We start from the raw sequence: 137,040 nt of genomic DNA on the forward strand, positions 1-137,040 counted from the left end.
GTCAAAATTAATGAAACCTGTCAAGATACTTTGAACTAAAATCTTCAGGCACTTTCAAGGTATGTCATTACATACTTCACAATTCATAAATCAAAACTTGGAAATTAAAATAGTGTGTCTTTATTGATAGTCTGCCACAAATTAATGCATAAACTTAAGAGTTAGCCAAAAATGTATCTGCCATCCGAACATGGCAAGCATTGTCTGCAAAATGTGGATGCTTTCTTCTAGTAGATACCCACATGTTCTGTTACCAGGTCTCACTATAGTGCCATCTGCAATTAAAGTATTGTTTTACACAAGCTGCATGATGCTCACCAGAGTCACTGTCTCTTCATTACTGCAAGCACACAGAGATGTATACTTTAATGTTAGGCCTTTACTGAAGCCAGTGGAACTCATTTGTCTCTCAGGTGAGCTTGCACACCGTATTTGCAGAACTGGAGTTTATGACTACAAAGGCAATGACAAGGGGGACAGGAATAGACACACTAAATTTGCATTCCAATAATTCAATGCATCTATCTTACTGAAGGAAATCATATCTTTACATACTATTGAATGTTAAAAACAAACAAGGATGTTTAAGCACAAAGTATATATTTATACCAAATAAAACAACTGAAAAAGTATTACATAAAGAAAAAATAATGTAACAGAATGTACTTAAGTACCTAGCTTACAGTCATGCTCATATCTAAAAATAACATTGTTAAGTAATAGATATAATTTTGGACATAATTCTCTAACATACAACATGATTCTGTGATTCTAAATGTGGAGAGTACTTTTTCCATGATACAGAACACAAATTATTTTATACAGGCACACCTGCTAATTTGTATAAAAAACATGCTTGTAAGTGAAAAGGTCACTGTAGTACTAATTTACCATGTAGTGTTAATCATGTTGAAATTGTCTCTTCTCCTTTTGCATTGGTGAGCGCCAACACTGAACGGTACAATATTTGATCCATATGGTTCACTGACACTGCAACCTGTTCCCAAGCAGTAGCCCTGCCTGGGTGTTAACAGTACAGCTCTGTACAGCCCCATCTGTCTGCATATAGTGTATTTAAAACTAACAGCTATTACAATTATTACAATGATTTCTGTTTCAATATATACATCAGTATAAAATACTACCCAAAACACTTCTGCATTTCAAACAATTTTAACCACTTCATCAAATAATGCATTTGCAGAATTAAAAAAAAAAAATAAATCCAAATTAATATTGATTGCCAACAGTACAGCATCTCTATGGTATGTTTCCTAGTAGGTGAGAGAACGGAAATGTCTTAATTAAAATAAGTATCACAAAACATAATTAATGTTAGAGCAGTTCAAGGATTCCCAGTTTGTCAGTATCTACCCTAAGCAGTGCTACCCAAATACAGTAAGCGTAGTAGTGTAGTGTTTCTACAATGAGAATAAAACATTCAAATATTAAAGCTGTGACAAACACACAAAAGCAAGGAAAGATAATTTGTTCTGTACTCATTTCTGTTGTAGCTAGGTAGAGCATGTCAGGAGTTTGCACTCAGTGCATCATATCTGGTTGTGTGCACGTACTGGGGGATGAGATGCAGGAGAGCAGCGCTGCACAAAGGGACCTGGGGGTCCTGGCTGGCAGAAGGTTGAACATGAGGCAGCAGTGCCCTGGCAGCCAGGAGGGCCAACCCTGTCCTGGGGGGCATCAGGCACAACATCACAGCTGGGCAAGGGAGGGGACTGTCCCTCTCTGCTCTATACTGGGATGGCCTCAAGTGCTGGGGACAGGTTTGGGTGCCACAGTATGAAAGGGATATTAAGCTAATGGAGAGTGTCCAAAGGAGGGCAATGATGATGGTGAAGAGCCTTGAGGGGAAGCCACTTCTCATGGCTGAGGTCACTTGGTCTGTTCAGCCTGGAGGAGGCGAGGGGAGATCTCATTGCAGTCTACAGCTTCCTCATGAGAGGAAGAGGAGGGACAGGTAAGATCTCTTCACTCTCAAGACCAGTGACAGGACCCAAGGGAATGGCCTGAAGCTGAGTCAGGGAAAATTTAGGCTGGATATCAAGAAAAGGCTCTTCTCCCAGAGGGTGGATGGGCACTGGAAAAGGCTTCCCAGGGAAGTGCTCACAGCACCAGCCTGACGGAGTTCAAGAAGAGTTGGGACAACACTCTCGGGCACATGGTGTGAAGCCTGGGGTGTCCTGTGCAGGGCCAGGAGTTGGACTTGATGATCCTGATGGGTTCCTTCCAACTCAGCTTATTCTGTGACTATCTATGTGCTATGATACCTGGATATAACCGTGGAAGACAACTGAAATAGAATCAACTCTGAATTTCCTTGCTGTTGTGGTTTTATGTCAGATCATTCAAGTTATGAAAACTTAGTGTCTTTTTCTTTTCCTGAAGGGTAAGAGAGAGAGGAATTCATACTGAAATTGCAAAAATGCTACCAAAATCCCTATCCTGGACACAATACACTGCTTTAGGAGCTACTGTGTCATTGCACAATATAAGTGGCCTATTAACTGCTGAATTATTGATGTAGCAGAATATATATCATCGTGAATGTGTTTTAAAAATTGTTATTTTAAAACGTGCCTGTATCCCATAACAAGCCACAAAATTTTGTGTTTTTCAAACACTAATACATTTATGTAAAGTAATAAATGTACATTTATAGTGGTAAATTTCAAATCTCTGCCTCTGCTGCTTCAGTTTTTAAAATAGGATTTAGTTAAGAGTCTTCATTTTCTTTACATCATCTTAAACCAGAATTATTTCTGAAGCATTAGAGAAATCCAAATGGCAATAATAATATGATGGGTTTTTTTGTTTGTTTTGCTGATTTGTTCCTAGGTTAAAAAAATAATCAGTGTCTTTAAAAAAAATGCAAAACGGTAAAACCCAAAAAATCTCTCCTCAGGAGAAGTCCCTGCTAACTGAGATTTTTTTCCAAATCTAAGTTTCACGCTTACAGTATCTTTATAGTCATGTTATACACCCTTGAAAATAAAGGCTCAATGTTGATAATGGTGACAGGCCCTTAATTATAGAGGTGTTAACTGGTGACACTATTTTTCATCAGAAAAAATCCTAAAAGCCCCACAAAAATTCATAGCTTATATTGAAAGTTTGATTCATGCTCGTTTTGTTCATTTAAAAATACTCTTTGGAAACTTGTGTCAACTCCTGCAGACAACTTAGTGATACATCTTTTCCTGTTAAAATAAAAATGATTCATATTCACCTCTACCCCATGCTAAGCTCTACTACTAATATACACTTCATTACCTGCTCATGTCACCATCTAACACATATCTTTACATTCTTCTACATATAGCGTCCAGGGCTTATTTTTCACCAAACTCTTACACTTAGAAGTTTTTATTGAGAAGTTTTTTGGTGTTCTAGCCTTTACATTGCAACACACAGTGATATTAATAGTTCAGAATTTTTGTCCGTGTTAACTTAAGAGAAACTTTTTATAATTTTTTTCCCCATGAAGGTTTTTAAAATCTGAACTCACTTAGAGACCAAAATCGAAAACCAGAAGAGAGATTAGATGTAATTTTAAAATGGTTCTGCTACTTTAAAATGCATTTAAAATTTGTACACATGACAAAGGACTCTAACTTTTACATTGCTGTAATCAGATTCTAATTCAAAGTCTCACAAATACACATGAAAAATAAGCCACTGGTCATGAAATCTAATGATTACATTCAAAGCTAGCCTTTAAAAAAATAAAAAAGTTACAGGCAAATCATACTGGTTTATGTACTCACTAGCTTATCAGGCTACAATAGGCATGGTTTAAGTATAAAAAAAAGCAGACAATTCAGATTTAAATAAGACTGGTGAAATCAGAAAAAAACCCTTAGATTTCACTAATAAAAAAAAACCCAGAACACCTATAATTACTTCCCATCCTACAGCTACAGTTAAACCAACTAACAAAAATAATCAAAGTATTTTTGACAAATGGAAGTTAGGCTAGAGTATGTGGCAACAATCAAAGTTCATATATGTTTCTATGTAAAATGACTCATGATTTACTATAACATAAAATACGAACAAGAGCACTTTGTGGCTAATGCAAGAGCTACTAGTAGGAACACTTAATGCCAGTCTTCAGCCCTCCTTTACATCGTATCTCCAAATCAGTATTGACTGCTTTTGACCAGATACATCATTTTTGGCTTGTCACCCCAGTATATCATGTTTTACCACTCACCACAGGCAGCAGGAGACAACTAGCTGAGCAAACTACAAGCAGTGATATGCAGAAATTAACTCTCAAATCTGAGGACTTAGATAAAATGATATGCAAGCACACACTAGGACAAAAGGAATGGCATTCGTCATCCAAAATAGGCTCATCGTTCCTCCCCACCCCCCTTGAACAGTAGTTGCAACAGCAATAGAAAAAGATCAAGAAGATGTCTGTTCTTCAGAGTCAACTGTGGAAAAAAGTCAGCAATATATAACAGCAGCGATGGACAAGGAAGAGCAAACCCAAAGAATCTTGTTGAGTATTTGTTCATTTACTTTTTCTGAACACAAGCCAATGTGCACCACACTGGCTTGTTCTGAACTTCAGATACAGATGTCCTAATCTCCTTAGATCCTTCACAGATTTAGAATTCAGTCTCCCTGAGGCCCCTATAACCAAGTAAGAAAACTCTCTTTATCTAGCTTGGTGGCTGCCAAGACAGATTCCATGTCATTGAGGATGTCAGAGCTCAAAGCCTCTTGCAGACTTGGCATCAGTTCTTCTCCTTCTATATTCATTCCATCTCCTTCCAGTGTCCCAAGGTCCACATTTGTCCCTGGAATGGCTTCAAGGTAGTCTGGGAAACGATTCTGATGGGATGGTATGTTACTTTGGCCGATACTGTCACCTAGTTATAACACAAAGATGGATATTAAGTATACTGGAAGTACCAAACCTACAGTTTATCAGGACAATTGGTTAAAGGTTAATCTTGTACCTCTTGCATCATACAAGCAGTGTGACTAACAGAAATCCATCACAAACCCCAAAGATAACTTGACTGCATGCAGATATACAAAGAGTACGCCTTTGCTTCCAACTTTAACCTACTGACCCAGATCTTTGATGTCATTCAGCATAATTTTATTTTTACCCTTGAAGGAAAAAGACAATACTAAGTCAAATATAGTTTTGGAGTAGTATTAACAACACTGGACGAGGTTCTATTCTTAGCTCTGAACAATATTACTTCAAAAAGCAAAGAAACTTAAATTCCTTATAAAAACAGGAGTGATACTACTTACGAGCAATTTCCCCATCCTCCCAATACAGTTAATTACAAATATATTTTTTTTCACAAATCTAACCATAATCTTTCCATCAGAGAAATAGGGGAAATCGGAAAAGGCAAAAACAATGCAAAAAGCATCACAGCTTTTCAGAGTTGCTTGTTTTCATTGCAAATGGATACAAGTGTATTTGGAAAACATGCATTAAAAATGTGCACAAACCGGACCTGTATCCATCTCATCAACACTGTTCAGGAAGTCATCTGGGGTTCTGGGTACACTGTAACTGCTCATGCTAAGTCCACTATCTGTGCTTTCATCTCTGGAGTGATATGTTCCACTGTAACAGAAGAAAAAGAGGGGGAAAAAAAATTAGGGTAGAGCACTGAAGAAAATAAAATCGATGCTTGTTTTGAACTAATTTATGGGCTTTGAAAACATTACTACCATGAAAAATCCCCCATTCTAATAAAAAATCTGAAGCATTTTTTGTGTGAGATACCTGGGTTTTATTTTGCACAGAACTCTTCCAATTAAAACCATATTAGACTCAATTTAACTTGATGAGAACATACCTAAGCAGCTTTAAGAAACTGCCTACTTGTGTTGTGCATAATTTTAATCTTTTCACACCCACCCACAGCTAAAACCTTTCGAAGCATATCAGATAATCCATACTGATTAGAAAAAATAATAATAATTATGGTACTCCCTTTTATGCTTCCATAAGGATAAAAAAATTACTTCTAACTAATGTTCCCATGTTTAATCAACCACTTTAGTGTATTTTTAGGTCACTGATGTTATAAATAGTTGGAACTTCTTTAGCAATTTTTCAATTGCTTCCCACTGCTGCATTACTACTTGTTCAGTCACACATGTCAAGGCAAGAGAGCACCCAAATATAAATCAAATACTGGTACAGAAGCCATCCTATAAACAAACCCTGCTCAGAGTGATCTTGCTGACAGAACAGTTAACCAAACTGATGGCATGGGGCCTTACATGCCGTCACTTTCTTACTGCCATCTCTTGCCAGCGCAGCAAGCAGTACCAAGAGCATGGAAATGTGGGATGGGGAGGGGAAGAAGGCCAGTCAGTGTATGGAGTTTATATAGCATGGTTTTGGTAGCAGGGGTCTGCAGGTATTGCTGTGTGACATAGCAGGAGCAGCTGATTCCATGCCAGCCAGCTGCTTCCAGCTGTCTCCGAAGTGGTCCAGCTGCCCAAAGCTGAGCCCATCAGTGAAAATGGTGGTACCTCTGTCATAACATATTTAAGAAGAGGGGAAAAATGCTGAACAGCAGATGGAAGAGAGAACACATGTGAGGAACAGCCCTGCAGACTGCAAGGTCAGTCCAAGAGGAGGGGCAGGAAGTGCTCCAGGCACTAGAGCAGAGATTCCCCTGCAGCCTCTGGTGCAGCCCTGCTGTGCCCCTGCAGCCCCCCAGGAGATTTACGGAGGAGCAGATATCTACCTGCAGCCTGTGGAGGATCCATGCCAGAGCAGGCTGACAGGACCTGTGGCCTCCATAAGCAGCTGTTGAAGGCCACTATTACCTCCCTCCCCCCTGCATCTCCTAATATTCAGTTTTCACAAAATATTTTCAAAATCTGTATTTCTTCAGGTTATGGTAGCACTTACTGAGAATCGTTACTGATTTTCCATCCTGCATCCTAAATGAACATCAACTTGATTTACTGTTCAAATTATCATTTGTCAAGTATGAAGAACCAAAAAAAATTATGAACAGCTATTCAACATCAGATGCCAATAGAATGCTTTCAGCCACGTAGATAAATACATATATAAGCATACATATATTTGATTCCATGAATACATCTTTGCCATACAAGAAAGGAACCTAACATTTCTTTATAGATAAATGATAAATATTTATCTTTTTTTAGATTGATTTAAAAACAGAATCATCACACATTCAACACAATCCTAGTAATTAAACAATTTAGAACTTCTGCGAACAAAAATGCTGGTTTACTTTATGGGACAAAATACTAAAAAAAGAACTGAGACTATACTAAACTAAATCACTCCAGTGGAGAAGGCTTTTTGGCTGTTGCTCTCACACTTGGAACGTCCAGCACTTCTCTTCAAATCACTTCTTAGTACACATTTCCTCTTTCTTCAACAAGGATTTGTTCATTTAATAGTCACACCACCCAAAATTACCACATGCAACTAAACAGCATTACCCAAAATAGAGTGGATTCTTCTTTAACTAATCATTGTTAAAATATGTGTATACAAAAGAAGAAATACCGATTTAGGAGTTAAAGAGAGAGCTACCATCACTACCAGTATAAATCTAACCAACAAAAATATATAAACAAGTGTGGCAAACCAAAAGGTAAAATAGTCTAATGAAGTCTGCACTGATGAATATACCATTCAAAAAAAAAAAAAAAAAATCAAATATATCATAATGACGTAAGTACCGAAGATAGCAGGCAGATTTGATTATGCATTTTAAACCACTACTGAGCATTATCTCAAATCACTCTAAAGTAGTGATTTTCTGAAATTTTTTTATGTTTCGATTATATGGGCAGCAGAAAATATTAAACGACCCAAACTCTGAATTTATGACTTTGGGGCCTAAATTTAGTACTGTCTCACTAGGAACTTCATATACACCCTATAAAGATAGAAGGGAGCATTTCTCCAAGCCTGAACTTTAACATAAGGAGTATCAACAAGATCTTTAGGTCTAAACTATTGGACTGCTTTCTGAGACAGCAATACATATTCATAAATGTCCTTAAAAATCCCTTTCGCACACTGATATGACAGAATTAAGTGTGGTGCCACACACACCAGCCTAAAAGACAACAAATATTCAGATCAAAATCCAAATTAAGATAATCTGAACTCATGTCAAATACAGATTTTTCAGTATTTTGCATGGGGTAAGGGCTACATTTGGAAAAAAACCAACAGTTAAACATATATGCAACTAGGCAAGCAGTATCTTTTTGCACTTTGCAGTAAATATCGACCTACCATAAAATTACAAAATGTTAGTTTGTACTTTCTAGCTTTTTCCCATTTTTAGTTAATGGCAAAGACCCATTAAGTTTTATTTTATGTGTGTAGACTCACAATGGATAAACTGCATCAGTCCACTGCTGTGGCCATTTGAAATCTGAAGATGCATTTCCTTCAAGTCAGAAAACAGGTTTTGAAAATGGGAGGACCTGTGTGATGCGTGATGGCAACAGCCTTCCAGAAATTCAAGCTAGAATGTTCCTATACCACATCAATAACATCGTCTATCTACAGAGGCTTTCCATAGGAGAGCAGGTCAGGTTTAAATTGTCTTGTCTCTTTTATTTCTTAGGACAAAGCTAGCACAGTTGAGGCTCATACAAAAACACCCTACAGGATGAATTCCATGTAGGATAATCCCTCCAAAAAACATCAAGTTTTCCAATTATAATTGCCTGTGTAGGAGATTTTCCCAAAGGGATTTCCCAAAATACAGATATCATTAATCTCAAGCTGCAGCAGTGTCTCTAAAGTTGTAATGTTTGGTATGAAGCATTTGCAAGCTGAAATTTGAACAGTATTTCCAACAAAATAAACCCTTCAAGTCAGAGGGATTCAGGAAAAAGTTTTATGAAAGACTAGTCAATATTCTAAGATTCTAAACCTTGAATGAAAATATCCACTTCAAAATAATAGAGCATTTAAAATTAAACATGCCACTATTTGTAGACCTAACATTAGCAGAGTAAAAATACTGCTAAATACCTGAAGTGGAGGGGAGGGGTGAATGGAGAAACCTTAAAATGAACCTCAAGCTGTAATCCTAAATGTGCCTCACAGTTCATTTGATCTCACAGTGAGCTATTCACAAATTCTTTGAGTCAGTAATTTGAAATGACTGTTAGTCAACAGATTATGCAGAGGCAAACATGTTATGACTTTGAATAAAAACCTTCCTACAAGTCTGAACAGACTACTTCCTCCCACAGGAGACAGCTTTTAATCTTCAACTTTTACTAGACTTGCCATTTAAGGAAAGATTCATTTACAGCTGTGGCTCTTGGCACAGACAGATGTTCAAAATAAACTATTACATGTACCAAACAGAATTTTAAATCAAATTTCTTTCCTCTAGTAGCTACTCCTACAAACCTGTTAAGAAACGGATCAGAACTATTTGTAGTCATTGTTCTCAGCTCCTGAGACATTCCAGGAGATGACACGGGGTTTTGAGATCCACCGTCTTGTTCCATTGTTGGAAGCTGGCTACGGAGAGCCAATTCCTAGAACAGCAGGAGAGGGAGAAAGAGAGATCATGTTAGGCATTTGAACACACTTTTTGGATACATAAACATGTGACATTATAGATAACTGATGTTTTTACTGCTTCCAGTTACAAGAGTTAAATGAAATTAAACTAAAGTTTCTGAGGACAAAGCAAGAATCTGTACTGGCTTCAATGAAAATGCAAGTTCCAGCAGCCATGGCCAACTGTAAATGTATTTATGGGTATAAATATCAGTATGCTTACACAAATATTTTCTAGTTCATCTCAGTATCTTTCTGCTAAGTCTATACTTAAACTAAAACAAGGATTGTTAATACCATCTGACCCCTAATATAACCAGTTTAGTTCTGCTAAATAGCATTTCATCCCCATTTCTTTTAAATTTTCTTTTAGTTCCTGGCTTCCTTTGTACCTTTCTTGTTTCAGTCAGCAAACTTTCAAGTCTCTCCCTAAAAGAGAGACTCTTCTTCCATTCAATCCTCTTGTTTGAGGCATGCATTTGAAATTTCTTTCTGATCAAATCCATGATTAGCTCCCTAAGCAAATTTCAAAGCCCTTCAAATTCCGAGTAATTTCTTAGTAAGACCAAGACACTGCACTTCTGAAGTTACAAATCTAAATTGAATATAATTTTTTGCACATGTGAATGTTTACCAGCTTGAATCAAACCATCCATTGTAATTACTAATTAATGAAAGTGTTAACATAAAATGCATTATATTAAAGGTGGACAGAAATAAGTAACATTTTATGTAATTTCCAGTGATCCTTCTCCCCTTTTTAAACAAGTAATCCATGAGTTACACATGTGAAAATACAGTAATTTTCTTCAAGCAACTCTGTTCAAACATCATCAATGTCTCACCAAGACTGAGCTTTGTTAATGCAGAGACTGGTAAATCTATTGACTATCTTGTCACCATTAATGGTAGTATGTGACATCCAGGCTGTGCCTGGGAAGATAATCTCAGGCAAAACCAATCCTGTCAGTCTTGACAATACTCAATATTTCTCACTTGTAAAATGAGATGTCTTCATCCATTTTCAACGATAAGCTTAAAAACTACTATACTGTAGTCTTTTAGTATATAAAACTAACTTTTCCCCAATTCTTCTTCAAAGTGATTTCTTTTTAAGCAATCCTAAGGTTATTTTATTTCCAGCAGACGATGTACTGAAGCTGCCCTACTGCCTGGTTTTCTTTTCTTTTCTAATATGCATATGCTTCACTCCCATTCCTGTGGATTACTATTCTACATGCATTCTACATTACTATTCTACATATTTATGTCTTGTACAAGAAAATTTTCTCACTACAGTTTGTCAGATCTCTGCAGAAAGTGCACAAGCATACCAGTGGTTTTTGTGTTCATCACACCCAACTGCTACTTCAAGTAAACCAAATCCTCTGCTCATCACCACGTATATGGCCACTGTTCTAATGAACAGCAATAATACTCCATCTCCATTTTCAGATCACAGGATACTAAGCATCTTTTAATGATTTCTAGAGGCTTATCCACATGATTTCCATTTGCTTATGTTAAAAAACACGTCAAAAGCCTACCTAAAGACATCTTACTGCACAGCTAAGTTGTATGCAACCTTGTATCAGTCACAAGTTACCTGATATACAGGTAGACTCATCCATTTGAAAAAAAGAAAGAAAAAAGTGTTTTTCCCTGGAATGCTTCCCAGACAGTGATCTGAAGAAGGCAGAAGGTCTTAGAGCAGCTATGCCAGAGGTGGCTCAAGAACTGCTCATCCACACGCTCTGTCCTTTTCCTCTTCCCTCTTGGCTTGATCTATACATTACATCTTTATTTCCTTGGGCTGCAGTTCCTGATTTGGATGAAGAGGAGGAGCCAAAAGTGCCAGCAGACTGCAGAAGCAGCTTGATCACACACCAATGCCACAAAGAGTGGTGACAAAGGAAAAACTACATAGCATCATTTCTGTATATGAACTAAAGTGACATTTTATCTCCCTTGTGTGGCCTTTCCAATCATGACTGCCTCTTGATTCAGTAGTGAGGAAAATAAGAAAACCATACACATCCCTTTTTCAAGAGCTACTGACACCAGGAAAGAAAAAAACCCCACAATTTTTCTTCTGTTACCATAAGAAAAAAAGTCAGTACAAACGAACAAGAAATTTGGAAAAACAGGGAAGTTATCTTTGCATTTTTATGAATCCTCAGAATGTAGGAGAGGTTGAAGTTTCATCAGTACATGAACTTAAGTAGTATGGTAAAAATAAATGTAGCTGAAGACACTAGCCATTTAAAACAAACAAACAAAAAAAGTATCTAATTTCTTTAAAGGCCCACTAAAGAGATGTATTAAACCAGGACAGAGAACTGTATTTTGCCTATTCTTTGGCATGTACTACATAGTGAAACTAGTATTTTTAAAATTAGTACTACTTTTATCTTTGTTTCAACAACATTGCTAAAAAATGCAAAACTGCAACTATTTTTAACTATTTATAAGTAGCATTACTGCTACTTTTTCAGGAGTCAGGAGCACTTTCCCCTCAGAAGAATGTTATTACTCATCTAAGTAATACATTTATGTCATTCTGGGAGTCTGAAAGAGAAAGGAATTACCAAAAAAGACAAGCTATTGAAAAACAAATACAGGGCAATTTTTAATCATCCTGCAAGATAAGGTAAGTTTCCTAAAGGCCTAAAGAGTATGTTAAGACTATTTTTCCTAAAAGGTGTATAAAATGGAAGCTGAAGTGTTGCTTGAACAGTCTTTTCACTCCTCCTTCCTTATAGACGTGTTTTGCAAAAAAAAAAAAAAAAAAAAGAAAAGTTGTATGTTTTCTATTGAAAAAATGCATGGGAGTGTCCAAGTCTCTCCCAGCTCCAAACAGGGCAATATGAACTCTAGGCTTTCAATTCATGTTTTAAAATATATGCTTTATTAGGCATATTTAAAGTCTGGAAGCAAAAAAAAAACCTATGACAAAATCCTGGCTTAGATTTCTATGAATTAATCTCATCCTATTTTTTAAATATGTTAAACTTGTTTTAAGTACTTCTGGGGAAAAAAAGCTTAGTATTCCTATTGTTAGCAAAAAGCTGAATTTTGGTTATTACACAGAGACCAAAATGATCTGTCATGTCCTTAAATAATTTTAAAAATAAGGTCAACATTATGTAAATTATCTGGCTGACCTAATCTATATTCTTTTTTCATAATTCCATACAGATTAAGTTTTACATGAAGTTACAGGTCATTCACACCATGTTCAAATTAACTTTATAAAACTATCCTTTTCAGAGCATTTTTATCTTCACTGGCTTTTGAGGAAATGCAGATGATTTGCACTCACTCATATTCTTACTGTATTAAACCCATGATATGCTACTCAATTTGGCTTGATATATCCTGATAACTGGTTTTGAAAATTTACTTTGAAAGTGCCAGTTGTAACTTTTCTGTCCCCAACCATCCAACCATGTGGACCTTCAAATGATCCACCAGCATTCCTGGGATGGGAAAGAAGTTGTAGGGGAAAGAGAAGATCACAACACTTCTGGGCAGATTTACAGCACCAGTTGCTTCTTCAGATTAGGTGTTTGCATTCTTGTGAGGGCCAGAAAGTTACAGCATATATACAAAAGAGACAGGGAAGACATGTGGACAGATGGAAGACAAATGAACTCAGCGATGAGGAGTTGGGCAATTTGTGAGGACTAAAGCAGGAAACAATCCATTCATTTCTTCAATCACAACAACCAGCACAGCCAGTGAATGCAGTTCTGATTTACTACACAGACTTTTAAACAAGGTATTTATCCATACAGATCTACAGACATGAGCAAGCAACACAATTATTTTGTTGATCTGTAAAGCTTAGAAGCAAGCTAGAAACAAGCAGCAGATACAGAATGAGCAAGCATATAAAGAGGAACTAGTCTTATAAATGTGTAGTATGCTGACCTTACTAGCAAATACTCTAATATTAGCAGCAGATAAATAGGAAATATTCCATTCTCAGGACAAGAAAATAGTCTGCACAACATCCAAGAATAATGCCATCAGTACCTCAACATTATTTGCCTCTATTTCTTTCCACAGCACACTGTAAGGGAAGAATTTGTTACTTAACATCTGCTCAATTTTGCAGCATATTCAGAACTTGATGGACAATTGTTGACAATCAGATGCTAACTGCAGGAAAATCGAAAGAGAGCTAGTGGGATGGAGTGAAAGTCAAGTCATTCAGTCTCTTTACTAAGACAGATAGGCATCTTTAAGGTTTCACAAATAACTGTTTATGATGAGCACAAGTGACTGAACAGATGCTTGGTGTTTTTAAATTTCCTGAATGTATCAACAGTTCCTGCTGATACATAGTAAGTCTGAAAGTTATAGAACCTTTGACATTTTTAGAATTTCAGTAAAATACATCCTCAAACAAGAAGAGTCTCTTACAGTCCTTGCTACAAAAAATGGAGCTGAGCAATTACTCTTTCCAGAAGGTGCTAAAGCTTCCATACGTAACACTTGGGAGTGTTAGTGTCACCACAGGATACTACAGTATCATGTCAGAGAGACAAAAACCTGGCAGGGACACTACAGTTACCCAGCACCAAAAAAACCTGACCGTAGATATCAATCCAACCACAGTACTTTATCCAGGCTACATGGGGAAAAATGTCAGGTAGGATGAGGATGCTGGGCTAGATGACCTTCACCAGTCCCTTCTAACCTAGTGATTGTCTGACATGAAAAGCTCAGAGAGTCAGTTAAAACTTAAGGAACATTTCTCAGATGTTTTTAATCCATCTATACAAGAGATTTCATTAGAGACAAGTTTCAAGAATGACAGTGTTACATAATTTCGTTACAAATGGAAGATGTTGGCAATCACTCTCTAAAACAGACTTAGCCTTACCAGAATTAAGAACACTGAACATAGGAAGATTTAATTTTTAGTATTCCTTAAAAGAACATCTAAAATTTAGCAAGAGAAGCAATTACTCTGCCACCAAGCACAGCTTTATCATCAGGAGAGCAGATAATTCCTCCAAACTTTGTTAATTTTATTCAAAAAGAAAGAAAGACCTGTCAGAAAAGAAAAAGTTGAACAAAGAAATTTTTATTCTTTCTATACGTCTTCCAGATTCACTAGGTCAGCTGTGACTGATCAGATGCACAGACTGGGACTTCAACAGCAGCATCATCAGAGAAGATAGACTACATTTGGCTCTACAGTACAAGGCCTCAAGGAGCATTTAGAGAGCCAGAACCCAGAAGCAGTTCTCTAAGCACTTTCTTCCACCTGTGGCTGATCATTACATTACTGAGGTGATATGAAAACACAAAAAATATATTTAGATGGTACAACACAAACAGTCTAGTATTACAGAACTTTAAATTGATGATTGCCCATTCTTCTACCCAACAGATCACTCACACACACCTTGACTCATTAGCAAGTGCAGACTAATAAAACTGATCCCAGGCAGGGGATGGTAGGAAGCAAGTTTAATACAAATGGAATCCTGATTTTTGTATGAATCCTTTCATCATTTCCCACTCCAAATAAAGCAGAGTGACCACTACATATATATTTAATGAATTATCAGTATAGTCCCTTTGAGTTTTTGCAGTTTTTTAGGATTTAAAGCCATAATTTCAAGAAGTTCCAAAGACCTCGTCTTAGAGATTTAAGTATGAAACTGATAACAAACTTCTCCATTTCTTGTATTTTTTTTTAGCTGGCAACAGGAAGAAATTGGTGGAAGAGTGAACAATGGTATGACTGGGATTCAGGCATAGAAGAAAAAAGAATATACTTTTGGCATACCATAAGAAAAACAACCCCTATGAATGACCTAATTATGACAGAAGATACGGTGTTTTCAACTGGTGTGGAGTCGTCGTCCTTCATTTATTCTCTTGTATACCCACAATTCTTGAGGACTCTTTTTTCTCCTCCAGAATAGGATCTAATATTGATTGATAAGATCATTATGCAGCTAATACTTTGTAAATTAATCAAATTACTACATCTCAATTAAAATGCTTCTGTTTAAGAGCTGCTCTGGTATTGCCAAACAAGAATGTATTTTTTCCATGGTGTCAGCACTAAGGTCTCTGTTCTTCAGAACTAGTAACATAAATTTTCTGGTACTCTTCAGAATGTAACAGTACACCAGTACTCATAGCTTCCAAACAGAGGATACTTTCTTTTATTCTGGTTTTCTTGCCTAGTGCATACAGAGGTTTTTCTTAAAAAACAAAGTACAGTACAAGCCAATATAAATATTGTACTAAGAACTGGTAGATTCAAATACTGTTAGCAATAGTAAACATGAAGTTCTCTCAATAGATCCATAAATTCACCCTTCCAGAAATTCATTCTCTATTCAACTTCTTTAGAGACTAAGAGAAGACCACATTAAACTATTAACTTTGCTTCACATTTTGAACAATTTTATTTTGGTCTGAACTTGAAAGGCTTTTCATACCTGTTGTTTCCTATACAGAAAATGTATCTGTGCAAGAGCCAGTTAAATGTCAAAATGGAAAAATCATATCTGCATAGCAATTATTTTGTTAGTCTAATCTACTAAGTAATTCTGTTATACTATGCATGTTTAAAAATCATAACTATTTCAAGTGACTTTTCATTAAATGATAACAGATATCCTTCTCTAAGATCATACCTGCTTAAACAAACTGATAAGAACATTCATACAAACAGTACTTAAAAGTCACCAACTACTACCTTAGATAGCTTGCTTTAAATAAACATCTTGATGACATCAGGACTGGAACAGCAGTATCCTCAAGAATGCTGAACAAGAAGGTTGTTTTCAATGTAAAAAAATGTGCAATGAATTCCTCATTTGCTCTTAAATATTGATATAAAGTTGTGGTAATGCAGCACTCCTAAAAACAGTGTTAGGGCCGTGACCAGAAAAGTGACTCAAAAATGTGCATGGCAGAGCTTGTTTTTTTTTTCTTTTTTAGAATGTTTTCATGTAGCAGAAAGTTCCCTGCTAGCCTAATTTAATGCTTTCATTTTTCTAATTATGCTGAAACATCAGTTAAGAGCCTACCTGATGTTTTGGAGAATTTGCTGTGCTGGGATTGATATTCCGCAATGCCTAAGAGTAAAAATAAGATGGATAAAAATTACTTTAGCTGCATGGTTTACTATGCAGGCTGTCTTATAAACACCATCTTCTAGTATCAAGCCCCCGAGACAGGCCAGATGAGACAGGATAAGGGAGTTAAGAAACTGTGAAAATCATGACACAGTGAAACAAAACTCAGAGATTTACCAAGGATGCGTATTTGACAGATAAGCTTAATGACTAAGGGGAACAACATGAAGAGAACTGGTTGCCACCTGCTCCAAAGTTAGTCAGGTTCTCAATGACAACTGAGGCAAGAAGACAATTAGAAGGCCTACCTAGAAGCATGCTAGCATAGGGTAAAATGTCTGTTTGTGGATTAATTGCAAAGCAGGAACAGCAGAAGCCCAGGTGCTTAAGCAGAGAGAAAGTCCTGATGCCACCTTTGCAATATATTCTTACCTAGAGTACCACAAAAAGTAATGGCTGTAAAGATGACCCATCTAACACCAAGAGATGCTGAAGATTTCTACAAAACAGTCCTTGACTACAAAGGGGATAACGGGAATCAGATTCCAGGACAGAATACTGCAGGTGATGAAGAAAGAAAAAAGCTGTCTTTGAGGACTTTAAGATATTATCCTCTTCTGATACAAGGCCCATCACCCAAAGTGAAAAGGGAAAGATTTTAGAAGGTTTTCCTCAAAGAAAAGATTAGTGCTTTTTCTGGCAGTGTCAAAAACCCAAAGAAATATCTTAAGTATCTAGCACAGATGGTAGTAACTCTTAAAACATTCAGATTGAACAATTGAAGCAGAAGGCTTAGACAAAAGGAGATCAAGCCCGAATTCCAATCCAGAGATTGCAAAGTCCAGCCCTACACTTTAGTATTTGCTACAGCCATATCCATATAGTGGATAATACAGCCACATCCATATAGTAGAAAATACTGAAAGGCATAGCTTGCAGCCTTATTATGAAGTTTTAAATTCTTCAGCATAAGAAAACCACCGGTTCAAAATGCAGCACAAGTTATTCAGTTGTTCCATGCTCACTCCACCGTTGAAAAGGTAAGATTTTGGCATCTCCTCAATGTATCTTATATAAACTTTAAAAATACTTCAATATCCTACAGACTGCAACATGTCCTAAAACTAAAGACTTTCCTCCACGTAAAAGGGAAAACTAAAGTAGCTGTGGGAAATAACTTTTTACATGACTTGGAACTCAATGAATATGAACTATATTCTCAGGAGGAATATCCAATCACATCAACAGTCCATGCTGTCATCCTTATAGTTTGTAAAGCTTTCTCTTCAAGAGTTTTTTTAGAGGGAGGAAAGCAAAATCCTTGAGTCTAAAAAATCAGGTACTTTCACCACCAAGCTGATATAAATAAGAGAATGAATTCAGACCTATTTAGAATGCAAAGCTTTTTGTACAGTCACTGGTCTTTAAGACTCACTGAAACAACAACTTAGAAAAATCAAAACATAACATACAGAAGAAATAGTGGAAGTAGGTGTCTAACCTGTGGCCTCACCTGCCGAAGCAGTTCTTGATGCTTCAGTCTCAGCCTTTCTTTCTCCATCTGTAGCTGCTGAAGTCTCATCTGTTGCTGTTGATTGGAGCTACTCCCTCCCATCACACCACCCTGGGGACTCTGAGGAGCCAGAGGAGGTGGCTGTTTGACTGGAGCACTTTGGCTGATTCGCTGATTCATGGCTAAGGAACCAAAACAATAAACACTTAAAAAATAAATTCAAACAAACACATGGAAGGAAAGTATTATCCATGAAAGGTATGAAAAAAATCTACAAAATTACAAGGCATGACTGTAAGAAACATGCAGTTACACTGATGTTCGAAGTGTGAAATGTATGCTCATGGTGAGCAATAGATGGGTGTAAAATTAATGCAACAGTCTAATGGTTAAGACTACATACTTGTTCTAAAAGCTGCTGAAAACAGTTTAATGCGCTAACTGGTGAAAAATTCAAAAGTGGTAGTAAAATATTTCAAGTTGAATTAGGAGAATCTCTCTTCTTTCTAATAAACTATTCTCACTGCAGACACAAATAATAAATAACTTGTTTTATTCATGTGAAATCTTAGGTTCATTTAACTTGAAAACACACAGAATGACAAAATGGATCATTTCACTTTTACTGAAAACAATTAAAAGCTACACATTGTGGTGCAAGCAACCAGCATTCACATCCTTGTCACATCAAGATTTTAGTGTTAGAGGCTTCATTTAGAGCTTCTTGACAGGCAAAATTAGAGTTGGTACAGAAATGGCAGATAAATTATACAGCCATAAATACTGATATCAACATAGGAAACATTTTGCTAGTGCTTCATTTTCTTTTACCCCTCAGAACTATGAATTGTATTTTTCCTGGGGAGTGGAGAAGACAAAATGTAACCTTGTAAGCATAATGCACAATGAGAACCCCCCTCTTCCCCTATAAAGGCAAGGCCTAAGACAATTTTATTTTATACAATAATACATGACTGGAATGCACCTATGTGACAGGCCTGATTTCTCCCTCACATGACACCAATATGGTTAAAGTCAACACAGGCACTAGAGTTCCTAGAATGAAAGAGAGAGTGGGAAAGGCTGACTGTATTACAAGGACACTGTTTCCAGGAGCTTTCAGTTTAGAATTAGCTCTCCATCTTGTTCTCTGAAACAGACTGAATCTGTTAACAGTCACAGTACTCTGCAGATTGTATTTGCTGAAGCAGTGATGGGAGAATGGCAGGGATTTTTTTTTTTTTTTCTGGGAAGGGGGGATTATGGTTTATAGAAACCAAGGAAAAAAAAAGAGAGCTTCTTTTAGGATGACAGGGTGAAGTGGGGCAAAAAAAAAAAACATCTGTAGAATTAGTCTGAACTAATGTTTTCATCCTATAGAGGAATCCTGAAATACTAACATTTCTAACTACCATAAGAAAGGAGAACTCTCTCACAAAAAAAAATCTGTACCATCTTTTCACTGAAAAGCCCTTCAGTCTGCACTGTCTTTTGAGTGTTCAATTTAAGGTACAGTAGTGCTGTTCTTCTGTTCCAAGAAAGCCAACGTATATTTATCACATAATACTAAACTAGTTAGAAACCAAACTGCAGTCAACCCTTTCAACTAATCCACTGACCCAGCACAGACTTAACAGTCTAATGGGCAGAACGGTCATTTTCATGAGTCCAAAACACAAAATGTTGTCAAATAGCCTAAAGTGATTTGAAATAGTATTTCATGCAGTTACTTGTTAAAGAGCTTCATACATATGATTGCTAATATGATAAAACTTCCTGTAAGGTAAGTGAACCTGTGAAGTAGGAATAGAAACTGGATCCCAGTACCAAGCAGAGACTACTAGGGCTGAAATTCAGCTCTAACCTACAAGTCTCATCCTGACCCAGGATGAAAAAAATTAGTGGGAAAATGACATTCCTTTGGATCAAGCAGTTGATGTTACAAGACATCTAGCACCACTTCACCATCAGAACTGAACTTCAGGACAGAAGATGACCAGAGTGAGCCAATTAACCAGATCTGCCACATTAGCTGTGGTCTCTGGGCCAGCAACAGGAAGACTGGCCCCAAGACACTAGAAACTGGTAAGCAGAAGTTCTAACAGCAGTCCTGTAAGGACGTGGACAGCCAATATTTAACTACAAGGACCAGGAGCTCCAATGGACAATATCTGCTGGAAGCTTGACAGCAATTAGACAACCTTTGTATATCAAGGCTTTTTTTTTACAGTTTTAGACAAGCTAGACATGACAATGCTAGAATGGGGAACAGATCTCCTTTCTCTCCAAATCTGGAACCAGGACCATGCCTTTTGCTCCATATATCTTACTCTCTTTCACCTTATAAGCAGAAATGAAGGGATTAGTAGGGGACAACAGAAAACAGCCTTCTGCTTAGTTAATTCTGCAACCCTATCCAAAGTCTGTGCTACGCCTTAGAAGTTCCAGGATCCATACCCTGCTATTAAACAAGATGGAAGGTCAATTACAGTTTAAAGTCAAGAGGGAGAAAAATTAGAAAATTACAATCACCCGAAATGAGCACATCTAAGTTAAAAGCAAACTAGCTTGTAAAATTAAAGTATCCAAAGCTGAAAAATGTAAATTTTCTTCTGGTTTTCTTCTGGTTAAAAAGGCTCCATTTATAGTCTACTCCCCAGTTTTCCCATGAATCATGGTTTCAGTGTCCTACCTCAATGAAGTTCACAGGCAAGTCATGTTACAGATAACCTCATAAAAATTTAATAGTGTCTAACCTTAGTTAAACACCTCAGTCCAGTATCACTAACATTCCTTCAACATGTTATGAATTTGTTTTTCCTGCATGCACCATACAAGTATCACTTCTCCACAAATAGGCAGCTTTGCATTTCCTGCTCTGCCACTTTCTGCTCTTTTTATTTTATGTATGTGTGTCTTTCTGACAGCTGCTTGCATATTTCTGTTCTCTCTGACCACTGTTTGCTCCATTCTTCTCATCTACTGACTTTGCAATTTTAACTTTAAGAAAGAAATCATGTTTCTCTGATATTTTTCACTTTATTCCCTCATCCTAGATCCCCAAAATGTCCTCTAATGTTAATTTTGAAAGTCATATTTCTAACTAAAAGAATATCTAAAGCAGGAGTATCACAAGATACAAAGACTTTGGTGTATACTTAAAATTCATCAATAAATATTAGGAGATAACTTAATGATATGATTTAGTAACTATTTGGAAACTGAAGCTAAAATTCCAGTTTCTAAATTATAATTATTATTATTCACAAATTTTGGTTAAAATTAAAAGGATGTTTCTGAACATTTTATTATTTCAAGAAAGAAAATGCAAAAGACTTCAAATAATAAGATTTTTAACTGTCCATAGAACAGATAATAGAGATGTTTTTATATGAGCAAATTCTTTTTAACCATGAAATTAAGCTAAGTTAGGATATTAGAAGATGCTGCTAACTGAATTTTACTGACTTAATATATCCAAATGAAGAACCAGTGAAAAAACCACAAAAATAGTATTGATTATTTTCATACACCTTGGTGATTACACAAGTGTGTTATCTTTAAGGGAAACTCAAAGAAGAATGTAATTATCTATAATTTCCAACACAATATTTAGTGAAAAGAGGGAGGGAAACACATCTTGTTTCAAGTGACAGGAAAAAACAAAGGGTTTTAAAGTTTTTTGTTGTTGCTTTGGGGTTGATTTTTTTTGCTTGCTTGTTTTGTGGGTGAGTTTTTATTTTTTTTCTTTTTACATTCCTATTCCCCATTACTTACCAGGACATGATGGCAGAAATCTGCACTCTAAAGAAGATGCTTATCAGATAGAAGATTTTATTTTTTTTCTATACCTCATGCATTTGTAATGATCAGCACATCATTGTAATGATCATGCACAGCTCTTTTCAAGCACTTCAAATTCAAAGGCGAAGAGCTTCATTTTATCTATCAGCTAGGACTTACCAGTTTCTAATGCGTCCTGTTCCTTACCTTCCATGGCTATGGAAAGCATTTAAATAAGGGGCTCTGCACCCACACAGCAGAGGCTGCAAAGACCTCACAGGCAGAGCAGGAACAAACAAGTCTTTGTTTCTAGAAGAGGGGGGATTTGAGGGAGGAGGAGGGGCAGACAAGTTAAAAAACACGGGCAACTTAAGACAATAAAAAAGATCTTGTCCTAAAATATGGCTTCACAATCTGCAGTCAATTGCAATTGCTGCAATACGGTTTTGACAAAATTACTGGACTTCAAATGCTACTCATTAAATGTTCTACTGTCAACAGCAGAAATGTCTCTTCTGTACTGTACCAGAAAATACCTGACAATTCCTGAAAAAGGTTTAGACTGTTGTCTACATTCACGAAAAAAAAAACAAAAAACCAAAACCACAAAATCGAGAGAGAAACAATTACCAGGCATTGATGCTAGAAAGAAAAAGCCAACAAATTTTTAACAACTCAAACTTAAGAGGCTAATTTCTCTCTCAAGATCCTCTGTCAATTGAAAATCCCAAGTCCCAGGGCAGTGACAGTTTGCAGTAACACAGCATCTCTCCCCTATGCAGAATTACATGCAAAGACTGCACCCTTAATGATTAGTAGACACAGCTGAATGTTTGATGTTTCTTTCTTACATATAATTTCACCCTTCAAAGGTAAACCTAATTTTAATGTGCAAATTTGAAGACATTATTTAGCTGAACAAACAACGAGAAAAAAGATCAGGATGTGAGCATACTATAGCTGACTGTCCTTACTAATAAGAATCAATGTTTTCATTGGGGGAACTAAAAAAAAACCAAACTTGTCCCGTTCAGCTTCACTTTGAAACTAGACAGCTATTGTGCATCATTTTTGGATATAGTCAGGTTTTTACCTGGTGCTAGTTTGCGACACTTCAACAAAAGCAAAAATCCTCTTTGATTACATTTAAAAGAGCTATGAAGAAAAACAAAAATACCAGCAGGATTTAAAAGAGTCTCAGAAGTAATAAAAATACATTCCAAGGGGCTTTTTAAGAAAGGTTTGGTACAACAAGTTGTTGTTTAATCAGAATGTAAGTCATGTTTCTGGATTGCACTTTACAATATATTGCTACATTACTCTAAGGAAATCCCAATCACAGTTTTATAATGCTGATGTTATGAAACAACCTAAAAAATAGCACAATAAAATATTCCATTGCTTTTAGTCTCTGGTTCGTCTGACAGCCCTGGATCTTAGAGTATGGGGGAAACCACAGACTGTTCTCTGGGTTCATTTTGCTGCGTTAAGTGTACAAACAAATCTTAGTGTCTTAGCAAACAGACATATTCAAAGACTCTTGAGCTGAACTTTTGGTTAAAGCAAGATATATCCAACGAAAAAACTATTACATAATCATGTCCAAACTACAGATTGGTTACTCTGCATTTATCAACTAGTTTCATTCAAACTGAATCAGTATTTTAATTTTTGTTTCACTACCACTACCGCACCTGCTGTTTGAAACAATATAAATTAAGTTCCTTCTTCTTTGACAAATCTGCCATTGTTTTTGAAGACTTTCTGTATCATCAAATGTAGATGTGCAATAGCTGGACTGACAGAAGCACTGTTAAGACTACAGCAAGTACAGCCAGACTCTTGAACCACTGGTAAGTAAACCAGAGTAAAATGCTGTGTCAGTTCTTTTCCTCTCATAGCAGTAAACAGCAGATTTTATAAAGCACTTTCACTCAATGTATGCCAGTTTCAGAAGAACTGAAACATTCTGGCTAGACAGAAAAGCAATTATAAATTATATTCAGCAGTAAAGCAAGTTAAATAAGTAGCTTTTAGGAACTTCTGCTCAGTGCACACATATAAAACAAAACACTTTAAATAATGGGATCTTACTAAAACACTCTTTAAACTCTTTACACAACACTTTTTCACTTTTTAAAAATAAATCAATTTTTATTTTGGAAGGCTAAACAAGTTTTAAATTACTTGACTTACAGAATGCAACTGACTCTGTACGTATTAGTACTACAGAACTATATAAGACACACTGCATTGGACAGATTACGAGAAGAAATATGAACTTTTTCTAAATTTTAAATTTAAATTCTATGTATGCAACACTGAAGATTACAGTAAGTGCAGGAATCTGAGCTCACCAAAGCCCCATATGTCTGTCCACTGACTCTCTGGCAAAATGTATTTAATGAAAGCTAGTCCACATGTTAGACCAAAGTTTAATCAGCGAAGAGTCTACATAAGGCTATTAGATGTGAACAGTTTCACTATTTAATCACCACATAATACTTCCTGGGTTAACTAATGAAAAGACAAGCTTATTCACAATTTCTTATAAAAATAATGCGATAACTTTTTAAATGTAGGTTTCCTTTAATTTATTTGAGTGGGACAAACCCTGTATATATGAATCTGCACATTTTCATCTTTCTTTTTAAATTTTTGTCATAAGCCCATTAGAAATGATTAAACAGAAATTCCAAAACCCAGTAAAACCCAGCGTAAAAACAAAATCAACAGTATACTGTCAAGAAACATGTCTATATATAAGAAACTACCATCATGTTTCAACATGATTGAATTCAAAGACAAAAAACCTGACGTGTCTTTGAATTTAAGATCATATATGATTAGCTATAGACTATATAATTACTGTGTGTATATTTAGATTGCAGATAATGAATCGTTTTCAAAACCATCCACCTTCAACTTTTAACACAGTATGCTCATTAACAGGAAAGTGCAAACTGCTGTATTAGAAGGATATGGTGGAAAAAATGTCCCTGTTTGGAGTGCAGTTTCCTTTCACTATCACAGCTGCTCAGCACAACACTGCAAGCATGCATGATTTTTACTGGTACCCAGACATCATTAGCAATAAACCTCCTTTCTCTAACAGGATAAAATTACTCTGAAAACAAAACAAACCCCAAACCATGAATAAGCTTACATAAGCCTACTATCCTGATAAATTCTTAAGGAAAGTGTGGGTTTCTCTTTTTAATAGTCTAGAAATATTCTACCAAAAGTAGGTAACTGCATCCTGACACAATACTTGTGGAGAGATTTAGTGATTTCTTCACTGAGTTCAGTTAAGAGGTATAAATACAACCTGCTTTCAAACAAACCAAGACTTTCTGATATAATCATACACAACAAATAATTATTTATCATCATTACCATAAGGCAGCACCTGCCTTTTACAAAAAGATGCTTACCAGAGAAATTTTATCTGTCTCTGCAGATTTGCAGAAGGCTTTGACAGAAGTCAGTGGCTCACTGAAAACTGATGCTGCTTCATCTGTACACATCTCTGACACACATATCAAATACAGAAGTCTTTACCGCATCCTAAGTGATCTCCTGAAACTGTTCTTCTGGAAAACCAGACAAGGAAGTGAAAAATCTAATAGCACTAGACCCTTTCAGATGAGTCAAATCCTCTTTTGTTTTACAGAGTATGTAAAGAGGATATGCCATTGCATTTGCAGATCAAAACCACTTGTGGCTCATGCTCTGCTTTTTGTGCAAAAGACTGTAGGCAGGTCTGGAACTTAAGAAATCTAAAATGCTATTACAATCAGACATAAGGTCTGGGCTTTTTTTTTTTTTTTTAAACTAGACAAAGGCCAAGCCCCTATTTTCCTATCTAGAGTTCCAGTTCTATCTTGTCCAAAAATCTGCATCTTGAAAGGCTCCTACAAACTAAATTGAAGGGACATATATTAAACAAAGTGATAGACAGGTAAGGAATAAGAAAGCAACACTATGGAATACCTCCTTTTAATTTCTGATACTTACAAATTAGCAGATGCTGTGAAGCTTAAGCTTTTAATTGAATTTCAAGCTTGTTGTGTGTTTGCTTGCTTTTTCTTTAAACAGAAATGATAAATATGTTTCAATGGAATGTACATTTTACTACACTGTTTCTGAACAAGCTCTTTTCACTTTTTCAAAGGTGCAATGTTTTTATACTACAAAAAAAAAAAGGAAGCATAAAAACCTGATGTGCATTCTCTGTAATCATACTGTCATCATCCATTTTATTTCATTTCCTAATTATGAAGTCAAGCAGCTACTGTGCAAAGAGGCCCTATGGCACTTTCCATAATGATATTAAACACTGTTTTGCTTTACCTTCCCCCTCATCCGAAATTAATTCGGCACTTCAAAGAACATTATTAACTTTATCTCTAAGTGGGAGTGATAAAGTCATGGGAGTGATAAAGTTGCGGTAGTGATTTCAACCTGAGGTCACATATTTTTCTTCATACCCCATTATCACAGCTCCAACAATTGAAAAACCAGAAGGAAAGAGACTGGGAGTGTGCAACACTAGTATGACCACTAGCTACAAGCCTTTAAAATCCAAGTTTAGAATAAAATAACAAGGAAACTGAAACAATATCTTGTTTTACTCAAATCACTACAGACATTTCTCTGACTACTCTACTGGAGTAGGAAGGTCTCCACACCAAACTTAAACCAGCAGAGACTTGGAAATCAACTGCCAGTTTCCAGTATTTTCCCACTTCAACTTAATCTTTGAATTTAATATATTAAGCACCCTTAAAGGGAAAATTATTTAAGGTTGCATTTCAAAACCAAGTCCTATCATTGGCAAACAAATAAGAATTAAAATCTGTTTAATGGTATTGGATACAAAAGCCAATTTTTAGAAACTTACAGCAAAAAAGCTGAGCAATTTTAAACTTCAACTGGTTCTAGGAAATTTGATTTTATAGGAAAAGCAGATGTTCTTCTATTTCACCAACTCCAGCCACTCAGAATATAGAGCTGACCTGCTTCCTATCCAGATGTTCTTTGAGTACCAAGAAAGTGCATTATGTTACCTGAAAGGCTTAAAAATCCAGTAGGATCTGTGAAGAATGACCAATGAACAACAGCAGAAAAGACAAAACAGTCCAAAGGACAGTCCAATTCCCTCAAAGAAAAAAAAACCAACCTCTTTTAAGTAAAAAAAAACAACCAAACAAACCAAAAACAAGGCAATTTGAAGCATCTTACTATGAGGCCTGCAAAGGCACTGAGAAGGTAGGACAGCATGTTTTTGCCAGATGCTTCACTAGACAAGAATCCTGCTGACACAGGCCTAAGGACCAAACCCCTCCCATCCCAACTCCTTTGATCCCAAGTCATCTTTTATGACTGCCTGTGCTTGGCATAAGAAGACCCTCTATTCATACTTCGTTCTTTCCTAGATATAAAAGTCTGTGAATTGCCCTAACACAAAACTGTTTTAAAGTTGTATTTGTAGACTTGGAGCATAAAAGTCTAAAGCCACAGGACTTCACTGACACTTAAGTGGTGTAGCCAAAGACCTCTAATCCATTTCAAAGATGTTAGACTTCAGTCTTGGAATGAAGTTCTTACCTTCAACTTCGAGCACTCAGGTTTTAGACACAACCTACCCTGCAGCTGTTCTGATAGAGGCTCTTTTCTGATGCATTATTTCTAAAAGCCTGCTCCAAGAAAGAATACATACTGACTACATTCTTTTATTTTCTTTTTAAAAGCATGAATGTTATACCAAAATGCCCCATAACAAGTCAACCCACCTAAAATATTTTTTCCAACTGATTCTCTTTCCCCTCTCTCTTTTCTAGCCACAATAATGGAAAATTCCAAGCCCTATTTAAAAAAAGAGCTGTATTCACACCTAGTAGAGAAAATAAAGTTGAATGCAAAGCTTCCATCTGATGAGGAACATACAGAGACATAAAGGCTGTCTCCCTGGAAGCTGGGAATTCAGAAGTAATAAGGGCAAGACTCTTCATACCTTCTGCTTCTGAATACTGGAACAGAGGAGTATGTTTGCACATACCATTCAATAGCTTTGTTTTCTTCAATGGTTCTTAAGATTGGTGAAAGTGGCAGAGGGAGAAATTAATTCCTCCTTCATTTTCAATCCCATTAGCATCACTGTAATAAACAAAAGCTTCAACAAGACAAAGATGAATTCATTTTGCTTCTGGACGTATTAGTAGTCAAAAGTATTTAAAGCCAAGCCCTTTTATTAAAGCACAGTGATAGAAAAGGGTATGGTCATCCTCAGGGGAAAAATATCAACAGAAATTTCAACCTATATTAAGCATGGAAAGGTAAACTTCTGAGTCATTCACATGCTATTTAGGGTCACAGCACATATTTGTTGAGGATCTCCACATGGTAAATAAATGCAAGGCTCAGTAATTTAACTCTGTCAAACAGATTTTTTTTTTTCTTCTTGACTGCAGTGACTTAAGGAGGTCACAAGTAAGAAAGCAACAGGAATAGAATTTTCTTGGCTCAAATGATAAAAACATAAACCACAATACAATGAAAATGTAGGTTTTCAAGGAAAACTCCTTCAAGCTCAACAGCAGCTAGCAGCTTGTCTCTATTTACCGTCACTCTAGATCAGAAGAGCCCACATACTTTTTTTCCTTTCCTGCCCCTTTCAGTTACACTTGAGCTCTTTGACTGAAAAGGTCTGGAACAGATTAAAAGTCCGACCACAAAATAAAGAGCTTTGGCATGTACTCAAGTCTGTCTGGGATACACATACACAGTGGGCCCAAAAAGGGAAGCTATGCAGCAAGAAACCCTTAATCAGTCTTTTGGACATTTCTAACTTCTTTCAGTTTAACTGCAAAGCCTTAACATTTGATGGAGTTTCAGTATGCACAAGACAAGCAGCTTTTGCCTTTAGAGTTGGACCACTCTATTTACAGGAATACAAAATAGTTGTGAAAAGTAAGATTCATGTCACTCACAACCTCTGTCCATTAAGGCATTTTCCACACCCTTTTTTAATTCCAGCTCATCTTTGGAAACTATAAAGTAATGCATGTAAAGAAAAACAGATATCCTGCAAGATTACCTGAGTAAATATAATTGCAAAAGGCAACACTGATTTTCAAAATGACTGCTTCCTTTTCAGCCTTATTCACATACTAAATAATTGTGGAGTTGCAAATTACCCACACACTCCTCTTGCAACATGCAAACAGGTCTGTAGCTCTGGCTGGTGTTAAAGCCAGCGTGGACATTTGCCAAAGCTGACACCCCACCTTTGGGCTCAAGTTGCATAGTGGTTCAACCTGTCTACAAACTGGTGAGCAGTTTATAAACAAAGTGTAACAATCAAAGTGTTCCGTAGGAGTAAATGGATGTTTTAAGTAAGCACTCAAGCCTACAAACTAAAAATGCAGAATTTCTAACAGACATTTCAGTAAAACAAAGCAGAACAGTGACTGTTGAGTTTTGCAGCTCTGTATTTATATGGCATTCATGGAGTTAATGCCTCTCCCAAAAGGGGCCCACAGTTGTTGTTAGGTCAACCCCTGTAAAGCTTCAAAGGTTTTGCATCCCCTCAGCCTGACCTACTCAGCGATCTGCACACTGTTTTCATTTAGCTGCACTGAGTCCAAGAGCAAAGCCTGAAAACCACAATGATCTCTTCTTTCTTTTTTTTCACTCCTACTGTTTTTCCATGGCTTTGGAAAAATAACTATAATCCAAAGGAGTTGAAAATAGTAAGTTATTGGGAAAACAAATCAAGGGCAAGCTAATAAGGTTGACACACACAGGTCATAGCTTTACAAAAAAACAGAAAATTGTAATGCCATAATAAATATATCACTTGGACAATCTATGAAAGTAGTTAAAGGCTTCACATTGTATATGACTTCTATTCATAGTCATCAGTGCCAATATTTTATAGAAGAGTTTACAGTTCTGCTCTTTATACAGATCAAACAACATTAGTGAAAAAATTATATAAAAGTTCTTTTTTGTTGAATTTCTCCATCTAGACTTTGTGATTGTTACGTTACTATTTCTATTTCCAATATTACATAATCTTTACCCCACAAAAAGGTTATTAATGTATGAGCAACAAAACTAGTAATTCCTCATCATATTGTTTAAAACAGAAAGTTTTGTCATGATAATCACTGTGACAAGCTGGAATTATAAGCTGGTATATGTTTCAAGTGTATTTAAACAGCAGGAACTATTATGTGACAATGCCCTCTTAAAATAGCCCAAAGGAAAGTAAATATTTGTTTAGGAATTAAAAGATTCTTCTGCAGTAAAGTTTTGATAATTTAAAGGGACAAGTGAGCTTGAGTGAAACTGTCTCAATAAGTAATTTCTGAATGCAACCACTTTGGGGAACTGTATGGATCATATGGCAAAATACCAACCCGTAGCATTAGAAACTTGGGTAACATACAGTCCTGAAGGATATAAGCTAATAGATTTTGTCTTAAAAAATAATTATAATAATTTAAATAAGGCCTCTATAACTCAAAATATATTTTAATTGTACTATGAGAGGTTTTCAAAATATGCCTGCAAAATTAAAGCTGAGTGAACTGAAGCAAATCAAGAATTCTGAATTGAGATGAACTTTTACCAAAGCGTGGGTCAAGCCTTGGGTCTAGCCAAGATGTGGTCTTGTTCTTATGGTTTATGTAGTAAATTTCTCCATCCTGGGTCATAGCTTGTTCCCATCCATCGGGGAGTGGGCCTGAAATATAGAAGGAAGGAGTTGATGGCGGGCTCTTGTTTGCTCCAGCTGAAATTGATCTAAAAAAAATTTTAACATTTTACATATATAACAGTACATGAAACAGAAGAGTTTCAAGCTCATTTCTGGGATTAAGGGCGAAGTAGTGCTGGGTGGGAAACCAAGGAACAGGAAACATTTCTATTATTTTTATTTAGGATTTGGACTTTAATTTTCAAACTTATCTGCACTCTTTCAATATGCTTTTGACATATAATTTTCCTATAGCATTCTAGTATAAAACCAGCAATAAATCAAGCCTGCCAGAATGAAACCAGCATGAGCACCAGGAAAAAGACACATAGAATAATTCCGCTTCTCAGAGGAAAGTTCATCTAGTGATTATGACACAGCAGCAGCAACAAACTAACACTGAGGAGATCCTGAAATGTTCCTGTCTTTCACAAACAATTAAAAAAAGAAGTAACAAAACTCATTTCCCTCTAACCTCATACTCTAACTTTTGGTGAAGCATTCAAGGCTTAAGCAGACAAAAATGCAAACCTGAAGAACAAAGCAGGCAAACAAGCAATGACAAAGCAAAGGCAAGCAAACACCATAAGCAGCCACAAAGAAACAGTGCTATGAACAGCAGTGCAACGCCTCTAAAAGCAGAAAGGCACACAGAGGAAAAACTATTTCTAGAAAATGGTCAAAGGAACATAATGATGTTGTGGAGTCCACAGCTGATGTCTGAACACAGAACCTGAGGAGTGGTTCCCATCAGCAGCTTTCAAGAAACTACCTTTCATTCCTATACAGTTCTTAAACCCCTCATTCCCATCTCTATATGATCATTCACCCGTATGTTCACTATATATCATTCACCCGTACTTTGCTTAGACTGAAAACTATTTTAAAAAGTTATATTTATCTCATCTTATCTGCCAGGTGCTTTACAAATACATGGGTTTTGAATTTTTATACTCACATTGACATGGACTTTTAAAAATATCTAAATTAGGTACAGGAAGATCTTCCCTGTAGTTTAGATTTAAGTGCAACCCACAAATTATACAAAAGATTTACTACACATGTTAAGGATGTAAAAGAAATTAGAACAAAACCTGCTGTAGCATCAAGCCATTGTATTTCAAGTTCTACTCTTCCTCAGTGTAATACAGTAATACAACAGCAGAAGCCATCTGGCTGTTAGGCTTGGACTAACAGATTATTCTGTGTAATGTAAGATTCCCTAAGTATACAGAAACATCATTATTTCACACACAATATTCAGATATACCCAAATATATGCATCTATCTGATAATTGTCTACAATATCAGTCTTTAAACTACATTTGCTCTTGACTGTAACTTTGTCCCAAAGTCATGCTCCTACTGAAGAATTAACTCTAAAGCTGGGAGGAGAGGTGGGGAGGATAGATTTGTTTGCTTAATCTCAAAAGATGTTCTTGGAGAAATGTCAAAATGAGTAAAAAAATAATTCAGTTGCATTCCAGTAATATCCCAAGGCATAACCAGGACAGGAATTTCTTACTGTGGTCTTTGAAGATCCCTTGCAAACTACATTTCTAATTTAAACTTTCATTTTGGCTCAGAAAACAAAGCCCTTCTCTAACAACTTCACTACATCATTAGAGCTGCATATTTTCAAGTAAGGAAAAACAGTGAACACTAGACATTTTCTTACCACCTCTAATGCTCATAAGCTTTAAATGTTGCCTACAAGTAATGAGTACCTCAGCTTTTATCAGAAGCTAGTGAACAGAACAGGCAAGAAAAGAGTGACAATACTGCAAATAATTCTTAAACCCTAACATATTCACTGTACAAAAGGACTTTAATGGAAAAATGAAAGCTCCAGTGCAAAGAACACTGTATTTTGTTACCATACCCAAAGACCAGCCAGCTAATCAGTGAGATGTTTTTTTTATAAAACTGGGGCACAGGAGCACAGACACATGCCCCCCATCATCCATGTGTAGAAGCCAATGAAGAACCAAACCCACTCCTTTACTGCTGAGCCAACACACTAGCATTGCAGTGCAGGCAGACCTTCTCACTACCATTCTCCTCAGAGTGCTGCTAAGACACACAGCCCTTGGAAAAACTCAGCAAGAAATCCTTTGTGAACTGCAAAGCCAGAAAAACCTCCTTTGACTTTAGGGAACAAAACCAGCCATGGGGTGTCAGTCCTGCTGAACGCTGAAGTCTGTACTGGTCCAGCATGTTCCTTTGTAGTGAGTAAGAACAAAATTCCTTTGAAGAAGGCTACCAGGAGCTGATCACTTCATCCATCTGGTGGAATAATGCTACCTATAAGATTCAGAGTTCTGATGAGTACTAGCTTGCTACTTGAGACAAACCTGGGCAAGGTTCTCTTTCTAAATAAAACGTACTGCTGTGGAACAGGACAGAAAGGTCCATCTGCTCACCTGGCTGTCACAGCAGCAAGCCTTCCTTGCCAAGTGCCATAAATGACTGCAAAAGCAGAGCTTTTATCTCTAGAAACTTTTGGCATTAATAACGTAGCTTTCTTCCTTGGACAACAAACTGCTCACATGTTTCTGCTGCCATCCTTACATACGGAAAAGCTAGTTCAAAAATTGAAATTATTGCCTTCTGTAAATCCTGTTTGGTTTTGTGAGTAATTGTGAAACTAGATGACAGGTCTGATTTTCTAAATGGTCATTTGACAAACTCTGTATTAGAGGCAAGTACCAGAGGAAAAAACTAAACCCATGCTGAGGAACAGGAGACACATTCACCCCGAGCACCTAGGAAAACTCCTTAGCAATTATATGCCCATTTTCCCCCAAAAGGCTCAACAGGAACAGAATTTTCAGCATTAGCTTTTGTGACCTAGGTTACCTAGATCCTATATTGCTGCTATTCAGACCTTCTCACTAAAATTTCCATAGTTACTGTTGTTCATGTTGTACAGAAACAGCAATACTGGATCTAATCAAAAGTCCATTTAGTCCAGGGATCTAGCCTGGGGAGATGGACAGATCTTGTTGGTTGCTGAAAGTAGCCCATTTAGTGACTGTCACACTCTATAAACTTTTAAATAAAGCACCAAATACATATAGAGACCTAAAAGGTATAGAGGCTATGAGTAGTCAATTGGTCTCCAAGCATGCTGGGCACTGGAACAGGCTCCCCAGGAACGTGGTCGTGGCCCCAGTCCTGACAGAGTTCAAGAAGCATTTGGACAATGCTCTCAGGCACATGGTGTAACTCTTGGGGATGTCCTGCACATGGCCAGGAGTTGGACTCGATGATCCTTGCAGGTCCCTTCCTTATCAGGATATTCTGTGATTCTATCACAAGTTATTCATTGAGCCAGTTTCTGTCAGCTTACTAAGTGCCAAAATATCTCTCCTTCAAGTACTTCCCCAGTCTCCCCTCCAACTTCTGTAAATATTTAGCACAAACTATATCCCTGTGACATGGTCCCCTACTAGTTGTCTTTGGTGCCTCCTATGACAATTGAACAGCATCACAACTATAAGTTTAGAATTCTATGAAATAATTTGCGCAGGGAGATACAATCCTTCTAGACAGGGAACTCAGCCTGCACTCTGGTACTTTTAAGGACAAAGTTACCAAAAAATTAAATTCTAATTTCCAAATGTAAGCCATCTTTACAGAACTACTGATAAGCCATACCTCTGTAACTAAATATTTATATAATGGTGTAACTTCATACAAATAACATGTAACTTTAAAACATGTTAAAACACAAACTCTGTGTGCATGTCTTTGGTGCATGCACTTTTTATGAGGTTTTTTTTTTTTAAACTTTCTCATGTGCCATGGAATCTGGAATGCAAAGCAGAGCTTGCTGCTGGCAGATAGAAAGGAACTGGAAGAGCAATAGAAGCAAAAATGTAGCAGAGATTCAACCTATGCTGGGATAAGAAGTGAATCTTGCAAGACTATAGTTCCTAAGGCTTAATTTTAAAACAAATGTAAACAAAGCCATATTTTATCAATAGGTCAACACATTTAAGAGGATATCTCTATCTACCAACTGAATATGCATGGACAACCTAGGAACTAGAATACCTATGTTCAACAACAGGAATCACCTTCACCTAATACAAACATTGATCTCCAAGACTTTTCCTAATCTTCCTCTGTGAAAGCTGAACTTTTTCCCTTCAGTCACTGTGGTTCTAAAACTTCCAAAATTATATCAGTCTACAAAATTTACTTTACACCTTTATCCTGTCAAATTAGTATAAAAAGACACTATCTAAAAAGGTGTGGGTAAGGAAAAAATGAACATCACTGCCATGCAGATACTTAGAAACTCGAGTTTCACAACAAATCATAGAGTTGACTGTACACAAAACAGAATTCTGTAGTATGACTGGCTACATAGGAGCAATAGACAGCTGACATGAGCAAGGATCTAAGAGAAGAGCTAGAACTTGTTTTAGTTATTGGCATATTCCTTCCTACCCTCCTGTACCCGGAGAATTATGAATTCAAGTGTCCACTTTCTTACTAACATTTAACATGGCACTACAGTCTTACCTTAAGAGACAATGGAATTGCACTACATCTACAAACTTTCACCAGGAAACACAATTCAAAACTGCCATGTAAGAAGGAAGACATAAGAGGATAGAAACACAATCTGCTCCAAAGCTAATTATCTACGGTCTATGCGCAAGGGGAAGAGGCTAAAATATGCAGTCGAGCATGATTCAAGCATGATTCAGGAAGTAAAAGTATCTGAAAAACAGTGGTATATAAATACAATTATCCCATCTCTGTTGTATCAACTGTAATTGTATATGAAACAGCCTCTGTTTATTTTCAAATGTATAACTTTATCTCAGTAGGAAAAGTATAGGAGATGTTCCTAAGAAGAAAAATGTACCATTATTACTACCTTTTTGTTTGTTTGTTTTAAATGAAAACAGAAAAAAAAGTTTTTTCTGTTCTTTCTCTTTTCCTTTAAGGGAAAAATATGGTTAGAAACATAATGCAAAACAATCAGAACAGTCACAATTAATTTCTATATGTATGTGGCATATTTACAATTAACAGGCTTATTTCATTTCCACTACTGAAAATGCAATCCTATTTCACAGATTAACCAACAAGTGTCATCTAAAAGAGCACTGTGCTGCTTCTCTGCATACATATGGCCCAAACTAGTTGGTTTACATGTGTAAGATTACATTTACATGTGTGGATTACATGTAGCAAGCTAAGTTAAGAAAGACTGAGACAAAAACCCCCTCACTTTTCACACACTGATGACTTCCTATAAAGGATGTAGCTAACTAACACTCATAGAATAACTCATTCACAAAAATCATGCCTGGAATAGATAAAACTGGTTCCGATATACATTTCCTTGAAGAAATGTAATTTGCAGGAAGATACCCGGGTTCTCATCCAGTCTTAAGCGCCTCAAGAGACAAAAGTTCTTAAGACAGATAACTTAAAGATTTCAATCTCATGCTAAACTACATCTTGCCCATTTTTATATTTTAACAATCTTTTTACTTGCCCATATCTCATCTTTTCTGAGTTCTTCTTCCCTATTTATCCAAAAAGAGAATAGGTTTATCTCCAACATGCACACATCAGATTTCAGACTTCTCTCACTACATCTTCAGTTTGTTTTCCTGTTCTTAATTTTAGCTAATGTCAAGAATTCTAATTCTGGCTAAATGGTTAAAGCTTCTAAAGGCTCTCAGGACAGCTCCCAGAAATCTCACATGTTTCAGCACAGTAACTGACTTACAGGCTCCTGCAGCAGTAGACTAGAACTTGGACAGTAACTTTAAGGGCTAAAATAAACGAGCACCATCCAAGTTGTGTACAGAAAGGAAAATATTCTCCTTTGTGGCATTTCAGACACTTTTTTGCAGTGATCTCCAGCTGTCACAATACTTACACTCGTTTTTTCCCAATATCTTTCATGAAAGGCTCTCATGCACTAGGGTATGTTTCACTGCCAGCAATATTTCTAACAGGAAATGTCTGTCTTAAAGGTCTCAACTTGATTTCCCAGTTCTAGAGCATGAATACCCAAATTAGAACATTAAGTAGTCCTAAATCTGAGTGCCAACATCATGACTGTAAGTTCCATTGTGCTGAAGTGCTACATAAGTTACTTGACTTTTCCATTTCTCTCAAAGATTATTCAAGAGGCTACCAAGGAAGCATAAGCTAAAGTGAACTCAGTAATAAAAAGTAACAAAACCAGGTATAAGAGACTTTAGTAAAAACAAATATACATTCATAATTTAAAGTTAGTACATAAACATTTGCCAGATCAAGTATCAGATCAGAAATGCACCCAATAAGTGCAGGTTTGGTATTATTTAATTCAAAGCAGACTTTTGTTAATAGCAAATAAGGGTAAGCAAGTGTATCCAAAGAGCGAGTTCCAAGTCATATTACCTCAACTGACTTAAGCTTAAAAAACCCTAAGACCACATAACATGTGGTGTAATTCAGTATACACAGGAGCTCTGAGTCCTTCACACAAGTTATCAGGTTCAGAGCACTGGGGGGAAAAAAAACTTCACAGGATTTTCAGTTGATATTCAACACAGTATCATCTGTGAAATTAAAAATAAATGTTCGATGAACTTGTATGCAAGTAAGTGCTGTCTCAAATCACAAGACAACCCACTTGCACATTTCAGCTCTTCTTTATTGCATGAACAACAATATCTATGCAGCATCACTCTCTACACACTTACATCAGGCAATTACCCGTAATTTTTTCATGTTCTTTAAAAATAATCCTTGTGTCCAGATTGCTAGCTTATTTTCTATTTTGTTACCACACTGCTACAATTTAACAGTACAATTTTTTTTGCTAAGGACCCTTCATTTCTTTCTAAGTACATAAAGTGATTCCTACTTTACTATCAATATTTTTCCTGTCAATTCTTGGTACAATGGAAGGTTTGAGGAATTATCTTAAAATACAGAATTTATGTCAATATTGAAACAGCAAGCATCTAGCAAGTTCTAGCACAAATATGCAAAAAGGCAGGACAGAGCAAGGGAATTGCTTCCTTCCTCCTATTCTCCCTCATTTAGAAGTGTCCCTGCAAAAACATGCCACCTCTATTGCTGCAGGTTTCCTGGGGTAAATTTACAGAAAAAATAATCACACTATTTTACTTTCACATCAGAGCCTGAGACCTTAATTGCTGTGAATCACGACTTCCTGAACTCGAACAGGACTCATTTGTTCCAGGATAATCCAGCCTCCTGGCCTAGCCAGCAAAAAGTTTCATTAACTTCCCCTCTAATACTCAGTCATGAACAGCACAGTTTGGTCACGCCTGTTAATCTTTTGGTATTGTCTGCAGCACATGAATTGCAGCATGAAACAAAGCTGTCTAAACAGACCACAAAAAGCAGCACCAGAGAATAACCCTTGGGAAGTACAGGAACAGCAGACACACACAAAATACAACCAGACTGTGAGAAAATAAATATAACATGAACCTCAGTGACAGACAGGAGGTGACAAAGCAAGGGGAAGACCAAGCACTCAAACTAGCATGGAACCAAATTTATCTGACTGCTCTCTGCATAATCAGATGAGAGGGCTCTGAAAACATACAGTAGATTCTATAGCAAGACCAAGAACATCTCACTGCTGTCTAGTGACAGCCCCCCCAGGTCAGATGAAAACCAATTCTATAATCCAGGAAAAGATATCAGACTTCCTCAGCTAGAGCAAATAATGACGATGATACTATATTTTGGAAGTAATAGAAAAAAGAAAAACCAAAACATCTCTGTTTCTAAAAAATATTTTCAAGGTATTTGTTGACCCATTTTGGGAGGACAGGAAAAAATTATTATGTTCATATTAAATATAGAAAATGTAAACAAATGGCAGTATACCATGTCTAGTCAGTGAGCAAATGGAGGCAGAAGAACACTATGAAGCACAAAAGCTTCAATGCAAATTGATATTAATTTAATGAAAATCCTGGTCTTCATCAATTTAACAGCATTTTTTAGTCAGAAGAAAATAGACAAAAATTCCGCTTCCTTTAAAGTTTCAATCATTCATTTGTAAAAACAAAAACACAAATCAAAGAACTACAGTGTACTTTCTATTATAAATATTATACAAATTCTCTTACTTCAACTATCAGCCTCTTGCTTGATGAATCAGGCATCAACAAATTTAAAGTTTCAAACCAGGATCCAGGATAACCAGAAGAACATTTATTAAACCTGGACTCCCTCCTCACCAATTACAACAGCTTGTGATTTACTTATATGATCTTTTTCATAAATACAAATTTGGCTTACCTGACGCTGAGTTCATGATGTTCTGCTGCACAGAAGGACTGGTGGGAGCTGTAACATTCATCTGGGAAAGCATGGCCTTCCTAGGATCTTGCCATGTTGTTGTTTGATCAATGTGACTAAGACAAAACAAAGCAAGAGTTAGGACAGTCATGCATTCACAACAACGACCTGCTAGCACAGAAAGTTTAACAACAAAAGGTTAAGCCTGCCAATAACAGCCACATTCAAAACCAAACAAGAACTGTTTGGATTCTCTCCAAGCATCACTGTACATCAGATTCTCAAACCCTTGCCCTGGCTACCACCACTTTCCCAACCAACAGCTGCAGCAATCAGAGCTAGAGCAATGGTGAGATAAGGTTAATCTTGAATACCATAATCTAAACTGTTGTACCATAGCTAGATGTTGCACCGTTAAACTAAACATTTGCTTCCTTCTCTCTTTGATCAGTTATTTGCCATTTTTAAATGTGACTTCATAGATTTTCAAGCCAAGCCAGTTATGTCTGGAATCTCAAAAGCACATAGTCCAGCAGCTCGACATGATGAGTTCATATCCAGGGCCTAGGGAGTGGTAATGAACTGGCTGGTATACAATCATTAGTCTCCCCAAACTTTCTGTGCATAGATCACATCCTCAGATTATCAGACAGACTAGTCCTCTCACCACTGACACCTGAACAAGCTCTCCAGGGCAGTTGAAGCAACCAGTCACACTAAAGCAGTAATGTGAAAGGGATGTGCATCTGCCTTTCAACTTCATGCAAAAAGATGAGGACAGTGGGACTGTCAAGTAACCCACCCATCCCTCTGCAAAACTTTGGAAGCTTAGATTTCTCTGTTTTGAAAAAAATGGCAAGTACATTCATGACTGTTGAATACTTTCACAGAAGTATTCAATTCAATGAAAATACAAAAGTGTAATGAATCATTATTTTACTTTTGGAGTATGTTATTAGCATATTTTGCTAATGAGCAACAAATGCAGTCTATTCAAAATAAGCATCAACACTATCTTGATGCCATTAAGCAACACTGCTCTGAGAAGTACCTGGGGACAAAGATACAACTCCAAATACACATAAACAGCGACAACAAAATCTGCTATCCAACAATTTAAAACTGGTATAAATCACCAATGCATTATTAACTTGGTACCATTCTTTCCTTAAATAAATTATCCTTAAAATTATTCTTTTCTAAATTACATGGAATGCTCACTTTCATATACTGCAGCAAAACCACAAGTAATAAATTCAGAAGAACATAAAATGAGACAGTAGTCACCAAAATAATTACTTATGTCAAATTAGTTATCACATTCTAACCTAACCTTTTGTAACAAGGTAGACATACCATGAACTGGCTTTTAAAAGTTTTAAGATATGTATATTTACCTTCTCTAAACATGCACACAAGCAATTCTAGATCAAAGAATTACAGACACACTGTAGTCGGGTCACGAAGCAGCTCATTTAATACAGTATGTGCTGGTTTTGTCTTGGGTAGAGGTTATTTTCTTCACTATGGCTAGTACCATGGCTATGTTTTGGATGAACCTGGCCTCCCTCTGATCATCACACCAATATATTAAACTGTTTGATGGCTGGGGTTAAACCTCAACAAGGTACTATTAAACACACTGCATCTTTGGTTGCACGGGTTTTCAAATATTCAGCTTCACTGAGAAACATGCCACATACAGCAAGACTTCTTTATTTCTTTTTTAAGCCTATTTATTTATAAAACATGGTGCAACACAGTAAAGACTGTCTTATATATACTGGACTATACATAAACCTTCATACTGGAGAACAATTTTTCACTTTTCTGCTGGTCAGTTTTTCAAAGCAGCGAAAACAGGTAAAGATAATACAGATGTAAAAACACTGCACTGTAATGCTTCACAGACCATGTGTTTAAGTTACTGTACCAGCATGTGCTACTCCTCCCCTACATTTCTGATTTGTTATATTTGCTCAATTCAGTGATTTCAGTGGGAAAACACCACTGTACCCATAATAAGACATTCATCTATTTCCATTTAACTCTTATAAAATTCCATGTAACACTATGAACTAATAAAATGTAAGGCACATAATTTATAGCCTTTGTTTTTAATATGCTATTTGAATGCAGAGTAAGAAACAGAAGGAAAAATGTTTTCTCCCTGCATTAGAGAACCATTTTTACAGTTAACTGTAGGAATGCACTGAAACAACATTCATCAATTTTTCAAAACATATCTGAACATGGGAAAGATGAATGGACTATGGAAGAGGCAATTTTAGATGTACCTCCAGTTCTGAGCACAAGGACAGCATATTGATTCCTCAAGACAGTTTAAGCATACCACACGAAGTACAGTTAATGTTCATATGGAGCTTTTAACAAGGATAGATATTTTAGGTAGCAGCAGCTTCCAGCTTTTCCCTAGCTCAGCATCGCTTGAGAAAAGTCAGCATGTTCCTTATGTGACCAACTGAACAACCATCAGCAGTCTTAGATCCAAGGAGGAAAAGCCTCAAAGTAAGCAAGCTGATTATATTAATATGATGCTGACCATATGACTGGTTCAGTGAAGCAAACTACTTTCCCTCCCTTTCAGCTCAGTGCTTTAGAACCTACATATCCATTTCCTCAACACCTTCCCTCAAAACCTTTCTTTTCAACCACCATCAAATCACAGTCCTCATATGAATCTTACCTGCTCCATATCCTGAGTGTTTGAATGCTATATACTAAGAAACCACACAAAACACATCACAACAGATCAGTTTTTTTCCCTATAAATTCCAAATAATGCTCAGCAACTGATGAAACACTAAGTAGACAAGCCTGCACTTATATGGATGAAATTTTTAAATAAATCCTAGTACTACATGGAGGAATATAGGACTTAATTTTGTTCCTATTCACAGCACATGGGCCAGGGTAACTTACTATAAACACTGTGTATTTTTAATTATCAAGTTAAGTATTGAAACAGGACATTCTCCATAGGTAAAGATCTTTCCCTCTGTTTTGAACAGCAGAGCAGAAAAGGTCTCAATGGACATAACAAGAACTGACATCAATCAACACTACATTATCTTTCCCTGCATTAAGTAGATTTTTTTCCTCATAGTAGCTGAATTACATGACAACTGTCCAATCCTTACATTCAAGATTTTCTATTTTACTTGAGCTTCACCATCTCTCAATAAGAAACTACTGTCAACACAAAATAAAAGATTAAAAAACTTTAACAAATGATATGAAATCAGTGTAACCTATAAATCAGCCACTATATGTAGTATGAATTATCAAATTAAAACTTAAAATTCTATCTACTCAGGAAGGAAAAACAGCTCTGTACTGTGTGAACAGAACAAAGTGAATAAACATTCCTGGAACTAAATCAACAGCTCTAGCATAATCAAGCAATGTAAGACTTTTATTTCACACAACAAATTCTCAAATCTAACATCTATCTATCTGGAACTATTTATTATTGCTCATTTATGTCACGGAGAAGCAAAACTTTGTTAAACTGGACAAACATAGTGTAAACTAAGGAAATCAATTCAGACTGTACCATAAATGTAGGTCTGTGGTAACAGGCCTTAGAAAAACAAAGCTAAAACACCCACCACATGATAAGCATTTGTTAGCAAACTTATGTCAATTCTAGTATCAAGAAGAGTGACTGTTCCAAGACACATCACCCACCATCCTCCACCAAAAAGGACTTTCACCCATCCTCAAGTTCTACAGTCAAATACAAATTATTTGCATTTTGACAAGAACAATTTCAAAGAAAAGAAAAATGTTCTCATTTTATGTACACAAAGAACAATTCTGCAGTTTTTAAGAATCAGAATTTCCAACTGAAAGAAATCTTTACTGGCACTAAACACTATCACATGCCTGAAGATTTGTCAGATTCAAATTCTAACGTAATTTTAGAGTTTAAGGCTTGGGTTTGTTGTTGTGGTGGTTTGTTTTGTGGGTTTTTTGTGGGTTGCTTTTCTTTGAGGGGGGAGATGCTGAAGATTTTGATGAGTTTTTGTTTGTTTTTGTTTGTTTAAAGTACATTGGAAAAAAGCAGGACATCTAGAGGAAAAAAGAAAAAAATTACTTTTTATTTTAAGAAACCTTTGGATCATAGCAGACTAATAAAATAACACCATTTTAAAAACAAAGAACTCATCTGCCCTTGTACAAAGTGTGATATACCTTCCTATTCATTCTCCAGTTGCTGCACTGAAAAGACATGTACTGTTTTGTTAAAAGCCATGTCAGAAATGAACTAACACAAAAAAGATCCTCAAAGAATTACTTAAATGCTTCAAGAAGGCTTGTCTAAGAGTCTTCAGTTTTGATATTCTGTAGTATGTATTAGAACTACAGTGTCCCCATTGGCAGATACACTTTCTAGCATATGTAGAGAACTTAATTTGTATAACAGAATTCCCAGTCATTACAAAATAATGTCTTTCTTGTCCTTTTTGCCTTTATTAGCATAGCACCTTATGTATGCTACATCATTTGTAACTAGACCTTCCCTCCCACAAAAACAGATCTTCATAGGACAGACATTAACATAAGGAGGTCAGAACTACAAAGCTATTTCACTGAAGCATGCAATAGAAATGTAATGTTAGGAAGAAAAGCAAAAGAGAATGAACAGATATTTTAATTCTCAGTACAAGATGAACATACTGTATGAAATTTCTACAACAGGAAATAAAGAAAAGAGGTTTGATCTACTCATAAAAGAATAGATAAGAATAAATAATCTGTTGCTTCTCAGTGCATTTGGACATGACTCTTCATGAAAGGACATTTCAAAAATTTAGTCTCAAACACACAGATAGACAAGTTGTTCCTAAGTATAAAAGCATAACTCTAAAAAACTACACAAGCTTCTCTCCATAATGTAATGCCTGTGCTTTAACAATCTAGACAAGACTTATATTTTATGTCTGTGAGAAAATTATTTTCAGTCTCAAGTGAACTTGAGATGACTCACTTTAGATTTTGGTTTTCAGATTTTTGGGATTATTAAGAATTCATTGGAAATCACATTTTATGAAAAGCAAAACATGAACACATTCCACTGACCACATCATGACAGACCTCCCACAGCTGTTGATGTGGCATTGAGTACCTTCTGTTCTGGGGATAGCTAGGAAAGTCTTTGTGTAACATAAGCAAGTACACAAATGAATCTAACCCTAATTATGTTCTATTTTTGTTGTGAAATTTGAACTTTTCATTAAATCCCAAATGTCAGCTGCTCCATTGACAAGCATGTCACCTTTGATTCTGTTTTACATTAAAAGAATGAGATGTAGATTCTTTCATTTTTCCTTTGTCTTCTTAACCAGCTAGTTTCTTTAATCCACATAATGCATCACTTTCAGAAAGTTTTTCTCTTTTTATTTATATTTGTCTATTAACTTTGAGGACTAGTAAAGAGGAAGTGACTTCTCATAAATGCCAGAATTATTTTAGAGCTCTCACCAGTACATTTCAGCACATCAGGTCTTGATGGATATACTGGAAGTTAGCTTTCCTGGTAATGCCAGGAGAAACTGTATATTTCTGCTCTTTAAATTGCCATAAATAGTAAAAAAAAAAAAATCAGCTAGCCTCTTTACCAAATCTTATACAAACTTGGCCTGTGCACAGGCAGTGTAGGGTACCTCTAAGATACCCACTTAACTTTTATTTTAGCAGGCAGAGAAGAAATCAGAGTATCTACTGTAGAGACCTGAGCTCTACAGCAGAATACCAATGTGCTAGTCTAACCACAGGGCAGTTGTGAAAGGGGCAATATCCACTAATTCAAGAATAGAGCTGGAAGCATATTCCTAAGAAACTGCCAATAGCTAGAAGGCCAAGATCAGTTTGACAGGGCTGGGGAGATTCCCACAGGTAAATTTTCCATACCTGCATTTAGAAATGGGATGAAAAAGAAGGTTTAGAGTATAAGGAGCCTCAACATGAACCGGGCTAATTACCACTCTCAAAAACTAGAGTGTAGCACACAGAGAATTCTGGGTTATGGCTGTCGATGATCTTAGGATATTTACACACAATGGAGTGGATTCAGCTTTGCCTGAGGATAGAAGGCGTGACATTCTTTGTGCATGCACCCTTTTCTATCCTATTCAGGGGGTTCTGAGAATTGGAAAGGATTAAAACATGAATTTAAGTCTTCAGATTTGTGGGCCATTTTTAATTAGCGCAGCTGACTTCGCAGGTGCTGTAACAAAATTACAGATCTATACTTTAAATACATTATTTGAGATTATTTCAATTCCAGGCAGCAACAGTACAGAGAAAAGCCTGAAGGGGAGATGAGACAGCTCAGTTAGCAATTACCTCTACCTTCAGTTCAGTCCACCATAAACATTTCCCTGAATTTGCACTATTCGTAGACAAAGATACACATTAAAGTGGCCCTAAACCCTTTAAGGACTTTCCAACTGACTTTGTAAAGAAAAAAATCCGACAAGATCCAGCAAAAGAGAAGGCTGGTTACAGAGCAATGAAAATCTCATCTGCTGAGAGATTACATTCCAGCAATCACTGGAGAAAGCACTGTTTCTCCACTTGTGTTGTCCATTTACTTGCAATATTTCCTTAGGTTTCAGGACTGGTAATTAACTGGTAAGTCTAATTTATATAAAAGCACATGGCAGTAAAATTCAGAACTTCCTTATATCACTGTTTCCCAAAAGCACCACAAAAAGCCCCTAAAATTTGTAAGAGTTTATCTCTTAAGGATGGCAATGTCTCCAGACACGGCCTAATTGCCGGAAAGAAACAGAAACATGGATACAATTTTCTGAATATTCCTACAATACATAAAATGGCTGTATTTTTGAGTTTTCCTTACTCTTCTTTCTGCTTGGCAGCCTTATTGCATTAACGAAACAAAGTTTTTGCTGGACCACCCCATTTACACCACTGATCATGTTCTCACCAAACTGCACCACAGGCATACAATGCCAGAGAGCACACTGGTGAAATGACAATAGACAGTTCTAACCTTCATTCAGTTTGCAAAAGCATACCTTAAAACTGACATGCAAGCGTTCAGTGTGCAATCCTGTGCTGCCACACCTGGGATTTCATTAACTTGGAAACAGAGCAAAAGCAAAAAGTAAGAGAATGGTAGGCACAAGCATCCTATTGACCAGGTGGCAAGAGAGACTGTCAGAGCTCAAGTTCCTTAACCTAAGTATGAAATAAAATCACATATGCTATCCTACGAAATTACAGTCCTAGGCAGCAGAAATTTTTCCAGCAAATTAATGGTCTGAATCTGAACTAGAACAATGCAGTAAGGGAAACTTAAATGCATCTGACAAAAGTCTAACTTGTCAAGAAATAGATTTTGCACCCAGTTATTACTAGTCAGACAAGTTCTTCTACAAATCCCTCTGGAATTTATTCCTAAGGTAGTTGAATACTGCAAGATACTAAGAGGTACCAGAAATTCCAGAAAGCATGGCCCATGATGCTGTGAACAGTGATATACGAAATAAAGAGCTTTTACAGATATACAAAACACAGTATTTAGTATTAAGGAATTCAAAGGTAGCCTTCATTAGCACTGCCCTGCCTGAAGACAATGTACAACAGATACACCAAGGACTTAAAAACTAAGCTTCCTCCTCTGAGTATAAACACCACGCAGTTTTGAAGCTGCAGAACAGCACTGCACTTCTTAGGAAAGCACTCACAGAAAGGTCCTCACTTCAGAGTATGTAATGCCAAAATGGATGTGTGGGCAGTAGGCAGTCTGACTGCACATGCATGATTAACAGAAAGATGAACGCATGGTATGATGTTCAAAGGTTTGCCAAGGCAGCACCACTTTTATTATAATGTACTCTTGAAAAAACTACCTTTTGTCAAAGCAAAAATGGAAGCAATAACATGTTTATTTTGCATTTACTATTCTTTTTCCTCCTGCCCCCTTTCCTGCCCTGCACTTAAGGACTTCATATAGAAAAGTAGGGCTGGTATCACAATGCTTACAAGTTTTTAAATTGATTCCCAAAGGTATTATTTTCAGATTCCTCTGTGGATTTCCTAAATAAAATAATTTTCTGAGTTTCAGGAACAAATAAGGAGTACAAGGACATTTTAATTTCCAGAGCTTTTTCCATTACTTTGAAAACTATAAGACATAGCAGTATTATAGACACTAAAAACAAAACTCCTTGTTTTAGAGTCTTTTTACCAGTTCAATTATTTTCCAAAGTCTATAAAGGACAAAATGCTGTGATCACATTCTGTGTCACCAGATTTACTTAACTTCCCCTCTCAGTTTCCCAGAAGAAAAAAAAGGTTGTTTTAAAAAAAAAACTTCCTTTCTTTCTACCCTACCCCCAAAGTTAAGAAGTTTGCTGCCCATGGCTAAGTCATTTAGCATATGCAGAATTAATCTTTTTTTTTCTCTCCTTAATTTTCAATGAAAGAGATAAAGATATATCACCCAAGGAGGGCAAATCTAAAGGAAGAACAGTCTCTGCTGCTATTTCAAGTGAAATTACTATATTTGACTTTACAGATACTCTCCTACACTCCTGCTTAGCAAATGCAGAAGACCTCCTCAAGATGTAACCATTTTGCCTTCTGTAACACTAAAGACAAGATTACACAAACACTAGCTTTCACATTTATTAAGGGAAGGCAGATGATTTTCAAAACTGATGGGCCATGGAATACTTTATCACTTTTGTGTCCTTTTATCTCTGAGATTCTATCTCATTTCTCACTCTTAAAGGGAGACAAAGAAAGCAGGAGGGAAATTAAGTGCTTCTTTGCATGAAGAGAAGCCAGGCAATTTTACACCCCTCTCAAAACACCCTACTTTTGTTGCCTGAAGGTTTTCAAGTCAGAGAGGCCTGCCTAAGCATGCTGCAATAAAAGCTGCTATAGCCAGCTGTCTTAGTATCTAAAGGGGGTTGTTCCTAGCAATCCTGTCGATTAACCCTGAGGCTAACCACCACTAAGGAAAACAAAATATTAAGATAAAAAGATTCTTTAGGTTGTTTCCTTATTGCTCTAAGTAGGAAGTCTCAGAGGGCAGCTCAAACTGGTTGCTTGAGTGTTCAGACAATGATCACTCCCAGATGGCCTTGACAGGGTGAGCTCAGTCTTAGGAAACCATTAGGTACTATTGGAAACATTAGGACCTACTGGAAATGAAGGCACAGCTTTCTGCTACAAAGTGAACCTATTTTTCTTCCTATTAAAATCATTAATATTTACATCTCTTTTTAATTTATGTTTCAGAGCTCACACTTCACACCTTAAGCTGATCATATGTTCAGATGCTCTTGGCTTTAATCATACAAATAGTCTTATGGACTATCTTTTCCCTCATTTGAGGGCTGCACTTTATTTCATTGAAAAACCCAAGTCATCTGTTTCCTTCTTATGACTCTGTTTCAGGGAGAGATTTTAATTTTTACAATTCAGACAACCGTCATGTGCTGCTGAGGTAGGAGGCAATTATTCCTGTCCCTAAAGACTCAGATTGCTAAGTAAAACAAAGAAGAGAATCTTCCAACAGCAAGTTGCTGCCTGAGTCAGTACTTGTAAGATACCTGCTCAGTCAACCCTAGGCAATCCTGTATACTGTCTTTTGCCAGCAGATTATTCTTTTTCCTCGCCCACCCTTCAACCCCCTAAAGACAGATTTCGTAAGCTGCAATCCACCAGAGGCAACAGATTTCTTGACCCCAGATACACCAATACTGTCTGAAGGCTATGCTTTGAAAAGTTATTTTATTTACCCATTTAACCTAGAGTGAAAAAGAAAATACAGAGCAAAAGACTGAGAAGAAACTAAACTGCTTAGTGTATAATTTTAATTATTCTAGCTATCATTTAAATTACAGTACACTTAAATATAATAGCTATTATACTTATCTTTAAAAGTGACCTAAAAATGTTTTCGACCTGAGGATTTTAAAGTTTCAGGTTCTACATTTCTCTTCACCATTCACAAAGTGTCTAAGGAGCATCAGTTTAAACAGTATTCAAAGGCCCATTGTAAAATAAGTAAAGGAAATGAAAACTAATTGCGAACTCAAATTTCACTTCATGTTTCAGAAGTTATCGACTGGAAATATTAATTTACTTTATGGTTTATTATTAAGAATTTGGGTACTCAGAAACGGAAAGGTTGAAGGGATTATTGGAGGTCATCCAGTCCAACCTCCCTGCTCAAGCAAGTAACAGAGTAATAGCAAAGTCCAAGACTGAACAGAAACTAGAAGTTTGACTGAAAAATCATCATCAGGAAAACAAACCCTAGATTTCTAGAAACAAAGTTTTAATTTATTTCATTAAAACATCATAATAAATACCAATACCTCAGCATTAATGTGTTTGATTTGCAGTAATTTAATTTTCTTTCTGAGCATCTTTTGGTACAGAGGGAATTACAAATAGGGATGACAAAATATGCCAAGCACATGATTTTATTTAAAAGCATATCACTTAAATTACTAACAGTTCTTAAAGTACTAACAGTTTAGCCTTTGCCAAAACTAGCAATTACCACACTTTATCAATAAACATACTGAATTACTTATTTAGAAATGGTTCAATCATACCCTTAGACGCAAAACAGATCACAAAGCAAAAATCACAGATCTCCTAATTTCACTGAATTTCAGCAGATTTTTAAGTGTTGAAGATCCAAATAAATCCTAAATAACTTAAAGTTAACATCTTAACTTAGTATAAATTAATCCCAAATTTATAATCACTGCAGTCTTCATCTACTAGTTATGAAAATAAGCATTTGTCACTGGGGGAGGGGGATGGTGAAGGGACTGTGCTGCTGCCATCAGAGAGGGGGAAAAACACTCTATTTACTCATTGTCATACATTTTTAAAAAACATGCACTCATCAAATATATGTCTAACATTTAAAATGATGCTTACTAGTAACAGGCCTCTCTAAAGATATGAATACATCCAACCCACACAAGAGATCAGACTACAGGTCACACACTACTGATTACTGCTAACTTCTGTCTCATAGAACAGTTCTCCAGGATTTTTTAATGACTAACATCATTATAATCGAGCCTTCTTTTCTAGCATTGCCCCTTCCCACTTTTTAACAGTCCAGTTTAGAGACTTCCCCAGCCCAAATTTTACACTTGCATAGTATAGAGTTTATTTCTCTTTAGGAAGTCAGATCAGTTCTTAATACAAGAACTCCCTCACAGTGTTTGCTCACTATTAGTCAGCACTTCTCTATGACCCATCCCTTTCCTCCACTCCCTTTCAGTTCCAAAAGCTGCCATTATCAGCTTCCAGCTTTTTGGGATTTTTGCTTGCAAATCCACAAACTATTTTAGAAATCCCCTGGAGGGTGAAGCAGCTTTTTCCATGAGTATTTTCACTTTGAACTCTTGGACAAACCGGGTTCTTTTAATCTCTTCTATAAAATAGACTTCCTATAGCCAAAAGTCTTATCAGCATCCTACAGGACCACTTTTGCCCATCAACTAGGCGGTCAAAATTGTTTTGAAACTTTCAATTCAAACAAAATTCTAAGTGCAAGCTCTAGAGGTTGTCTAGGTTTTGTCTATTTGCTTTCGTTTCGCTCATTCAGTAGTTAGCATACAAAATTCCAAAGACAAAACATATTTGTTTCATAACCCATGTTTGGAAAATATAATGCTCCTGATGTCAGAAGAGCCAATGTGCACTATCACATATCAGTAATTTCAACAGCTGAGTAATAAGACAAGCTTTTCTGAAATTTAAGCAGTAGATAGAGAACGCATGGAACCATACTGATCCCAGTTCTATGCCAAACTCTCAGAAAGCAAGCCTGTATAAAGGGCTACCTGATTGACACCTGCTGGCAAGGCAAGGTGCCTAAACTGCACATGATCAGTTACAACACTCAGTGACCCACTGTCACTGCAAACTTCAGAACATATCCACTCTTGCCCTTTAAACTCAGTACTCTAGATTGTAATCTTCAGATCCGAGGATGTAAACTGTATCTGCAGGCAAAAGATGAAGAATGTATCAAGAGAAGACTGAAACTCCCAATATATATTTTTAATTCCTAAGAACCTCACAGTCATCCACACTTCGATTGCTACTAGTCACCATGTAAAGAAAGCTTATTGCAACAGATGTCTTTTTTTTTCCTCATATTTTTACATTCAGAATTATGGAAGAAGTAAACAAACCACTCGGCTCTTCAGCTCAAATTTTCTTAGTTTTGAACTAAGATGCTTGAATAAACCAAAAAGCAAACATTTACTTGGCTAATGCTTTCTAAGCATGTGGTTTATAGTAAGCATGTGGTTACATAGTAATTTCCTTTCAGAATTTATCACTCAAAGTTCAGTAGCAAACAATCACTGTTTAGTGTTATCTTAAAATTTATTTTGCAATCCCTTCATTATTATCACACAAGTCATAATTTTAAATTTTATCTCAAAACCTTTTAAAAGTAAACTGTACATTAAAAAGAAATAAATCTGTTCCTAGATACTGTTATTCTAGTTGTATAAACTGGGACATTAAACCTTCTGGTCACTCTTCTCTGATATTGTGTTATCCTTTAAATATATTTTCAGGAATCTATTCCTTCAGAAAATTGTTACAAAGTATTTATGTCCAAATGAGAAGTGAAAAGGACTGTTACATGTCCAGCAATGTAACATGCTTCTTTACAAGAAATCTACTTACATTTTCATGTATATCAAGAGCAACAAAATTTAAGAGTATACCAAAGAATATACACAGAAGACACATGAAAGAAAGTTAACCAGGCCCTGGAGTTGACTGGCTGTATTTCAGAGTCCCATTTCTTCCTGCTACATTTCTCCTCACCTCTGACTTGACTACTCATATATGCTGAGCTTGTCAGAATTCCAATCTTACTTAAGTAACTTGCAGTAGTCTTGTAATCTTGCAGTCTATCTGTTAACTCTCTTACTCTGCTACAGGGAATAGCTGCTTGGACAGCAAGCATCCCCTAACCAGCCAAATACCACCTTCTGTGCTACAGCATGCACTGAGCTGGTTGAAAGCTGCTGCTGCCAACACTGCTCCCACATGTGGGAGCAGCAGGGCCTGGGGCATTCTCATCCTGCTCACTGAGCAGCCAAAACTGCTCCTTGCTGATTCTGTCGATGCAAACAGTGGGGGATTTGTCCCTTAAATACAGTAACTGCAGTGAGACCATATCAGTGTTAGTACATACAAGACAAATTAAATCTGCTGATAGACTCATGCTGCTACAATATACTTAGAAAATCATCTGTGATGAGGGATTTCAAACAAATCAATTTCCTGAATATCTTCATCAGATGCTAAGTTATCTAGTACCTTATCGGAGATCACTGTATGTGTTAGAGTAAAAATGTCCTGCAGGTGAAAGCTGCTGATGAGCAGTTTGCTCTAAAATAAATCACATCCATTAAAAATTAATTTGCATCCTATCCAGAACTGTGCAAGGATCTAATAAACTGATTAATTACTGAACACCTGTAGCTATTTTGTGAGATAATGGCACTAAAGTAATTCCTGTACTTTCATAAAATTGAAGGGCACTACACTTCAAAACCAGATGTTAAAACATGGTTTACCTGACTCCCTAACTATTTATTTATTTATTTATAGTCATGTAAAAAAAGAAAATCACTGAGAACCACTCCAGCACAGTACTGTGGGTGATTAATTAGGGAGTGGCAGAGGAAAGGAGAAAACATCAAAACAAAGTGAATACTGTAAGAGTAAAAGAAGAAATGTCTTGCAGAGGGATCTGGCAATCTTGTAATACCTACTTCTTCCAAGGAACCAAGCTGCATGAAGAGATGCTGAAGTAGCCAAGGAAGGAGGTCAAATCTGCAAATTTACAAACCAAAGGAAAACTTCTTGCCAAGAATCAATGAACTGTTGAATCCACTGGAAAGAAATATACTGGCCTGGGAGATTAAACTGGGAGGCAGACTCTCACTAGAGTAGAAGGAAGTACTGAATAAAAACATTATGAGCTCTCTCCTACTCTCAGGCAGAGGAATAACACGGAGAACTTCAGCTCAGGTAGGAAAACAAACCCAGTTTGTTGAGCAGAAAACTACCACAGGTGAGCTACACAACTTATCAGAATACCAACAGCAACAGAAGGACACAGAAGCATTTCTGTGTCAGCTGCAGAAGAACAGCAAAAGAACATAATGCAGAGGACAAGCTAAAAGCTGATACAAAATTTTCCCAGTGTTAAGAACTGGTTTCATTTTCAATCTGTGTAAGCCAAAACAAAACTTTACATACTTGCACAGCAAAGTTTTTAAAGTTCTTTCTTCAAGCACACATCTGAAATTCCCTGTAAGCATCAACTGAGAAACAGAAAACAAATCATCAAAAGCTGCAAAGCAGTAAGTTTTACAGTAAAAAATATATGCCAGCTGCATACAAGAAATGATCACTTCCCAATGCTAGAATTATTTTTTTAGCATTGTGCGATTCTCTTTTGAAAATCTTGACCTCCTAGAAATAAAAAAGTTTCCTCACTCTCACATTGCATATTATTACGTGAAATGTTTTTACTTCACCATAACTGGTAACAACCAAGATTTTCCCTTAGTTTTGAACTGAAGGGTTTTCTAAATATGCAACAAATATCCAAGTACCCTATAGAAATGTGTACATACTCTATCTAAGGTGGTAACACTGTTCTCAGCACAGAGAATGCCAGTACTGACTTAGCAGTTTTGTGCACAAAGCTGCCCATTTGCTCCTTGCTCTCCTTGTTTTTGCTTTGCTGATCAAAGGAGTTGCCAAGTTTTTTCTTTACCATTACAAGGCAGGAAAAATGGCTCTCCTCGGAGAGGCCCCTTGTGAAGGTCAGAAAGGTTAGCCCCACAAGCCCTGGAGTCTTCTCTAATGCTGGAGTGATTGGCTGGCTTCCCTGCAGTTACCCTGCATTTCCCCTCCTTCACAATAGCGCACTGGTTATGGAAACTAAATATGAAAGAACTTGGTGGGGGAGGAAAGAATTTCTATGGAGACACATTCTAAAACACTTACAAGTTCTACTTGTTTGAGCAGCCTGGAAACCTAGCATTCTAAAACATTTGATTTCTTTCTGGAAAACTCAAAAAATTTCAGCCCGCAAGCCTCTCTATTTTCAAAGGAAAACCCACAAAGTTTGCTTTTTTTTTTTTTTTTGGCATACAAATACATAGATACTAGTCCACCTTGATCCAGAAAAAGTTCAAGATGTTTACATGCCCCATATCTGGACTTAAACAAGTGGAACCCACATGTCACACCATCTTAATGAAGACTAAAATGAAACCAACTAATCAGGATTCAGATTTGTAGCACTTTCCAGCTCCAGAGCAGTATCACACCCAACACTTTTTTTTACTTTTAGGTCCTAAAGTTAAGTAATGAAGACATCTTAAGACATCCAACAAAGCAATCATTGTGTTTTAGATGGCTGATTAAATACACTCCCCATTTTCTATAAATTCAAACTTACCAATCCACAGGGAGCCACAAGTAATCAGGTTTTCCTTATACATAAAAAAATTAACCCATAGTGTATATACAGAAAGCTCTAAATCGCTTCAAAGCATCTACTCCTAGAAAACAGACTGAGTATTGGTCCAAATAGAATAAAGTATTATAAATTTTGTATATTGAAGAATGAACTTTCTGAGGCTTCGTATTTTGGGGACACAATTTCATACCACTTTACAAATAAAACTTTGATTGTCAGCATTGCTTAAAAAGCTTTCTTATCAAAATCAAGCCAGGCTCTTTCCTCTCTGTATAACTTTAGGTGTCAAGTTCTGTCTCCAGTGCCATCACCCATATGTTTGGATAGATGAAGCCAATTAAAATTCAGCCAGTGTGATTGATGCTGAACCTACCTCTGCAGCTGTTGTGAGTTCACTATGTTACCAGGATTCCAGAATAGTCAAGATGTACAGCCCCACTAACTACGTATTTCAAGCTGTTTAAGTACTCTCAAGGTTTAACAATACCTAGTAAGAGAGAGGCTCATACTACAGCTTTAACTTCCTAGGTGGAATCAACAGGCTTCCTCTTTTTAACCAGTTGCCTCTGTTCACAAAACATTAAGGAAAACAAACCCTCCCTATTGGGACACAGCAACAAAATACTGAGAATACCAGAATCCTAAGCTGAAAACAATAAAATAAATAATTTAAGAAGGAATATTATAGTTCATATAAAAGCACAGAAGTGTAAGTGGGATTTTGACCCAGTTACTTGGATTGTTCACCTGTAAAAAGATGCAACGAAAGAAGAGACACCTCATGGGGTCTCCAGAACTACTCCAACAAGTTTAGATGTAGATGCAAGGAGAAATCCATACAGCAGCCATACTATAATAAAAACCAGAAAGTATATGTAGGAAAGAGCTGCATCTGATCATCATTAATATTTACTGGAGAAACTTTTTAAAGAGATACAAAAACACAATACCAAATGTCTTTTCTCCTCTTGCAGGAGAGCTTTTATCACCAGCAATTGCTGTTTTTTTGTTAGCTGGTACAATAAGGCACAGCGCTTCTGACAAAAAGCTTTATCAAACTTCTCAAGCCTCTTTAGGGGTGGGCCACAAAGGTCAGCACACCTAACACCTACCAAATCTGAGCCTTCCTCCACTCTCATACAAATGCTGGGTACACAATGTGCTGGCCAGCAGAAAGCACAGACACCAGATCACCTGAGACATTTGCAACACTAACACATCACTTAACTTTCGAACTTGCCATGACAATAAAACCCCAGAGGAGAAAGAATTGGGTTAAGAGTCAGTAACACATGCTATTTTGCCACCAGGCACATCTTTGACCCCCTCAGCACAGAACAGAAATTCTTATCCTTCTGGCTGATGTTGCTATGCAGACAAGAAGCCTGCCATGGTATATGTTGTGATAACGTTAAGGCATTTCTCCTGGTTTTGTTACTCAGGCAATAGAAGGCAAAAAAACTTTCTTATGCCTCAACCTACCCAAACTACTAGGGGGGCTCTGCTGATGTCATCACATTTTCTGACAAGTATTTACCTTATGATTATATTAATCCATTCCTATCTAAGGAATTAAATATATTATCTGAAAATCGTGGAGCAACATCAGCATACTACAGGCCTGTGTTCTTACAGTCCCCACAGTTAAGAGGAAAGAAAAAGCTTTGGTCCAAAATATCTAAAATATGAAAAAGTTAAAAAAAAAACAACAGTAGACACTAATAAATTAACAAAAATCTCTCTCCACAAGCAGCATTAAGACCAAGACACCACTCAAATCTGTAACATGGGAAAAGGCTAAAGTTTAGGACTATGGTTTTGTAAGTTTTTATGTTAAAGGTTCAGATTGCAGCAATATTTTAATAATGACACAACTGGGCCAAGGAATAGATGCACTGTAACCAGCCTCTTTCTGCTGTATGTAATACAGGAAGGACATCCAAGACTGTTTTGGAAAGCAATCCCCTTCAAAAACATACTCCACGAAAATGCTGAATAATTCCCTGATACAAGACTCAAGCAATATAAGAATCTTTGGAGTGGTTGTAAGACCAAGTGCCCTACATTAATCCTGCAACTATACAGAAGAAATATGTTCAGATCTATTGCCTTTTTTGAGCAAGTTACAGAAAAGTTACTAAAACCAGCCTGAACACCTATTTTTCTTAAAATTTGGATTGAAAAGAACTTCATGTATGGCAAAAAGCTTAAATGTTTCATTTGCACCTCAGTTTCATTTAATTTTGTGACTTACTATGTAACTAAGAGGTCAATAAGATTATAATTTCCAAATTAAGAAAAAAAAACCAAACATAAATTGATATAAAACATAAAAGGAAAAGATAAAAATGGGGATGAAGATCAAAATAATTCAGTTTTATATTTTCCACTTGAGTAATATGGATGTCTCAACTCATCAATGTGACACATGACACCTAAATTAGGTTTTTAGCTTAAATTGTGACAGACCTTATTTTTTGATTTAGCCTATAAACACCGGTAAACCTAACACTATGTTGTTATAAGTGCACAGTATTTTTTGGAAATGTAAATTATAATATAACATAAAAGTGCAACTCCCAAGATTTTGATACCAGAGCAACTGAACTAAAGCAATCTTTACTACAATTTAATTGTACACACCAGACAACCTCACATACACCCACAGAGTACCCAAGGTACTACAATGAAACTACTAATATTTTGTTCCTGATATTTTAAATACAAAGTTATAAGAGAATGCAGAGGTTTTCCAGTAGGAAAGGAGAGCAGGACAAAGAACACAACAAAAATATACATGCTGAAATGTTTGCTACAAGGTAGCTTAGACCAGTTGTCTCCAAACTTCTTTACCACAAACCTTATCAGTAAATCAATTTTGAGTATGCACCCACAATATATGTGCATTTATAAATAATATACATGTCATACATGATGTACATTATCAAACGTATACAGATACAGGAAGAAGAAAAGGATGTGCTGAAGATGAACTAAGTGCTATTTTACCTCTCAATTTTTATTTATTAATGGTCCAAAATACATTTTGCTCACCCCACTGGACTGTCTTTCATTGCACTTAGGTTATACACATCCCATGTCGGAGACCACCAGCTTATACTGTCCAAAAGATGAATGTCATCCTTTTGAAATTCACTCAATTTCAGAGCTTGGTCTTTTACACGCAAGTTGAACAACCATTGGAAAGGCTGATGAGAGCTATACTTTAAATCAAGGCTAAAATCATACATGTTTTGATTTATTTTTAACAGGGATCACATTTGTTACATTCTACCAAATGTTTTTGAGACTTCTGGAAATATAGGGAGGAGACAAGGCAAAGCTGGCAGCATTTAGCAGCACAGAATACTATTTTGTACAAGGTTACAGAGCCTCACCTTTCCAACCGGGGAATCCATTTAGGCACATTACAAATATTACCTGAAATTACAAATCTACACTGAAAGCTACTGGAATTTCTGTTTCCTGTTTTCATAAATGCAAAGAGAAATTTGATCTGAGGTTCATAATGAAGGAGATTCAGTCTGAATTATTTCTCCACCAAATACAACGGGATTGGGAGAAGGGGTGAAAGAAAGAAAAAAGATTGTTCTAGTCCAAATCCAGAAGACAAAACAAAGTCATATACAGCAATGAAACCAAGCCCGATGTAAAAGGCACCATCCACTACAAAGACAAGGTTCCTCCATTTGCTGCTTGCTGCAGACAAGAAACCCTTAAGTTTGCCATGATTTTAACATCAATTCATATCTAGAAGGTGACTAGTAGTGACTGATCATATCCTGAAAACTATTACTTCAGAGGATGCTGACTTTAGCTTGAAGGATGATGCTCTATTAAGAAAACAGCTATGATAATTTACAGAAATACTTATTTCTTCTAAATGCTATTACTTTTTGCTAGATCAAACAATTAGGTGGTGTGTTCAAGCTACTGAGACGAGGGACAGGTTCAGCAATATTCGCAGTGATTTCTGAGCTATCGGGCCACAAGGTTCCACTTCTATATATGGATAAACAGAAAAAAGAAATAAAAATCATGTGCCCAGGAAAGTCAGGAAGACAGACAGCACTTTGAGAAAATCAGCCTTATGTTGGTATAACACTCCCTAGGCACATAGTATTACCACCCCAAGACAGTCATCAGAAAGACTGAAATTCTCTGTGAATACAGTTGCCTAAAAAACCCTGGTAAAGTGGCAGGGGAAATTATGGCCCACTTACTAAGCTTACATTTGTTATGAGAGAGCGCTATTTATAATGTCACATGCTGGAACTTGTTCCCAAGCTAGCTAAACCTACATGCTTAATTGACTCAATAGACAATGCTGCATTGTTAAGACTAATCTCTTCCTACAGGCTACAGTTTCCAAACCATGAAAGCTTTTATACATTTTAATTTTTTTCAGCAGTTCTGAAATCAGAAAACTTCAAAATATACATGCACAGACAGACACACACAGCAGGATATTGACTAACACTAAAATTCAAATATCCATATGCAAACTGAGTCAACAGAAAGTCCAAGTATTTTAAAGAATATAGGAGCCAGCAGGTTCTGAAAGTTGCTATTTCAGACATACAAGATGGAAGGGACTAAGGAAGAAATAGCCTGGGAGCACGTTCATGTCAGCATGGAGCAGCAGCTCTGCGTCACACTAGATTTTGACTAAGCCACCTAATAAAGTATTTGTTTCAAGTTACTTCCCAAGAATAAGGTTTCAGGAACTTTTTATTAGTTTAAAGTCTGACAAGTTCACAATTAAAAACCAATTTAAACAAAAATTACCCTGAATGCTGCAGACAGACTGGATTACAGACTACCTTAGTTTTGCATAGTAAACAAGTTTCATGAAGTAATTCAGCCATGAAAAGGAACTCAAGTTTTTAAACATTTGCATGCCAACTATCAAAACAACTGCTGAATTTCAGGAATTGAAGTGATTCAATTGCTATTTATTTGAAACAGCAAATTGCTTCAATCACTTTTATAATCAGCTTCAGAAAACTTAATTTTGATATCTTAGGATTGATCCATCAAGCTATTTTGATGTTAAAATATTCTTCTGACTCCACCCCGGCCTGAAATTGATGAAAAGAAACAACTCAGAGAACAACAAATATCAAAATTTCTTGAGCAGCTTTAGGAAAAAATAACAAATAAAGACAAAAAAAATAATTAAACTGCTTTCTCAAACTACTGCCAGATGTAAGCGATTAGCAGAACTGAAATCTTCAAAACATCGTCAAACTCCTCTGACAAGAGCAATTCAGTTTTTTAATTCAATCATGATGGCTGCTCTAAATGCCTATAAACCACAACTGCACGCACCTAACAGTTACCAAAATACAGAGACTAAAAGTAAAGATAAACATTAAAAGGCATCAGTGTACAGATGTACTTATATCTTCTGTACAGACTTGCTGTTTAACGAGTTTACCTTTGAAATTTTTACAGTTAATATAATGAAGATTTTATATTTGAACTCCCTCTTTTTGTTGCTAGTATCTCAACAGGATAGCACTCAACAACCAAAACAATCATCCTCTTTAAACAACAATGCTTCACTTTTAAGACAGCCTCCAAAAGGATATATTTACATACATGCAGTGTTTCTCAAATAACATGACAGCAGGAATGACATGCTGAGCACTGCTGATAAAACCTGTTTTAGATAGTCTCCCAGATCTCATGTTTCATTGACTCAAGCTGAAAACAGCCTTCTGAAACATTGGAGGGTTAAATTAACAACCATCACAGCTTTCCTCTATAATGCATCTCCTAATTTTCCAATACCAAGAAGCCACGAGGTTTATACTGTAGGAGGATAAAACAATTTTGCAAAGAGTGTATGATTCCCTTTAATATGAAGAGGTTTTTAGGCTGAAGGGCATTTGGTCCCACTTGTTTCACTTTTTTCTGATCTTCACAAAAACACCATTATTCAACCTGACTGTAAAAATTGAAAGAAAAAGATGTAGATAGAAAACTGCTAAATTACTTAAAGCATAAAAAATGGACTCTGAAAAGCCAAGCCATGTTGAAAAGATGCTCTTTCAATCGCCACAGGGTCTAATGATATTTTGACAAGACTGCAATTATGCTTCTGTTATAAGAACAGATCTTGTTCTCCACATCTTGCCTGGATAATACTGCTTTTAATTAATGTTTTTGTTGTGAAGTGTTCCCTCAGGCAGTAATAACTTTTATAATAATTTTAGTATGTAGCATGTATTTCCCCACACCATTTACTCAAAATTTCTCATTATTTGGCCTCATGGATAATGCCCAGGCCCTTGCTTCCCAGAAAGCTTCCAAACATGGCTAACCACTGTATGCTGAGCAAGACACTGTTAAAACATGACTTCGTACAATTGTTTTCCTCTGCTTCCCTCAGGAAGAAAGAAACATTACATGCCTATCAGACTGGCACAACCACAGGAGAACCGAATTTCCTTACAAACATCAGTCCAAGTTTCACTTTCAGGAAGCAGCACACATGTCTCTCTTCAAGTAGTTGATACATGCTTTTAGAGTACATTTTAAAAAGAGTTGCAACCATTGCCAAAGTGTCAAAAGATGCTAATCTTTTATCTTAAATTCTATTTACTGATCACTAAAACTGTGAAACAAAACAAGTGCAACTTTTCTTCTTAAAATCAATCCACTGTATAACCCATCTCTCAAATTTTTAAAGTTATGGTGAAGGAAGTTCCAAATCAGAATTTCAGCAAATAAGCCATTAGTGAAACTGTGGAACTACAGAGAAATATTTATCTGAAGCTTGAGATAAGCACAGTAATGGTGGAAAATACTATGAAATCCTTGTCGAGAAAACTAGGCCTCAGATTTAATCTGCTCACTGCCACTTTCTACCACAGCTGTGAAGTAACTAACTTTTTTTTGATTTAAATGTTACTAATTAATAAAACATGACTGTAACTCTACAAGAAGGTGGGAGCTTTCAAACTAATTCCTATACGCCAATTAAAATTGGCTTTACGAGGTGTTTTGATAGATTACATTGATATGTAAAGTCAACAAACATACTGCAGGGACTCTTTTTTCTGTCACATGTCCCCTGACCATTTTCAAGAAAATAAATTAAAATATTAAATCTCACTTCCACTGAAATAGTCAAACTTTGTGCCTTTTATTTCCTTAATTAAAGTGGTCTGTGTATTTTAGCAGGTTTAGTTCTCCAAAGTTTGAGCACTAAAAGCAATAGTAGGTTTATACCTTCAACAGAAGGAAGAATTAATGTTACAATTACAAATAGAATTACATACATTATTTCCAATTATTTGCCATTACTTTTTTATTTCTCTAATAAACGAATCCAGTATTCAGTCTGATCACTCAAAAGCAAAATTAATTTCAGAATCCTGTCCCCATTTCAGGTACAAACAGCTTCTCCTGCATCGTCTTTGTACGACTTTACTGGAAGCCAACATTTAAACAGACCACTATTTGTTAAGAAAAAATGTACATATTGTCAAAGCAAAACTGATGGATTACATAAGATGGCTTTATCAAGAAGGTCAAACTAGGTGACAAATGTCTCTAGTGTTTCCAAATTCCCTGTCTGTAGCTGGAAAGTACATCTATCTAGAAGGGCATCACTTGAATTTTTAGCCAGGTTAGATTTGTGTGTTTAGTCTAAAATCTGATGAACTAGTAAAACCAACAAGTTTTGTGATTGTGATTCATAAAAAGCAACCAGTAAAAGACTTCCGAGGCTTTCAATGTAACAAAAAATGAAGGTAATTAATATGAACTCTGTTTAAGAGATATAAAACCTCTCACACACAGAAAAAAAAAATGGAATTGTGATTATGTAACTATTTTTAAACTCAAACTTAACACAATGTTGAACTGTTGCAATCTTAACTGCCAATTTCTTTTACACTGGTGATATATTTGCCCAGAAAATAGCTACTGATGGACTTAATCAGAGGTCAAATCCAAGCCAATAACAAACACAGGCTTTCTTTATAAATGGCTGAATTGCCCCAATCAATAGAGATCCACTGGTTCCCTCTGAACAGCAGGCTATAAGCATCGATTTAAGAAATTATCCTTTTGACCCTTCCCCTTTTCTTTCAGAGGAAGCCTTACTGCATTACTCCATTCCCAATGTTTCCCATAATAGCAAAACATAATCTTGGAATTAAAATGGACTCACCAAACAGAAGCAGATTGAATAGAGAGTTGAAATATTAGACTTTTGGTAATCAATCTTAATACTATTAATACCAAATTGTTCACTAAAGAAGGCAGTATCCAACCTCTAGAAACCTGTACAGTGGCATCAATTAACCCTAAAATCAAAAAACTTGTATTATGAAACAGAGAAATATTGAAGAGGAAATCAAAGGAATTAATTTTTACTGTCTCTCTCCTGTAGTTACTGGGTGACATTACCATCAATGGCATATCTAGTGCTACTAGAAACAAAAAACAACTTACAACCAAAGCGCAAAAAAAGTGCATAACTCAGAATTGAGATTTCTTTCTTTCTCATTCTGTAATACTGGCTAAGCTGTATAGTTACTGTGTAAAGACTATTACAAACCACATGAAATTACTTCAAATATGAAAATTTCCAGAATCAGAACTACCACCTTTAGATCTCAGGTACACCTAATAATTTCTACTTTGAGAGAAATTACATGCTACACAAACTCCTTGACTGAGTTTATACAAAATATTTAACAGTGATGTGCTTTTTGTTCCAAGGATGTGTCAGCCATTGAAGTTTTGTATTGAACACTAAGAATTTGAATAGAACTTTTTTGTTAAAACATGCTTTTGTGTTACAATTCTGACTTCTGCTTAAACTCAAATTGTATGTATCTGTGTATCTGATTATATACATATGGGAAAATAAAAAGTTCACAGATGAGTTGAATACATCTTTCTGTAATGAAGCATACACTGAAACTATTTGCTCTATCCTCATATAGTATGACAGTTAATTAAAGCATTCAAAGTTTACTTTAGTTTTACACAGCACAGCAGTTAAACCAAGCTGGTCAACTGGAAGAACAAGTCATAAATCAAAAAGAAGCCATGTGTAGCAAGGAACAAGGTCATTTTTTATTCTGATGTTTGAGATGAACTGCAACTGCAGTAACTATTTACATTAGGAACAAGAGATTTTAGAGAAGGACTGAACTTTAGAAAATTTATTAAATACTACCGTTTACTCACACTTTTAAATGTTTAGTAGAATATCTGAAGACAACGCTACAGGCTTGAGTTCTTTGTTAGTATCAGTTCTTCCAAGAATAAACCATGGCAAATTCCCTTAGTAGCAGACCTGCACCTACATGTCACTTGCTTTCTTGTTTCCTTACATCAATTCCTGTTGGTCTGACACTCGGTATTCTTCATCACCCTGTTTAGCCTACAGCAAACAAAACAGCCACGTGTGTTTTCCGAGGAAAAAAACGCAGCAAAAACCCAGGCCCATCCCTCCTCTTAGGCTTCCACATCAAGCCTAACTTTACTATAGGACATAAAGAAGTAGCATGCCAATTTTGTCACAAAAGCATAACAGATGGTACTGTATAAGCATGCAATAGTAATTTCAAACTGTCATTACTACTTAAGTCAGCTAAATCGTTACCTCTTTTATTGCTCCTATTGAACAACTTTTTTTTAACACAAGAAAGAAATGAAGAAATGTCAATACTGCATTACTTTTCAGTTCCTTTCTATTTCAGTCTCCCTCTGAACTCTCCCTCACATTACCTGCTGTATGATTTTGAACCTTGCTCAACATTTCAATTTTGCTGGTAAGTGTGCTTCAAGAACTTGCAACACGTTCAGCAACAAAAACCCCCCCAACATTTTAAGCAACAAAAAATCCAACCAAGAAACAAGAGTGTGGTGTGGATACACTTACGAATAAATTTATGCATTTACCCTTCTTAATAAAGCTTGCATTCTGTGCTTTATTCTACTGACACAGGCCGCCAGAACATCTGAGACTTTTGCCTGCACAGGTGTACTTAAAACAAAAAGCTTCTGAGAACAGAAAATACTTGTTCTGATTTTACCTGGACCAGGAGCAGTCAGAGTTGCAACAGACCTACTACTTAAAAGTTGTGCTGCTAAGGACAATAGTTAAATATCCCACTTAGATCTAGTACAGTATTTATCAACACCTCACTTTATATCTAAACCACTCGGCTTTTACAAACTTTTGTAAAAGTTTGGGGTTTTTTTTCTCCCTCAATTTTATTTTTAGCATGCTTTGATCAAATTATTACTGAGTACAGTCTTGTGCCAAGAAGGCAGATATTCTGGTGGGAGTCTGTTACAGACCACCCAACCAGGATGAAGAGGCAGATGAAATATTCTGTAAGCAGCTGGGAGAAGTCTCACCATCTCTGACCCTTATTCTCATGGGGGACTTCGACTTACCAGATGTCTGCTAGAAGTACAATGCAGCAGAGAGGAAACAGTCCAGGATGTTTCTGGAGTCTGCAAAAGAGACTTCCCTTACAGGACTGGTGAGGGAGCCAACTAAGGAAGATGTCCCCCTGGACCAGCTGTTTGTGAGCAGAGAACTGCTGGTGGATGGTCAGAGGCCATCTTGATCACAGCACTCACAAAATGACAGTTTTCAAGTCTCAAAATAACAAGAGGCATCAGCAGAACTGCCACCATGGACTTAGAAGGCAGATTTTGGCCTGTTTAGGAGCCTGATTCAGAAAGTCACTTAGGAGGCAGGCCATCCTAAAGGGCAGAGGAATGCAGGAAGGCTGGACATTCTTCAGGAAGGAAATATGGAAAGTGTGGGAACAGGCCATCCCCATGTAGTAAAAAGACAAACTGTTGAGGAAGATTAGCCTGCCTGGACAGATCTAGCCAGAAGTACTGATAAATAGAAGAGTTTGTGATCTTTGGGAGAAGCGGCAGGCAGCTCATGAGGACTACAAAGATGTCATAGGTTATGCAAGGAGAAAATTAGGACCAAAGCATAACTAGAATTTAAATTGATTACTACTGCTAAGGACAATTAAAAAATGTTTCTATGAATGCATTAGCAAGAAAAGGAGAGCTAAGGAGAATCTCCATCTTTTACTGCAAACAGGGAGAAGCACAGTGACAAAGGATGATAAAAAGGCTGAGGTACTTAATGCCTTCATTGCCTCAGCTCCTCTTAAGACCAGTTGTTCTCAGAGTACCCAGCCCCCTAAGCTAGAAGACTGGGATGGGGAGCTGGATGAAACTCCCATAATCCAAGAAGAAACAGTCAGTGAGCTGCTACACACCACAGACATGTGCCCGTGGGGTCAAAAGGGATCCAACCAAGAGTCCTGAGGAAGGTGGTAGAAATGCTCACCGAGCCACTTTCCATCATTTACCAGCAGCCCTGGGCACCAGTGAGGTCCTAGCTGACTAAAGGTCAGCAAATATGATTCCCATCAATGAGAAGTGACAGAGGAGCTGTGGAAGTACAGGCCTGTCATCCTAACCTCAGTGCTGGGAAGGTCATGGAACTGATCATCTTGACTGCTAACACTCACCACATGCAGGACAATGAAGAGTTCCCAAGAGCTCAGTATTGGGGGCAGTCCTGTTTAATGTTTTTTCTAATGATGTGGATTAGATCAAGTGTCCACTCAGCAAATTTGCAGCTGACACCAAGTTGGGTGGGAGTGCTGATCTGCTGGTGGCTCTGCAGGACAATCTGGACAGGCTGAATCGATGGTCAAGGTCAATTGTATGAGATTCCACAAGGCCAAGTGCTGGGTCCTGCCCCTGGGTCACAGCAACCCCAGGCAGTGCTACAGGCCTGGGGCAGTGGCTGGGAAGCTGTGTGACAGAAAAGGCCCTGGGGGTGCTGGTGACAGCAGCTGAACATGATGCAGGGTGTGCCCAGGTGCCCAAGAAGGCCGATGGCACCCTGGCCTGGATCAGCAGTGGTGTGGCCAGCAGGAGCAGGGCAGTGACCGTCCCCCTGGACTCGGCACTGCTGAGGCCACACCTCAAATGCTGTGCTCAGTTCTGGGCCCCTCAGTGCAAGAAAGACATTGAGGGGCTGGAGCGTGTCCAGAGAAGGGCAGCGGAGCTGGGGAAGGCTCTGGGGCACAAGTGCTGTGAGGAGCAGCTGAGGGAGCTGGGGGTGTTTAGCCTGGAGAAAAGGAGCCTCAGGGGGGACCTCATCACTCTCTGGAACTGCCTGAAAGGAGGGTGCAGCCAGGTGGGGGTCAGCCTCTTCTCCCAGGGAACAAGTGACAGGACAAGATGAAATGGCCTCAAGTTGTGTCAGGGAGGTTTATGTTGGGTATCAGGAAAAATTTATTCACTGATAGGGTTGTCAAGCATTGGAACAGGCTGTCCAGGGAAGTGGTGGAATCACCATCCCTGGAGGTATTTAAAAGACATGTAAACGTGGCACTTTGGGATGGCGAACACAGTGGTGTCAGGTTGGCAGTTGGGCTCCATTACCTTAGAGGTCCTTTCCAACTTAAATGATTTCAGGATAAAAAGTCACTTGTAGATCAGTCATTAATTCAGCTCAATAAGTTTCTTTTTACCATATCTATCTAATACCAGGCACACAAAATTTACACTGTTAAAAAACTGAAATTAATATTCTGTTCCCTCAGTATAAGTTAACTACAGTAACATTGTTCATTTTGTGCATATTTTAGATCCTGTTAATGGCTTGAACAGGCTGAAACTTGGTTGAGGACTTGTAGGCTCAAAAATCAACACTAATATGCAGTGACAAAAATCCAAGTTGTCTTCCTCTCAGCACTCCTCCAAAAACCCACACTATTTCAGATCTTCCAGTTAAGCTAGAAGTTCTGGACTCTGATAAATTACAAGAAAACAAAAGATTCTATACAAAGGCAACACAATTTTATTTTGGCTTTATTGGCACATCAACTTTGACAGCACACATCTTGTGAGCTAATAACTCAACTCAATGTTCAAGTTTTCTAACTAAAGGGAAAAAAAATACAAAACCTCAAAACCACAAACCAAAAAAAAAAAAAAAACCAAAAAAAACTAACCACAAAACCACCACACAGCCCTTGCTGATTTCAGCTGAATTTTAGTTCACACATCAAATCTGTAACTGCAGCAAAGCCAAGTTTATGCATATTGTTAGAATAAAACCAAGCTCAGACCTCAGTGAATTAGCTACAGAACACATACTGGATCACAGCAAAGTATAATACTTATCAGGCATTAAAGTATGCCTTTTTTTCTGGATTGTCCTTTTATTTTTACTTGTCAGTCCTAAGTAACTAAGATGTGTATTAATGAGATTGGAAGAACCATTGTGTCACCCTAGTCCAGTTTCTGTGAAGAAGAAAGGTGGTAACTACACAGATGGCTGCAATAAAATCTCAAGTTTACAAACCAGACAAACATGACTGCTTTTCAATTTTTTTCTCCATATAGCTCACTAAAAACTCCTTTTCCCCATTATTTTTTGTTGTTTGTGAAGTTTGTATTAAGCTACATATTAATGCATGGGTTCATTTACTAAAAAGAAACCAAAAACACCAACAATGACCCCCCATTTAAACCAAAGAATTATACGAATTTATCTATACTATTGTCGCTGTCCCCCACTGATGTACCACATATTTGGACCAGAAGACTAACATTTTTACTGATACACCAAAACAGACCATCTTACACCATGTTTCAGTCTATTCTATTCAGTAAGACCTGTGCTTCTATAAATGGCACAAGAATGCAAATTCAACAAACAGAAGATTATGAACACATACCTACAGGAGCTACACAAGGAGGATAGGGGGGCTTTTTTTGTGTTTTTTGAACCAAATATCTCAAAATACAATTTAAAAAGTGACATTTTGTACACTTTTTAAACTTACTTCTTGAGGACCACAGTCAATCGGCTCTCTGAATTTTAGATTAATGATTGTTATATTTGTTGAGCATCACCATAGCTGATATGATGTGCATAAAGATTAACATAAAAACCTAAAGGACCCCTTTTCTGGAGGCTTGTAATAGAATCTGGATTCAAGACAGACAAGAATAAACATTATATCTTATTACTCAATTACTCTTGCAATGACTGTGTTTAATATCCACAGTGGACTTATTAGCAAGAAGATTATCAAAAGAACACTTCTTAGAAGATTTAGTCAAGAATTTAGAAGCAGCATTTCAATAAAGTCTTAAAAAAATTATGTTGTTCCTCCTGTACATGTAGGTTTATGTTCAGTCACTATGAAGTTCATTAAAATATTGTTTGATTGCATCACAGGGTAAGAGAGTAAAAACAGCATCGGTTAAACCTAAAATATATTTATTGCAGACAAATGAATGAAATACCCACTAAAGCTGCCCAGAACAAGGCAATATAAAATTCACTAATTTGTCCATAGAAAATGGTAAACATGTGATTTTGAATTGCAGAGAATAGTATTGACAGTAAATGTAAAAAATAAGCAAACTATACAACAAAAAACTAATTCACACTCCCCACAAAAAACCCAAACCAAAACCTATAAGCCACCACACAACCAACAAGCTCCTCCTCTAAACCCCCAATCCCATTCAGTACATTCCAAGTGTTAAATAAGTACTTTCTGAAATAGAGGCTTGTTTTGACAAAAAAGTAAAACAAGATTCTGATGTGAGATGGAATGATTCCACACACATCTCTCTTTAGTGCCATCACTGATTTGAGGCTTAATTAACTTTCAGAAAGTGTCTACTTCACTTCCTCCTCCTGTGAGCAGTCACACCATGACCTGGATCAGAGAAAGAGTTTGGTTGAAAAAATATAACCCCAGAAAAAGCTGGTATATGGCTTCTAACATAACTACACAGTAACTGTACACAGCTTCAGCTACCAGACCCAGAGAGGCTGCCTCAAACACAATCTATAAACAATGCTTGCTTTCACTCCTGAAACTCAACCTATACTAACATCTTTAACCTCATTAGGCTCTGCTGTCTTCCCATGACTTTACTTATTCACATCCTATCTGACATGACAAGTTCAACAACTGAAAGAGAAAAATTAAGACTGCATAATCAAGAATCAGGGAGTACCACTGCTGACAAAAGACCATCCCCATGTACCAGTGTGATGAGTTCACATTACAGTCACACTCTGGAATCAGATGAGAAGTCAGCACTGTAAGACTTCTTTCCAAAATCAAACTACATTATAAGACATGCTTTCCCAACGGAAATAGGCTTCTCTCTGTTCTATCTAGTTTCCTCTTCTCAGTTCTAGTTTGTTCAGAAACCCATAATTATAGTACACTGAGAGTACAAATATAGAAGATGATTTCATACACAAGGAGCAATTTCTTCTATTTTGCATAGGATTTCCTGCTATTATGACTTAGCACTCACCATACACATTTAAGAAACCATGTCATATGCTGACTGAAACGCAATTACTGCATTACACACCCAGTAACCCATCAGAGCTCCATGAAATTTAAAAGAAATTGCATAAATATGATCACAACCGTAAGCAACAACCAAGAAAACTGATACATGTTAACGAGGTACTCTGGTACGGCAGATCCCTGGAAGAATTACTGAATGCATACTACACTGTAGAGTACAGCACAGTCATTGGGAGAACTTACTCAATGTAAGATGGTCACTTGACATCACAACACAGGACTAAATTAAGCATATGAAACAGACTGCGAAAATAGGTTGACCCTGGTGGGCCACCAAAGCTGTGCTCTCCTCAGCTGGAGAGAAAATGTAACAAAAGGCTGGTGGGTTGAAGTAAGGACAGAGAGAGATCACTCACCAGTTACCGTCACAGGCAAAACACGTGATGCCGGGAAACAAGTTTAATTTATTGCCAGTCAAATCAGAGTGGGATAATGAGAAATGAAAACAAAATCTATAAAATGCCTTTACCCCACGCTTCCTTTTCCCTGGGCTCAACTTCACTTCTAATTTCCCTGTTTTCTCCCTAACAGCAGTGCAGGGGGACAGAAAATGGGGGCTGCTGTCAGTAGACATGCTGTTTACTCAGGGGAAGCGCCTCTGCTCCAGTGTGGGGTCTCTCCCACGGGATGCAGTCCTTCACTTAGAGCTCCAATATGAGATCTACCCATACGCTGTAGACTACACCTGTGTGGGTTCTCCCCACAGTGTGGGGTTACCTTCAGGAACAGACTGCTCCAGTGTAGATGCCCCATGGGCTCACAAGTCCTGCCAGCAAACCTGCTGTGTGGGCTTCTCTTTCCATGGAGCCACAGGTTCTGACAGAAGCCTATTACAGTGAGGGCTTCCCACAGGGTCACAGCCTCCTTCAAGCACGCACCTGGTCTGGCATGAGGTCCTGCAGGGGCTGCACGTAAATCTCCACATCCCCATGGACCTCCATGGGCTGCAGGGGCACCACTGCCTCACCATGGGCTGCAGCAGGAGCTGCAGGGAAATCTCAGCTCCAGAGGCTGGAGCACCTCCTGCCTCTCCTGCGCTGACCTTAGGATCTACAGGGCTGTTCCTCTCACATATTCTCACTCTTTCCTTCAGCTATTGCTGTTCTGCAGCAGTTTTTCCCCTTCTTCTTAAATGCATTATTCCAGAAGAACTGCCTCTGTCACTGATGGGCTTGATCTTCGCCAGCTTCTTACGAATAGATGGCATTGGCTCTGTGAGACATGGAGGAAGCTTCTAATAACTTCTCAAAGAAATCATCCCTATAGCTCCCCCACTATCAAAATCCTGCTATGTAAATAAAATATAGCAGCTTCCTTAATTGCTTTTTTTTAATCATAAGAAAATACCACCTAAAGAATAATTTTATTTTATTTTTTGACTAGTAGAGAAACTTCTGCCCCTTTACAAAATCATTGTGTCCACCAGCAGCTACATTAGATATTCTGCTGTGCTGCGAAGAAATCATCTTATGAAAGATCATTTTAATAGGAGGAAGGGAGGATGTGGTATCCAACCTTGGAAGTTTTCCAGACTTGGCTCAACAGGTCACTTCTGACCTGATTAAGCTTTAGCAACATTTGTGTGCTTTGAGCAGAAAGCTGGATGGATGACCAACTTTCACTAAGTACTAGGTTGGATAGATAATGACACTAATGGCTGTGGCTGTGAACTTGAGGGGAAAAACAGATAATAAAAACCCAAACCATGTCTAGATCACTTGTTGATTCATGGTTCTTTGTACTTCCAGTCAACTTAAGACCTGAAAAATGTTGAACTGTCTATGCAGAATCAACCTTTACTGGTGTGAGAAGAAAGCTTCCACTGAGCTAATTACTCAGGTGTTTTTCAGGCTCAGACAACTGTCCCTTATTATCTATTTACTAATTGCTACATTTGAAACAACATATTCAATACCACAAAATCAGAGATGGTTGACAATCCTTAAAAAAGTCACAACTCTGGAGAGCCAAATACTTCTCTTTTGATTACTGAACTGTTGTGCTATGTAGACATGCTGCATGACACAGAAAAATATGGTGTAAGCATCTGGTATTCAGATACTAGGAAGTAAAGTATAGTATAGGCAGAAATGGTTTTGTAGCAAAATTTTATAGAATATCAAATGACAGTTCCAAAGCATGGTTGAGATTGACATTGTTTCAGCATCACTGAAACAGAGTTTATAAAGAAACATAAGCAATCATCCAAATACACTGCCACTGCTCACTTCTTCAATCACATTTCCATTCAATGCAAGACCTACATACATCGAGTAGGTTCAGTACATCTGGTACATAATTTAGTACGTGTGTACTGTCATCCACAAAATACTTTGTTCTAGAAATTAATCTTGCTTGGGTATTTTAAAGCACATACACATCATTTTATCATACCCGCAACACTTCCATTTGGTTGAAGCAGCTCCCAAATATAAGCCAGACAAGTGCAGATGATCTTTCAAGGTGAATGCACCAACAGAAGTATTTGCTTCTCAACGTTTATACGGAAGGCTCTCCTTCTGCAGACACAGCAGTCACAGTAGGCATTACGCTTCAGAAACCAATGACTACAAGATTGAATTAGGAAAAGCAAGTATTTTTGGGTTTTATTAAAACAAACAAAAGGCAGCTACAGGATGTGGATAGGTCCTGATATGACACAAATAAAAAGTTACCAGTAAGAAACTATAAAGCAAACACACAGCACTAGGAAGGAGGAATCAGCAGCTCTTGCACCAGAGGTGGGACTCACGCAAACTTCCACAAGAGTCTATACAGTGGAATCTATCCAAGTGAAAGCAGAAGCAGTACTGTAAGTTCCCCAGTGATACAAATTTACTTTTTCTTAACTGCTAACTGCAAAGAACTGGGGAGAAAAAACAGGTATATAGAGCAAAAGGACGAGTGGCAGTACGAATAAATTGAGTACCTTTTAGATGGAAGGTTCAGAACAGTGAATGCTGCTAAACATTCCTAACCTTTCACTTGAAAAATAACAATTGGAAAACACATGAGTTAAGGATATGAAAAAGCTGTGTTGCAGGGATAACTGAAAAAATCTTCTATTCCAGGAAGATCAGGCAGGTTAGGGCTCTTCAAATCTCAAAATAAGCAGTTTCCAGAGGAAAAGACAGCAATCTTGAACAAATACGTACCAACCGTTCATTGTCACACAGTAAGAACTGGGCACCACTGAATACAGCTGATGGGAGCCAAGCTTAGTAGAGATGGAAGTTGTTTCTTCATGCAGTGGACAGACAATCAGTTAGACAGACTCCTTGCCAAAGCATGCAGCCAATGCTAAAAAAGGGGCCTCAGGCAGAGACAACACAAGTCTTGGGGGACAGCTGGAAGCCAGCAGAGTTCTCAGAGAAGAGTATTTGCTTGAAGAGTATATGCTTGCCCTGCTTAGTCTTTGCAAAAAATTTGCTCATCACCACTACTAGCAACAAGAGAGTTACCTGGACAGGCACCTGGACTCGGTTTAAATGGAGGCTTTCAACAATGCTGGCAGGGCCAGCAGTTGCTAGGTTTTAAAACTGAGCATCTCGAACACCTCAAGAACAGTAAAAGGAGACTTAGGGAGAACAGCATAGCTACTTCTACTGCACCCCTACTACCTGTACTGCTGGTTTTTATCTCCATTTCTATCACGTATCATCTTCTGATTTTTTTCCTTCACCTGATAATTTTAAGGATATTTTAGATGTGTTACTCAGAAAGACACCTCTATGATAAACAACACAACACTATTGTGTGACTCTGCAGTTCAACCTTGCTGTAGGATTCACCAGCAATAATCTAAAACACTGGGCATCAACATAAGCTAAACAGCCTAATAGCTTTGACAAATAAATGTTTTTTTCTTTCTTTAGCAGAGGTATTGTCTCAAATAGTATGCAAGATTTACACTAACCTAAATGAAAACCTACTAGTCCTAATGAAGTGCAAATGAAAGGGCTGTATAAAGTACAGTGTGACAGCACCAGTTGTTACTGCACTGCAGTCTGTATGTATTAATTTAATATAACTTTTTGGAGTTTGCTTACAGGAATTTGCATCTTCTTTATTCTTCTACAACTTGCAAAACAGACAAGATTTTTAGCTGGAAGTCAGGAACTGAACTGCATTCTATACAATAGAAGAATACCTTTTATCTAAAGTGTATCTTGCAGTTTGACTAGATGAAGAGACATAGTATGTGCATAAATGCCTGCATAAGGTAGTCGAGGCTGGAAAATTTTAATCAGCAGTGCGTATGTAGATGAATGGTTACACTCAGTTTTTATATACCCCACTGAAGTATTCTAAGGTCTGGTAAGTTCATGTCTCAGCTGCAGGTATCAGCAATAATAATCAAATGTATTTATCAGAAGAAATCACAAGGAAGTCATGTAAGCTAGTTAAGAAGTAAAAGCACCACACAATAGCAAAATTTTAGGTTTGCTTATACCTTTCATACAAAGTTATAGGCAAATAATGCAAAGATCCTGGTAAAGAAAAAATCATCAACACCAGAATCTCCTATATTTCAAATAAATTCCATGCAATCATGCATGCACGTTTGCATGCACAAAGCAAGAGTCCACTGTCTCTTGCAAATATAAAAGACTTCTTCCCATAAACTGATTTACATAAATTTTATCCATGACAAAACCCAACAATTTTCACTTTATTGCCACTCCCTCAACTATTGGGTAAGTTAGTTATTACCTTAGCTTGGAAACCACTTAAAATCTGGGTTTCAAGAGAGCAAGCATTTGAGGCCATTTGAAAAAGGTGAAGCTTGGCACAGGCAGGAGCCTACACTTCAACAAGATTGAAGGGCAAAGGAATCAGCTGAAGTTCATCCACAATCTGAGTTGCTCACCATCACAGCATAAACAGGATTCAAACTGTAGCTGTCAGCAAAAGCTACACAAATAGCTGCACCAGAGGAGAAAAAAAGAAGCATCCTCCCCTTCTGCTTCCATGTTCCCAACTCCAATGCAACACTAAAACTGAAAGTTGGAAAATGTGTACCACAACGATGAAGCTGATTGATTGATTGTTTTTTCCTGGATACATTACCACATAAAACTGGAATTTAATTAATTAAGAAAACAATGAACCGTCCAAGTTCCTCAACAAATTTGCATAACACAGAGTTGATCGTGTCAGGACCCATCTGACAGTGTAATAAAAAATGGGGACAATGTTGAATTGCAAACAATTTTCAAAAGCATGTAATTAAGACTTCCTTTGACCTTGTTAACATGGATGCTAAAATGTTAATTCTTAACTAACTGTTTATGCTAAGGTCTGTTTCACATTTCTTCTTCCTTATGCCTAACCAATGTCTGAATTACCAGGATATTATTAAAAATCCAACAGATATTTTTCCTGTTAATAGTCATTACAGGAAGAATAAAGAGACAAAGCCAAACCCTCACAGTCACTAAGATTAATAGTTCTAACATTACAAATCTGAAAGTTCCTGCCCACTGTTACTTACTAATTATTTGGTTCTAAAATCTTAGGTCTGCTTAGGTTTAGAATTAAAATCTCATAAAAAGTGAAAACCTGAAATACCAGTTATGAAAGAGAATGTTTACTTCAGTCCAAATGTTATACTCACTGGCCAGAAGTGATACACACAGACTGAAATTAAGTATGCACATCTTTAGAGGCCAAAGGTATAAAAATGAAACACACTGATAATTACATAATTCTGTCAACAGCAGCATAACAAAAAGCTCTCAAAAATCTATCCATACATGAACTAAAATACAGGCAATTTTAGCTTAGTCAGCCTCCTGTATACAAAACCCTGTAACCACAGAATGTGCTACTAACCGTTTTCACTGAAAACTGGAAGTATTTAAAATACTTCACTGCTAAATGACTACAATTCATCATTTCCCACAGACCATCAATGAAGTCAATAGACACCTAAACTCCAGTTACAGCACAGTATTACCTTTTTTTCTGCAAACATGTTTTTCTTGTATATTAAAAAATGCCTCTAAAGATGGCATAGAACAGACTTCAAAGCAACTTTGTCACAGCCTTTTGTGTATCAGATTACACCTTTTTCAGTATATATATTTCATATCCTTAACTCAATTCAAAGCTGGCTGCTCTGAGTGCGACAAAAGTTTTGTAAGTAAGAATCATTACTGAATTATATGTTCATTGGACACTTAGCTCTATTAATCATATTAACTACACAAACAGCAGTTAGCAAACAAAGGAAGAAATTTCTCTTTTTATTCTTCACCATTCTAAAGAGACTATATAAAATGTTGCAATCAAAGTAATTGCAGAGGACTTGCCAACCAAGCTTTTCAAATAAGTACAACAAATTAGCCAAAAAATGAGAAGCAAGATCCAATAAGAAAATATGCCTGTGAGTTGCATTTATTTTCTTTATTCAAAGAATTCCATTTTGCCTATAAACCTATGATTCTATGCTTTATTCAGCCATAGACGTCTAACTTGATAACATACCCAGTAAAAGCAAAAAGTTGACTTGCAACAAGGGAATCAGAAAGGCAAAGGCAGCCTTGAAGTTGTAACACTGTTTAAACAGTGTAGTGCAGACTTCCAACAATAAATCAGACTTCTCAATAAATCAGAACTCACTGGAGATAAACTAGCAATAGTAAATGACCTTTATTTGACTTTCCTACAAAAGAATTTAGCAGAAAAAAACATGGCTTCACATCCTCAGTGTAATAATCAGTAACTACACTGAACCCCTAACACTGATCTAAGTTACCAAACAGCATGTCAGAGACTCAACAAAAGAGATCTGGTCTTTCACTGTGACGAAGCAAAGCCTCGTTAGCAAAATTAAAGCAAAGTCCAAGACTGTTTTCAAGGCAGCTTTGTCTCCTTAGCAACTGACATGACTGACAGGGAGTATACTGGTAAAAGTCTTACTTTACAAGGCCGCTTTGTATTATTACCTTGACTTAACCAGCAATTTAGAATACTTGCCTGAAACACAGCCTGAAGTAACTTAGTTAAAAGCCAAATAAAACAGCAACAGAGCGAATCCCAGAAAACAGACTCCAAAAAGGACTTCAGGAGGCCATGAAACAGCAACACAGCTTAGTCATGACTTACAAAAACTTTTGTTCTCCAAATAGAACTCCAGTTTCATTTAGCAAAAAGCAGCTATGAGGTCCTGGTTTTGTATTAAAAACAAATTTCTCCCATGCTGTAGATTCCTATTCAAATGCTTAAAAGAAAATATAGTTCATCTGGTAAATTTTCCAATAGAGCCAACCATCAAAATCAGGTTTAGCAAACTGTTTGGGGGACAGTGTCCAACCAGTATATGTTAATATTATCTGTTAACCTTCCAATACAACATTTCCCCAAGAATTTGTTTCCCATCATAGTAACCCCCATGCTGTTAAATTTCCCCGAGACACAATTCTGTCTTTCTCTTGGGCCAACTACATGGTACCCTGCTGGTGTCTCAGGGGCACTTACAAGAAGACTGTTACTCACAGAAATCCCCTGTACATTTCCTGCATTCACCCAAGTGTAATTTTCTTCAGAATTTACATGAGAAACTGATTAAGGTAAATATCAGTGTTTACATAATCACTCACAGCTTGTTGCCAGGGGAAGAGAAAATAAAAAAAAAAAAAGAAAAAAGAAAAAAAACACACCTTAAAAAACGGAGCATTTACTCAAATAGCAAAAGCCAGTAAGTTCCACCCACCATTATTGAGTTTTACTGCACAGGTATATGAGAAATGTACAAACAATAAATGCAAGTATGTTAGAACGTATAAAAACACAAGGACACAAATTAATACAAGAACTGAACAGCTATCACTTTTAAAAGGTTAAACTAAATCTAATTACATCATCTGAATTTGTTCCCAGCTATGAAGATAAACACAGGCAGTGCTCTGGCCACATATAAAAAGAAGACAAACATCTCTAGTTTTGGATGACAGATCTCTTTTGCTGCTTACCTCATTTTTGTTTTTTTTTTTTTTTATTTTGGTTGGTTGCAAAGGAGAGGTGTCTAGTCTTAGTCAAGATTGCTTGTAGCTCAGGCTAGTTTTAACAGTTAATCTTGCGCCTTAGCCCTGAGCAACACCTCTTGCTCTCCTGGGCATCAGCCCCTAAGTGCTTATGACCAGTGCTTACATCTGATATGCAAAAATGTGTCTTTGAGAGCAACAGGAACTCTGCTTTAATTTTATGTGTGACCTAATTTAGGTCCTGCCATCAAATATTTCAGCACTCCCAGTGCTAATAAGTTACTTTCTCTGAGGGTTTAGTCTAAAACCAGAGAGTGAAAAATCGAATTTGCTTGCTGTGTCAGCTTTTAAAAATTTGCAGCTGTTGTGCCACAATTGCAGAGAAAAATTGAGCAAAGTAGAAATGGTGGCTTTACATTTCAAATTTTAAAGCTACTATTATTTTTTCTTTTACGGGAGGAGAAAGATAAGAGAGTAAGAGATGAATCTTGTAAAAGTTATGATTTTACCCAAACATGCCACTGATCAGTTCAACAGCATTTAACCATTAGAAGCTTCTTTCAAAAATATGGTGCAGTTGTGTTCAGTCTTACATTCATGGGCATTTTCAAATTAACATTATTTTATTATTTTAGTGCTTTCTATCAAGCAGGAGTTTTCATCATGTGACTGAGGGGTTAAGACTACCTTATGCTACAAGCCAGATGACTACTAAAAACCCCACTACTGTAATTCATTGCCATATTCCCCATACAGAAAAAAATAAAAAGCAAAAAGTAAAAAATCCGGAGGAGACTCATCTTGATTTATATCAAATTGTTGTTTGTCTTTAGAAGTCAGGTCCTCAGAAAACAGAAGTAGTTCCATAGCAGTGTAATTACATGCATAGTGCTTAATGCTACAACTCTAACTCAAATATAACCAGATTAAATATTTAATAAGTAGAATTGCATCTTTTTTAAAACATGAAATTGTGATTAAACCTGTGTTTGAATACTCTTCTTATTAGTAATCAGGGATATTTCAGTATTTTTAATTATAAAAGACTGGTTAAGAATTGGTCACAATTACAGCTTTCAGCATAATAAAAAGTTTTCAGAGCACCAATAAGATAAAATTGACCTCAAATTTGATTCAGGAGAGAGGAAAGCAGCGCTACAAAGCAGTATGAGATACCAAAAGCATATAAATCCAAAATCAGACACTATAAAGCACATAGACTATTTTTATGAGAGAGATGCGAAAGATAAAACCTGTGGGAAGATGAAAGGTTCAGATCAACAACTAATTTTAAAAAAAATCCTCAGAGAGAATTTAATGCTTAACTGCCAACCAGGTGCCACAGATACAGTATTTTCCCCAGTTCTATTTTCTTCTGAAGATAATAAATGTCAATATGCTCATAAATAAAAAAAATACATTAGTGAAAACCATGAGATATGTTTTTGGTTTACCTGAAATCATATCTAAATGCTTTTTGGAATAGTCTTATAAAATCACCTTGTACAGCAGGGTACTGAATGCATAGATAGTGCTATTTGACCAAATACAAGACAATGTGTGCCACTGTCTTCACTGATGTCCAGTCTCAGTGCTAACACAAATAAGGCATGTTTGCCCTTATTCTTCCTCAGCCCTTTCAAAGATACTGACACCTTCAGTAGAATTGCAAATTTGAAATAGCTTGTGTTATTGTTCTTTCATAGGACTCTTCAAAGTAAGAGGTAGAAGGAAAAATATACACTTAGTACTACTGTGACTGTCTTTCCTTAAATTGTCAAAAATATACCACAGCAAGCTTTCCTTTGAAAGTGTTTTAACTAATGTTTTTCCCTCAGCTATGTTCTGAAACTGACAGTGTCCACAGTACCATTTTTTTCATGGCTTTTTCTAGGGAGATTTTTGATCTTTTGAGTATTTTCTTACACAGTCAAATCATCAACATATAAAAATGCAACTAACTTGATATATTACAAATATAATTTTGCATCCAAAGATCTTCAAAAGTGGAGAAGCCCATGAAAAGCAGTGGGTACAGTTTTGGCTTCCACCAATACTGCTATTTTGCTGACCAGCTTGCCTGAACTATAGAATTATAAACAGAAGAAGTCATATTGATGACTCTGAATATGCACTTCCACACTAAATTAAGGTATTCAATAAAATATGCAGTTGTGGTTGCAGTTTTTCAAATGAACACCTTTTGTCCTTGAAAACTAAGATTACTTTGGTAGGGTGGGGAGACCGAGGGGAGCAAAGGATATTGGTGTAGTGGGTATTGCCAGTCAGGGATAAAAACAGGATGCAGGAGAAATTTAACAGCATCACTGAATATTTTTCATGTGTAACATGAGGAAATAAAAAAAAAAACCCAACAAACCAAACAAAACCCTCCCAAAAAATTATAGCAACAAACTTCCCTGTTGTCTTTAAAACAAGTTAGTTTCATAACATCCAAAGCCATACCTCTGTACGGCGTACATGAGAAATGTGTAACAGCACTCTTTTTTTCTGCCAGATGGATAAACACCTCAAACACACCCACAAATACTAATGAAAACCACCTTGGCCTCCTTCAGGAAGTCATTCAACACTTCACAGAAAAAATAGGAAGTTGTTGATAAACTGCTTGCAAGAACTACTTCCTGTAGGAAAAATAATTACAAGACTTGTTTGCTGGACTATCAGTTAACTTCTCCTCTCACTACAAGAGAAGAGGTATTACACAAGCTCTGTGAGAATTAAAGTGATAACTCTAATTTAAAATGATACAAGAGTAATTCTAAAACCAAGCAAAATTTGTTTTTTTCTTTCTGCAAGCTGTTGTCTGCTACTCCCACTGTACATTATCTTTTGCCTTGAGAGCGATCCCCTATCTTTCTGCACAGTTCACTGAAATGTCAAGCAGCAGCTGGCTAACAGGAAGCGGTTAAAAAGCAATGCAATTGACATCACCACACAAACCAAGCTCGGCTTTTTTACTGTATGTTTAAGAATGGGCTAAAGCTACCGCACACCAGTGAGAGATGACTCAGATGTGACCACTTAGTAACCAGGCAAGTCTTAACTTATGAGCTCCACTGAAGGAGCAGTATCAATAAAAAATAGTTTTACCAGCTGTACAGTAAGCAGGCCTTAACCACTGCTCAAAATCATCGCTAAGGGAAAATTAAACTCAGCAGTACTACTCATAACAGTGAGATGAATGCTAATGAGTGGAATTCTGGCAAATCATATGTTGGGCATTCATACATAAGGGGGTCTATTTACCCAGATGACAGACTAATTTACAAGAATAGCTCTGGTTCAAAACCTATAGTACTGCTCTCACCTTCTTTTAATATGTATGGATACATGGGGTGTGTATATAAAATACCTGGCCAAACAACTCTGCACATCTCTCTCTATATACATACACACAGAGATGATTAAGTATTTTCTCTCCCATATACACTATTTTCATTTCTTTGCACAAATTACTATGTTCACAGTGCTTGACCCACTCATTAGTGGAAGTGACTGTAATTCCAGAGTGTATCAAGTATGGTGCTCAATTTTGTATTATTCTCTTTGCACTGTAGAGTATTATGATAACTATAACCATAAGGCTCACTGACATCTGGAAAAAATCTAGCATTGTTACCTATTCTGCAAAGATCTTTCTAGAGTCTGATTACCAGACCATTCACGGAGTGGCTACAGAACAGAGCAACTGGAAACAAAGAGTGAAGCAGCCAATCAAGAAAAAAAGCTGAACACTTGGAAGAGACACTAAAAATCTGCATATGGTGGAAGGAACCACATTAAAGGTATTTAGAATCTGAAATCTTAGTACTCACACTTCAAGCAAATGCTTAAGGTATAACCAGGCAAAATATGAGTTGCAGCAGACTTGCATCTGTGAGATAGAACTTACCACTCATCACTGAAAAAAAACCCTTAGTATACAAACTTGCTACTCAAAACTAGTCTTAAATTTCTTTGGGTTTCCTACACATACAGAGCAAACATTGTGCTAGTACTTTAATGCTTTTTACAAATCTTAATAAACTCCATTGAAGTTGGTGGATCTCACCTGTAGATTCTATTAGGCAACCTTTTACAAAGAAATGTTTTTCAAGTGTGAACAGAGCTGTCCCCATTAGACTCTTCCATACCACTGCATCACCCAAGAAAAGCCAAAAGGAAACAGCCCATTACGCTGTTTAAAAATCTCCCAAGGTCAGCATGCGACCCAGCAGGGAGAGGTTCAAAAAGTACAGCCTTTATTTTTTTTCCTAACAACCTGATTTGTTTCCACTCCTTTCCCCTTCAAGACACATCCTTCACAGCTAGCAGCTCTTTCAATCATTTACTTTGGATGTCTACTTGAGAACAAATGATCTTGCTCATGCAGATGAGTTTGCCAGACTTGTGTGTACTTTCCAGTCTCAGGCTCTTTATTGTTCTTGCTGAAACCTGACCCTTTGAAATGGATACCAGGACAGCAAGAAAGGATAAAAAAACTCACAGAAGAAAAAGGAAAGATTTTTGTGGTAATAATCAAACTGCAGAAAAAGCTTTCCAAGAATAAATCTTTCACTCCGATTTCACCTGAATGAGCACAATTAAAAAAATTCATTAGAAAAGCAGGAAGACATTTTTCATCTCTTAAACTGTTTCATCTTCTGTATTAATCGACAGTGCTATCAAGAACAAACACTTGTGGCAGTAAAACTTTTAAATCGAATATCTATTTTTCATGCTTCATAAGCTGCTTTTTAAGAACTCTCACTAACACAGTCAAAACAAGTTTGCTTTTCATTTCAAAACTCATTATGTTCTTTCCTCAAGGTTCAATGAGCTACAGCTCTCAAATGACATAAACTTACACAGTTCAAAAAAAACTTCTACTTGTGCCTGCTGAAGAGCTCATATTCTAGAGCACACTGATCTGTTAAACTTCACCAAAGAAAATATCACATCTTTAAGATCTATAGCTAATGCTTATTTTCACATTCATTCAACAATGTTCTCAAAAGGGACCTTCAGGCTCAAATAATTTCAGACAACTACTGCAACCTCTTTTCAGTTGAAAAAAAAAAAAAGCTAATTTCTCTGTAATAAAAGGGAATACCACAGCTACAGGAACAAGAAACGTTTTTAAGAAGTTCTGCAAGTTCAACTTTCATTGCAGACAAAATTTGTTTTAGTTTTTGAAGCTACAAGCTCAACTACTTCAATCAGATGCACCTATTAATCACAATGTTTGAGTGACAAAGGTAGGAATAAATATGTTTTTCTTGGTTGAAACAAGTTTTACATAAGTAACACAGTGTTACCTCTCCCCACCCTGCAAATGACACAATGGGTTATTTAGAGACTTGTTGCTACATAAAAAGTTCAAATTATAGTCAAAATATTTGAGGGCAGGTTATGGTCTTGGTGGGCACACTTTCAGAAAGAAGGACAAGTCCTTGCTGTTTTAGAAAACTTCACAGAATAAAAGAAAATGTTTCCTGATGGATTAGGTGCCAAATGGATGGCAAGTGTAACTTTTCTTAAGTTATAGAAAAGGTGATACTAATTTCACTGTGTGAAAAAGTTACAGTTCTAGGAACATGAAACAATGTTAGAAATTCTGAAGTTTCCTTTTCACTGTCAGGAACATAGATGAGTTAGGTTACAAACACAAATACTGCAATCAAACACATGTTAATTACCTCAGGAAGAAAGAGTAGGCAAAAACCATTTTGGTTGTGTATTTAAACCCTTGTCCTTAATCAGAACATAAGAAGCCCTGACATACTGTCACTACAATAGTCTCTAAAGTTAACTCTGTATTTTTACATCTGTATTATTAAAATGAGGTAAAACATATCTTGACCTCCATGGCAACTCTGACAATATTCTCCAAATCCAAAAGTCTCATTGTTCCAGAACGACTATGCTCATTTCACTCATTTTTCAATACACAATATAATGGAAAATATTCTCTGGCTAAGATTAAGATAGGACAAATATTCAGTCATATTCACTGCCACACACAGTTTTCAGAAACAGCAGAGTTGATATGGGAGAAATACTGAAGTGGTAGGGTCCCCTGCTTAAAATCAGGACCAGGTTTTTGAAAAGACATATTTTCAGCAAAACAAAATTTACCGAAATTCTAAGACTGTAAAAACAAAGTATGTATCCCAAAAAAAAAAAAAAAAAAAAAAAGCCAGAGATACAGCTAATTGAAAAGAAATTTTACTTACTTAAGAAAGTATCTCTGTCCAGATGGTGTCTTAGCCATCTCCCAACCTGGTGGCAAAGGTACATCATCAGGGATCTCAAAAGAAGACTGGCGGAGGTGTTGAGAAGATGGAGCTCCAGGTCCAGTCACTACTCCAGAGGGTGTAAGTGTCCCTGGAGAAACAGCTCCCAGCTGCAGTGATGCTGGAGAGGAATGAGCTCGGACATGCTGTGGGGTCAGGGCTCCTGCTGTCCCGGCATCAGTGCTGGCCTGCCAGGAGTGAAATTATTTTATTAAAATTCCTATATTTCAGGAGAAATGTAGTTGTCAGAAGACATTTCACTTTAAATTAATGTTTCAGGAGAAATTCATAGCTCAGTTGTTCTAAAGTTCTGCTTATTTTCCAGTTGTAACTGTTCAAGCAGGCCTCCACGTAGTCTGGTTAACTAGCATCACAAAAGCCCTTGTGCAAGTCAAGAAACATTAACCTGTATATGTTGAGAGCCCTTAGTTTTATCTTGAAAACTAAAGTTTTCAAACTGAAAACTAAAACTAAAAACTCTCCTCAGCACAGGGTTAAGAACAAACCTGCCAGCAGTCAGCAGATCTCATCCAGTGCATTGAGTGGTTTGTTACTGGACTGCACCCACTCACTACCATCACACCCACTTTCTGCTGGAGGAGTCAAGTTCCCACTCTCCTTTTCAATTGGGGGTGTGGGGATTCAAGTGCACGCACACACCATCCCTACCCCCCACTCGGGGTTTAAAAGATCACACAAAGAGAAAAGCAATAGTGAAATGCCAGCTGGCAGCAGTGAGTTCCAATAAAGGAAGACTCACGAATTCAACCATTAAAAAAAAACCTATACAAAAAGACTGAACATAACATTTCCTAATAACTCAAACTTTTAGGGGTATAAAGAGTCTGTCCACGCTTTTATCCAAAGCAAAGCTTCAGCAAACTGTTGACCCAGTCAATCAGGAATGACTCACAAACCCATTCATTGGAGTCACCACTCATAAGCACACAGAACGTCTTTGCCAGTAGTAAATACGTGTCCAACGTGGAACAGAAAAGGCAGCTCTGAAAACTTGATTAAAGGAAAAATGGCTTTGAGAAATGTATTTACCAATTAACTGGTTTTATAGATAGAGCAGGACAACACTGACACCTATAATGAGATGCACGTATCAGTCCCTGTCACACCTCTCTACACAAGGTATTGCACCATATGAGGCCCCACTTACTCTTACAGTTCTGCTTCACTCCATCTGTATGCAAGCACACATGAAGTTCCATGCATTCAACTGGAAACCAACCAGTTTGCACTTACATTCAGACAAAATAAGCAAGTAGTAAATCAAGTGGATTTGCAATATTTTAATTCCTGACAATAACAGAATTAAAGAAATTAGAGATCTTTTCTTTAAGCAGAATGTTTATGTGGCACAACTAAACAAAAAGGAAAACCAAAAACAGTCCACAGTGAAGCAAATGATTCTCTCTTGCTTTAGCTGGATTTCAAGTTTATGTTTTAAGAACCACTGAGTGGTACAGGGAACAGTGATCCAACTAAATATGCTTTACAGACGAAGATTAACATTCACAATTGTGAATTGTTTACATTGTTAGACTAAGCCTAAAAGTACAACCAAAAGTTGTATGATCATCACACACTTTAGGTGCATTCAAACACGAGAGCTATTTAACTGCAGTTACTGTATTTAACAAGACACAGCACCAAGTATTGGATGAACGGTCTACCCTTTCAGATTTCTACATGATGAAACCGTGATGAAATTTGCACAAGTTGGGAGAGCACTATACACTAAACCCCTTATTCCTTGCTGGATTTCAGTATGTTATTAAAGGTCTGCAACTTAGAAGCTAGCAAAACTACAGAAGCAGATCAGCTCCACCTCTTCCAATCTTCTTTTCAGTCTTCCTATATGAAGGCCAGACTGCTTTTTTGAGTATTTGGAAAATGAATTAACTCCTAGGCTGGGAGAGTACTTGCCAAGGTTCAGCCTGGAACGAACTTCTGAAGTCAAGTTATAAATCGTTCAAAACAGAAGTTTAATAATGGAAATGTTGACAGACCCTTAACAACACGGGTACCAGGCACCAGTACACGGCGAGTTTCACTCTTACTGGCTACACAGAAAAAGTAACAATAGCCAATAATAAAACCTATTTTATAGCTTAGCAACGAAGTTTATTACTTAATAGCACTCGACTTGGTGGCAGGCACAGTCTCCTTCGAAAAAGTTAGTAACAGCATTAGCTTTCGCTCGTATTCACACCAGCACTTAGATTTTGGTACAAAAGTCCCTCTGCTTAAACACCAAATGCTCCGGGAGGCCGAGCGACGACCCTGCCCCGCATCCCCCACCCCGCTCCTCCCCAGCCCTGCCCCCGCATAGCCCCTTCCCCCCGGCCCTGCCCCGCCCCTTCCCAGCCCTGCCCCGCATCCCTCCCCCGCTCCCTACGCGGCCCTGCCCCGCATCCCTCCCTCCCCCGGGCCGGCACGGCCGAGGCCTCACGGCTCCGAGCCCCGGTCCCAGGCTGCCGCCGCTGCGCCCGGCGGACCCTGGACGCCGTCAGACCTGGCGTCTGGCTCGGGAATTAACTTCGGATGTGCCTGTGTGTGTATGTGGGGGGTTAATCCTACTCAGCCCAGCGCCGTGCTGAAATGGTGGAAAAGTCACATCCATATTTACTGTCTGACGGGGCGAGGGGGTGTAGGTTTGGCAGCACTTCATCGACCCCTTCCACAGAGGGCAAGGAATTCGACCGCAAAGCGAAATTCCAAGCGAAGCGTTTTCACCCAAGTTTTAGGGGCTCACCCCCACAGTCGCCCTCCCGGTGAGGCCGAGATAGCCAAAGAGCGGATGTGGAGTTCGAGGCCCCGCTGGAGACCGGGACGGAGCCAGCGCTCTCCCGCCCTCCCGCTGCCGTCCCGGCCCGGCCCCGACCCCGCCGGCGTCCCGGGGCGCGGGAGGCGGCCCTGCCCCGGGGGAAGAACAAATAAAGGGATGTGGGGGGGCGGCAGAGAGCGCCCCGATAGCCCCGGCCGGGCGCCCCCCGCCCTGCTCGGCCCCGTGGATTCCCGCCCCGGCCCCCTCCCCCACACGCCTCCCCCGGGAGGAGCTCGGCGACGGGGAGGGGGAACACGGCCCAGCCGGGCCGCCCCCCGCCCGCCCGCGGCGTGGGCCCCTTCCTTCCCTCCCCCTCACCTGGCGGGAGTGGGCCTTGGGCTCGGGCGGCTTGAAGAAGGAGTCGGGCAGTTTCCGCAGTCGCATGGGCAGCGTGTGTGGCACGTTGGCGCCCTTGGGGTTCATCACGGCGTTAAACAGCGCCTCCAAGTCGGTCTCCGAGTCGCCCCGCACATGGACGATCTGGTGCCCCGCCGGGGGGGGCCCCGCACCCGGAGGCTGCGCCGCGCCGGCCGCGGCCCCCGACACCGCGCCCGGGGGCTGCGGCGGCGGCTGCTGCTGCGAGGCCGGGGGCTGCGCTGCCTGCGGCGGCTGCTGCGTTTGAGGCTGCCCAGGATCCATGGCTCCGTCGGGACCCCGCGGCGCTTCCCTGGCGGGGCTCGGCGGCTCAGAGCCCGGATTCCCAGTCCCGCATGCCCCGCACCCCGGGCCGCGGGCTCGTCCTGCTGTCGCCGGTGCTTCTCACCCCTCGGTTGGGAAGCCGACCCGGCCGCGGCAACTGGCAAAACAACTCCGGCCGTGCGGCGCTTCCCCGAGCCCGGCCCAGCCCGGCCGGCGCCTCTGTCCCGGCGGCGGAAACTAACTCACACAACACACCAAACAAAAGTTCGCAGTTACGCCCGCCCGAATCACTCTCCGCCGCCGGCTCCGCCCCTCCTGAGCCCGCCCGCACCGTATCCGACCGAGACAGCCCGTGCTCGCAGCGCTCCTGCGCGCGCCCGCCCGCACCGCCTCCCGCCCGGGGCACTGGGGGCGCTGCGCGGCTCCCCCGGACCCCGCTCCGCCCGCGGCCCCGGCCCCGGCCCCGGCCCCGGCCCCAGCCCCAGCCCGGCTGGCACCGCGCCTCCCCCGTTTCGCGCCCGCCCGCTCCTCTCCCGCCCGCCCGCCTGCCTGCCCGCCCGCCCGCGGCCGCCACGGAGCGCAGCCGCCAACCAGAACTTTTTTTCTCCCTAACTTCTATCCCAACTTCCAGCAGGCCGCTCCGCGAGGGGGTGGGGAAGGGCGGCCGCGCTTCCCTCCCCAGGGCCCGGAGGGGGCATCTGCCCGGGACCCCTCCCGCCCGCCTCCTCCCGCGCTTTCTCCCCGTTCCCTAGAGCTTTCACCGACTGCAGAGCCTCCCCTGCAGTTACGCGTTGCGGGTCTGTAAAGCTGGCTCGTAAAAATGACGAGACCTCATTTTGACGAGAGAAACACTTTTTATTAGATAAAACGGGTGATGGAAGGGGGGGAAAGGCTAAGAAAACAGCTTCAAGAACTATAAGTACCGGAAAACTTTTGTCACTAACCACACAGTGACATCTGAGTGAACGGGAAGCACTTAAGAGCGTGTCACCAAGGAGTTGAGCTTTCCTCCTCAGAAAACTATTCAATGTCTACCTCAACCCAACAGAAAGAAGGCAACCTCCATTACAAAATCTGGGACCAGCCAGGTTTATAATTAGTTAGTAAATAGGCTTCCGAATCGGTGATACAGAATATTCACGTGTCGCTTGCAGGGATCCACAATCAAGTAGGCAAAAGTCTGTTGGTGGCTTTTGCTTGAAGGGTAACACAGGCCATTAGCATCCTGACAGAAAGAAAAAAAACCGAAACCGTATTAGGGACAATAGAGATATCTGTAAGAGAATTAATAAAATCTGAAGTTAATAATTTTGTTCCTATTGTAACTGTTTATTGCACAACAAAATAGAGCAAATACACCACAGTTTATTTAAACGGTATTATCTCCCCATGAGGATCCCAACACTACAAATTGCACAGTAATTCTGGCTAGATGTATCAAATAACCTTGAGGTAAATGTAATATTTATATAAAATGTAAAATTAAACATGTAAGCAAGTGTTTACACAATTAGAGCCTAAAATACAAAGGATTAAATATACAACAGCCCATCACGTTTCTTTTGAAAGAGAAAAAAAATCATGTACTCTATATTAATACATAAAGCTGTTCCATCTGTAATTTTTTTCACTTAACATTTGCTAATGCATCTGTTCAGGTTCCAATATTTGCATTTAAGCAAAATACTCATTACAGATCACATTAACAACTTTGGACTATTACTGAAAACATTTTGTGTTCCAGTCATCAGAAAGGGCTTGAAGGGATTCTAAACACCTAGCAGCAAAATCCTGAAAAAACATATTCAGCTGACAATCAGCATAGGAACTGTTAACATCCTATGTCTGTACGTGACAATAAAAGCTTCAGTGTTGACAGAGCAGCACAGCTGGACACACTTCAAATCCAGTAGGGATCCAGAAACTAGATGGAGGGACTTTTAAAGGGTTGGTTTTTTTTATTTAGTCAGTGTGGTAACTAAGTATGTGAAAAATCAATAAATATGTAGCTGACACCTCCTTTCTTTTAAAACATGAAACGGTTTCCTCCTGCTCCCCAACACCTTTGTACAAGAGTTGAAGACATGTAGGTTCTGTTACACTTTTCTTGCTTGACAGAAATTGCTGTATTGCATATATTGTTTGTTTTCTTCAGGAAAATTTTAAATTTACAGACTACAGATTATCCTGGATTCTACATCTCTCACATTCTTTTGTTGAAGCTGTCCTCCTTTGCATAAAAGAATCTCTTTTTTTGGACCAAGGAGACATGAAAACTGTTGCCTCTCTCAGTGGTTAAGTCAGCTGAGAAGGAAAAGAGCTGGGTCCCCATTTCTGACCATCTGTGAATTTTATCCTTTAGGTGTTACTGGTATCCCATTTTCTCCTTCTACTTGAAAGAGAATGAATCCATTATCAGATGTTCTGGTGTCTTCCTTTGGGGGATTATTCAAACCCCTAAATCTTAAATTAAGCTAAGCACCTCATAAAAGCACTGTTTGAGACAGGTAGAGATTTGATAAGATTTATTCCCAAAATATTCCAATGGTAGTCAAATGCCACAAGCTAGAAATAGCATTCTATATTTAAGCAGCACAGCATACAAGCTCTGTAGCTCCAATTGTAGGATAACTAGCTCTCTTCAGGTGTGTTTTAAGGATACATTTGTAACAAACACTGGATTCTCAACTGCAGTAAGGAGAGCAAATTTTATGATTTTAAAGGGCTCAGCATCAAAGGGAAGATCTTTGGAATTTGATCCAAAAATAACCTAAGCTGATGCATGTAACTGAACAAAAAAAAAAGTAAGACAAGACCAACATCAAGATGTGGTTGTTAGTTAAACACTTTTCCCATTGCTACTGAGGATCCCACTCCTGCAGCCTTTGTGGAATTGATGGATGGCAGTTGAGGTTTTGACTGTTTAGAGGCACTGTGAGCCCACTAAAAATTTGTTCAACAGCTCAAGAACAAAAACAATGTAGTTCTAGCAATGAGGCATTTCAAGCAATATACCAAACTCGGTATCAGGAAAATAGTCAATATAACCTAATTAAATGAAAAGCATTCTTAAGTTTATTTTAATTAGCAAAAGAGGTCATAAACCCCTAAAATGCTTGACTATAAAGGCTCTGATATTTACATTCATGCATGTACACAAGTTAAGAATCATACCAATTCCATCTGCAGTGTGGACTTTGGTTCACACATGCAGGGGGTGTAATGATTGATTTACTGATGTTAGAGTAGGATCATTTTATTTTTTCTTTGTAGCAACACAGCTGATGATTTAAGAATACATATGCATAGCATAAAACAGAAATAAAAATACTGCTGAACATTCTCAAAACTGCATAATGTAATTGACAAACTTTTTAAATACTTCTTTAACAAACTTTGCATTATTCTGATTTCTAACACTGCCACAGTTTGGGTTCAGGTAAAGAAAGTTCCAAAATATCATTAAGCATTCCAATATTTAAACTGTAAAAGTGTTTCATTATATGCAAAGCTCCAAAGCTCTCAAGGGTTAATGTTAAGGTTTGGAGTTAAACAGAGGACTTTGTCACAAGATCTAAAATTATTTCTCTTATGATGCCTAGGTCTATCAGGTTTTGATGCTAAAGAGCTCTACAGACATTTGTAAGAGAGGCCTCAACAAATTCATTTATTTTAAAAATTATTTATCTATTTACATCAAGATAGGAGGATATGAGCTTTTCTTACAGATACAAACCGAGAAAATTTGGCTTAAAAATTAATAATAAAACATATAATATTCTAATGAATATAATTAAATTATATATTTAATAATTATATTAATAATTGATAATTAAATTAATAATTAAACTGTAATCCACATAAGTATTATAACACTCTACAGTTATTTATCAAATGAACTCAGAAACTAAATCCACTGCAGAAATGTAGTTATCTCCTTGAGAGAAACTTTTCATCACAAACACGAGACATTAGTGCTCCAGTAAGTGTCCTTCCTGTAAGTGCCAAGTGGAGTGAAGTAGTTTTGATCCACAAAACCGTTAAACAGTCTAGACACACTGTTTAGCCTTTCTGTTTTCTGAGACAAAATTCTTCAATACGTTCTTTAATAGAAACCGTAATTTCAGAATTCTCCTTCACCCCACAAATTTTCAGAATGTGCAGCAATCCCAATTTTTCTCCAAGGGTACAAGGAAGATATCCAATTCTGCATTAACAGTGGATCTTCTTTTGTCCATCTATTTTATTTATAAAAAGTTGCTAAAGTTTGGTTGGGGTTTTGTTTGTTTGTTTGATTTTTTCCTCTGTAGTTCTGATGATATTTAATGTATGGCAAACACAGGGGAGCTCTTTAATGTCCATCTGCGTAAACATAGAAATCTGCAATTCACATCAATGCACTTGATTCAGAGGTTGGAAAGGACCAGTAATAACAGAAGAACATCCAGTTACCAGGGTTTTGCTTTTTTATTTTTATTACAGTCTGCAACGTAGCAGAAAGATAAATTTTGATACACCCATAAAGTGTTTATTTTCAAAAGTCTTTATGAATCATACATAGTACTTAAAAGATGATGACCAACAGATGAACAACTGGGTTATTGGCAACCTACAGGGAAGTTTGTGCAGGCTGAAATGACATCAGCTACTGCTGTTGAAAGTTGGTACATTATCTGACATTTAATTATCACATATTCTGGTTACTCAAGAAGAATTTGGAGGAGTTCATCCTACTGTAACAACTTAAATGACAGATATGCTGAATCTAGTAAACATGTAGTCAGTTCTCAAACTTATCTTGATGGTAAATGTATGATTTTGCAAGGGAAACAGATAGGAATGAGACTTGACGAGGGAGGGGAAAAGAGGTTAGCAGTCATCTCACCACCCCAGCCCTTTTGTATACTAAACATCCTTGCAGTCTTTATAGAAAGAGATGCAATACAAGCTGTTTACAAAGCTCTAGCAACATTTCAAAACAGAACTATAGGAAGTCAAGAGTGCATCCTTGATCCTTATTGCTAACTCAAGTTTTATTATTATCTAAACCCAGAATTACTCAGATTTTATTTTTTTTTCACTATCTAGTTTCTGGATGACTGTTATGATTTCCACTGCAATCCAGCAAATCTATTTTTAGTTTGCTACCAAATAAAACTTTAGCTGGTGGTTACTAATGAAAAGTTTGTAAAGACGATGAGAAACAGGATGAGGCCAGGGAAAGAGTTAATGAATAAAAAAAATAACAGCTATGGGGAAATAACCCATTATAATGGAATATTATATTTTCTTTATGTAAAAGTAAATTCATTATTTTCATGTTACATATATTAGTGCCAGTAATATCCCATATAAAAATTATTAGTACTTACATATGCAGACACTCTGAAGACTGTAGAAATAATATGTATTTCTTTTGTTTCAGGGTTCTTTTGAACACTGAAATACAGGGGTATAATACATACTTAGTATATATCGTAAATACTGATAATTAGACTCTTTAATTTATTAAATACATTTTAAACATATGCATTGTGTCCTTGCTCAATTTTTATGAAGGTCAAATTTATAGCTAAAAGTATGTCATAGGAAACATAAAAAGCTATGTGGCCATTGTTAGGTAACAGAGTTATTATGATATTTTACTGAAAAATATTGAATATATCTAGTCATCTGACTTGGTTTCACTGTTCTCAGCTACTAAATCACAGCAATATTACCCAGACCTAGATGATTCCAAATACAGAGTTTTCATTTTGATAGATACAAAAATTATGCAGCTAAACATTTCATAAAAATCTTTTCACATATTCTTTGAGGAAAAAACCTGCAAAGTGAAATGCATCTTAATACAGACTACAAGAAGTAGCAGCAGTACTGGTGAAGAAATGCATTCTTTAGCTCATTTTTTCATTAGTATATAATTATAGTTTAGGTTTATTTTTTCTCCTTTGGAATTTTGTATATATAGTCAGCTAGGCAACTTGGGATGGGATTAGTTCTGAGCTTTTATATTTAGACTGTTTATTGTGAAGATTGCCATTTCTTTCATCACATTTACTAATAACACTGAATATTATTGAAAATAATCCAGGCATCTCAACCTATTTGAAGTATTTTAATATATCATTTTTCCTCAAGTCTGCTTTAAGTGATGCTTACATTTCTCCAGAAATTACATCATGCAACTGCTATTCATTTATCTAATTTTGCATATTCCCATTTACATTAACTAACTATGGAACAGCTGAGGCTTAAAACCTCCCTACTTATACACTTCCAAGAAATGCATAGCTCAAAACCTGCCTTGTCACAAACAGGTTCCATTCCCAAGGAAGCTCCCAGTGTAGACAAGTTACAAGAGGATGTGTGAAACACAGCCCAGCTGAACACCACACCAGGTCTAAGCTGTGATAGCAGTCCCCCGTTACCAGAGCTCTGGCAAAGCTTCTTTTTATAAGAACAAATGAACCCCAAATCAAGCAACAGCACCTTTGTTGATTGAATCTCTGCAGCCAGTAAAAGAGATTGACTCCAATTAACTGATTTCATCTGTAGAGTAATGACACAGTCATGTTTGAACCTATACTGTGAAGCTAATCTTCCCTGTGGTCAGCCAGTAATGAGGCCTTCTCAGAACTTTTTGTTGCATCTGACATGTTGACATACTCAACTGTGGATGAAGACAGCACTGCTGAAATCAGTACTGACCCCAGTTGTCTGCCTTCCCATCCCTCCAGAGATGACTGCCTTCCCAGCAGGACATGACTCATGACTCAGCTTCTGAACCACTGCAGTTTACTGACCAGCACACTAAGCCAAACTAACACAGATGTCATTTTATGCTGACACACCAGGTTGTAACTGCAGCAGTTCAGAAACTCTTCAACCATCTCTGTGGAAAGAGTGACAATTTTCAGAACAAGACATAGAGGACTGGTGGCATTATTGCCTTCTACCACCCCCAAAAGCAACCATTGTATTTAAGCGGCTCTGACTTCAGATTCTTCTGCCAGAAAACTATCCTGTCAATTTCTGGCTTCTTAATTTTCATTATATATATATATATATATTTTTTTTTTTTTTAAATTTATATATTTATGTATCTGGGATACCAGAATAAGAGTTGACAAAGAATAAGTCTTCCTATTTATTCCATGACCTTGAGAAATTTTCCCCTTGTGGTTAGCTTCCTGTAAGCAATTTTTTAGAATGTTTATTTTCAGTACTTTGGTTATTTTTTAAGGCAAAAATTTGTGTCTGTTAAAATCAAATTAATTCTTCCTTTGCTTACTTGAAAGAAAACCAAGAGGTTGCCTTTGACAAACTCATTTGCTCTATTTCTCTTTTTTCCCCTGACAGGTTTTAGAAAAAAATTATCTTGTCCTTTTGAAGAGGATAGTATTTCTTAAAAAATAATGCTAATAGCCCCATGTTCTTTCAAATTGTTAACTTCTAAACTATTCATTTGATATGGTGGTACATCGTTTTAATGTGCATCTACTCTCTTTTTATGAAGAGCAAATATCCTCATGGTCTCTCTATTCACTTTGGGCTTTATTTACATGCCAACCTTCCTGCCAATATTTTACTAGGCTTTCCAAACAATAGAAGAGCAACTTAATACTTTCAAATACATTCATTCATTATGGGGGAAAGGGCATGGAGATGGAAGTTAAGGAAGGAGAAGAAAACAACCACTACAAGATGCTACAGCAGCTGTCACCATGGAGAGACACTTAGAAAAATCAAGGGTTAAGTACAGAAGACAATATTTATCAACAGAGATTCATAGATTATATTTTCATTATTTCAAAGTTTTTGTCACATAAATATATTCTTTAAATCAAAATACTACAACAAGGGATTTGAAATTATGTAGTGTTGTATTATTTAGTGTTGTATCCTGTATAAACCATTAGGTTACACAGAATACAACGCTAAACAGTAGAATTTTGCACGGATTCAACTGATCACAGACTAATTACTGATGGGTTAGTAACAGACTACAAGTTGTGCCTTAATTTTTTAGTAAGAATCTATCACTCTTTTTGCAAAGAAAAAAATCTCCACCATTTAGTAGCTGTATTTGGATGTACCTAGCTTGTAAAATATGAATGTTTAATTAATTAAGCTGTTAATTTCAAAAAGATTATTTCATTTGCTTGTAATAAAGTGATGCACATAGAAATGCTTTAATAAAATGAAACCTTAAAACTTTTTACACTATTTTCAATGCTAGTGCCTTGGAGTTAGAACTCAGGTATGGCCAGAAAAAGAATCTGTAATAAAGATTAAGTAGGGAAAAGCTCATTAACAGGTCTGCTGCTCCTAGCAGTAAAGGCACTTCTGTGGAACTCCTCATGCCAAGGCTCTTGCCCATAAGGAATACTGTAACAGGACTAAACAGTGGTAGCTCATACATCCATAGGCTTACTGTTATTAGACTGAATTAATCTGTGGCAGCTAATTTTTTAATCATCATCAGCCAGCAGCTAATAATTATTAAGTATCCATTTGTTTTTTACCAAGACTTCTGATCCTCAAACAAAAATTAAACCTTAAGGATATTTTACAGAATTTTAAATACCTTGAAAAGCTTTTAATATCACTTTACAAAGAGTAGAACGTATCCAATGCAACTGTTATCCAAGATACAATGAAACCAGAAGATAGCAGTCTAAGAAAAAATTTAAACAAAACTTGGTATTCAATACAAATTTGAAGGTGAAACAGAATTTAAGAGATCATTAGCAATCTTTTACTGAAAATAAGAGGCTATAAGAAAGTAATTTTAATTGCTTTATTTTCTGGTGTAATTTGAGCAAGAATGGAGTAACACAGTGCACAGCATGGGCCAGAAATTAGAAACTAAGGTGAGACTGTCATTAGTGTCCCTATTCAGAGCCTGTCACTGTCTTTTTCTCTCTTAACACAGTGGAAATAAAACAGAAGCATCATTTTGGATAAACTGGAAGCAGGGGGAAATGAGACCAAGAAAAAGACAACCATGACTCTGAAGTGGGGGAGAACATCTGAAATGTCAAGATCAAAAGCTTTTCTCACGGGACTGACAAAGAACTCAATATTAAAGGAGAAAGATGAAAGATTCAGTGAAATGGTAAGTTTTGTTTTCAACTGGTAACCAGTGCTAAACACCAGCTCCTCTGGCAGTGAGAAACCAGCAGACATTTACCAGCACAGAAATGGAGAGACACATGGTACACAAATACTGAAGATCAATTACATCACTTCAACACTTGGGAGAATAGAAAGCAATCTGCCAACTGGCAAAAAAAAAACCACCCCAAACAACACAGGAATACATCTTGAAATATTTTCTCCTAAATATTTTATGAAGGGCAGAAGCAGCATGCAAGAGGAAAATACAAAGGGATAATAGGGAACAGGTTGAGGATACAGAAAAAGTAAACTTTGAAAGCAGGATGAAATTGTGGGAGGATCTTGGCAGAGGCTTTTTTTCTCTTTTAAATAACAAGAACTATTTGACATCCTTATCAAATTTTACAGCATGAAAAAGAAAAAGAATGGAAAGAGGTTTAAGGAGATAGGAAGATAAAGCAAATGAATGGCTTGGAACAGAACTTGAATATATTTAGGATAAAACAACTCAACAGCAAAGGGGAGCCGTAAAGTGAAGGAACTGATTGGATTTGCACTTTGTCCTAAATTAATTCAACAACAGAAGAGCAGAAACAGCTGCAGTCAATGAAGAGTCACCTATGGCCCAGGACTGAAGGAACAAACAGCTTGATTCAAGTGCAGAGTGAACAATATAAAAGAAAAGGGAGGGTAGAGTTAAACATTGATAGATCCTTTTATGTCAGATGCTGTATTTCTGAAGAACCCACTTGATTCTCATCTATGTATGAGATGAAAATACCAAAACTACTCATACTAACAAAAATTTTAGTAATATATTTTTCAATCTTTATATTTCCATTAGTTTAACTAAGAATTAGTCTGTATAACCAATAACTACATTCCATTTCCCAGCAACCAGAACATAAGAAGTTTTGTCAACTAGAGAAGTCAGCATATGGATGCATCAAAGCAGGGCAAAAATTGTGTGTTTAGACTGAATCTAAACCTCTGATCAATTATCTCTAATCTCAATGGAAAAAATCCCCTCACATAAGGTTCCAAATAATTCCAAATAATTCCATAAACCAAATGTGATAAAAAATTTTAGTTCACTATGTCACATTAACAGCAAGAATCTATCACCCTTAGCTTTACACTGTGAGAAGTGTATTTGCAGAACTAGGAAGACCAAAATCCAACTGTATTAAAAAAAAAAAAAATCAGCAGGGATAAAAAATAAATAGAACTGAAAGTTTCAACTAATTATTTCAATTTTTAAATCCTAAATTAAAAGCAGTTCAATTGAAAGTAGCCCAAGATAATACAGGCAAGACTTAATTGTTGATATTTTATCAATGACAGTGGAAACAGTCTGTTTCCAGTCCCATGCCATGTTTTCAGTAGACGATTACAGAAGAAAGTATCTTTAAATTGGGAATTAATTATAAAACATCAATGTCCATAAATGTAACATAAAAATGTTCCTATGTGGGACTTATGTAATTAAAATTGCATATATTTTTCCTCAGAGCTACTACCATTTTTCCATTGTATTTTGATATTTGGACACAAATAAGCTTGCAGGTGGGTTAAAGAACAGCCCCATTTTTGAATCAGTAATGTACAATAAATTTACACAAATCAACACAAAGTATCTATGGACAGTATATGTACACAGTTTTACAAAAAGTGAATAACACTTACCTCACCAAGTCTTTATAAAAAGCTTTTGTAGTTTCTAAGTATGGGTCAACTACATCTTCAAACTGGCAAAGAGTTCCTCCAATGCAAAAATGCTTAAAAAGACAGAACAGAAATTCCTCACGATCCAGCTGAGTGAATAAATCATAATGGTCAGAATCCTCCAGAAGCAAGACCTTGTGGAACACAGAAAAAACAAGGAAGACAAGTTGATAAAAATTTATTTAAGATTTAGCTTATAAATAATGCAATTAGTACACAAAAATTATGTCCATATAAAATGTATTGATGAGGGATGGAAATACATATTTCTAAATCCTTCTTCCAATGATGCAATTAGGTTCAAAATCCTTACCTATAATATAAAGCGGAATCACCGTCAGATTTGTGTCCAAAAGATAGAAATTAATATTTTTCAAGTCTTGTTCTTTCACTGGTTGTCTGTCATGCTAATGAAACAATGAATATGAAAGTAGTCTACCTATATTTGATATGTCAATTGCTGTTAAACAATTTGGTAACTGTTTTTGGTAGCATTTGCTTTTTCACTTTTAGACTGACACAGTTATTTCACATTTGTAAAGGAATCCTGAGGATCTCCCAGAGGTCACTCAAACTCCCATCATTCTTTATTGCAGACTCCAGTGAACCCTGATCTGTGGCCTGGATTAGCCAGACATGCATCCAGCTGCCTCCATGCATCTCACCTGCCTCTTGCTGAGATATTATGTGAACACAGAGGGCTTGCCAGATTAGTGTCAACACTGGTTTGTGTAAATGTGGACAGGAATTGTAACTCACAATGGCTACAAGACATTTGAGTCATGTCAGCCAAACTGCAGATGCCAGCCCAGGCAAACTGGTCAAAGTTAGACATCAGCCCACTGCTCTCTGGTCCTCTTTATAAAAAAACTACACAACTTGAATAAAAAGGGGTCAGAGCAACAACTGTTTTGGATGGCCATCTCATACATATCCAAACCTCCTTGGCTGAAACAAGACAACACATGGCAGGTAGGAAAGAATCATGGAGTCTTGCAGACGAGGGCCACTCTCTGACACCAGGAGACAGTATGGTGCCCCCTACAGTTTTCTGTCCTAAAGCCCTGACTAATTAATTTGAAGTTTTGATGTCATTCCTGGACTGACTTATTTTTTCTGCTGTCTTAGGTCTTTGGAGTAGGAATCACCTTTGTTTCAAACCAATGTTAAACCCTCAGCTTGCCAATGCCAACACACACATCACTTCCATGGGAAGAAAACTGGGAAGACAGTAAAACCCCAATAATTTCTAATTTTAAATGTTGCCTCTAACCTTCCTACACACAATATATTTAATTTTCAGAAAACATTTCACATGTACCCAAATTATAAATAAATACATGTATTTTGAACTGCTAGGCTACAAACTACATCTGAAATTCAAACAAGAGCTTGAGTTCTCACCTTTTCCCAGAACTTTACAAGACAGACCAGTATTTCAGGCCACATCCTGTAACGAGTGTCACAGGTTCAAATACGTTGCCTTCAAAGGATTTGCCAAGTGCAAATGAGTGCAACTCTATAATTATTTAGTACTTATGTTGATTATATATACAAGGAAGAGCAAAATCCAGTTCTTCCACACTATGCTTTGCTAATGCTACACAAACATAAGTTTAAAAAATGGTTTTAGCTTATGAAGTCAAAAGAAACACAGTAAAGACGTACATTGATTAAAAGGGTGCCACTGTTAGAGATTCTTTTTCAGATAATCTGCTTTATGACACCTCCACTAGAGTATAACAAACAGTTTTACATTGCAGGCTTGTTCAGGAGTTGTATTTAGTAATTTTTCAGTATTACACAGAAAAATAATTTCCTTTTCCATAGTTCCTCTTGCTTTAAAGAAAATGTATTAAGATGGCTTTCTTTAAATGCCTTCACATATGATTGGCATCCTGTCCGGGAACACTTCAGGATGTAGCTATCAAACACATTCAATTTTGTCCTCTACCTTGAAGGCTGAGTGAACCTACAGCTCTGAGTATCACAGCACCTTCTCTTTGGCACCCTTTGTTTCCCCCTCCTAAGCAAACAGTTGCATTTCCCCATACACCCCCAGCACTGACTGCCTGAGACATAGGTGGGTAGAAGGCAGCTTTACTTTTTTCTCCCACCCAAAAATGGAAGAGGGCTTACCTGGAAAAAAAGTTATTTCTTTCACATATTCAGGCACTGCAGTGCTGCAGTTTGAAAACTGTGGCTATTGATCCCTGTTTTTACCACTGTTAGAAAAAAAACAACCTGAAAAATGTGTCCTTATAATACCTAATAGAGTAGAAAAAATGATAATAAATTATTCATTATTACACTGACCTTCCTTAATTCATCAGCGATAAGAATATCATCATAATAGTCATCATAACATTTCACAATAGTTCCAGTTTCTCTAACAATTCCTTCAGAGTACAGCCGATCAAAAAATGACATGGAAATCTGTGTACAGGGTACCACTGTAGCTTCAATTTTTGTCACTTTGGAACCTGGAAGATATAGGAAGCTGGTTGCATGTTTCATGTTTTAAAAAAAACACAGATCATGTAAGTATGACTCAATCACGGAGTCCCTCAAAAAAAAACCCAAAACAAAAACAACAAACCAAACAAACAAAAAACCAAAGAAAGCTAAGAAGGAAACAAGCGTAAGGAAAACATAAAATCAATCTCAATTCTACTTTCCATTAAGGCTCATGTGTCTGCTCCCCCTGTTGGTAAATACCGTCAACCGAAACTAGGGATAGAAGGAACACCGTGTGAACCCAGCATCACATTAGATCACACCCTTAGAAAATCATATTCCACAGCTTAACCTTAAAGCATCTGAGAACATATGCCGAATTTGGCATGATGAAGCACTGAAGTCAATAGCTGCTAACAGCACCCCACAAAGTAAAAACCAAAATGAACAGTCTTGAAAAATTTTTGACTTGTTAGGTACTATATTGAACGTTTTAAAAAGCTGTTTTGTAGCCACTGTAAGCTTTAGTAACCAGCTATTTCAGAAGATGAAAAAGGTACTATCAGCACTTCCTGTATGAATCTGGAGTATTATCTCTGAAATCATTAAATGCAGAATATATTTTTCTATAATTTGTTTTTCCCTCTGCTTGCAAATCATCCAAGATTGTATCCTGTTGCTCACAGACATCTAGTGCCATTTGAGATGCCCTACAGTATTTTCCTTAAAGAGGTATTAGTCCATAAGGACACATGTCTTCTCTATGTACAGTGTTACACCTACAAATCTATCTGCATGGTATTGGATAACTTATGGCATCTCAAGTAGCATTATGCCCCATGTTTAAACAGCTTTGGACTCAGACCAGTTCTGTCTGCTATCTGCAGTCCAAGTGTTCAACCCAAGTGTTAGAACATGTTCTCTACCCATCTTCAGGTCCACCTGAACACCCTTCAAAGTGCTTCTAAACAGGAGAGGGGAGGAGAGCATGACTGAACATTCAGCTCAAGGGCACTGTGTCTCAGTGGAGAGAATATTCACAGCATTCCAGCTGTCCATGAGTTTATTCTTATCCCTTCTCCTCTGTAGGTTACCTTCATGGGAGACTGGCCAGCAACATCACAGTATCTAAAGGCTTTTTATCATATGATTAAAGATAAAATTCAGTGCTGTTCTGACAAACTGACCTAAATGATCTAAGCATTACTATTTAGGAAATGTCCAAATTTCCCTCTAGATGACAGCATTTCAGGAGCAGATATATGCCAAAAATAGATGCATGAACCATGATGCTTCCAAGAGCACCTATCATTTCACTCCAAACCTAATCCTTGTAAGCACAGCATAACCTAAATTTTCTCTTGCCCCCACACCTACAGAAATATACTATTACATAGAGACTATTTATTTGTAGGTTAAGTAGGGCTGGCATTTTAATACCTAAACCTGTGTAAACTGTACCACCCAACCAATCAATACCAGGAAAAAAAATAAAGAGAAGTTATAAATTGATAGCTTGAAAATATGCCTGCTAAAGCTGAAATACCAACAGGAAATTTAAAAATTATTCTATTGGACCATTGTGAAGTCAAGAAAGTCTTTTAAAGACAAAACCCTAGCATTTAATTGCTTGGCTTCCTGTCTACAGACAATGGTTATGAAAAAGGGTATATTTTATTAAAGAATAAAAGGTATAGTACATTCTCCTACCTGTACACACAGTGGCTATTAAAAAACCATATTACATAATCAAAAACAAGTCAGAAAAATCATGAATTACAGCCTTACAACCTATGAAAAAAACCCAAACTAATTTATAGTTATTTATTTACACTTCCTCCCACCCCCTCACTTCCAGTTTCCTCTAACTTCTAATTCTTCAGCTCCCTTTCCCAGGGATCGAATTTTTATTTTATAAGTGATTTACTAAGAGCTAAATCAGCTTTATTCACATAAATTATTTTAAAATTAACATTAAAACCGGAGTTGACTAACAAACATCAGATGCTAAATGACTTGAGAAAAGGGAAAGATCCAGTTGCTAAGCTAAAAGTAGAGGAAATTGAGCTGTTTATAAGCCTTAAATTATAAGGATTTTATTGGTGGAAGCAAAGGAGACTTCTGCTCTGAAAAAAGGTTTTATGAAAATTTCAATAATGAAAAAAAAAATTAAGAGCCTTGTAATCTATTCAGTAGTTCTGAAAACCAAACTACACATGGAAAAGTTTAAATACACTGCATGATCTTACTCTCTGTTTGAGAGGTGAGATTTGAAATTCAGGATTTCCTGGACATGAATGATAGGCTTTAATAACGCTATAACAGTAAGCAGTAAAAGAGGAAGAAATGCTTTGACAACTCTACAAGTAGAAAACAAAGAGCTGAGAAATCCTGAAACAGTTTAAGTGTAACAGCCAACTCTGTTCTATATATCTATAAAGTGCTGCCAGTATACTTTTAAATTAACACATTGTATATAGTATGGGACACATAAACCCTGGATTAGGTATATTTAGAATTCCTCCAAAATTTAAAAAAAGTTTTTCATATCAGAAAAATATCTTGTAATTTACTATTTACAAAACAGTTTATATATAATCCAAGTTCAGCGCTCAGTATTAAAAAGTAGGGTATTTCAAAAGTAAAAAGTGTAGGTTTATGATTTATGGGTTCATATGACATATAAAATTCTTTGCAAATTATACCCTATAATAGTAGTTTAAAAATTTCTGATTTAAGATTTCCTTCCAAATTTTAAAACTCCATTCTAAAGACAGAAATTGTTGAAGCTTCAAGCACATATGGCAACTTAAGAACCTTTCTTTAGGCAAATCCTATTTTTTTTTATTTACAAATAGATGGTAACTTTACCCCTTTGAAGATAAATTTTCAAGTGTTAATTGAGCTTAAGCAGATACAGTCCTGCCTCCTTAAGACCGCTGACAGGTGCAAGGCCAGCAATGTATCCAGGGAAAAACAACTATTTAGTTCTCATTGCAGCTATTTAAAAAACACAAGACTCATACATAAATGGGTATGCATCAAATTTGTTCCTTTTACTGCTTCTATTTTTGAACTATCAGAGTAATAGATGAATAGGTGGCTTAAAGCACATCAGAAATATCAGATACTTGGCCTTGTAGCCAGAAGGAGGGGAAAAATATCCCTACTACAACAGGCAAAAAAATTTGGTGTGAGACTAGGTCATAAAGTATCTTTCTGAGCAGAGGAAGCAGAGTAGAGAACATCCTTGTGTATCATTTACCTAAAATGTTTTATTTCAAGAAATGTTGAAGCTGGAGTCCTTGAAACAATGTATTATTATAGAATTCTACCAGGACAAAAAACACAGTAAGTGAAAAGGTGAGAAGAGGGGACCACAGCTGTAAAAAACTAAAAATTATTATGAAAACAAACACCACTCTAATGTTTTAATAATATCCTTTATAATGCTGACATCTTTCTGTGGGTCCATAAATACTTTCTGCCCAAGCTCATGGAGGGCACAAGAAGGGAGGTTTCTATGGATCTATCTAAACCCCACCTATATTATACATTCAAACTATCTCCCTCATTAAAAAAACACAAAAACTAACATTTTCATTTGTAACAGAATAAATGCGGTATTTGAATCAACGTAGACTATGTATTTTCTTCATATTTTCTAAAAAGCAAAATAAGCATGTTTCCAGTATCTTTTTAACAACAGGAATGTTATTTTAAAGTTACTTCACAGTGATAAGCAAATGGTATATCCAGATTAATATAGCAGCACTCCTGAAAAAGAAAATACTATTAGACGATTTTTACCTCCTCCCACTAACAGCTAATTCTCACTATATTTTCACAAAATGCACATGAAGGCTAAGTGTAGAAAAATGTGCTGACATTCCTCACCAAAAATAGGCAAAGAATGGGAAGATGAAATTTTAAGAGCTAACAGGGTACACCAGCTGTTCAGGATTTAGGAAGGGAACCCTTCCAGTCCTTGGGACAAAATGCTTCACTTCTGTGAGGAAAACTGAGCAGAACCAAGAGTTAAGCTGGGTTACTTGGCAAGAGACCCTCCACTCTTAACACAAGGTATGTAACCTACTGACCTCCACTACAGGAACTGTCGAGTTGTAGACTAGACAGATAGCCTAAAAAAAATCCTGTCTAAAGCAAGAAAAGGTTTACTACTGGCTTAAAATACATCTATTTTCTTTCTGTTTGCCAGAGAAAGAGGTACCTTAAGGGGCACTTGAGACAATTTTTGCATTTTATATATTTCAATAGTTTTAACAGTTAGGTGAAGTGTTTGGAAAATGGATTTTTGCTGACAAAAAAGTGGCAATGTCTAGTGTCACTGTATATAGCAGGAAAAACCCATGCCAGTTCCAGAGAGCTGAAATGGAAAAGTTAGAAAATTCCCAAAGCTCCATTAAATATTTACACACAGTAGTATTTGCAGACAAACCAAAAGAAATGAGGGTTTCCCACTATCCTCTTTTAAGATATCCCAATTTTGGGCAATCACTTTGGCAATATCAGAGATCACCTTACGCACAAAATACAATTACATTATCACATGCAATTGCCATGAGTTTTTGTGTTCCTTTTACATAATGAAAAACGCAATTTCAACGTGGTAATGTTTGCTTTTGGCCTTCCTGCTTTAGGGTCTCATTTGCATCTCCAGACCTAATGGAGTGTGTTCAGAAGTTTCTGATAAGGCAACAAGTTGAAGTGACCCTCACAGCATTGGCTGCAAGTGGAGCAACCTGTCCCATGGGGCTCTTCTGGGCCTCCATCACCACGGCTGTACAGACAGCAGATTTACACCAGCTCGGGGTGTGCTCTACCAATCCTCTGCTCTCAACTTTAATTTGTAATAGAGCAATCATCTCAGACCTGTTCCAAGTCAGGTCATTGTATCTATAGAAGAATGCCCATCTCCAAAGGTTATCTGAGTAAGGTACTACTATAATTCCACAAATAATGCAGTTGTTTATGTCTGGATACATGGTCAGGTCAACTGGATGCCACAAACAATTTATAAACAGCTTCAGGTGCTTGATTTATGGAACGATGCAGGGGTCGAAAGGAAAAAAAGGCATAAAATGTGACAATTTAGTTATTTTATTCTAGAAGTAGAATCTCTTCCTATTACTTAGTAAAAGAAGTAATTATTTAAGATATTTCAACTAGATGAAAACACACATATATGAATTGTCATTATTAGAAAACTGTAAATTAGAGCAAAATAGTTAAAGCAAAGACCTTTTTATTTAAGATTAATTTATTCTAAATTTAAAAGATTTAAAAATTTTAAAAGAAAGCTTAATTATTTCTAAATTTACCCAATGTAGTCCATTGTCCTGAAGCTGACAGCAACTTTAAACTGGAGTTCACACTTTGATCATTAAAAAATGCCTATAATATTCAAATAAGAGAATACAGGTTAATGAAATGAAACATAAAATCATCAGTTATAGTGCCTTGGATACGTTCAATCCAGATTATAAGGTTCCAATTAGTAAGTGGTTTCTGCATGATCTTTCAGTTTGTTTACTAAATATCACACCACCAAATCCATGGGTTTGTAACTCAGTGTAGCCAGTGTCTTTTATACACAGAAGGTACCTTCAGGTGCATATTTACATATGTACTATTAAAGTTTTATAATAAAGCAGTTTTAGTCCAAGAACACGCAAAAATGAATGAAATTCATGAAGGTACAGAAAATTGAGGAAGAGATGAAACAGTCCTATCTCTGCATAGAGATAGATTATCTTGAAGATAAAAATAAGTTGCCAAATATTATTTTAAAATTTACTCTTTTTAAATTAACTTGAAGCTTGGAGAAGAGTAGAGACACACAAAAATTATTAAACAGATACAGAGGAGATTCCTAAGTTATTGAAGGGATGGAGGATATATTCCACAGTAAGATTTGAAGAATTCAATCTTACTGATTTATCAATTAAAAGAAGGAGACATGCATAATAATGTTGATAGCTGGCAAGTTTCTGTGATAGATAAGCTAAGAAAACCCACACTTATGTATACGCAGACAGAGTGAATAATCACTGAAGAAACTGAAACTGAAGAAAATGAAATGATGGATCTTTCAATTTCTGCATCACTAAATTTCTTTATTACTCCTCTGGGATACAGGGAGATCAGACATTATGTATAATGGTCCTTTTTTTCCCCAATTACTTCAGAGCTCTTCAGATTTCATAACTTCATAGTGATATCTTTACATTTTTAATTCAAAAGAGACAAGCATTGAGAGGGTAAATGAGTAGTCTGTAAACTTCAATAATTTGAAATGTTTATCATTGGAAGATGAAATAAATATTGGAGCATTTCTGTGTGGATTTAAGATATAAAGAGGCTGAATTCTTTACCCAGGATAACAATATAAAGTAGACATATAAAATTTCAAAGAGCTGTTTTTAAAACAACAGATGTAAAATTCACATTTTAAAACCAAAAGTTTGGGTTTTTTTCTGTCTGCAAACAGATGCAGAGATTTGACTTTGCAGATGACAGAAATGGAGGACACAAAATCAGCAAGAGATTTGAGTCTCAGAAAGCTGGGAGTTCAAAATTCTAATATAAAGCAAGGGTATCCAAGGAATTTCAAAAGTTATATTTTGAGATATGTGGTGCACATGCACATCTAATTGCACTGTGAATTTACTGTGAGAAATTTACTGATAGCTGTAAGCATGTACACTGTTTGAAGTCTCACACTAGGTGGACTTCCCAACATGAAATGCTGCAGCCAAGATCAGCATCCAGTTCAGATTTCCATTCTTGGGAATCCTGAAAGACTAAATTGTTCCCTCTTAAAGCAGAGTAACATTAGTACAAACTAAAATATTTTTACTGGACAATACACTTAACCCACAAAGTCAGAAACTTGAGCACCACACCTAAATCACCTCCTTTCAAAGGAGACAGTGAGCAGACCAATAGCATTCAGCATTGCTACACTGTTTTCTGTATGCAGGTTTCCAGTAGCTGTAATTTCATGGTGGGGGAAAAGAAAAGTCAACTTAAAATACAAAGGATTTAGAACTACCATAAGAAACTCATCCTTTTGATAGGGCTTAAACTGCTGGTCAAAACTGAACGCTTGTGCTGTGATCCTGCCTTGCATGGACCTGAAATGAAAAAAATGAGGTTAAACATTCTGAAGGCGTACATAAAGCCCTATTCTGACCAATTAAATTTTGGTTTTTCCACTCCGTTCCCGTTATAAGCTCCTCCAACCCTTCCTTGGAGGGCTCGAGCTGCCCAGCTGCGAAGCTGAAATAGATCTTGGCTCACTGTGGGAGGCGAGGACCGACGCCTCACACCTCAGAAGGCGCTGTTTGCCTGCCTGGAAAATATCAAGGAGACTTCAAATTAAGGGGTTGGGGGGAATTTAAAAAAAAAAAAAAAAAAAGAGAGAAAAGAGAAAAAGAGATGTGGACCCGCCGCCACCGGGCGCGGAAATGGCTTCAGCCCTCAGCACCGCGCCCGTCTGCTCCCCCGCTGCCCCTAGAAAGACGCATCCCTTAGCGGGCGTTCCCCCCCCCCACCATCTGAGGAGCCTGTCCGCGATGTCCTTGTCCTGCAGGCAGGAGAAGGTTTTCTGCGGCAGGGCTCGGAACACGACGCCCTGCGCCCGGCGCCCTCCCTCCGCGGACATCTTGCCGCGGCCCGGTGGTTGCCGTGGAGACGGCGCCGCCCCGGCGCGTAGCTCGGCCCCGCTCAGGGGCGTTCCGCCACCCGTGAGGGCCGGCAGACCCGGCTGTCCCCCTTTTCTTTCTTGTTTGCCTACAAAATACCTTAATTCAACACCAACCTTAATTCAACTCCCTCTCCTCCTGTCTGTGCACCAGAAAAACTGAGGCTTGCCCAGCAGGCCGAGGCAGGGGCTGCCACCGCTGCCTTTGCCAAGGCCACCTCAGTGATATAACACCAAAACTAACTAGGAAAGGCCAGAGTTATCAATTATGAACTTCTAGCGAATCAGGGCTGCTAGCTCCTTGCTTCCCAGGATGCAGAACCATTTGGGAGAAGCAAAGCCATGCTTTCAAACTCTTCCCAGTCCTAATTAAAGGAAAGACCATTGTTACTTCAGGTAATTATTTCTTCAAGTTTAGTAAAGCAAGGGACACCTTGCACGGGTTGGGGAATTTCCTGCCCTTTGCAGGCAAAGCAGTGAGAATTTAAGACTGCTGCACACCTCATGCCGTGTCCTTCAGCAGCCCAACCCCTCCAAAGCCTGTGCTTGCTTAGCCACAAATTTCCAAAACTGAAATTTTTCCATTAATCTATTGCTCAGGCTTAGCAGTATTCCTATTTCTAAGAAGTTTGGCAGTGCTTTTCTTGGTTTCTAATAAAAAAAAAAAAAATTTAAAAAAACCTCCAAAAAACTAAGCTGGTCCACATCTTTGATTAGAAAAGTCAAAACTGTTGGCACCCAAAGATTTAACTGGTGAGACATTCATCAAACAGGCTTGTACCCAAGGAATTCAGAAGAAACTGATATCATAAGCTTGTTAAGAAGCCCTGTGTTAACATAGTTTCAGTAGAATACATTGCTCACTACATACTAAATTTTCTAGTGAAGTGGGCTGCTGTTCAGCAGACCAAGTTGCTGTATAGCAGCTATGTTTGTGAGATTTAAGGAGCCATTCCCCTATATATTCTCCATTATGTTATCTCTAAGCATTATGTAACACAATTCCATATTTTTTTCCCCCCAATAAATTTTGCTCACACCTAAGCAATGAGGGAAAATAAAGCTATGGTACACTTCAAGATGTTTAAATGGTTAAATATTTTTAATGGTAGCTCAAGAGGGGATAAAGAAAAAGTGTGCCTTCTCAGGTTTAAATATAATGTAAAGTGATACGTGTGATACAAATTATTATAACCTTCTTCTCAAGAAGTCTCCACCTACTCCAGCACTACCTCATCTGTTAAATTCCTCTTGCCACTAATATTACTAGCCAGTGATTAAATAGGCAAAGTGAGAGAACTGGTTTGGGCAGGGAGTGATGCATAGCAACAACTACCAAACACATAAATTCTTGATTTCACGTTGTGTGGACTCAAATGCAGGATTTAAAAACTGAACAAACAAAAGACTGAAACTTTAGGTCTTTAGGAAAAAAAAATTCCTACTGACTTTAGTGAGGATTTTATCTGATTAAAGTGTTGAATCAACTAGCATATGCTCAAAACCCCATAGAAATCTAGAGTGTTTAAATACTTTGATGAATCAGGAGTAAGGAAATGAGCAAGGACTTCAGGACTGGCCCAGAGGGATCAGGACAGGAAACTCTAAATTATGGAATTAATTTCTTTAATGTTGTGCCATTTACCTATCATAGTTTATGATTCAGTAGTTCCAGATTAAGCAGTGTACAATAATAAAAGTTAAATTGGGACTTTCAGTTTAAACACTGACCTCGGTATCCTCTGATGTCGTGAACAATAGCCTGAAGAAGAAAGTCAGGCACAGTACTCTTTTAAACAGAGGCATTGAACTTGGTTTTTTAAAATGCTGAGGATTTTATCATTTCACAGAAGACATTTGGATGGTGGAAAATGTATTTTTCTGCTGTAAAATGAAGTCTGGTAAGTATAAACTGTTAAGCAACAGTAGTCACTCCCTTTTAAGCAGACAAATTTTCAGCATTGTTTGTTTTTCACTTATTTACTTATGTGTGATTTTGAAGAGTTTTACAGTGCTGAATAAACTGTGGGCCTTAAGTGCAAAGCAAACAAACCAGCCTTTCCACGGCAAACAAAGATCAAATTACAGAGGACCAGCCCTCTTGTACCTCTGCAAAGTGCATCAGTCTTTAAGGCAAAGGTCAGCTGGTGACAGAGGAGCAGCCTGTTCCAGTTGGGGTGGTAGTGAAGAACCTGAATGGCAGCACCTCCCTCCCTCCTGCAGAAGTCTTCAGCATCGCTGAAGGATAGTTAAGCCATGTGAATTAGCCAAATGGAGGGGGAAAGGGGTAATTATCAGTCTGTATATTCATCTATGAAATAAATTAGTCTTTCCAGTGTTAAAATACTGTAGGATAAGTCTGATGGAGAATAATTTAAAGTCTAGATCCTGCATCCCGTCTATAATGAGGACTAGAACTACCCAGCATAGAAGGCACTGTACATTACAGTGAAGTTCAGTTCCTGCAGAAGTTTTATGGGGTTTCAATGTCCAATTCTAGGCACTTGCACTGATAAAAGATTCCAGGTACAAGTCTGTGAGAGACAGAGACCAAATAGAAGCCAAATAAAAATATATCTAAATCAGTGAATAGGAGTCAGTGGTATATCTGAATTTTCCCCTTTTTCCACCACCACCACCCCAATCGTTACTCTTTAGTAAGTCAAGATTGCAAGGCAGGAGCAATCTTACTCTGCTCCAGATTAGACACTAGCTCCTCCGGTGAGGGCAGGAATTAACACTTCTGCTTGCAGAGACCTTTTCTCTTTTAAAAGACAACCAAGTGGAGGCCTCACCCAGGAAGATCAGGATTTTACCATCTTTCAGCCTGAGGAAATCCAAGCTCAAAGCTTTTGCATCTCAAGTGCCTTGACTACTAGGACTGTTGTCACATCCTGAGTTAACCTGCTGCTGTCCTAGCAAGTTTATTTCTGGATCAGTGTCAGGACCCTACAGAGACTCAGCAGCCACTTTTTCCTATGGTAGGGCTGCTGCTCTACTGCTGACTCTACTGTGACCTTGGATCAGACAGCTGGGTGGGTCAGAAGTGAAAGGCACCCCAATGGGGCCCTAATCCTCTTGGCTTGGGAGCTTCATTTCAGCCCCAGCTTCTTGTTGAAGCTGCATGGACAGCATGCTTGTGCCTGGCCGTAAACCCACCAGTCCTGAGCCTGACCTCAGATTCAATCCCTTTGGACTGATCTGATGATCTGCACTTGTGGTTGAACATGGTCACTGTCACCAGACCTGCTTTGCTGGTTAGGGTGCTGTGGGATGGGGCTGTGTCAGGGAGGGCACTGCCCTACCATCTTCACTGTCACACTTGGCTGCCAGCTCAGCTGATTTTACAGAGCAGCCCTCTTGCAGCTGTCTGACACAAAGTGTGTGGTTAAAAGGTTGTTATGCTTGTGGCAGATTTGTCCATATTGTCTGTCTTAATCAGCTTCCTATATCTGAGTGACTGCTTCATTAATAACCTCTGCTTCCAAAGGGTGTGTGGTACATTGCTTTATACATGCACTACAGCCTATTATGAGGCTTAATTCAAAAAGTAATATATATATATCTAAAATATAGATAATTTACAATTTGCATATTAAGTATTTAGAAATAAGTAGTAAAGAAAATATGTGAGGTTTAATACCTACAGTAATAGGTATAATAATATAATACAATAATGTGAGTTTAGGTATCAAAGCAACAAGAATTGCAATGTCTAGATTTTCTTTGGTCCTCAAGAAAGAGATATGAGATGCTGGAGACACACAGTTAGAATTAAGGTGAGGCCCAGGAAACTCAACACAGTGTGTGTGAAATCATCTAGGCCAATCCCCCATCTCCACCAAGAGGGAAAGGAAGAGAATTCACACACTGAGGTCTCATCTCTTAATTACAATTTGTATATTCTCCTGGAGATTCACTGCCTTCTTCAAAGGCTGGTGTCTAAACACTTTCTCTAAATCAGATATGAACCGATGCTACTTTTAAAGCAAGCAGAAGAAAAAAAGTGTTTCTGAGCTGCTAGTCCTCTTTTCAAGCAATAAATGAGTTTATCATATGCACAAACAACAACTGAGATGCCCAGTTTCAAATTCACCTAATGTTTTGAGAGTTCAGCAGTATGCCCCATTTCTTCTAGGCCCACAAGCTAAACATATACTTGTGTACACAGTGTTCCTGCACAAAAGCTTACAAGGTGTATCGGTAGTTGTGTCTCAGAAACTGTTTTGCTGTGTAGAAGATAATATTTTACAGTAGTAGCTGGAGAACATAAACATGAATTTGTATCTATAATTTCTTGGTTAGGAATTTATGGAGGAGGGGACAACTGGGGCCTGTTTGAGTTCCAAAATACACTTTATTACTTTTATCCAGTAACTGTCTGCCTAGCAGGAGATACTGAAGTAATCTTGGATTTAGGCCTGCAAATTCTTAAGAAATCCTATTTTTAAATGTTTTTTACTTATTCTGGCTGGTTTTTTCCTTATTATTTGTGTAGCCATTCTTCAAGGTGTTCTCTTACAAATTCCTTTAAAGTATAACAGTTTATCTCCCTGTATGAACCTAAGCACTGCAGAACCAGGCTATTGGATATAATGTTTTTCTCTGGACAGTGATATGGGTGTTTGTAGGAGTAACTGGAGGTCTGGGTGCTGGAAACTTGATTCAGTTGCTTGAGCGGTTTGTCTGCCACTCAGGGAGGCTGGGACGTCTTCATGGGGCTGTCAGATATGACACAACACCTAGAGGAAGACTGTGCTTCTCCAGACTGGTGGCTGGAGGCCAGGTGGAAATTTTAAATGGCACTAGACTTAGAGGTGAGAGCTGAGACCTGGAGGTATGTTTCAGATTCAGAGACATAATTTTAGGCGTCTACTTGTAGGTCTTTACAGATCAGATACATTTCCATTATCAACAAGGGAGATCAAGATCTCAATGTAATTGCAGAGAGAGGCGTTTCAGATGCCCAAGGTAATTTTCATATTCAGCCCCAGATACCTCTTTTCTTATTTTCTGGAATGGCAGCTAGAGACTGAGTCTACTCTTAAGTAGTGGTGTATCTGACAGCTCCAGAAATGCCATATTCTACTTTGTCTCAGATGGAACTAGATGGCCATCTAGGTGGAGGTACCTGAACTGAGTTGCAAGCCAGTACTGTCCTTAGAGTGAACATTTATTCATTTGATGAGATGAATAAATCTCCGTAAGGTGAGCTCAAAACATCCTAAGCTCCATAATTGAACACCAAAATTGAAAGCACAACTGTCTCTTCTATTGTAAAATTACTTGTTATCCCTCTTAGCTCTGTGCACCTATAGTCTCAATAAAGCATCTAAGACCATTACCTTCCCACAAGTATTTTTTACATCCCAGTTTAGCCCCTTTCCCCCATGAGCAAATTACAGCTGTCTACAGGATCTCATCTTTTTCCTTCCTCCCTTTGCTCCCAAATAAGTCACATTGTTCCCAGCCTTGGGTTACTTTGTCCCTTTTACTCACACTGACCCTCTGCTGCTCTCTGTGCCAGGGCTTTCAGGTCTCACTCATATGACCTTCACTTTGTGTACCAAAGCCAGGGAGTTGTTGATTTTTCTTACAAAGAGAGGGCAGAAATATCTATCTTTCCATCATTTTTCTTCTCTGAAAAAGGGGACACAATATTAGTCCTATCTTTAAACATCTTCTTTTTGCATATTTTATATCAGACTGCTGAAGTACAGATGGGTTCTAAGCAGTTCACTAATGTATACTCCTTGAGTGCTTATTCTGTTAATTATTCACCTTGATATCTCTTGGCTCTTCTTACTGAAGGAGGCTTTGCAGGGTTTTCTATTTTTGGGGTGTCAAATACAAAATTCAGTAAGTAACTGAGGGTTTTACAGCATGTAATACTGCATTTGAGGAATTCATTAAAGGTTTCAGGGAGGGAAAAGGAAAGCTCCATTTCAGAAGGAAACTGCATGGTTATCCAGCAGGATATATTTACCAATAATATTGTTGAGGTGACTTTGGAAGTGCATGTGTTAAAATTAGCAATGAACAAGCAAAGGTTTGCCTGAAATATTTGTTTTGCTTTGAAAGGGATGCATCATGTTAAATCCAAATGTAGTTTGACATAAATAGTTTGAAGTTAGGATATTTAGTACCCACAGAGACCTTGATTTCCCTCCTACATGTATATGGACATGTGTTGTGTATGTGAGCTACCCATCAATACATTTCACTCTGAAAATTTTGCCTAGTGAAAAATCAGGGTGTCCACAGCTGCTGCAAAGGTCAGAAGCTATGAAGGGTTAAGCCTTACTGTGTGGGGTTTTTTGTCATCCAGAGACTGAGGTTAAGGCAAGGACAGAAGCTATTAATATGTAAGATTTAGAATTTAGTACTGTTCCCTATCAAGACCTCTGTTTTTGACATTAAATTCAGTCTTTTTTCAGGGCAGACAGGCAAAGCAAGTTCTGTTGCTCTCTTAAAAGCTGGGTAAGAGGTCATGTGACTTTTGCTTTTGTAAAAATAGCTTTTATTGCAAAATCAATTTTTCCTTTGTCTGCTGTTTATACTGTTTAAACAAAGCTTATGAAGCATTATAAAATAAGGTACCCAAATGTCATCTTCCATTCTGTCAGAACAAGCATCCTTCATTGCATAATCATGGATCTTAACCTAGGCCGTCTGAGAGACTGGCAACCTAAACACTGATTCAGTCTGGAAGGGTGGAGAAAGGGCTCTAGTTTTAGATTTGTTTACTAAATTTATGAGGTTTTTGCTGAACTGAAGTATTTGTTCTTTGACCTTTATAAAATGCCTTATTTGTTTGTGAACAACTTTTAAAAAAAAATATTTATTTTTATTTTATTTAAAATGTTCATTTTAAACCATTAAACTGGTCTAAATTCCTATGCAGACTTTTTCTTGCTATTTTTTCAATAATATAGGGAAATTAAGTCTATCCTATTCTTCCAAGACAGAGGAGGAAAAGATGGGTTCCACTGTGGATTTGCTTCTTCTCAGATTTTTAGAACTGAAGTCAGTTCCCAATGTGACCACAAGCTTCTACTGCAATCTAAGTGAGTGATTTAACACCAGACAACAAAGGGCAGAGAAGGTAATGTTGTTGGGCTGAGGTGACCAAGACCCAGATTCTTAGTTATATTTCTGAGCTGCCACTTTGGAAAGTCCCACTCTAAGCAGAAGGATGCCCAAACTATCCAACGGGAAACAATATCTGACAAAAGGACAACTTCCATTTGAATGATGAGAACTGAGGCATGCCCTTGAATTGAAGTGCCCCTGATTTCAGTTAAAAACTCTGGCTGCTATTTCTGTGGTCATTTTTATGCTCTTCAGCTCAACAAGTATGGCACTTCTACCCAAGCAGAACTTTCAGCAATGAGACTGATGGAGACCTGTCCTATACTGCCCTCTGATCTGGAGATTATAAAAAGCAATGTATGAATGCACATTTCCCCTATGGGTAAAATCCTCACAGATGAAAGGAGAAGGGTGACATAGCCACTGTCTCTCTTGTTTTATGCAGGATTCTCTCTACTGGGACACCTCAGGGAATACTTACTGAATTCAGCTTGGGGAAATCACATCAAAGAGTAAAGTCTACACTTTGAATCCTGATAGGTCTAAGACAGATATTCTGTGAAATCAAGTCTAAGATTGTTGTAGACTTAACATTAAAAATAAGGAAAATACCAAGAAAAGTTTTTCTGGGGGAAATTTTTCTCCCTGTTAAATTTTGCAGCCAATTATCTTGCTGTTTCCCTCCACAATTATGATTTCCACAGCAGCCAATAGACTATCAACCAAGACTTCTTTTTCTCAAGGTGATGCCTGTACCTTCTGCCATGGAAATTCGTGCAATTTGATTCAATTTTGATCAATATGAGATAAACACTGTTCTAGGGACCTGGCCATAATGGGTTCCTTGCTAATCATCAGGTGCTATGACTGCCCTAATTCACCTCTACAAATTCAACTCTAGGACAGACAAACATGTCTAGGGACCTAAGCATAATAAGTACAGGGGAACATAATGCATCTGTGTAAATGTCTGAAGCAAAAGGTTGTTGTTATTCTACTTAACCTAAGAGACAGGCTGTAACAATCAGAACTAATTGAAGAGTGAAGGTAGCCTTTCAGGGATATCTGTTTTGAGAGTACCAAGGCAGCATAGCCTGAAGTCACTCATAGGGTCAATTTAGGAAAACGGGTGGTGTCTAAACAAAAATGTCACTTAGTTTGAACAAAAACTTGACATTTCTGCATTTTCTACAGATGAAACAGTAAATAGGTAAACTTTTTTGTTAAGTTCCAGGAATTCTGTAGTTAATTCAAATCTGTTGGATTTCACTCTGGGACTTTCCTTCAGTGTTGCAAAAGACTACAAGGGTTTCCAGAAGACAGGAAAATCTAATGTAGTCTTCCAGGGCAGAGCTGAAAATCTAAAACTTGGGTTCCACAGCTTATGATGGAGGTCACCAAGTGTCCAGAATTCTCCCTCAGGGCCAGGCTGAAGTTCTCTATTAGAGGTAGAAATTTTAGGCTCCGAGAACAACAATATAAAGTTTAGAAATCCAGATCTGGATTTCTATCTGCACAATAGAACTATCTTGAATTCACAGAACAGGGAAGACCCAGGTCCTTATTTTTCTACCAAGCAGTGGTTTTTTTTGTGACAGGAAACTAGGAGGGTTTTTATTCAGAATTCAGTTTTGGTTTTGATTCATATAAATTGAGATTATCTAATGCAAGCCTGCACCTCCAGAGCTTACAACAGAGTAAAATAACATACCAGTGAATGTGATTGCTACGTTACCTTTGCAAACTCCTCCTCCTGGATCAGCTGGTGTTTTTCTTCCCTACTTTCTAAGCTTCTGCGTAGTTGGTTTATAGTGTTAAATAGTAATTTTCTGACAGCATTAGGCTTCAGAATCCACATTGAAGGAACCAGTTCCTCTCCCCAGATGCAGGCAGGTTCAAGACTGAAAGGAGAGGTGGAACTCTTGTTTATGGGCACAAAGTGTGTGGCCTAAATCTTGTGCATGTCCTCTGGTAGAAAACCAAATCAGAGAGCTCATCACTTTGTCTACAGATGCCAGAAGATAAAAAGATATGTACACTAGTTTGCTTCTGGAGTTTATCTGGTGAGAATAAATTTGCACCTGTAAATTGAGCAAAAAGGCTGCTGCCAATCCACAGCAACTAGAGCAGGATAGTGTTCTTGCAAGCGTAGAAGATTCTTCTAGAATCTGTCCTTATATTTTCTTCCCCACAAGGTCTTTGCATCTCCTTTCAGTTCTTGAGTTTTACAAAACATGCTGTGTACTTAGGACTTCAGCATCAATCTTTAACTCCATTCTGAAAGAATTACTATGAATGAGAAGAGTTCTCCAAATGAGTGTGTACGTCTCAGTTACTAAAACAATACTGTCCTGATGAGGAAATGACAGACTCACTCTAAGATATGAGCCAATGAAGAGTCTTGCATTTTATTCTGCAGTTTCATTTGAATAAAATGATATGTAAATGCTTCCTTAAAATGTTTCCAAGAATATATACCTTTTACTTGGAATAGCAAGAAGCCAAACTGAGCCACGAACCATTAAACTGATGGAAACCAATCCATTCCATCCCCTGCAAAAGACACTGAATTGTCCTTTCTGTTCAACTGACATGATGAAGAATGAATAATCGGCTTTTATTCCTTAACAATGAGTTTGACAGGGAAATGGCAACATTTTGCTTTTGATTTTGATACTTTCTGTATTTCAATGTCTAAATTAAAATTCTCCTTGCTAGAGGTCAAGCTAAGAAGTGATTTTCTAAAGTTTTCTACTTATAAACTTTATAATCAGAAGTCCTGGCAGAAGGATATGAGGTTTTTCTTCTGAGGGATGGATGATTTACAGTGCACAGTCTGGCTCACAGAGGGAACAATGGGATCATTGCCATTTTCTCTAAAGCTGCAATTCTATTCCTATTCATGTTGTAGTTCAGCTGAGGAATATTTAGACTAGAATGGTAAATGTTTGGGTATTAAGACCCTCTTAGGAAAAAAAAATGCATAAGGGACATTTAGAGAACATTTAGAGAACTAACATTTAAAGAAATTATTTATATAACAATACACCAAGAGGTCCTTGCCAAAATATAGACTAATTGTGCCAGGCATGTGCATACAATAAGAGTTTGTAATCTGGAGGAGAGGTGTAAAATGTTTTCAAACTGTATCCAAGACACAGCAAATAGGGAGAGGTTAACATGCTCTTAACAAAACCATAATTTACTTCAGAGCTTAATCTATTAAATGGCCTCAGAATGGTACACAACCTGATACTTCACAATTCTATTTAGACATCTCCATACATTTCAGAAAGCTCTACTTAATTTTGTAGAGAGCCTGTAAGCATTTCCTTATTTCATAAGCACAAAGTAATACAATGGCTTTTCCAAAAGGCTTGTAAGAGAACTTCATACATGAATATCTTGAAATACAAATTATCACTTTTTCTGGATACTTACGTTTACAACCTTAATACAAAATTTTACAGAACATACTTTTTAAAGTTATGTCTAGAACACATTGAGAGTTACTAAGAGAATAGCAGAGTGTTCAAGGAATAAACAAGGGATCTCAGGAAGCAATTTTTCATACTGATATATCTTTTTATTTGTCACCAGAAAATTAGCTATCTGGTGTCGAATATCCTGAGAACTGTAATGCTTAAAAATCATCTGGCTCTGAGGTGCCATTACTGTTGACATTACTGAAACTTGGTGGGTCAAATCCCATCACTGGAGTGTGGCTGTTGATGGCTGCAGGCCAGGACAAATAGGGAAGGAAGGAGGATCAAAGAGGTTGCTCTCTACACCAAGAGGGGTGTGTGATAGAGTGGAAAGAGATCTCTCTGAAGAATAGCCATGAACAGATTGAAAGCTTATGAGTAAGAATCAAGATACTGAGACAACAGAGGGAACCTCATGTCTGGTCTCTCCTATAGCCTGCCTCATCAAGGGAAGCCCATTGTTGAAGCCTTCTTGCTCCAGCTACAGAAAGTATCACACAGGGTCTTGTCCTGCTGGGAGACAGTAACATAGACAGTGGGATCAAGTACACCGCCAGAAAGTTTGCAGATGGTACTGAACTGAGTGGCATTGTTTACATGCCTAAGGGATGGGACTCTGTCCAGAGGGACTCTAACAAGTTCCAGGAGTGTGCCCATATGAGCCCAATGATCAATGAGGCCACATGCAATGACCCAGCAATGTGCATTTGCAGCCAAAAAAGCTAATAATTTCCTGGGCTGCATTCAAAGCAGTGTGGCCAGCAGGATGAGGGAAGTGATTCTGCCCCTCTACTCTGCTCTGGTGAAACTCCACCTGCAGTGCTGCATCCAGCTTAGTGGTCCTCAGCACTGGAAAGATGTGGACCTGTTGGAGTGGGTACAGAAAATGGTCACAAAACCAATCAGAGAGAACCACACAGCCACATGTTCATCCCATCCTGGTGGGATGGGGAGAGAATCAGAAGAATACAATTGAGAAGACTCGTGGGATGAGACAACGGCAGTTTAATATGAAAAGCAAAAGTCACACATACAAGTAAAGCAAAACAAGGAATTAATTCACCATTTGCCATGGACAGGCAGGTATTCAGTCATCTCCAGAAAAGCAGTGGTCCATTGTGTGTAACAGCTGGGAAGACAAATAACATCACTCTGACATTCTACCCCTTCCTTCTTCTTCTTCCTACTTTACATACTGAGCATGATGCCATTTTGTCTGGAATATCCCTTGGGGAAATTTGAGTCAGCTGTTCTGACTCTGTCCCCTCTCAACTCCTTGTATACCCCGAGCATCCTCATTGGTGGAATGGGGTGAGGAGCAGAAAAGGCCTTGACTCCATAAGCCCGTCTCAGGTATAATGAAAACATCTCTATATTATCAACAGACTTTTCAGCATAAATCCAAAGCACAGCCCCATTCAAGCCACTATGAAAAATAACTCTATCTCAGCCAAAACTAGCACAATGATCTTTAAAGGTCATTTGCAACCCAAACTATTCTATGAATCTGTAAAAGAAATTTGATTACATTGGAAGCACTGAAGGTCATCATATATATGTAAGGTGGCCATGCATAGAAGTATTCAGATGTATACAGAAGTATACAGAAGTATACAGAAAAACTTCAAACTCATTGGAATCAAGTTCCCTAAAGTAATTGAAAACATAGTCAGAATTAGCTTATTCCTGTTCGTTATTTGCTTAGAAACCAATTTAAAAGGCTGGCAAGTTATACCTCTTCCTCTCTGGGCAAAAATAAAGTGAATGCCCTTCCTAGGATCATGTTTATTTTTAGTGCCTTCCTTTATTCCAGACATTTATTTCAGCAAAATCAACATGTTGACTATGTTAAGTCATATGTCCTAGTTAAGCCTTGATAGTAAATGTGAACACTCTCTGCAACATTATCAGAATAGACAGATTTCTCAGACTCTCATCCTGTCATTGGACAAAAGCCCTCAGCTAGACAATACAACTGCTTGATTTGTGGGAAAGGCAATGTTAAGAGCCGTAAATTGGCATTAAATGGAATCAGAATTGTTTGTTCCTTTTCATCTCACTGAACATACAGACTGTTTGGCTGTGTTTATACTGCTGAGTTGATTCAAGCCTTGAAGCTGAATAGCACTGGCTGGCTTGTGTCCACACTCCACAGGGTCAGCTCCCTCTAAACTGGCTTCTCTCAGTGACAGCTGAAGGGCTCCTAAACAGGGTCAAGGAGAACAGTAAGAATTAAGCAGTGTGACAGTAAGTGTGAACACCTGAGCTCATTACGTGGTCCCCTTTGGTTTGGCAGTGTAGATATTCCATAAAGAAAAAAATATCCAGTTGCTGTGAAAACTTCTAAACAAGTGACTGGAGCACCAGTGATAATGCATCCATCAGACCAACTCCTTTTCCTACACAGGACCATTCCCAGGAATCACACCATGTGCCTGAAAGCATTGTCCAAATGCTTCTTGAACTGTCAGGCCTGGTGCTGTGACCACTTCCCTGGGAAGCCTCTATAGGTGTGAGTCTACAGGGATACATGTCACAGCCTAGAAAGAAGGCTCCTCCTGGAGATTTTCAGAGATATTCATGTAATCATGTCTGGAGAAGTAAATCAGAGACCTGCTTCTCAAGATCATGGTCACAGCAATCAGGAATCACAAAGAATTCTGTTGAAAGCTGGGCTTACAAGGATCACATGTATGATGGTATAGCTTAGGCAGCTGTGCCTGCCTGCACCCAAGGGCTGGTTACTCCTCCTGCATGTATGTACACACACAGCTGGGAGACAAAATGCAGATGCATATCCATGGACATACAGATAGATCTATGAAGTAAATCTAGCACTACTCCTGTTTGTATAAAACCAGATTGTGCTATGACACTCAGTATAATATTAAAATGCTGCTAAGAAATCTTCCCAACAATGGAGACATTGATTTGACTGTGGTCCTTTTAAGATGTTGCCCTGGGCTGCTGGTGGGAAGCTGCTTTGCAGGCTGCCAGATATGTCTTTTTGTTGTGTAACACCAAGGGTGGCTTAGGATGTGAGGCCATCTGAAATACTGGTTAGTCTGGGAGAAGCCAAACCCGGCATGAGTCACACTCACACTGTTATCTTCATGCAGTGTGGGGGTGGAACACTGGCACACACTATCTCCTACTCTCTTCCTAGGTCTTCCCAGCCCATAAACAACTCATCTTTCTCCAGAATTAAGCTTGGGGTTAAACTAACACTCAAGTAGCAGGAAAAATCAGGAGATAACAGGCACAAAAATCCAGCAGATACCAACAAGATAGTATAGATGTGCTTTGTATTTACTAAATTTGAAATAACATTTTTCCTTTGTGTTAAATCTTCCATATAGAGTAACTGAAACTTTTGTAGTGGAGTTGGTTAGGTTGGATTGGAAAAATTATTAAGGTAATATTGAAAACTCTGCCTTGAAAGCTTGAGTCTAGAGACTAGGAAGGTGTAATATTAACACTCCACTAACAGTAAACATTGAATGTATACCACAATATATTGATTTCCCTTGATGTGCTCACAACGTGATATATTGAAAATACAGACAATTGCCTCTTACTAAAGGCTAGATTATCTTTGTGGATGTTAAACCATGTCTGGGGCGCACAGACATGATCTGGCTGACTGATGGAAACCATAATCCACATTCATTGGGTAGAATGTCAAAGCCTATGTATTTTATTAAACTCTTAAACTGCCTCTTTAGTTACACTGGAAACATGTGGGATTAGAGGGAATGTGTTTAGGCACTGATCTACTGATGGTTTGTACACTTTAACTGGTGGCACAGTCCTGGGACTCTTCCCCAATACAACATTAATGAAGCCACCTGCTCTAGGTGAAAGGAGAGTTTAGCTGTGTGGTTGCAAGCTGTAGTGCATTGCTTGCTTTTGGGGCCAGAGATTTGGCTCTGATCCATTTTATTTACTGACAAATACAGCCAAACTGATCCATGCGGAGCCAGATTAGCTTCTGAACACCCAGTGTGACAGTTGCACTGGACACATCAGGAATTAGGATGCAGATATATCAAATTTTCTCGTTTTTAGTTTGGCAACATAATTTCTCACTTTTGGAATTCCAGAAGTTATTTGGATGAAGGAGAATTGGCTGCAAGTGAAGAAAGTTTTGTCTACAGGGAGATGTTCAGTTTGGTCCAAGATATGCCACAGGTGAAAATGCATTGGTGATCATCATGTTTGCATGTTATGTGTCCTTTTATAGACAGCTTTGGTCATCTCGTCTTGAGATCTAGTTTTTAAGAAAACAGCACACTATGCCGAGAGAGAAAGGGAAGAGAAGAAGTCAGGAGGTCTCTTCCCAGTCTGCCTTCAATGGCATGCGTGTCACCTAACTTCTGCACAGTGCTTATGGCTGAACGCATCTGTAACCTCTCTCTCAAGCCATTAGAAACAAATAAATATTTTTAGGGACAGATTCATCTGACCTGTTTATATGAAATATATAGGAACAGATGGATCATACCTTAAAATTGCCTGTTTCTCTCCCGTCGTTATAAAGGAAGCACTTGGCAATATTCTCATACATCATTTCTTCACATTTACAGGAGATACACCTAGCTTCTAATACCTCAGTCTACAATGGTGCCATACAATTATTTGTTACATTTTCTTTCCCCTCTGTAAATAAATCCATACACAGCAGAAGTAGTCTATCAAGGCATAGCTATTGCTCATGTACTGTCTCCCCCATGGTGGTCAGGCAGTGAAGAGTAGGAGCACAGACCTCAGTGAGGTGTGATACGGTGACACGTGGTGGCCCAGGGAAGGAGGCAGCTTGGAGGCGCTCCTCAGCACACAGCAAACACAGTGGCCATGGACCTGGTGGGACCTGGGCTCTGCTACAGCTCCAGATTTACAGTGTGGTAAATCTCTGCTTCTCAGCTGCCAAGGGAAACAAGAGCGGCCACAGGAGTCGTGTACTTTATAGGAAATGAAAAAGCACAAAAGGGCCATCTGATACCCCACAAGCTAATGTGCGAGTACTGTCTCATTAAGAACAAAAGAGAACTGAGGAATTGGCAGAGATGTCAAATTTAATACTCTGGCTTTTAAAAATATATTAATAACTCGGTCTTTTCTAACCCTTTAGACTTTTTCTTCTCCAGAAGAAACAAAAAAAAAGAAAACCCAGTAACTTTTAGACTCATTTGGTTTAATATATCTTGCATTTTATGGTACCAGAAGGATTTTAAAATGCTGTATTAATTACAGACCAGATGTTGTATGCAGGGCCAAGCTAAATTGATAGGACTGTTCAGGGCTGCCACAAAGCTGTGTGTTTGTTGTTAGCTCTCAGGAGAAGGGTAACATGGCTGACAGATATATATCACTGAACAAGAATTTTGACTGAGAAAATTTGTATGACTTTGAGAGTTATAACGTCTTCTAAAGTGTTTTCTGCAAAATTTCTGTAAAGGACTTACAGTTTGGTATTCAGGGACTGAACTAAGCTTTGACATTGGATGATTGGATTCACCTCAGTTTGCTGCCGTGTGCCCTGTGCATTTAAGGCTCTTTTTGGGTGCTGTTCAAGTGCTTTTGTGCTTGGTTAATAAATCATACCTGAGATTTTAAAATCTTTCAAAGAAATGTGGACATATAATTTCCATTTAAATGAGTGGGACCTTTGAACCCTGTCCCTAACTTGGACTATTATAATATTGTACAAATAATTATACATCTCAGTATACTGAATACTTTATTTCACCTTCTCTCCTTTCAAAATGAACAAAAAATAGAATAAAAAAAGCAATTCTGATAAGGATTTAATTTCAACATATGTTTTGTTTGTTTTGAATTTGGATTTTTATCAATAGCACAAAATCCAAATTAAAGTATTTTACAGAGAATAGTGGCAATTTTCAGAATCATCTCGCTTCTACATTCAAAAGAAAAGTAGTTTCCTATGTTTTCTAGATTCCTAGCTCCATGCAGGAAGCCACAAAACTCAAGCTTTTCCATGGCTTCCCATTTTGCTGAAGACCCCATATAAGTGTGCAGTGATATTTTTAGCAACATAGAATAATAGATATATACAATTTAGTATATATACACTAAAAAACTTAAGACATATCTTGATATAATATTGAAAAGTAGCTTTTATAATGCTCCCCTTCATGTGGTACATACCCACAATGTTTAAAAAACTTGTGAGTAACAGATTCTGAGCTATCAGCATGCTGAATTAGTAGGGACATCTGACTCCCCAAATGGCATTTGATCTATTTTATCTGTCTGTTTTAGAATATAATCATACTTTCACAAATTGGATACAGTGTCTCATAATAATCTCCTTCACTGAAACTTTAAATCAAGAGATTTTGTCTTGCATATAGTTTCATTTAGCAATCTTTGGTATGACCAGTAGGAAACTAGAGATACGTTTTGCTGGAGCTGCCTGTTTGTGCAAATCCTACTAGCCAACAAAGGCCACTTGAAAATATAGATGAAAGAATTTTAGTATTTACTTCTCCTAGAAATACCAAGCCCAGGTGACAGGATCTCAGAAAATAGAGCCACGAGGTGTTCTGCAGGAATATGGTACTGACTTTCTTCACTCTGTGCTGGTGCTGGGTTGAAAGTATGTTTTGCTTTTGTGTGGGGTCTCTGTTCCTCCATTAATGGCAGTTTCAGAGCAACTGGTCTCAACATTTTTTTATATTGGATGAGGAATGGAAATGAGCCACTCCCAAAACAATTTCAGTAGAGTTTTCTGTATGATATTCAGGCAAAGCTTGTCCTGATGATGTTCTCATCATTTGGGTTGCTATAATGCAAAACTATGGAGACTTATAAGCTGTCTGGAGAGGAATTTTCACAAGGCTATGCAGGCATAGGCAGCCATAAGAAAAAAAGAAATGGCCTGAAGCTGATGGAGTACAGTGTTTAGATTAAACATTACTAAAAATATTCTCTACTGTGATGGTGATGAGGCACTTGCACAGGTTGTTCAGAGTGGTCATGGACTCCCCATCTCTGGAAGTGTCAAGTGCCACTTGGGATGGGGCTCTGAATAACCTGGTCTAATGGAAGGTTTCCTGCCCATGGCAGGGGTTTAGGAGCTAGGTGGTCTTTAAGGCTACTTCCAATCCAAACTATTCCATGATTCTTTGATTCTGTGATGTTTGTACAGAATCTCTGAAATGACATGTACCCCACAGCATTCTTAGGTGAAAGGAGAGATGAGACTGAGTCTGCTACAAGTGCTGATAAAAAGTAAAACAAAACTAGGGGCAATATGCTCTCTCCAACTCATGCACAAAGGACAGTTGCACTGGACCTATATGGTCAGTAAAGTAATACATTTAGACCAGCTGTGCTGGAGGAAGTTCAGTAGATCTTGCTGTTCAAATTACCATGTGTACCCAAAAGGCTTTTGGCAAGCTTTGCACCTTGCTGAAGGGTCTCCTGGGAATGGTAATGCCATAGTTATCTGAGTCTGAAACTCCTTTCCCTTTCCTCTTCTCCTTTGCAGCCTGCTAAATCTTGGATCCAGAAGCTTCTGGCCCTGCAACCATTTTCCTTATGTATTGATATGGCAGTGGATTTAACGGGACAGAGAAAAAAAAGGCTTAAACTGAGAAGAAAACAGGAATATTTTAGTATTTTAGCTGCAATCATAAATCCCAGAGATATTAATCTGTGTAGCCAGCATTTATGTATCTGTGTAGCCACTGTCTGACATGCAGTGCCAGGAGCAGTTTCCTTGTTGGAAATGGTCCCTGTGTAGTGTTTATTGTTACAGTGCCATTTCCTCTCTTTTCCTGTCATGTGCTCATGGCCAGAAGAGCGTTAAACAGCTACCAGATCCCTGGAAACAGGAGAAGGTGGGTGGGGACTGAGAGCATACAGGGGGTCTCTCTTTTGCAAGTATGTATTTTCTAGCCAATTATTTCTTATTTGAATGACCCCTATGTAACAGCCCTTGAGGATAGTCTGGATAAAATTTGTTTTATTTCCAGTGCTGTCCATGACACGGCTCATGAGTCAGAGCCCTGAGGTGTCTCAGGTCCCAGCTCTGGGTATTCATTAACATGTTTTGGGGCTGTGAAGTACAGCCATGAGGATGCAAATCTCCAGAGAAGGGGAGGATGGACAGACTGGGTCTGTGACACCTTAAGTGGCTCAATGGTTTAACTCAGTAATCTTAAGAGGTATTTTTTTAACCTAAATGACCCTGTCATTTTAACATGAGCTATCAGAGCTTGTGAGCAAGGGACCTAATAGGGGTTCAATGGTACTGAGATCTGGTTGGACCATTGCAAAAGCAGGAGACAGACTCAGGACACAGATATTCATTTATAACAGAATGAAGAACAGAATGTAATCTCAACAGGGTTGGAGAAGTCTTTTATGTTCCTCTTTTCTGTCCTAATTCATTGAGAGAATGAGGCAGCAGAACTGCTGTGACTATTGGTCTGTCCTAGAGTGACTAGAAGCCAGGACTAATGATTTAGTTCTCTGAAGGGTATCAGCCTCTGAAAGATTCAGGATGATGTGCATGTATCTTAAGACGATACATAAGGTCAGGAGAGGTCATTAGGTTCAGTACCTAATCCATACCCAAAATTTGGTTCTCGCCTATGAACAGAAATGCTACTACCTTGAGTTAACAGACCTAGGTATCAGTCATTGGTCCAAAGCATTTGAGACTCCAAATCCACTTGTCCCTGAGTGCTCTGAACAATGAGGTACCCATAGAGTACATGTAACAAATGCAGCTAATGTGCAACACATATTTCAGAGCAAGGTAAGGGGTGGAGGAGCTGGCCCTGGTAGCCTATTGTGTAGGGGTCTAATCCTCAGACAGTGAGTTTGCCATAATGGTTTGCTCTTTCCAGTAGGACCCTTTCTGTCAAGTTTACGTTTTTTCAAAATCAAAGTATGGGGATCTAATAACATGGCTATTTTCATATTGACTGAGTGTGAGAATACAAACTATGATTTAAGAAGGCACGTTGTGGAGTTTGTTTCCAAAGCTGAGGACAGAAGCTTTCTCCTAGAATTCTCCTGACTGACCTCAGCCTTGCTTTTCTTACTCTGGGGCTAGATCCTGAAAAACGTGGAAAGGGCAGTTTTCAGAGAGGAGGCTGGGTGATGCTGCTGTAAGAAATGCACTGGGTGTGAATGGCAATGAGAGCAAGAAGTTAAACACAGAAAGCAATTGAAAACTTTTTTTGCTGTGAAGATTTACCATAGGATTCATTGCTTTAACCACTTCTTGCCCTTTGGGGTAATAATACTATTATAGTACTATAATTATAATATTATAGTAATATTTTGTTTATTATATTATTTAATAACTGGAATAAAACAAACTGTCGGGATTATCTCTCCAGCTCTTTATAATAAAGGAAGCATAAATACTAGAAATCAATTGCACTTGGAGAGGAAACTTGTAAAGGAGAACTTTCTTGACAAAAAATAAGATTTATGGGAAGTGTGACTTTTCTGGGAGATAAAGAATAGTTAAAACATTTGGAGGAAAAAAAAAGAAGAAAGAGTTCACCTTTTTCTACCATTTAACAAGCAAACATTCAGTCAAAGGAAAATGGTAGGGATTAAGCAGAAGACTGCCATAGTTAAAACTTATCATTCACATATTGCCTAGAAAATGTCATTCATTCCTATCCTAATTATTCCATACTTGGCCTGTCTGGCATTCAGTGACAAGTCATTAGCAAGATAGACAAGCTGCTATTGCAGTAATGCCTGAAATCCTCTGGAAAAACTTGCAAAACATTGAAGTGCACAGAAGAAGTGAGCAACATGTTCCTATTTCCCCAGGCTTACCAGAGAGCAAAAGTACATGACAGATAGCTAAGATAACCTGTATCCATTTCAAAACATGTTGGATAAATTAAGGTAAAAAATTCTGTGCAACTGTTCTGTGACACTGGGGCCAGAAGTTGATGAGAGGATGCTCTATAATTTCTTAATAAACTCTAATAAACTCTAATATTGGGAGTTCATGCAGAGGAGACCAAATGGAAGGTCTAGCTACAGTTCCACTGCAGGATTTAAGGATGACTGTTGCTGTTCATTCAACATGCAAAGACTCAGCTGTTGTGTCTTTACTGGGTCCTATTGTCACAGTATAAACTGAACACACCAAAGATGTGCTGTCAATCTGTACATCTGCTGTCCTCCACGCCCCTGTACTGCAGAGCATTTCTTTACATGCAGTCTGGCCAATCCATGTTCTTTGCAACAGGAGATGCTACTTAGCAGCAGCTTTCTGTGATGTGGAGCTGGCTACCATCTGAAGGCTTCCCTGACATGTTTCTTCTGCCCTGTCTCCTCACCTACTGTCAGATGCTTAATATGTGGAAACTGGACATCAAATTTGAGGTTAAAGGGCCTCTCATGTGACATGTACATCAGCTGTCTGGGAGAACACAGATCAAGAGAGTTTACACAGATTACTACAGCACGTGATATTTGACAGGAGCTTGAATAACAGGCTAATAGTGTTGTGTGCTTATTTATATCAGCAACAGCATAGTAGTCAGTGCAAATGAAATTGGGAAATCACATGCCCTGATAATGATAAGCTGTCCATGTTTCACATGAGTACAAGAAAGTGGTGATGACAGCTGTGTGGCACTTTGCAGCCAGATGCCTCCTGTATTCCAGATACAGTGCTCTTTAATCTCCTAAGAGTCATGCTGGATTTTGCTGGGCTCTGCATGACTTCATGTCTTGCTGTGACACTCAGAGACAGTGTCCTGCTGAGGTTCTCTGATCTGGTCTGCAGGCTTCAGAGCTGTGTTGTGAGCACATATGGACAGGCCAATCCATTTTTCTGACACAGTGAGTGTCATTTTCTTTCTACTGGTGATCAGTCCAAATTACCTGGCAGCATTACTGAAAAATTAATTAATGTTCTGTACATCTTCTTCTGGATGCACAATGACTGCTTGGCTGTTGACAAAGAGCAGGTTCCCAGCACAAAGGCTCTGGGGCAGCAGGAGGGAAAGTAGCTCTCAAGATGTTATTGTTATTTCATCTTTTGTTAGTTCTTCTGCACTGGAAAAATGTTCTTTTGGTGATTATGGATGATTTGCAAATACTAAGCTATTTTAGAGTAACTCAACCATGAACAAAATATGTGAAAAGGCATTTTAAGCCACGTCTCCAGAAATCTTTACATGTAATAAGCTTGAGTATGATGTTTCATCAAGTAATCATTCTGAGACTTATTAAGGCCAGAAACATAAACCTTAGCTAAGTGCAGATTTAGACCACTCTGTATGTGACTAGTTATTTTCCTGAGAACTTTCTGACCTAAGTGTGTGACAGAAGCTTTCTTTTTTAAATAACCTTATGAATGTTTGCTGGCATGGCAAAGCAAAAGAACAAGATACAATAGCCTCTTGGTATAAATCTCTGTTAATGAGATCAGGACTAGAAACCTCATTGTTCAACTCACATTCTGTCTGAACACAATCTGCTTCTCAAATTATAAATCAGAGGACAGACACTGTACCATTGTGTAACCCTACACGCTGGCTCTGGAATGTTTCCTAGTCATAAGAGGATTCTCATCATTTCATTTATGACAGAACTATCAAACAGGCCTGAGCCATATTTGGTCTACAACCCCCCCTTGAAAGAAGACAAATACTCCTGCTTGCAGCAGGGTATTTTTTGCAGCAACAACACAAAAGCATGCACTATAGTGTGCCACATCCTGGAATCGAAAAACAAAATAAAAAAGCACTGTCAGAAGTAGAGCTCATTACCAAGGAAAAGTAATTTGTTTATGCTTACCCTATATATCTGTTTCCCTCTATAAAACAAACACGTATAAGTGTAATAAGATCAGTTGGAAGGTTCAGTTCTGTCTGCAAAGGCACATTGTGTGCACAAAGCCTCTGCCATCCCAGGAGATCTTACAGCACATTCTGCTTCAGAAAGAAAGAATGATCCCCCCTGACAATCTCAGATGGACAGAGAGAGAGGGACTTAGTCACAGGGTGTGGATGGTACAGTAATTTGAAGAGCTCTGAAGAACTTAATTGCTTTCACATTTTCATACAGCTTTCTAACAATCCAAGAAAATGGGGAAAGACTTACTAATTCATTACTGGCTTAGGAGCTGTCTAGGAAATCCCAAGCTCACTCATCAACTCCATCTAGGTTGTTAAACACTTTACCTAAATGCACAGCCTGTGAGCCAAGTCACCTCATGTCTTTGGTAGGACTCACTTTACAGGAAAGGAAAGAAGTTCACCCTTAGCACCCTGTGTTCTGTCTCCTGTTATGAGTGATCTCATGAAAGGTCTGTGTAAATATCATCCTGTCCCCCATATCCCCACATAGCTCTGTTCTCCAAAGGGAGATCATGGGCATGGGCTGACTGGACAACACAGAAATCAGTCCTGCAATGTGAATAACCATGAGAGAATAATGCCAGCACTCTGACCAAGCGACCTCTGACAGCCATGTTCCCCAGTGCCAAACCCTTTGCCTACAGCTGAGAACAGAGTTCAGACCTCTTGAATAGATTGTGTAAGTTTTGCTTTTTATTAGACGGCCAAACTGAGAAATCAGAAAGGGAAATAATTTCCATGGGTAAGAAATTACCAAATATTTAAGTGGACCTGAAACAAAACATTTCACATAGCTTTTGACTGATCTTATTTAGTCTCAAAACCTTATCTTGAAGCGAGAATTCAAACTTTTAAATATAAACAGAAATATTTGAACTTCAGTGTTTTTTTTCCTTTGATGAAAACTCTGAATATGAATTATTTCAGCAGCATTTCCTTTTTTAAAAATACATGTTTTCACATTTTTATTTTGCTTAATGGCACAACACTTCATTGATCATTCAATAACAGACAGTGGTCCATTCTACTGGCATTTTTATCTAGCTGCAGGATGGCACAGCCTTCAAGAGATTCAGCATCTTTTAGAGTCTCATCATGGCACAAGTAAGATCAAATAAAAATATTGCTGAAAATTGAATAAAAAGCATAGGAAAGCGATCCTTGCCTTGCCTTGCCTTGCCTTGCCTTGCCTTTCAAGACTTTCCTTTCAAGACTTTCCTTTCTTTTCAAGACTTGTATACTATATACTGGCCTAACACAGGCAAATGCATATTTTGAGGTAGTCCTTTTGTCTCAAATGATTTGATGCACCCTCCTAGCAGCCTGTGGTTGTATAGCAGAGTAGTGTTCACTGTTGCAATTTTACACACATGTTGCCTGCCCCAAACACTGTCATAAGGGTTTACTTGTGCCTGTTTTGGCTTCAAAACACTGTTCAAATTGAGTAGGAACAGCAGCTGGAGGAGGAGGAGAAGGAGGGTCTCTGTCTTCTCCCAGTCCCCCCTCTTCCCATCCATTATCGATGCAGCTCTTGCCACTGCCAAAACCTTATCAATGAGCATAGGCAAGGACCCTGCTGATCTAATGACCCTGTCTGGAAGAAAGTTCCAGAAGAGAAAGGAGAACCAGAATCTTGTTCAGAACTCCCAGGCTGCTGTGGCAGCTCCAGCTGCAGCCCAGCCAATTCCTGGCTTGCTGCCTGTCCCTGTCAGCACTGAGGACTTGTCATAGTCCCCATGTGTCTGTAGCTTCACCTATCCCTCACACCCACAGAACAGCCATGCCTGTCACTTCTGCCTCCAATGCCAATGGCAAGCCTCAGGTACAGTGGTTCCTGCCATCCGAGAGCCCAGGTGCTGGAGTGGATGGGGCAATTGGCTGTGGTGCCCTCCCAGATATAGAGGTAGATAATTTTCTTCTTAGCAGCATTGGAGGCTGCTACACAGGTGATGGAGGAAAAGCTGGACCTTGGTAGGGTAGGGGTGTTTTCACACCCTGTAAAGCCCTGATGGGGCATAAAGTTTGTGTTAACATCAGCCCATTTCTTCTAACCCTGGCCTTCTCCTGGTCACATCTGTGCTTGGGAGGCTGCTTGTCAATGACACCCTCATGAGGCTCTGCTCTGGCTTTTCACAAATGCTCAGAATCCAGCTGCTGCCCCTGGACCCGCTCTCATAGTGCACACTCCTGATGCCCAAGGGTCACCCTGTTTAGACACCTAAACAAAAATTATACTTCACTATTGTCATAACCCAAAGTGACCTCAGAAACAAGGTTATTACCTTTGAGTTGAAGCTTGTAACTCTAAATCAAAAAACTAATTTGAAATTATTTTCCTTGAAATGTAAATGCAGGTACCTGCTTTTGAAAGAATATCTTCATGTAATTGAAGTTGACTCATGTGCTTTACTTTTGCCACCTAAACTGATTAACAGGAGGAGAAACCTGGTTAAGCTGCTGCTCTGGCTTGCTGACTAGCCACTACCATGGCCTCTGGTATTTGGATTATTTGCTTTCCCTCTCTTAATCTCTGTGGGGAAACCTTCCCCTGCTATTTAAATGTTAAATCCTCACCGTACTGGAATGTCACAGGGGACTGCTGACAAACAGAGATGTAAGGGCTCAGTATTTCAAGGCAAACCAATTTTGAGTTCCAACTCAAAATTCTCCTTATTAGTTTGTTTCATGCCTTTTGCTGGGAATTCTACATTTATTTGACCACCAAAGATGAAGTAAGTACTGACAAACATCAAAATCTTTTAGGCATGTGGACTTCAGCTATAGTTTCCCTTTTCTGGCAGAACTTTCAGAACAGATGGCAACAGTGGTCATAAGAAACTAAGTTTCTGCTATTTTGATGTTTAAATACAGTTTATCTTAATGGGCTCCAGACTGAAGTCAGCCCCTTAAACCCAGATTTTTCCTCCAAAGATGTTGTAATGCCTAGCTAGAGGAGAAAGGCTATTTATTAATTATTATTCCATTCTTCAAAATATTTTATCAAAAAAAAAATCAATCTTTCCCTAAACCTTCTTTGTAAAATTTAAGCTGCTATTTGCTATATGTAGTTCACCTTAGTCTTGGCTGACACAATGCACCAGCAGGTAGCTCTAAACCCTGATAAACAGTCCATTGCTATGATGGGCACGTTTTCCTCTTCTCTTTTTCTTACAGGCTGGTTCCTTCCTAAGCAATGGCAGTACTTTTTAAAGCCAATAGTATGATGATCTTGTTATGATGGGGAACAACAAAGTTTTTAAAGCACTTTTTCCAAATGATAATTTAAAACCTTCTTTTGGCAAGATGCATTCCACTTATAGGATGCCAATCTCTAAATGGGGGGATGTGTTCCTGTGGTTGCACTGTTGCAGCAGTGAGTCCACTCCTGAAATAAGGCTCTCCTAAGCTTCCATACACTTTGTTTCAAAGACTAGCAGTAACACAATGTTACTGTGTGCGGATAAAACACAGCTCTGGTCAAAGTACGGGAGTGCTTAACGCTCCAGACAAACCCTACTATTGTTACTGTGTAGGTATGAACAGAAAATCAGGCATCTAATATAGAGTTAGAAATTTGAGATTTTATAAATTGTTTTTATTGTTTCTTGCAGCTAATTACAGCATAAATTTGTTGATTGATTCTGCTTGTTTTTAAAAATAAAGAGATGTGGATGTGGCACCTGGGTCCTGGTTTAATGGTAAATGTGGTCATGTCAGGTTGAACTTGATCTTCCAACTGAAATGATTGTGTGATTTTATGATTCTATGAATACTTATCTACTTTTTGTTGAAACAGCAGAGGAAGTGAAAAAGAAGTTAAAAAGTCACAATTTCTTAGCAATTAACTAACTTCACAGATTAAGGTATCATGCTGGTTAACAAAAGGCCTTTAATCCAGAACTGGCATAACAATTCAGATGGGTTTTTAAAAATTTTACAATAAAGTGCAGAATAAAATAGTTGTCCTAAAAATGCTTACCAGTCAATTGACATTCATTAATTGAGTTTCTGCTTTCTTGATTTTGTTGCTAATTTTGTAGTGTCAAACAGTATACACACTGCATATGAAGTACATAAAGTCACAAGATCCTGTAGCAGATAATGTCAGTGTCCTGTACAATTGCAGTGGGTTACCAGCTGGAGGTACTCTGGTATTGCTGTGAGGCTATTGCAGGGCTGACCCAAGAGGACATGCATTGCTGAATTCTCTATAATAAAACAGAAAATAAAGAGATATGCATGTATATAAACAGAAATGTAATTATGTGTAACATTCAAGAAGCATCATTTGATGGTATCATGTGACCTGTTTTCCATTCTATAAGCAACTGCACACCTTCATCTGGATTTAGAGGTTGGTATTACAGAGTATAATGTCCTTCACAGAAATTATTGAGTAAATATCCATATTTTATTTGGGTGCTCTGAAACAAGGAGAGCTGAAACAGATTGTTCTCTTGGTGAAGTAAAAATTTAAAATCCCATTACTTTGATGAAATCTCATCCCTGTGTATTTTTCGGCAGCTGGATACTTGTATGGCACTTCATTCTTGTCATCAAGAAGAATTCCAAACCAGTGGCTGAGATTTGAATGTATGTGGTGTTGCACTAAGTAGAGGTTTGCAACAAATGTATATCTATAGCTGGACACCTGTTTCAATGTGTAAGTATATACTTGTAGTGAAAGAAAGATCTTAAATGTCCATCAGAGAACTTACAGTTCCAGAGACTGGACAGCCTAAGCAATATTTAGGGTTTATATCTTATTCACGAAATAAAAATCTTGTAGATGAATTAATGGGAGAAAACTTTGCCACAGACCAGTCAGCCAAGAAAGAATTCTGTCTACTGAAAGCCAGGGAAATGCATTGGTTAGGAGAACAGCTTTGTTTCCTTTTATTTTTAATGTAGGACAGACCATGAAGACCAGAGAAAAAGCTCAAAAATGCATTTTTAAAACACACCTAGATCCAATAAAGGTAACTGTGCAGAAAAAGGAAAAAAATACAAGTTATTTAGCCATAAACAACTAAATGCATAAGAGGCAGAAGAAAGGAAGATGAGGTTCCAAGTCACACCTATTACTGAGATTCACAAGAAGAAATGCACTGAGGCACCATGATCTTTTCACATTCTCACTTCAAAACAGGCAATCATTTTGAATTTAGGAGCTGGGATGCTTCCTGGGGTGTTTTGGTCTCAAATTCAGAAAGCTGCAAAATCTTTACAAATAAAAAATATTTTCTTTAACATTTTTGGTAACAGCTTATCCAGGAAAGTATATGCAGTGTGCAAAGCAGATCACCTAGAGCATGATCACACAGCATGTACAGGACCACCAGGGTATCAGGCTCAGCCAGCACGGGTTTAGGAAACTCAGGTCCTCTTTGACTGACCTGATCACCTTCTATGACCAGGTCACCCACTTAGTGGATGCAGGAAAGGCTGTGCATATTCTTCATCTGGACTTCAGTCAAGTCTTTATCACAGTTTCCCACAGCAGTCTCCTGGAAATCTGGCTGCTTATGGTGTAAAATACTGTCTAGTTGGCTGATCCCAGAAAGTGGTGGTGCCTGGAGTTACATCCAGCTGGCACCTGGTCACAAGTGGGTTTCCCAAGGGCTCAGTGCTGAGGCCAGTTCTTTATCACTGATCTGGATGAGGGGATAAATACACCCTCAGTCACTTTGCAGCTGACAC

General features: G+C 37.8%; 2 protein-coding genes across 5 annotated transcripts; both read right to left on the reverse strand.

Annotated features, from left to right (window-relative positions):
• Positions 1-583: 583 nt before the first annotated feature.
• On the reverse strand, positions 584-88,150 carry YAP1 (Yes1 associated transcriptional regulator). Of its 4 annotated transcripts, none has more exons than XM_088051109.1 (9): positions 87,536-88,150; positions 84,319-84,566; positions 39,075-39,190; positions 30,642-30,755; positions 18,209-18,402; positions 16,660-16,707; positions 9,440-9,570; positions 5,508-5,620; positions 584-4,898 (listed from the first exon to the last, which is right to left on the reverse strand). In XM_088051109.1, exons 1-9 carry the CDS (start codon positions 87,854-87,856, stop codon positions 4,660-4,662), a joined length of 1,524 nt encoding a protein of 507 aa, XP_087907235.1. In that variant the 5' UTR covers positions 87,857-88,150; the 3' UTR covers positions 584-4,659. The 4 variants fall into 4 exon arrangements, with proteins under 4 accessions (XP_087907235.1, XP_005516267.1, XP_014106279.1 ...); XM_005516210.3 differs by having other exon boundaries at positions 18,221-18,402; positions 87,536-87,721; XM_014250804.2 differs by lacking the exon at positions 16,660-16,707 and having other exon boundaries at positions 18,221-18,402; positions 87,536-87,729.
• A 540-nt stretch (positions 88,151-88,690) lies between these two features.
• CFAP300 (cilia and flagella associated protein 300) lies at positions 88,691-108,853 on the reverse strand. The gene is made up of 7 exons (XM_005516208.2): positions 108,739-108,853; positions 108,237-108,318; positions 106,504-106,576; positions 101,021-101,187; positions 98,666-98,838; positions 93,229-93,295; positions 88,691-89,081 (listed from the first exon to the last, which is right to left on the reverse strand). Exons 1-7 carry the CDS (start codon positions 108,846-108,848, stop codon positions 88,953-88,955), a joined length of 801 nt encoding a protein of 266 aa, XP_005516265.1. The 5' UTR covers positions 108,849-108,853; the 3' UTR covers positions 88,691-88,952.
• Between the last annotated feature and the right edge of the window lie 28,187 nt (positions 108,854-137,040).

Source organism: Pseudopodoces humilis, chromosome 2, assembly GCF_049639895.1.
Source record: "Pseudopodoces humilis isolate 2021_Gansu_Grassland_sample_001 chromosome 2, ASM4963989v1, whole genome shotgun sequence".
Taxonomy (NCBI): Eukaryota; Metazoa; Chordata; class Aves; order Passeriformes; family Paridae; genus Pseudopodoces; species Pseudopodoces humilis.

Coding starts and splice junctions, on each gene's coding strand:
- CFAP300 (XM_005516208.2), bottom strand. CDS start 108,848: ATGTCCGCGGAGGGAGGGCGCCGGGCGCAGGGCGTCGTGTTCCGAGCC. Junction 106,577..108,236: donor AAAAGGATGAGTTTCTTATG/GTAGTTCTAAAT, acceptor TGAATATTATAG/GCATTTTTTAATGATCAAAG. Junction 98,839..101,020: donor TCGCTGATGAATTAAGGAAG/GTCAGTGTAATA, acceptor GTGTTCCACAAG/GTCTTGCTTCTGGAGGATTC.
- YAP1 (XM_088051109.1), bottom strand. CDS start 87,856: ATGGATCCTGGGCAGCCTCAAACGCAGCAGCCGCCGCAGGCAGCGCAG. Junction 5,621..9,439: donor TCTGATCCGTTTCTTAACAG/GTTTGTAGGAGT, acceptor CTTCTGTTACAG/TGGAACATATCACTCCAGAG. Junction 4,899..5,507: donor TGTTGATGAGATGGATACAG/GTCCGGTTTGTG, acceptor TGTTATAACTAG/GTGACAGTATCGGCCAAAGT.